At 47.9% G+C, this 124,367-nt stretch overlaps 3 protein-coding genes across 4 annotated transcripts; 2 read left to right on the forward strand and 1 right to left on the reverse strand.

Annotated features, from left to right (window-relative positions):
- Window positions 1-7,363: 7,363 nt before the first annotated feature.
- LOC137425005 (PRA1 family protein 3) lies at window positions 7,364-21,615 on the forward strand. The gene is made up of 3 exons (XM_068112984.2): window positions 7,364-7,790; window positions 14,128-14,345; window positions 18,897-21,615. Exons 1-3 carry the CDS (start codon window positions 7,612-7,614, stop codon window positions 19,034-19,036), a joined length of 537 nt encoding a protein of 178 aa, XP_067969085.2. The 5' UTR covers window positions 7,364-7,611; the 3' UTR covers window positions 19,037-21,615.
- A 24,016-nt stretch (window positions 21,616-45,631) lies between these two features.
- LOC137426216 (uncharacterized) lies at window positions 45,632-88,652 on the reverse strand. The gene is made up of 10 exons (XM_068114896.2): window positions 88,501-88,652; window positions 68,059-68,199; window positions 64,715-64,798; window positions 64,530-64,608; window positions 49,317-49,473; window positions 49,151-49,193; window positions 48,511-48,670; window positions 47,963-48,321; window positions 47,696-47,801; window positions 45,632-45,859 (listed from the first exon to the last, which is right to left on the reverse strand). The coding sequence occupies exons 1-10, from the start codon at window positions 88,600-88,602 to the stop codon at window positions 45,816-45,818; spliced, it is 1,275 nt and encodes a 424-aa protein (XP_067970997.2). The 5' UTR covers window positions 88,603-88,652; the 3' UTR covers window positions 45,632-45,815.
- Window positions 88,653-89,332: 680 nt separating this feature from the next.
- On the forward strand, window positions 89,333-120,563 carry NAA80 (N-alpha-acetyltransferase 80, NatH catalytic subunit). 2 transcript variants are annotated; one of them, XM_068112985.2, is made up of 3 exons: window positions 89,333-89,484; window positions 118,537-118,988; window positions 119,087-120,563. In XM_068112985.2, exons 2-3 carry the CDS (start codon window positions 118,626-118,628, stop codon window positions 119,804-119,806), a joined length of 1,083 nt encoding a protein of 360 aa, XP_067969086.2. In that variant the 5' UTR covers window positions 89,333-89,484; window positions 118,537-118,625; the 3' UTR covers window positions 119,807-120,563. The 2 variants fall into 2 exon arrangements, with proteins under 2 accessions (XP_067969086.2, XP_067969087.2); XM_068112986.2 differs by lacking the exon at window positions 89,333-89,484 and adding an exon at window positions 118,206-118,225.
- The last annotated feature ends 3,804 nt before the right edge of the window (window positions 120,564-124,367 follow it).

The raw sequence follows: 124,367 nt of genomic DNA on the forward strand, positions 1-124,367 counted from the left end.
CACTGGCGGTGGATGGTCCACGTCGAGGTGGGCCGGCTTGAGGCGGTCTACAGAAACGCGTTCAGGAGTACCGCCGATGTCCAGGGTGAAGTGCTTCGCCCCGGTCTCCAGCACGCGGAAAGGCCCGTCGTACGGGGGCCGCAGTGGTGTCCGGTGGGCATCGTGGCGGATGAAGACGTACTCCGCCGTGCGAAGCTCCGGGGCGACGTGCGTCGGTGGGTGCCCGTGGCATGCCGTTGGCACCGGGGCGAACCTCTGGGCGGTCTCTTGCAGAGCGGAGCGCTGCTGTGCCGCGGACCATGGTGCCGTGGAGTCGGGGAGGAACTCGCCCGGCACCCGCAGCGGTTGCCCAAAGACCAACTCCGCCGCGGATGCACGCAGGTCCTCCTTGGGCGCCGTCCGGAGGCCCAGCAGGACCCAGGGGAGCCTGTCGACCCAGCCGCCGTCGCGGAGGGTGGCCCGGAGCGCGGCCTTCAATGAGCGGTGAAATCGCTCACACAGGCCGTTAGCCTGGGGGTGGTAGGCCGTGGTTCGGTGCAGCCGGACCCTGAGCCCCTGCGCTACCGCCCCCCAGAGCTCCGAGGTGAACTGGGGGCCGCGGTCAGACGAGATGTCTGAGGGGGCGCCGAACCGGGCGACCCAGGTGGCGATGAAAGCCTGTGCGACGTCCGCCGCCGTCGTCGATGCCAAGGGCACGGCCTCCGGCCACCGGGTGGTGCGGTCCACCATGGTGAGGACGTGGGTGAAACCCCGCGAGGGGGGCAGAGGTCCCACCAGGTCCACGTGGACGTGGTCAAACCGGCTTTCAGGCACCGTGAACGGGGCCAACGTGGGCCTGGGTGTGCCGGTGCACCTTGGCGCGCTGGCACGCGAGGCACGTCCTGGCCCAGCCGCGGATGGCCTTCCGGAGGCCATGGCAGACGAACTTGTCGGCGATCAACCTTTGGGAGGCCCTCGCGCCCGGGTGGGACAGGCCGTGGATGGCGTCAAACACCTGGTGCTGCCAGCCCACGGGCACGATGGGGCGAGGCCGCCCGAGGGAGACGTCGCACAAGAGGGCCGCGCCCGCGCCGTCGAACGGCACCTCAGTGACGCGGAGGCCCGTGACGGCGGTCCGCAAGGCCTGGACGTCGGGTTCAGCGGCCTGGTCCGCTGCCATCCGGGCATAGTCGATACCGAGGTGGACTGCGTGTGCGACGGCCCGGGAAAGGCAATCCGCCACCGGGTTGTCCTTCCCCGCGACGTGCCGGATGTCCGTCGTGTATTCGGACACGGCCGAGAGGTGACGCTGCTGCCGGGCCAACCACGGCTCGGTGACCTTGCCCATCGCGACGATGAGCGGCTTGTGGTCGACGAAGGCCGTGAACGCACGGCCCTTGAGCAGATGGCGGAAGTGCCTGACCGCCAAGTGAAGCCCGAGCAACTCGCGGTCGAAGGTACTGTAACGGCGTTCGGGCGGGCGAAGCTGCCGGCTAAAGAACGCCAGCGGTTGCCAAGCTCCACGCACCCATTGCTCGTGCACCGCGCCCACCGCGTAGTCAGAGGCGTCGGTGGTGAGGGCGATCGGTGCATCGGGCGCCGGGTGCGCGAGCATGGTGGCGTTAGCCAAGGTGAGCTTCGCGCCCGTGAACGCTGTGTCCATCTGCTCGGTCCAGGTAACGTCGCCTTTGCCCGGCTTACCTCGGAGAGCTTCGTGCAGGGGGCGCAGGAGCTGGGCGATACGGGGCAGGAACCGATGGTAAAAGTTCACCATGCCCAGGAACTCCTGCAGCCCTCTGATCGTGCGGGGGCGCGGAAACCCCTTCACCGCCTCCACCTTGGGCGGCAGGGGGACGGCTCCGTGCCTGGTGACACGGTGCCCCAGAAAATCGATTACGGCGACGCCGAACCGGCACTTTGCGGGGTTCACAATCAGGCCATGCTGGCCCAGGCGTTCGGAGAGCGTGCGGAGGTGGCGTAGGTGCTCTTCGCGGGACGCGCTGGCGACGAGGATATCGTCCAGGTAGACGTAGACAAAATCCAAGTCGCGCAGGACGCTGTCCATCAGTCGCTGGAACGCCTGAGCCGCATTTTTCAGACCGAAGGGCATCCGCAGGAACTCGAAGAGTCCGAATGGCGTGATGACCGCCATCTTCGGGACGTCCTACGGCCTGACGGGGACCTGATGGTAGCCGCATATGAGGTCCACCTTTGAGAAGAAGGACATGCCCGCCAAACGGGTGGAAAAGTCCTGAATGTGGGGGACGGGGTAGCGGTCGGGAGTGGTGGCGTCATTGAGACGGCGATAGTCCCCGCACGGTCGCCATCCCCCGCCGGGCTTCGGCACGATGTGCAGCGGCGACGCCCAAGCACTCTCCGAGCGCCGAACGATGCCGAGTTGCTCCAGGGTAGCGAACGCCGCTTTTGCCACCGCCAGCTTCGTCGGCTCGAGGCGGCGTGCCCGGGCGTAGACCGGTGGCCCGACGGTGGGGATGTGATGGGCCACCCCGTGCTTGACGGCCCCCGCCGAGAAGGTGGGCCGCGTGAGGGCCGGGAAGCCGGTGAGGAGGCGGGTGAATGCGTCCGCTGCCGGAAGCGTACAGATCAACGTGGCCAGAACCGAACCGTTCGGCAAGCCGCTTGGCAAGCCACTCGGCGAGCCGCTCGTTGAGCTGCTCGACGAGCTGGGCAGCGCACAAGCGAGCGAGCTGAACGTCTCGGCCTGGACAAGACGTCTGCGCTTTACGTCTACCAGGAGCCCATTAGCGCACAGGAAGTCCGCGCCAAGCAGTGCCATGGGCACGTCGGCGGTGACGAACGTCCATCGGAAAACCTGCCCTCCGAACCGCAGAGAGAGGCAGCGTTTTCCGTACGTACGGATGGGCGTCCCGTTCGCGGCAAGCAGCGCGGGGCCCCCGCCCACGGCGTGCTTGTCTGACGTACCAGCGGGAACGACACTCACCTGCGCTCCCGTGTCGCACAGGTAACGGCGCCCGGATAAGGTGTCCGTTATGAACAGCAGGCTGCTCGAACGGCCAGCGCTCATCGCCACTATTGAGCGCCGGCCCGGGCGTTTCCCGACCTGTTGAAAGAGCATGGCGGATGACATTGCCGAGCCTCGTGGCCGAACTTGGCGTGGAACCAGCACCAGGTGGTGGAGCTGGAGGAGTGCGGCTGGCTCCGCCAGGCCGGTGGAGTTGGCGGTTTTCCCCGCGGTGGCGGTTTTTGCCGCAGCGGTGGGCGGGGCGTGGCGGCGGTCACGAGGGGCTTATCAGCATGCTGCATATGCTGTGTAAGCTGATGCTGTGGATCAGCATCATCAGCAGCATCAGCCTCGAGGTCCGTGACGGCCGCACCGACTCTCGCCCGCGTGTCCGAAGCCGCGAAGTACCTGTCCGCCTCGGCGGCCAATGCTCGGGGATCCGTTAGCACGGTCCCGGCCAACGCGAGGCGAACCTGCGCTGGAAGTTGGCGACGGAAAAGCGCCCGGAATAGAGAACCCGGGGCTTCGTCACCCAACAGTGACAGCATATGGTCCATTCGGACCGACGGGCGTGTGTCGCGGAGATCGGGGAGATCCAGGAGGCGGTCGGCCCGTGCGTCGTCCGTGAGGCCGAACGTGGCTAGGAGTAGCCGCTTGAGTGCCTTGTACTTGTGGCCGTCCGGTGGGTGGCGAAGGACGGACACAACTCGAGCGGCCGTGCCGGGCCCGAGGGAGGCGACGACGTGGCAGTAGCGCGTGTCGTCGCCGGTGAGGCGCCGAAGCTGAAATTGGGCTTCAGCTTGGACGAACCAGACTTCGGCCTGGGCCTCCCAAAATTCGGGAAGTTTAATCGACATTGCGTTGTCGGCCATGGCAATGGCGTCGTGTGTGGAAGGATCGCTCCGGCAGATCCAACGTCGAGGGTCACCAGTAAAGCGCGGCGTTACGCGCGCTGCTTGCGAGCAAGGAGGAAGCGGACAAGCGGTAACTTATAAGCGTCTTTATTTCAGGAGCTCACTGTAACATTAGCGCGCTCCGGGCTGCGCGCCCCGTGTATATCCTCAGGCCACGCCTACCCCTCGGGCGTGGCCGCCGTCCACTTGGTGCGCGGAATGATGTCACCACGCCAGTGGGCTTTCGTGTCCGCCACAGTACATTAATTTATATGAGGTCACAATGTAGTTGAAATCTCACACGGCCCCATAACAAGGGGACATCGACTGGCAGTGGTTCATTCACAAGTTAGACTATCGGGCAGACAGTCTATCATCCCAGGGGTTCAGAGTGGAGTGAGAATGAACACCCCATTGCTCTCTATGTTGATATATACAGCACAAGCAGAGAACCCACTCTGCGGGCGACGTTGTTCCAAGCACGCAACACGTTCTACTGTCGCATATTTTTTTATTTGGGCGGTGTATAGGCGACTAATGGTTGCCTCAATCGCTCCCGAGAAAACAAAAAATAACCCGGGTTACATGCATGAAGCAACAACATGCCGACTGCTAATAATTCAAAACACCTCTGCCTGGAAAAGGTGGGGACAGGACAGGCGTACTATACGATACTGTAAAGTGTAAAGGGTGATACTTGTAATACTCTCTCCCACCTGGAGGCGGCGCTACAGGATACACATCTACGTAGATAAATTTGCGTCCCTCGCCTTGCACCCGCCCCCAAGACCACCGGCAAAAATTAAAACACTTGTGCACCAATTCGGGTTATGCTGCTCCAATGTAGCAAGTCTGGACGTAATTGGCCCAGAACTGTGGGAGGAGTAGCACGTCAAACACACACCGGTCTATTAATTATAGTAACTATCAGTATCAGAGTACCCGCCCGATGGGCGATGTTGTTCGAAACTCGCAACACCTTCTTCTGACACAGAATTTTATTTGGGCGGTGTATAGGAAACTGACAGCTGTCTCAATCACTCCCGAAAATATTCACTCTTGACTCCAACCCACTGAACTATAACACTACGTGGAACGGACAGTCTGCGAACACACACACAAAAGGCCCATAGGCAGTGAGTTTTACATGAAGCCACGGGATCGCAATGCATTATGGGATTTAGTCACGCAAAAAGCGTATTGCTTTTGTATCGCTGTGATTGAACGACGTACACATCTTGCAAGATTTATATAGAGATTTCTTTCATAATTGCACATTTGTTCTTAGTTGTTTCACTTCGGTGACATGATACTAGAGTAAAACAGAATGCCATCCTGTTCTGCAATCAACTGCACGAATCGAGATGTTCGTGAAAATCGCGAGAAAGGGTTGACATTTCACAGGTAAGGAAACGCCAATTTACAGGCAGTGTAGTCCCAACCATATATTTTGGTGTTTGTTGTGTGGAGAATGGTAATCAAAGAAGGAGAGATGTGACAAGTTTAACATGAAATCACACCATTTTCTGGTGTACAAAACAATATTGATGTCCGTAGTTTTGTCTGAGAAACCTGGCAGTGAACCTGGCAGCACAAATATTCAGTGCCAGTGTTGCTGATGCTCTGCAATATTGCGAAGAAAAACTTCAACTTCCACAATTCCAGGGCTGCAGTGCAACTATAGAGTTTCTTCGGCATGTTGATTCAGCCTTCGATGCTTTAAACAGCAGAAATCCGTTTGGAAGGGGGCTGAAAGCACCATTGAAAGGGGACAACCATGCATCCATTCAACAACGATTGCATGATGCTGAAGTCTTCCTTCTCGGTCTCAAAGATGGATCTGGTAGGAAAATGTGTGAAGGACCAAGAAAGACTGGTTTTGTTGGCTTCGTTGTTAGCATCAGAAGCATTTTAAACATGTATCAAGAACTTGTCGCACCAACCGATGCCCCACTCAAATACCTACTAACGTATAAATTCTCTCAGGATCACATTGAATTGTTCTTTTCCGCCCTCAGAGCACGTGGAGGATTCAACAACAACCCCACTGCAAGACAGTTCAAAGCTGCATACAAACGCCTGTTGATGAGACATCACATAAAAAATGGCACTGGGAACTGTATTCTTCGTGATGACACAGCCATTCTTCACACTGAGAGCGTCAATGATGTCACAACTATGAACATTACTCGAAAGTATGATCTCATTCCCAGACAACCCAGCAAGACAGATCATGACTACAGTGACATGCCAAATATTGAGCCCTTATCAGAATATAAGGATGCGGCTGTCAACTACATCAGTGGATACATTGTGAAATCTCTTAGGCTGCATATGGACTGTATGGAATGTGCCAATGCAATGTCATCTTCTGATGGCAATGCTCATGACTTTGTCACCATGAAAGATCGCGGGAGGCTGCAGAGGCCATCAGCTAGCGTAGTATCTGTATGTAGAGAAACAGAGAAATGTTTCCAGCGACTTCTAAGAATAACTCAAGGAAAGCTTCCTCAAGGCCGTGGAGTGACATCTGCTATCTCTTCCTCAGTTCTGGAGAACACAAGCCACATGAACTTATTTCCTCAGTTGCACCGTCACCAGTTTGATACTACAATTGACAACAACCACATTCACAGCCTGATCAAGAAAATTGCATCACGGTATGGACAGATCAAGCTCTACCACTTAGGAAGGGTAAAAACAGATGCTGCTACCGGGCCCAAAGTAAGGAAGCTCCTAGCCAAAACAATTTTGTTTCGTCATCAGTAGACATGGACTTTATATTATGTAGAAAATGATAATAAATTGGATTTTTTTTTTTATTAGCATACAACATCCAGATATTTCAAAGACATGTATGATCTTAATGATAGTGAAAATTATTGTGTCAGACGCGAATTAAACAGCAGCAATAGATAGATAATTTATCAGCTCCCCAAAACGTACAAAACGGTTATCCCTAAGATGACAAATTTTGAAATAGACATTGTCACAACCGTACATGCCCAAATAGTCCAAGGCATAAATGTTAAATAATAAAAGATAAAACAATAAGGTATCAAATTCCATCTAATAAAATAGAAACATCTGTCAAAGAATTAAAATACTGAACACTATTACATCTGTTGAATGCCCAATAGCACTGAACATGTACTACACAAGAATGAACGCTCGAGACAAGCTGGTAATGGACACGGACTGTCATGAAAATGGTTGTTTTTTTTCTCCAGATGTGCAGGCCAAAATAAAACCAAATTTGTTCTATCTTTAGTCATGTGTGTAACATTGATAATCATGGATTCAATATTTTTAGTACGTTCTTGCGATGAAAATAATGGCAAAATTTATCTTGGAAAACGTACACCTACCCACAAAGGCTATGGGGGCATTCATTTTTCTGGGTGCATACGATAGGGGGCGACATACATGTCGGTGGCTTCAGCGGATCACGGGCACCGTCCGTTCCACGTAGTGTTATAGTTCAGTGCTCCAACCCCGGTGGAGATATACTTCCGGTTGAAGTGAAACAACAAGTACAACGCACGCCATTTTAGGGGAATTATCCGGGCCGTAATTCTGTGGGAATTAACCCTTGCGTTAAGATGGGTTCTTTGCCAGTAATATACAGTAATGAAAAAAAAAATACAGAAAACATTCAAAAGCATAATTTTCACGCCAACACCAACAAAGACGGAAATGAAAAGATCCCATACGTTCTGACAGCGTAGATTACGTACTGACGTCACACGTTTCATCATGGTGGAAATGAGGTTTGCTCCATTGCGTTCTTTGGCTGATTTTGCATTGGGATCGGCGCGTTTCGGGCTTCCTGACTTGAAGGATCCAGCACGATGCAACAACCGTATCGTGAGCAACCTGCTGTACTACCAAAGCAACTACCTACTCGTGGTAGCGGCTATTCTTCTGGTTGTCGGGTAAGAATCTTTTTTTTAATACAAAGTCGAGGCTCGTGGAAGGACGAGAACACTGCACTGATCAGGACGGAACAAAATAAAAATGGGGGAAACACCAACAACAGGGTTGAAGCATAAAATGGAGGGAGACGTGCACAAATAACGGTTGTGGGGATGAAGGAGGGTAGGGGAGGACACTGGGAGTGGGATGGACAAGACGGATACAGAACCAAACTCATGAAGGAGAAACTGAAACTGAGAAACTCATGAAGGGAATTTTGAAGGTGGGCTTGGGGACGGGGGGGGGTTAGAGTCCCTTTATAGAGAGAGTAGCGACAACTAACGATTTGACGCCATTTTGAGTCCATTCAGTGCGGAGCCGCCCTATGGCGCTCGTGTATTCCATTATGTTCTCTATGTATGAGAGATGGGAATGGTCTTTTCCATGTTGATAATGAACAAATTATGTGAAGATGACAAAATAGAAGATTTATGACAACTAAGAGCCATATGATAAAGAAGAAAATCACAGAGCTGGTTGTGATTTAACAGTCACAGACATTTAGAACCATGACAAAGAAGGAATGAACTAGACAGGTACACGTGCTGCTTATTTCAGCCTCATTTTAATTTCAGGGAGGCGAGAGCGAGACTCGAACTCTCACCTCCCTGCTTATACATGTACATGTACAATACAATGTTGAGAGTTGTCTTTGTATTTCTGCAGTTGTTTGACCTTGTTTATCGTGTGTGGGTATATATTTGTGTTTGTTTAATTTTCATATTTAAATTATTAATCTAAACTTTGCTGCATGTTGCCGATCATATATTAATCCCACCAAAAATAGATTAGCCCCCCTACCCCCGGCCCCCTCTTTCCCTCTACCTCTCTCTCCCTCTATCTCACACACACACACACACACACACACACACACACACACACACACACACACACACACACACACACACACACACACACACACACACACACACACACACACACACACACACTCTAATACATATACAAATTACATATTTACTATCACACACACACACATACACGCATGTGCTAATGCACACACATACAAATTATAAATTGAAAGTCACACACACAAACACAAGTTAATGTCCTCACACATTCAAATCAACAGAGACAAATACATACATTCAATGCATGCCCCCCCCCCCCCCCCCAGATTTAAAATCTATTGGTGTGGGTGTAGACTGCCAGATATCAGGATACTAAACAGGTCGACCACCCCATAGAAGCATAGAAGGCAGCCTATCTAAATTCTGACTGTAGAATGGTCGGGACTGGCTTTTACCTTCTGGAGGTGGGGGAAAGGAAAGGAGAGGAGAGGGGAGGGGAGGGGGAAAGGAAAGGAGGGGGGAGGGGAGGGGAGGGGGAAAGGAGAGGAGAGGGGAGGGGAGGGGGAAAGGAGAGGAGAGGGGAGGGGAGGGGGAAAGGAGAGGAGAGGGGAGGGGAGGGGGAAAGGAGAGGAGAGGAGAGGGGGGGAGGAGGAAAGGAAAGGAGGAAAGGAAAGGAGAGGAGAGGGGAGGGGAGGGGGAAAGGAGAGGAGAGGGGAGGGGAGGGGGAAAGGAGAGGAGAGGAGAGGGGAAGGGAGGGGGAAAGGAGAGGAGAGGAGAGGGGAGGGGAGGAGGAGAGGAGAGGGGAGGGGAGGGGGAAAGGAGAGGAGAGGAGAGGAGGAGAGGGGGTAGGGGGATGGGGGGGGGGAGAGGAAATGGGGGGAGAGGGGGAAGGGAGAGGAGGGGGGATGGGGGAGAGGAGGAAAGAGGGGGAAGGAGGGGAAGAGGTAAAAGGGAGGGCAGGGGTTAAAGGGGGGGGGGGGGAAAGGAAGGGGGGGGGGAAGGAAGGGGGGATAGGGGGAGGGGGAAAGGGCGGCAGGGGGAGGGAGAGGAAGAGGAGGAGGGTGGAAGGAGGAGGAGGAGGAGCTCGATGGAGCAGCGAGCGAGGTGTGTGTGTGTGTGTGTGTGTGTGTGTGTGTGTGTGTGTGTGTGTGTGTGTGTGTGTGTGTGTGTGTGTGTGTGTGTGTGTGTGTGTGTGTGTGTGTGTGTGTGTGTGTGTGTGTGTGTGTGTGTGTGTGTGTGTGTGTGTGTGTGTGTGTACGTACACGCACACGCATATGTACACGCATATGGGAACATTACCACCATCACACTGACCTGGCAGAGAACTGACGAAGAAGTTACTTTCCATCCAACACGACTGACTCTGTTCTCCCAGATATTCCGTCTTTTCGCATCTGATGGAAATCTATACATCTTGAATCCCTTCTCCGTTCTATTTGTGCACCCACAGGCGCTACAACCTGTCATTTTGTCGTAAAATCGATGTAAAACACGAATGAGAACGCTGCGTACAGCGGGAACGCTAAAACGCTGACCGATATGCGTCCGATCCTGATCCTGTCCGCGATGGACTCAAAATGGTTCCACGCAATCACGTGACTAGATTTTTCCGGACCCTCTATGTCGCAACTCTGTATATAAAGGGACTCTAGGGTGGGTGGGTAGGTGAAGGTTTAATGGGGTTAGAAAACATGTTTTAAATGGAGATGATACATGATGGTGGTGGTGGTGGTGGTGGTGGTGGTGGTGGTGAACAGCTGTCTTGCAGATGTGGAAGGGACATTGAGATTGAAGATGTGAAATTAGGTTCCACAGGTGGGGAAAAGGGGAACGAATGAGCTGTGCAGAAGCCTGGGGAGGTGGGCAGATAGACAGCTTGGGAACCTGGGGAGGTGGACAGCTAGACAGCTTGGGAACCTGGGGAGGTGGACAGCTAGACGGCTTGGGAACCTGGGGAGGTGGACAGCTAGACGGCTTGGGAACCTGGGGAGGTGGACAGCGAGACAGATTAGGAACCTGGGGAGGTGGACAGCTAGACAGATTGGGATCCTGGGGAGGTGGACAGCTAGACGGCTTGGGAACCAGGGGAGGTGGGCAGCTAGACGGCTTGGGAACCTGGGGAGGTGGGCAGCTAGACGGCTTGGGAACCTGGGGAGGTGGGCAGATAGACAGCTTGGGAACCTGCGGAGGTGGACAGCTAGACAGATTGGGAACCAGGGGAGGTGGGCAGCTAGACGGCTTGGGAACCAGGGGAGGTGGACAGCTAGACAGATTAGGAACCTGGGGAGGTGGACAGCTAGACGGCTTGGGAACCAGGGGAGGTGGACAGCGAGACGGCTTGGGAACCAGGGGAGGTGGGCAGCTCGACGGCTTGGTAACCAGGGGAGGTGGACAGCTCGACAGATTAGGAACCTGGGGAGGTGGACAGCTAGACGGCTTGGGAACCAGGGGAGGTGGGCAGCGAGACGGCTTGGGAACCAGGGGAGGTGGATAGCTAGACGGCTTGAGAACCAGGGGAGGTGGACAGCTAGACGGCTTGGGAACCTGGGGAGGTGGACATCTAGACGGATTGGGAACCTGGGGAGGTGGACAGCAAGACGGCTTGGGAACCTGGGGAGGTGGACAGCTAGACAGATTGGGAACCTGGGGAGGTGGACAGCAAGACGGCTTGGGAACCTGGGGAGGTGGACAGCTAGACAGATTGGGAACCTGGGGAGATGGACAGCTAGACGGCTTTGGAACCTGGGGAGGTGGACAGCTAGACAGATTGGGAACCTGGGGAGGTGGACAGCAAGACGGCTTGGGAACCTGGGGAGGTGGACAGCTAGACAGATTGGTAACCTGGGGAGGTGGACAGCTAGACGGCTTGGGAACCAGGGGAGGTGGGCAGCTAGACGGCTTGGGAACCAGGGGAGGTGGACAGCAAGACGGCTTGGGAACCTGGGGAGGTGGACAGCCAGACAGATTGGGAACCTGGGGAGGAGGACAGAAAGACGGCTTGGGAACCTGGGGAGGTGGACAGCTAGACAGATTGGGAACCTGGGGAGGTGGACAGCTAGACGGCTTGGGAACCTGGGGAGGTGGGCAGCTAGATAGATTGGGAACCTGGGGAGGTGGGCAGCTCGACAGATTGGGAACCTGGGGAGGTGGGCAGCTAGACAGATTGGGAACCTGGGGAGGTGGGCAGCAAGACAGATTGGGAACCTGGGGAGGTGGGCAGCTAGACAGATTGGGAACCTGGGGAGGTGGGCAGCTAGACAGATTGGGAACCTGGGGAGGTGGGCAGCTCGACAGATTGGGAACCTGGGGAGGTGGGCAGCTCGACGGCTTAGGAACCTGGAAGGTGGGCAGCTAGACGGCTTGGGAACCTGGGGAGGTGGACAGCTAGACGGCTTGGGAACCAGGAAGTTGGGCAGCTGGACAGATTGGGAACCTGGGGAGGTGGGCAGCTAGACAGATTGGGAACCTGGGGAGGTGGGCAGCGAGACGGCTTGGGAACCTGGAAGGTGGGCAGCTAGACGGCTTGGGAACCTGGGGAGGTGGACAGCTAAACGGCTTGGGAACCAGGAAGTTGGGCAGCTAGACAGATTGGGAACCTGGGGAGGTGGGCAGCTAGACAGCTTTGGAACCTGGGGAGGTGGGCAGCTCGACGGCTTGGGAACCTGGGGAGGTGGGCAGCTAGACGGCTTGGGAACCTGGGGAGGTGGGCAGCTAGACAGATTGGGAACCTGGGGAAGTGGGCAGGTAGACAGATTGGGATCCTGGGGAGGTGGGCAGCGAGACAGCTTGGGAACCTGGAAGTTGGGCAGCTAGACAGATTGGGAACCTGGGGAGGTGGGCAGCTAGACGGCTTGGGAACCAGGGGAGGTGGGCAGCTAGACAGATTGGGAACCTGGGGAGGTGGGCAGCTGGACAGATCGGGAACCTGGGGAGGTGGGCAGCTGGACAGATTGGGAACCTGGGGAGGTGGGCAGCTAGACAGATTGGGAACCTGGGGAGGTGGGCAGCGAGACGGCTTGGGAACCTGGAAGGTGGGCAGCTAGACGGCTTGGGAACCTGGGGAGGTGGACAGCTAAACGGCTTGGGAACCAGGAAGTTGGGCAGCTAGACAGATTGGGAACCTGGGGAGGTGGGCAGCTAGACAGCTTTGGAACCTGGGGAGGTGGGCAGCTCGACGGCTTGGGAACCTGGGGAGGTGGGCAGCTGGACGGCTTGGGAACCTGGGGAGGTGGGCAGCTAGACAGATTGGGAACCTGGGGAAGTGGGCAGGTAGACAGATTGGGATCCTGGGGAGGTGGGCAGCGAGACAGCTTGGGAACCTGGAAGTTGGGCAGCTAGACAGATTGGGAACCTGGGGAGGTGGGCAGCTAGACGGCTTGGGAACCAGGGGAGGTGGGCAGCTAGACAGATTGGGAAGCTGGGCAGGTGGGCAGCTAGATGGTTTGGGAACCTGGAAGGTGGGCAGCTAGACAGATTGGGAACCTGGGGAGGTGGGCAGCTAGACAGATCGGGAACCTGGGGAGGTGGGCAGCGAGACAGATTGGGAAACTGGGGAGGTGGGCAGCTAGACAGATCGGGAACCTGGGGAGGTGGGCAGCGAGACAGATTGGGAAACTGGGGAGGTGGGCAGCTAGACAGATTGGGATCCTGGGGAGGTGGGCAGCTAGACAGATTGGGAACCTGGGGAGGTGGGCAGCTCGACAGATTGGAAACCTGGGGAGGTGGAGAGCTGGACAGATTGGGAACCTGGGGAGGTGGACAGCTCGACAGATTGGGAACCTGGGGAGGTGGGCAGCTGGACAGATCGGGAACCTGGGGAGGTGGGCAGCGAGACAGATTGGGAACTTGGGGAGGTGGACAGCCAGACAGATTGGGAACCTGGGGAGGTGGGCAGCCAGACAGATTGGGAACCTGGGGAGGTGGACAGCCAGACAGATTGGGAACCTGGGGAGGTGGGCAGCTAGACGATTTGGGAACCTGGGGAGGTGGGCAGCTAGACAGATTGGGAACCTGGGGAGGTGGACAGCTGGACAGATTGGGAACCTGGGGAGGTGGGCAGCTCGACAGATTGGGATCCTGGGGAGGTGGGCAGCTAGACAGCTTGGGAACCTGGAAGTTGGGCAGCTAGACAGATTGGGAACCTGGGGATGTGGGCAGCTAGACGGCTTGGGAACCAGGGGAGGTGGGCAGCTACACAGATTGGGAACCTGGGGAGGTGGGCAGCTAGACAGATTGGGAACCTGGGGAGGTGGGCAGCTAGACAGATTGGGAACCTGGGGAGGTGGGCAGCGAGACAGATTGGGAACCTGGGGAGGTGGGCAGCTCGACAGATTGGGAACCTGGGGAGGTGGGCAGCTAGACAGATTGGGAACCTGGGAAGTGGACAGCTAGACAGCTTGGGATCCTGTGGAGGTGGTCAGTTAGACATGTTGTTGTTGATGATATTGATAAAATTGGAAAGTGTCTCAACAATTTCTTGCTCTTCCAGCTACATGCAGCCATTGCAGATGACTTTGGGTGCCCTGATATTGGGATGCATATTCATGGCATTTCTCTATGCTTCTGAGAACCACCTGGGCTTGCGTCGCTTCCGCCGTAACCATTCCGTTATCTACACAGCTGCACTCCTTGCTGCCACCTTGCTGTTGCTGCAATTCCTCGGCTGTATTCTTGTGTTCCTGTTTGGAATTGCCCTACCGATATTGGGTAAGTGTAAATTTGGGCAATTGGAATGATCCTTTCCTTTTTCATTCTGCAAATTGTACTGTTCTACCTTGCTAGCTAGTCTGGTTGAGGAATATCTGTGCCATCGGAATGGTCTTTCATTTTTGCAGGTGTGTTTGGATGATCATGAAGCATCCACGTGTTGGCATATTCCTTCATTGCTTAATTTTGGTCATAAATGGCTGACGTTGTCAGTGAGCCCAGGAATCACTTCCTCCTACTACTACGACCACCACTATTACTACTACTGCTACCACCACCACCACCACCACTATTACTACTACCACCACTACTACTATAACTACTACCACTACTACTACCACCACCACTACTATTACTACTACTACTACCACTACTACTACCACCACCATTACTATTACCACCACCACTACTATTATTACTACTACCACCACCACTACTATTACTATGACTATTACCACCACTACTACCACTACTACTACCACCACCATTACTATTACCACCACCACTACTATTACTACTACCACCACCATTACTATTACCACCACCACTACTATTACTATGACTATCACCACCACTACTATTACAACTACTACCATCACCACTACTATTACTACTACTACCGCCACCACTACTATTACTACTATTACCACCAGCACTACTATTACTACTACTATTGCTACTACTATTACTCGTACTACTATCACCACCATTACTATTACGACTACTACCACCATTACTACTACCACCACTATTATTACTGCTACTACTGTCTGAATTAATCCATCCACATTGTGGGGTTGGCAAGCATGAGTTTTCCCCTCCATATCCCAAGCATCATCTCACTACCTTCCCACCTCTCATGTGTCCTCTGCCACCTCATTCCACCTTCATTTTGGTCTGCTCTTCTCCCCCTTCCAATTGCATCCATATACAATCAAATTTCCCTCCTCCCTCCTGAGCATATGTCCCAACCAATGCAGATGTCTCCTGTGTCTTTACCTCCGCCACCAAAGGTGGATGGAGGTTATGTCTTTCACCCCTGTCTGTCTGTTTGTTTGTTTGTGAACAAAATATCTCACATTTGTGGATGGATTCAGACGAAATTTGGCAGCGATGTAGCATATGTGACAATGACGAAATGATTCGATTTTGGTGAAGATCCCGATTCAGATTCGGCTAGTATAATTTTTAAAGTGATTCTTCACCATTGGGAGATGGGGCCAAAAACGATACATAGCCGGATATCTCAAAAAGTTGTGGACGGATTTGGACGAAACTTGGTGGCTCGGTTGGGTGTCTGACAAGGATGATTCGATTTTGGTGAAGATCTGAATATGGATTCGGATATGAGAATTATTTAAATTTCTAAGTGATTCTTCACCATTGAGTGATATGGCCAACCAGGCGAGGTATGCTCTCTACTGAGTACCGTTCCAGCTTTAAAATGTTTTTTTTTTAATGGCTCTGTGACTATTTAACCAGAGGCATTATGTTTTTGGGTTGTCCGGCTGTCCATGGTTCCTTGATAGGTTTATTGTTACTGCGATAACTTCAGCTGAAGGAATCTAAATCAAACTTGGTACAAGTATGTATAATGATGTTGTACATATAAACGGATTAGATTATGGGGTCAAAGGTCAGACGTCCCTTTTGGTGAAAATGTTGTTACATTTTGAATCAGTGATCACATTGTGAATCGGTGATCGGATTTTGACAAAACTTGGTGTAAGTATATATTGTGATGCAAAGATGAACCGATTAGATCTTGACATCGAGGTCAAAGGTCATGTCAGGTAAAAATATGATATTTAAGAGCTGAAGGGGTTTTAATCAATCCTGGTTTAAGTATGTATAAACCTCCATCAGTACATCTGTCCATGATAGATTGTTTGTTACTAAATGGGCAAGGGTCAGACGTCACAATAAAACTCCTGTTAATGTGATACCATTGGCTATGGGATTTGAACTAAACCAAGTACATGTAACATGATACATATTGTTGCGGAACCCAACGTCGGCCTATGGTTCCCCTTTGAGGAGGGATTAGTCCCCTCGCTTGTCACTGACCGACGTGGTCCCTGAAGCTGCACCGCGGCCTCCGGAAAGGCCGGTGCACAGCTTCGTTCGCGACCGCGGATAAGATGTTACTGGATTGCCGAGCGGATGGCAGCCGCGGCCCGAACCGTTAACAATGACTAGACCCGATCCTGAAACGTTGGCCAAATCGTGCCACAGATGTTGAATTTGGAAAAGACAAAGACGACGGATGTGAAGAAGAAGAAGAAGAAGAAGACAAAAAAAAGGTTTGAAATACGAATATGATTGATTTGCTATTTCCAATCAAAAGAAACCAAGGAGAAGGAAGGATAATAAAATAAAGCAGAGAGAGGGACGGACCAGAAGGACACAGTGAAAATTCTAGCTTATCTATTACAGTCTTAATTAACCCAGGGACAGAACAAACAAAGACGGACTCACACGAATGGGGAATGAAGGCAGGAACGAATCGCTGGAGGTGGATGGCTTGGCGGGAGAGGAAGGTTCAGCGGGGATCGGTCGGGCTGGAAGCGGACAGCCGCCGTCAAGATTCGAGCTGCTGTGGTTCAAAGCTGCTGTGGTTCAAAGCTCATGGGGCATCCCTCTCTCCTCTCCTGGATCACGCAGCTTGGTGTCTCTCTCTCTGAAGCTCCTTTTGTGTAACTCCTAGAACTCAATGGTTCGCTCTCCGTGCTGCCGTGGGGACGTCGTGTGCTTTCTCAGGACTCCTCCCTTAAACGCAACCACTTTGGACTCCGACTCCTCTCTTTCTTGGAACCTCTTGGAACCTATCTTTCTTGGAACCTCTGGTGGTACTCTCAAAGGCTTCCGCGCGCGCTTATATAAGGCCGCGCGCGATCAAGCCGCCGGCCTCCAGGACACGCCCATCGGTGAGCTCGCCTCGGCCCTGACTGGTCGGCACGGGCTCTCTAGCTCCACCCTTGATGACGATGGGCGGGCACGCCCAGGATTTGGCGGCTCCTCCCCCTTCTTCTCCAAGCCCACCTCGTGGCTAATGGAGTCGCGGTGAAAACCGCCCAGCAGCTGCGGCGAATGCAGTTGGCAATAGAGGCTTTGTGAATGAAAATGCAAGGGGATCTATCTATTTGAATTCGGTGTAATGGAGTATTAATTAATGAAAGACACAGCCTTAACCTACATAGAATAAGGAAATAACTACCAACAAGCAGGGAATCTATGATTGGCTAACGTGATTGTTTATGACCTAATTACGGGACGCCCTTTTGACCTTTATACACAACAACTGGAGGAAGGAGGGTCCACAATAAAACAATTTAAAAAACACAATCCTCATATCCACAACAATATGTACAGATTGTATATCGAGGTCAAATGGTCCTCAGGTTTACACAACTTTTACAGCAACACCACCAGCAAAGACTTTATGTGGGCGGAGGCATATTGGTTGACGCCGCAGTGTTGAATTGTATTTTGTGACCCTGCGCTCGCGAAGCGAAAAGCAGGGTTAGGCATTCGGTTCCGTCCGTACGTGTGGCGTACGTAGGTGTCTGCATTTAAAAAAAATCATTTTGTCAGCAACCGTTGGTCCGATTTACACGACATCACCATGGGAGCACCTCCGCCTGTATAATTTTTTTATTTATTCATAATTATGACGTCGTATGTCACGTGGTAGGGATGCCATCTTGGTAAAACGTTACACCTCCATATCTGCGAAACCGTGCCATGGAAAAAAATGGAAACTTGGCTCGTTGTCAAGCACTCCCGATGGGGAATAAGATATGTTAATGATGACGTCATTAGTGCCTTTGTTATGATATCATAATTCGACAAGTATAGCGCTTGATCTGATCGGTATTATTTTTTTTTCGTGAACTGTTGGGCTGGTGGATACAAATTTTTCACCACAGGAGCGAGTCCTCCTGGAGAATATTTTAATGATAATAATGACGTCATAGGTCACGTGGTACAGGTGCCATTTTGTAACAACCGAAAAACGTACCTCTCTATCTCCGAAACCACTCTATGGAAAAAAATTGAAACGTGGCCCATTGTAAAGAACTCCACATGGGGAATAAGTGTTGTTAATGACTGTCATTGGTGCCTTAATTATGACGTCATAATTCGACAGGGACAACGCTTAGTCTGATCAGTTTGAAATTTGTTGAGCCTGATCTACGCAACAATTATATTAGAGAATATAAATTTATGATGTCATCGCTCGCGTGGTCTGGCAGCCATATTATATTTAAAGAAAAAAAAAAAAACCTTTAAAAAACAGATGAATTGGCTTGCACCAAGTTGAGTGTGCAGGGTAAGTATTCAATGAATAACATCTACTTTGCTCATGTCCTTACTCCTTCCCATCTCTTGCTGTTCTTATTCTTCTTCCTTTCTATCAGAGAAATTATTCTTGGAACTCTTCAGCACTGCACTTCTGAGCAGTAATTTATTAATTAGTAAGAAGACAGTTGAGGTGCTATGTTACCTTTGCAATATACTATTAAAATTGCTTGTTCTACTGTTTTGCAGTCACCCTGGTCCATGCTTCGTTGCGCCTTCGTAATGTCAAGAACAAGATCGGGAGCAAAGTAGAGTTGTTTGGACCGAAGCGAAGCCTCATGGGTTACATCCTTGAAGCTGTGGGGGTGGAACCAGATGGTGCATCGTAATGCTGCGCACGATAATTTGTGATCCAGCTTGCTTTGCTAGGTGTACACTTTGAAGTCTGTGGCATTTTTCTTTGGACATCCCTCACTACTTGCATGTACAGCTTGACCAGGTCAACATAAGATACCTGAGGGTGTTGGTGTATTTCCTGTTGTTGATCTCTTGGATGCAATGTCCTGATTTGTCACTGATCGATTTATGAACCACTTCCTGACTTATTGCGCGTTATGGTCTTCCCTTGAGGTGTTTTGGACATCTGTGTACAAAGGTTGTATTTGAAGCCAAATTAAATGAGTTGAGTGCATGGAATGAGGCAATACATTGCTAGTAAGGGGAGGAGGGAATAGAATATGAATAGGAGCAGTGATGTACAAAATAGGAGGGTCAAGGTTAAAAAATAACTAAATTAATTGATCAATAAAGTTCCCCTCTACGTCATCTGCTTCAAACAATTGGGGATTTGATCCTCTGACCAATTAGTTAAGCAGTGTCTCTGCCATCTTCCCCATCAGTACTCAAATATCTTTTGATGGCTGATTTGTCTTTCCCAGTCTTTTGTACAAATACTTGAGCTGTATCTGGTAAATGGCCTTGTAGGTAAGTGGTTACTAGTTCTTGCTAAGCATGCATTATTTAAATCCTTGCATTACTATCCATTTTACACATTTAACCCAAAAGGAGCATAACCGTATCGATAGCTGAAATGCATTATGAACTTCGTCGTGAAAGGTATAGATCATAGGACTTTTTAAAGCTGATGTCACTTCCTGCATGAGGCACCATGGTTATGGAAAAAATTGTGGCCTACAGTGGGAGTAAAGGCTATCTAGTTATTACATAATGAACAAAAATGGAAGTTTTGGCTCATCTCCATATGTGCTCCTCCTCCCCTCCCTCCCCACCCTGCTTTTTATTTTACCCCTCTACCTCAATTTGTTTAAGCAATTCTTCCCCCCAACCCCAAGTGAGCAAAATAGGTAAAAGCTCGGCATGAACTTACAGTGGGAGTAATGCCTTGAATACCATAGACCAGTGACGTGAACCTAACCCAATGGTCTATGATTTGTTACAATAAAAGGAAATTGCTGTGCCTTTAACATGGAGCATGAGGTGCTACTCTTGATTGTGGTCATCTAATCTATAAAGAAGAACGTTTATTTGTTTATGCATTCAGACCCTGCAGGAACCAGCACAACCAAACATTGCATGGCCTCCTCTATCATCCAGATGAAGATGGAGGGCTATGTTTGGATAGAGGGAAAAAAAATTGAAAAATTAAAATCAGATAATTGGCCTTCAAGCCTCGCCTGAGTCTCATGTCAATACACTGCATATTTTTTCCTGGGAGTGACCAAGTAATATATATTGTGAAGATTGTGTGTTGAGGTTGTAGTGATTTGTTGTCAACAACACACACGTCTAATTATTGTGATTACACGTTTACCTGTATCCTGGTGTTGGCTTAACGGTTAAGGTGCTGGCTTGGGATTCCAGGGTCCCGTAGTTCAAATCCCGGTCGGTCGTTGAATTAACACCAGGTGGGGTTGACTCGGCCTGTCATCCTTCCAAGGTCGGCGAAATCAGTACCAGCTTACTGGGATGAATGAGCCATTGGAGTATCCTGCGTAGGAGTGACGACCCGACCAGGATTGGGCCAGATAGTCGAGAAACTGCTTCGGCAGCCATATGCATCTGATGATGCAGAAGTGGTTATCATTATTACATGTATACCTGTAATCAGCACCTTTGTTGCTGGCAGTTCTGGGCAAAATTATAAGGTTTTTTTTTTCTTCTAAAAGCTAAAATTTTAGCTAAAAAGTCGGCCTCTATCATCAAAAATTCTAATTCAAATCTAATCTAATCTAATCAAATTCTAATTCTAAAAAAGCAAAAAAAATTCTAAAAATATCTAAAAGCACTGATCCTTGGTTAGTGGGATTCTACTCGTAAATCGGAGCATGAACTTTGGATTCTTCTTTTTCAAAAGTTGTAGCACGTCGTGTAATCTTGTTTACTTCTCAGAGCTCAGTTGTACATTGGCACTGTATACGTGTAAATGCAAAGAACCTAAATGTTTGTGTCTACTCCTCGTTGCTTAATATTATGTGCAAACTTGCCCGCCATGTTTTCATTCGACTTTTTGGTGGAGGTGGTTCATATGCAACCTATGGCTGCTTGGTTGCACATTTTCTGGAAGCACAGCTATGCTGCTGATGCAATGCCCTGCACCTCATCATGCTGACGTCGGGGTGACAGACTGAGTCACCCACCTGGAGTTATTTCAACGGGACGACAGGGGCTCAAACTTTGGACCATAAGATATCAAGCCAGCCATTTTAACCCGTTAAGCCAACACCAGGCTTCGATTTTTGGTAACTATAGCTTAGTGTGTTGATTGTGCTAATCTAATGTATAAATATCTAAACTTCTTTATACCTCTTTCCCAGGTGTCCATCTGGCTGTGTGTGTGTGCAGCAGATTTTCGTTACCACAATAACTTGTGAATGAACCCCTGAAGGGATTCCAACCAAACTTGGAAAAAGTATGAACTGTAATAAAGATGAACTCATTAGATGTTAAACGCCATTTTAGGTTCATTGGTTTTGAACTCTTATGCACCTCTATCATGTATCCAATTTTTTTTTTTTTAAATCAAATAAATACAAGCTTTGAAAGTAGATTTCCATCAAACATCTATCTATTTCGTTGCCCAGGAAAAGCTCATCTTTCACGATTAACCTTTGTTGGCTACCCATACCTGTGACATAAAAGGAGTTAGTAATAAATAAATAAGTTGTAGAAAAAAAGAAGGAAAAAAAACGGAGGAGAGGGAGAAAAATCAACTTTTTCCTTACAAACACCCTATACAATGTATAGTTCTTGAAGGATTCGGGGAATGTCATACCCTGTTCTTCTGACTTGCATAGTTTTGTCCTTCCTTACTTACCTGTGACAATAATGACCATATAAAAGTCAAATGAAATGGACTGTTGCATGATGTGGGAGATGGTCGTGTTGGGATATTAAGGCTAAACCTGGGTTGTATTCGAGTTGTAAATTGTAGTTGGTAATGATGGGCCTCTACTGTTTTGTATGCAGCCTGTGATTGCTGGTTGCATCATTTCTTTGGAAGCGCGTTTGCCGCTGACGCAGTGCCCCAATTACCAATGAGCTGGTACTCAATTTGCCGACCTCGGAAGGATGACGGGCTGAGTCGACTCCCTCCCCGAACCCCTCCCACCCCCTACCCTCCCTCCCCTCCCCCCCCACCCTCCCTCCCCTCCCCCCCACCCTCCCTCCCCTTCCCCCCCACCCTCCCTCCCCTCCCCCCACCCTCCCTCCCCTCCCCCCCACCGATAAGATATTTTCTAAAGACTTCACCATTGAGAGATGGGACCAAAGATGACTTCTAGCACGATATCTGTTATGGAGGGGTTATGACCTCACTTGGTGAATTCATTGGTTAGGTGACGAGAACAAGCAGATTCGATTTTGGTGCAGGTTCAGATTGGGCCTATCAGTGGGATAGAAAACGTAAACTGTTAATGCTGCTAGACAGCTAGAGGTATATGTGCTCTGCAGTGCCATTCCAGTTCCTCGTTTTGTTATTTCAAGAAGCAGTCTTGGGTGGAACATCTACCATCTGTAGCTCTAAGCCTAAGATGTCTGAATAATTCAGTAAGAAAACTTCTCCCTCGAGTGATATAAAATATTATCGTGCAGTGGCAATGGCTCTTTGCTGGATCCTTATGGCAGTTCCCTGTTAGTATGAATTGATAAGATGCAGACAAGAAGGAAATGCCCGGGCTGTGCATGGCAGGAGCAGCAGGAACTGATGCAGAGTTGGGCCAACTGATGCATCGGATTCATGTTGCCTTGATAATCTTAGGATGAGCCATTTGATAGTCCTATAATTGAGAAACACCAACTTCCCGAAATTATATTGGGGAAGGTTGCAAATAATTTGTGCCATGTCTGGTAATGTCCCAGGTTTAACAGGCGTCACACCATTTGCACAGGTGAACATCATAAGTCTCAGCCCCCTTCCTCTTGGACAGTTGTCTGTTAATGAAGAGTACAAATAATGAAGCCATGACTTTCCCCACCCTCCCCTCCCCAAACTTCGAGGTTAGTTAGCTCATGTTTACATCTTATTACCCTACTCCATTGTACATCCCAGTCAATCTTGATGCTAGTTGTTTATAACCTGTAACAGTTGGAGCCAGTCTAATGAATTTAAAGGACAATATTTAATATACTATGGATGGATGGAAATAGTCTGTTGAAGGCAAAGCTAATAGGCCATGGGCTACCTAGACCCCTGGTGCACCCCCCCCCCCCCCCCCACCAACCTACCACCCAAGGTTTTTTTTAAACCTTGGGGTGTCCTGAACACGAAATTGAATGTTAACAGTGAATATATAGGGACGAACTTTCCTGCGTCAAACACCATGGTGACTATCCGTTAACACCTGTTAACCTTCACACAACTCCGTGTGCCTTCTCCATGTCGGCTTGCCTCTTCCGCTGTTCATCGTCAGTGCTACGAGCTTGGATCAGCGGATCCAAGCTCGTAGGCATGCTTCACAGCTGTATCCGTGTCGATAGTGGAGCTGTACACTATGAATGATTTGTAGCAGCCCATGTTACAGAATGATAGTTTGTCCTTGTATTGATCATGCGTCTGCAGCTTTATTTTCAGGTTTTCGCTCCTGTATTCTGGATTAGGGTATTGCGAATCCTGCAGGGATGATAATATGTAAATGTTGCGTAAATCCGTTAGTTTCAGAATTTGTTTCTTTTCGAGGACATCTGTGTCCAGTATGCTACAGACAGCCTTGAATGCTTCTCCGTGTGCCTTCTCCATGTCGGCTTGCCTCTTCCGCTGTTCATCGTCAGTGCTTCTCCACTTTTGCGGCTTCTGTACATATTTGGCCCGACAGGACTTGTGATATTTGGCCTCGCATGCGAACAGGTCATGCCCTCTGATCCGACGTAGCAAGCTCTCATCACTTCGCTCCTCAGCTGACGCGACAACATTTTTCCCTCCGTCAAATTCAAACATTGACAAACCTTCTGATGTCCACGATCCACTTGATTTGATCTTCTTCCTCCCTTCAGACTTACAAAATAAACAGTCGGGGTTGAAGAGGACGCGATCACCTTCGGACGACCGACTTGTTCTGGGGGCAGTACCTGTTTCAAGTGGGTCAGATGGTTGCAGGCGATCCAGATTCATAGTGAAGTGTTGGTAACATTGTCGGTGATAACCATGATGGTCTGACAGGGTACTGGGTATTAGATCACATGATCCTTTCATCCTGTGTGTAGAATCCACTGGTTGGGAAAGCCGTCTTTGTCTGATGTCCTGCAACTTCGACAATTTGTTCTCGGCGGTACTGGTGCTCGAAAGAAGCTGAAGTGGTCCATACTTTAATCCTGGAACATGGACAATGCATTCGGGTATATGTTTCTGTGTCTGTGTTTCTTCATTACTTGAAGAACCACTATCGTGTCGTGTTTTTTTCTGGGGAGGTGGACCAGTCTCCATCGGCGTGGAGGGGTCAGTAGGATCAGACATGATCAGGCTGCGTCATTTGGTGCATTCACACTGGACCTGAAAAGACACGTTTAAAGTCATATTTAGAAACAGAAGACAATCAAATATATGTGTAATATTTAGTACTAGCCGAAACCCGTGGAACATCCACGGAAGGGAGGGTGTGGTGTATGGATAGAGTGTACCAATATGGATGGCATAGGGGATTCGCTTGTCCGAGTAAGAGTTAGGAAGAAAGATGAGAATGAAGAGTGCGTATATGAACAACGTATTTATTGCAATCTACTTAAATGACAACGCTACGATATACTTTTGAAAAATGAATGGATTCGTAATAGGAATCGGCATAGCACCACTCTGGCCATTTTTTATGAGACTATATGGTGTGGGTTGGATTTGTGTGAACAAAATCAAGAAAAAGGCGACACTTTGTAGAATCCCACTTACACTGTGTATAAAGTGTCACCTCCTGACTTTGTATTTTATATTGTTAGAGACAAAACAAACACTAAATAACATAGCCACATACCAAAAACGTGTATTTTCAATTTTCACTTGTGCAAAAATGCTACTCACAATTACATCGCCTGTGCGTCGGCCTGTGATTGAGCCAGAGAGTTGGCCTGTGAGTCAACTTCCTTTGCAATGTCTGCAAGAGTTGAAATACTGATTGTGCATGTGTAAAATTATATGAAAGAAGAACATGCATATCAATAGACGATGCCATTGAAAAGGAACGCAGCTGTCAATAGAAAAGGATGTCTGACTTATCAATTTGACATTATTGCACAGGAAATGACAAACAAAGAAACTTCATTGCCATCGGGTAATATTACGATGAGAGATCAGCCTATACCATTATTATGTCCATCAGCATCCATGGCACTTAGGAAAAAAAAAAACGTGGCATCAGCCAGCCGCAGCCAACTATCACGTACCGTCTCGAAGTCAATGCCATCCTTTTATCTCTTCGTATACACCTCACTGATTTCTACCTTATCGTGAACAGGGTAAAGCCTACTTTGATAATCATGAACGGTGGCAGATGCAGGAGCGAAACGTAAGCGTAGGCCTCGGCCCTACCTATCCAGTTGTTGTTTCCGTTGTGTAAGGGGGGGAAAAAAACAACATTTTGGCCTCAGACCTTTGAGAGTACGTCGTTCCGTGAACTTTTTGAACGGGCCTCGTATGCCATGCTTCGTCAACGTTGGGTTGTTTTTAAATGATTTGAAGGATTAACTTAAGCACAGTGAATAGAGCAGATACTGATGGGCTGCTGATCGGTTTCACTTCGTTGTTATCACAGTATATGGAAGAAATTATGGTAAACCCACCTGAGGTTAGCGTACACCGCCATCGATGACACCGGCACAAATGGCGGAACAGATGGATTCTTCTTCATCGCATTGCATCGTATTCTCTTCCTGTGAAACTGTTTCATAGAACTGTGTCGTTTATGTACATTTTTAGCCGCGTCGCAGACGCTGCTCATAGAGTGCACTCTGCTGTTGTTGTTGTTACCACGTCTTCTTCGTCTTCCTCTTGTTGTTGTTCTTGCAGAGAAGACAAAACCTCAAAGCTCCACCCATTCTGGGAACCATAGCTCCACCCATTGTGGGAGAGGCTTCATATAAACAAATATCCACCATTTTATTAACTCGCATAGCTTTGAGGCCTGTTTTGTAGGCCCGTGGTGTCTTCCTCTCACACAGTTTTCTTTCAAATCAAATTCGATATATCATTTCATTTTTCACAGTCGCCAACATAGTTTTAGACTCGGTTGAAAAAAAACCGGAAGAAAATGCGATGAAAGTTGCCCTTTATAGAACGAAATGAATTCTCAAAGGCCTGTAACTTCAAGTCCATTGACATATATTTTTTTTAAATCGCGGCATGGTCAGTCATACACCGCCCGAAATAACAGACGGGAAAATGCCGAGATATATTAAAAATTCGTCCATTTGATGACAATCGTCACGATGAAATATTTAATTTATAGGTCGTCACAATAATGTGGAGAGAGGAGCATAGCTTCGTTCACGTGTCGCCACACACGGGAAATTGCCGAGATATATTTTTTTTACATCGCGGCATGGTCAGTCATACACCGCCCGAAATAATAGACGGGAAAATGCCGAGATATATTAAAAATTCGTCCATTTGATGACAATCGTCACGATGAAATATTTAATTTATACGTCGTCACAATAATGTGGAGAGAGGAGCAGAGCTTCGTTCACGTGTCGCCACACACGGGAAATTGCCGAGATATATTTTTTTTACATCGCGGCATGGTCAGTCATACACCGCCCGAAATAACAGACGGGAAAATGCCGAGATATATTAAAAATTCGTCCATTTGATGACAATCGTCACGATGAAATATTTAATTTATAGGTCGTCACAATAATGTGGAGAGAGGAGCATAGCTTCGTTCACGTGTCGCCACATACGGGAAATTGCCGAGATATATTTTTTTTACATCGCGGCATGCTCAGTCATACACCGCCTGAAATAACAGACGGGAAAATGCCGAGATATCTATCTATAATTCCAGTAATCTCTGTCTGTCTGTACGTTTGTCTGTGACCGCTGTTTCTCGACAACCACGGGTCCGATATACTTTTAACTTGCCAGGTATATTGCTGGGGACCCGAGGATGTGCCTTTTCAAGGTTTCATATTAATCGGACAATTACTTACCGAGCTATGTCCAAAAAACGATTCAACCAATCAGAGAGCAGCGAACGATCGCGTGTGCCGAACGTGGCGGACACACTCTGCCTCGGATGGCACATTTGAGAGCGTATTCATTTATTTCACGTTTGCAAACTATGTTGGCGTTAAACTATGTTTTACAACTAATAAAAACGAATTTGCGATTCATTCGCTTTCCTGCGCGTTTGTGCACGCGATGGCGATTTCTTTACCAAACTCCGGAAGCCGTTCGCTTTGGACCAAACCATTGCATGTAAATAGAGGGGGGGGATTGTCACCACTCGCAAGCCGTTCGCTTTGGACCAAACCATTTCATGTAAATAGAGGGGGGGGATATAATTTTAGATATAGATATAGTACGGGCATGCCCTAGTCTATCTATAATTCCAGTAATCTCTGTCTGTACGTTTGTTTGTCTGTGACCGCTGTTTCTCGACAACCACGGGTCCGATATACTTTTAACTTGCCAGGTATATTGCTGGGGACCCGAGGATGTGCCTTTTCAAGGTTTCATATTAATCGGACAATTACTTACCGAGCTATGTCCAAAAAACGATTCAACCAATCAGAGAGCAGCGAACGATCGCGTGTGCCGAACGTGGCGGGCACACTCTGCCTCGGATGGCACATTTGAGAGCGTATTCATTTATTTCACGTTTGCAAACTATGTTGGCGTTAAACTATGTTTTACAACTAATAAAAACGAATTTGCGATTCATTCGCTTTCCTGCGCGTTTGTGCACGCGATGGCGATTTCTTTACCAAACTCCGGAAGCCGTTCGCTTTGGACCAAACCATTGCATGTAAATAGAGGGGGGGGGGATTGTCACCACTCGCAAGCCGTTCGCTTTGGACCAAACCATTTCATGTAAATAGAGGGGGGGGGGATATAATTTTAGATATAGATATAGTACGGGCATGCCCTAGTCTATCTATAATTCCAGTAATCTCTGTACGTTTGTTTGTCTGTGACCGCTGTTTCTCGACAACCACGGGTCCGATATACTTTTAACTTGCCAGGTATATTGCTGGGGACCCGAGGATGTGCCTTTTCAAGGTTTCATATTAATCGGACAATTACTTACCGAGCTATGTCCAAAAAACGATTCAACCAATCAGAGAGCAGCGAACGATCGCGTGTGCCGAACGTGGCGGACACACTCTGCCTCGGATGGCACATTTGAGAGCGTATTCATTTATTTCACGTTTGCAAACTATGTTGGCGTTAAACTATGTTTTACAACTAATAAAAACGAATTTGCGATTCATTCGCTTTCCTGCGCGTTTGTGCACGCGATGGCGATTTCTTTACCAAACTCCGGAAGCCGTTCGCTTTGGACCAAACCATTGCATGTAAATAGAGGGGGGGGATTGTCACCACTCGCAAGCCGTTCGCTTTGGACCAAACCATTTCATGTAAATAGAGGGGGGGGATATAATTTTAGATATAGATATAGTATGGGCATGCCCTAGTAGATATAGTACGGGCAATGCCCTAGTATTAAAAATTCGTCCATTTGATGACAATCGTCACGATGAAATATTTAATTTATACGTCGTTACAATAATGTGGAGAGAGGAGCATAGCTTCGTTCACGTGTCGCCACACACGGGAAATTGCCGAGATATATTTTCACTTTGCACAAAAATAACATCAAGTAATCGAATCAATAGGAATGTCCTGTGCTTATAACATCGACGTTATAGGCACAGCTGCATCTAGGCATTGTGTAACATCGACGCGGCTTTTGTTTTAATTAAAACTTTTTGTACTTGTTATTTTATTACATTCACGTAGTTTCACATTCTGGACTTCGTGGAGCTTCAATCTTTTGTGGTTCAAAAAAATAAAATAAAGATGGATTCTTCTTCATCGCATCGCATTTTCTTCCTGTGAAACTGTTTCTCCATTTAACGTTTCCAAAATCAAAACTTCAAAAACTTCTTCACTTCGATTCGAAAAAACTTCAAACTTCAAAAAACGTTTCCAAAACGTCACTCCATTTAACTTTATTAAAATGACGATAAAGACCATTTGACCATCGCCTTCGCCCAGCAGACGCCAATACGATGGTGTCGTAAGATGGCGTCGTATCGGCCGATAATCGGATGCTTTTGGGTCCCAAAGTCGGCGAATTCAGATTTTTCGAGTATGGCTGTACGTGATAAACAAAGAGCGCGGTTCGTAGATGGAAAATGCATTAGTGCCGTGGGCATGGGGTCACTGGGTGTGGCGTAAAAGGGATAACAAAGTCGAGTCTTTACGGTATTATTATATAGATTTATGTGTAAAACCAAGGTAAGAGAATCAGGAGACGTATATATTCACTTGGTTGAATGGTACACTGGAAATTGAAACTTAACTACAATTGTTGTGAATTTTCATAGCCATATCACACGACATGTATTAGTAAAAACTTAGCTAACCTGTGACGAAGTCCTTTCAGAATTGTCTGGGTAGAACTTAACTATATTTTCACATGTACAACAGGAGATATAACTGAAAACAAAAACTGTATGGCGAATAATCGTAAAGAGTGTTGGAGAAAACATTAATTCCATGAATCGCGTTGGCGGCCTTAAATTCCATGTTGTATTGGGGGCTCGGCTTTGCTGATTAAATTCCATAAATCTTGTACTGTGGATTAAATTCCCTAAATTTCGTCCGGTAAAGAATTCCCTAACATTCCCAGAATTCCCAAATTTGGAAATTTTTCCAACATTACCAAATTTTTCAAAAATTGGAAAAATTTTGTGTGAAGTTTAACAGGTGTTAACGGATAGTCACCATGGTGTTTGACGCAGGAAAGTTCGTCCCTATATTTTCACTGTTAACATTCAATTTCGTGTTCAGGACACCCCAAGGCTTAAAAAAAACCTTGGGTGGTAGGTTGGTGGGGGGGGGGGGGGGGGGGTGCACCAGGGGTCTAGGTAGCCCATGGCTTATAATATAAGCAGAATCGTACTACATTGTCTATGGGTGCATGTCTGAAAATCATATAAAACATGGCTGGGCGAATCTCCAGTTATGCATACAGGGCCAGGTGATGGGCACAAATCCCCACTAACCTCCCAACCGCCCCCCCCCCCCTTCAAGGATGGGGGTGAGACTTGTGACTTTCACCTGTACATGTGGCAGTGCAAATGGTTTGATGCTTTCTGTAAACGGGGGATTACCAGCAACACATTTGCCACCTTCCCCAATATAATCCAACATTTGGAACAATGTACAATGTACAATTCAATGTACATTCAATGTACAATGTGTGCTGAGTGGGTTCATCAAAAATGTAGTGGTCTGAGAGGGTCATTAACCAGTGTGGCAGCTACATTCAAATGTAAGGTGTGCACAGAGGGAGCTGCAGATGGAGGAAATGTTGAGTTGGATCTTGGAGACGGCGTGAAGCTGGAAGGTGTGAAAACATTTTGCTACCTCGGAGATATGCTGAATGGAGAAGGTGGATCAGACTCGGCAACGGTTGCTCGAGTGAGATGTGCATGGAAGAAGTTTCGGGAACTGAGTGGTGTGCTGATGAGGAGGAGAGTGTCGCTGAAGCTGAAGGGAAAGGTGTATGCTGCATGTGTGAGAAGTGTTATGATTTATGGGAGCGAGACATGGGTAATGAACGTAGAGCAGCAACGAAGGCTGGAAAGGGTGGAAATGCGAATGGTTCGATGGATGTGCGGAGTATCGTTGAGAGAGAGGAAGACAAATGATGAATTGCGAAAGATGATGGGAATATTGCCTGTGATTGATGCTGTGAAGAGGAACAGGTTGAGATGGTTTGGTCATGTATTGAGGAAGGATGAAAGTGACTGGTTGAGAAGAGTGATGGAAGTTAATGTAGAAGGAAGTAGAGGACGGGGAAGACCGAGAAAGACTTGGCTAAAGATGGTGGAAGAAGAAATGCGGGCAAGGGGGTTAACAAGGAGAGATGCAGAAAATAGGGCAAAATGGAGAAGATTGTCATGGGGACCGCAAGGCTAACCCCCGCTCGAGCAGGGAACATGGCCTTAAAATGCATGTTGTGTTGTTGTTGTATTTGGAACCCCCATAAAGTTGGTGTTTCTCATATATATTAAAATTATAAGACTAGAAAATGGTTAATTTTAGGATTAAAGGCAACATGAATCCTATGTATCAGTTCCTGCTGTCCCCTGCCATGCACAGCCAGGGTATTTGTCTTGTCTGTGTCTTATCTGTTGTCTCTCTCGCAGAAAGAATGATTAAGGCCTGAAGGAAACTCAATTGTGCATTGGTTTTGTGGGGGTATATGTTCCGGAGTGGGTTCAGGGGTTTTATTGTTGCAATGCTTTGTGTGTTCTTTCCCCGTGCCATCATTATTAAATACAAGCAGAAGTACCCGGCGTTGCCGGGCGGGGGAAGAGGGGGGGAGGGTAAGAGGGGGGTGGGGGAGGAAAGGGGAGGTGGGGAGAGAAAGGGGGTAAGGTATGGGGGGGAAAGGTGGAGGTGGGAGGGAGGATATGGGGAGGGGGGGATGAAGGGAGGAAGGGGAGGTGAGGCGGGAGGGGGGAGGCAGGAGGAAGGGGGTTCTTATATATGCTGGTAGGTGAATGTGGCATTCATCACGTTTGAGGTAAGTGTGATGCTGATCAGGAAGAAGAAGAAGCCATACCACCAACTTTGTACACTTCCAGAATTGTTCGATTTATTTGTATTCAAATGTCTGGTGATTGTTTTTTTTTGTTTTTTTACGTTTAGCTTATTTACGTTTTCACTTTTACGTTTACACGTGGTAACCCAACTCGCTCGCTCGCCAGATGACAGACCTGAACGACTCCAATCAAATAAACGACGTCTTGCTAATGCCACGTGGGCGTGGCCAACGTGGCCTCATGCGCCCAGGTGATTGGCTAACTCGCTCGCGAGCCTGACGAAGATCCTGAGCGAGCCATAAAAGGTAACCGATAACATGCAAATTAATGGCGCAGGTAGTGATGTATAAATGGGGCTGGGGTCTAGTGCCTTCTTCCTTGAAAACTTGAAAATTGTCACGTGATCGCTCTGAGCTGTGGCAGAGGCAGAGGCTGTAATGTTCAGAACCCAATCGGAAATGCGCTGATATGGCTAACAATATGGATCTAAAGATGAAAAACGAAAACGAAACGAAAAGAATAAAGAAAAAAAAAAACGACCTCGGAGAAACCTTGGAGCGAGCGGTAAGGCGGCTGCGGCTGGCAGAGGCGCTTTGGGGAAATTGAAAAGGGGGCCTATCTTATTTGTTTGATGCAACGCAGATTCAACTACGGGCAACATAGCCTTACCTGAAAAACAGAATAATGAAATAACTACGAAAGGGCCTATGATTTGCTACGTGTTGCAATGTGGACTAACTAAGGTGCACTTATTTCAATTAACAGCCAATTAAGGGGAAATGTACACAGGGGTTATTTATAAGGAAATTTAATACCAAATTTCATGTGAAGGTTCTAAAAACCATAACAGCACGTCTCAGGCCGAATTTTTTTTACTTAATGTGACACGCAGGTGTAATTTCCCTCTACAATTAATCTGACCCTGAGTGCGACAGTTTTAAAACACAATTAAATATGTCCCGCTACTACGTTAAAATCGTTGCATCCTACCGAAGATTCACTCCCACAATTAACCGAATTGCGGAATGGTTTTCAAACTACACATAAAGCCAGTGGGGAGCATTATTTACAGGTGACATTATTTTGACTATTTACAAAACTGCAACCCAGGACTTGTCATTTTTCTTTGGGAAACAAAAAGAGAATCCTGTGGGAGGGAGGAGACAGCATGCACTGCATCGATACACCACCTCACATGCCCGAAGGAAGCAGAATTGACTTTCTGTCAAACATCCCCGAGCATGCAAACACCAAAGCACCAATCAAGAGCACCAATCGGTGCTACATTGCCCAACACATTAAAAAAACAACTGGTGGTCGTGTCCTTGCTCTGCCGCTCCCTCTGCTGGCCGTTGTCTCTTCCAGATGTTGTCGTTCTTGTGGCTTGCTACCTATTTGCAATAATAAATAAAAAAGCACAAACGTGTCCATTTTATTTATGGCCCACAGGGGCCAGCTATGGGTGGTCCACCTGTGGGGCAAAAGGGGGCCACCTCTCCATGGTCCGCAAGCAACTTTCTTGGGCCATCGTGGCCGGTCCCAGCAGAGGGGCCAGGCCCCAAAACGTGGGGTTCATAAGTGGTGCTCGGCCACAGTACCGTGGTCCATAAGGTGGTGCATGGCCGCAAGATGTGCGGTCCATAAAGTGGTGCATCGATTCAGGCAGCTGGTTGCGGGGATTCAGGCACACAATTGCGGCTCCCGCCCGCTCTCCCTCAGAGCCCAGAGAGCACGGTCCATGGGTGGGGAAGGAAGCCAAAGCAGCAGCGTTAGCGAGGGGTAAGGTCACAAGGGTACACATCAATCAAGGTAATGCAGAGTGAGGTGCGCACGAAGAGAGCTCGTTCCTAACGTACGCCACCCCTCCCCCCGTCACCTACTCTACCCTTGCCCTTACCCCGTATTTACACAACAATTTACATTTACAAATTCGTCACTACGTCCCGTCTTCCCATATCTCCCCTAATCCAAATTCATTCACAATCCCTTTAACCAACCAAATTTGCCATCATCCAATTCATCATCAATCCTCATAGGGAGGGAGAGATGGAACGTTAAGCACAATGTCACACCCACGTCATGATGCATCTCACATTCCCAAAAACATTTGCACAAAAATAAAAAAAAACAACCATGGCATGGTGGGGAGTTCTGTCACCTCTGGTGAGTGGGTGTAGATGGTGCGAGGAGATTCTTAATCCTAACTACTTCCTAAATGACATTAACACACTTTACACTACCCGGGGTCTCTCCCTGCCAAACCATTGGCCGTCTTACTCTAGGCGGTTCTAAAAACCAAACTCCCATTGACCATCTGTGGCGCTCACCAATTTGGGGTCTCACTCCCCCGATTCAACTCCCTGTGCCTTCGCACAATTTCTGGGCTGAGTCGTGTGGCTCCCCTAACAGGTCTACCTACCTGTGCGCCTCCGCCACTGAAGTTGCCACCCGAGCTTACCTGCTCCTCACTAACCTATCTAACTGGGGAAGGCCCTCCCTGGCACTTACCCCCTCGGTGCCCTCTCTGGCACTGGGCTACCCGGGTCCGTCCTCCGGATCCTCGGGCCCCATCTACAACAACTCTGGCTCCCAGAGCCTACCTGCGGCCTCACCTGGCCGACGGACTAACAGTGGCGGAGCGACCAACCAACCATACATCTAACAGGCCACACGCCCAGCAATTTCCACGTCACTAATGCACCCATCCGAACACCATTCTACCACATGCACCACAGATGCCAATATCCACCACAATTTACCTATACCCTCTACCTAACTCTTAAACTACCCTCCCCGGGTATTCGTGATGGGGGTCCATCTTCCCCATCCACTCCCCTCCACACCAACCACTCCACTCCACGTTTTCCACCATACTCAATCCACACCATCCATTCCATACTCCATTTACTCCAGACCATTTATTCCAAAAACCATTCTCACCTGTATCTGCACACCTGTGCCCACACTCCTGGTGCCACCGGCACCCTCCTTCCTCCGAGGCTTCTTCATTCAATACAATGCACAATCATCATTATTCACTCATACACTGCTCCATACACTTTCACGCTCAATACAACTCACAATCGCACTTTTCACCATACACTGCTCCATACACTTCCAATTCTCCAAACCATTGCCTCAGGCACCCAAATTCTCCCACGCTCATACACACATCTTTCCCGAGCATTGCCGCTCAATTCCTCATTTGCTCAACATGCTCACCCGCAAAAACTTCCATACCAATTCCTCATTCAATAAACCACAAACACACTGCATCATCTGATCTACCTGGTGCCCTTCTAAAACTCGCGCTTCCTCGTCATTATAATCCACTAATCTACCTACGTCCCCTACTGCAGGTATCCTGTCGCTACTTAACCCTACAGTTACCTATGGTCATTTCTCTAGATCCCTATACAATTATCCAAACCCTCCCTCGGCGAGCTTGCACTGCCAAACCCCATAAGTCTATAGCTCATGTGCCCGGGGGATGTGAGGGATGGCAGAGTTGCCATTCCTCTACATCACCAATCAAATTTTTCCCATCACGCCAATCAAATTTGCCAATCATGCCAATCAAATTTGCCAATCATCAATTTCCTATTTCCAATTTTGAATAAAAAACACTATTACCATCACAGTCCATTAACTTGAGCCTCTCGGTACGTCGTTACATTTTCAAAGCGCGGCTTCGCAAAGCCGCGCAATGCATTCGGGTGGTTTGGTCTACTGTAGGTTGAGTCCGTCCGGCATTCGGTTCAGGGGAGGAGGTTTGGTTGGGCCGAGGTTCAAAGCACCAGCCCGGCGCAGGGCCTCTCGCTCCCAAGCGCGATGGGCCAACCTTGCCCGGGTGGAACGCCACCACCACAAGGGGGCCCCATTTCGTTCCCTCCGACCTGCCCTTGAACCGAGCCGGTCGCCTTGCCCGGCAAGGCCCGGACCCGACCGTGCGGGGCGGGCCCCGGCTCGGATCGTGCACGACGCTCCGAAGAGGAGCGACGCAGCACCGATCCCCGCCGGCTCCCGCAACAAACAAAGCGCACCGCGCACCGAGTGCTCGCGTCGGCTATCCGTCGCCCTAAACGCTGCCCCGGTCCACGTCGATGCCTTACTCGCATGCTCACACGCATACGTGACCCCTTTCACACTCACCAAGTCCGGCGTCTCAGCGCCTCTCATGCATTCCACACTCAGTCCATTCCACCACCGCACTCCCTGTTACACACCACACCTCTCGCGCACCTTCTTGCGCACACTCTCCTGTTACATCCTCTAACACTCACCAACACGCGCTCCGATGTGCCCTCCCGCACCCGCGCCACCACCAACTCAGGTGTGCCTCCTCGCGCCCGCTCCACCACCAACTCACTCTCCGGGTCACACTCTGTACACTTACGCTCCGACGTGCATTCTCGCTCGCACTCGGTATCACTCCCACACTTTGTAACACATTCACTCTCCGATGCACACTTTTTTTCACAAGCGCGCCATTTCCACTCACACAGCGCCCAACAGACCTCCCACAAACGCCCGCGGTATGCTGGGACCCCAAGCGCGCGAAAATTGTTTTCGTGCCAAAGATCCTTCTGCAAAATCTCCCCGCACAATATACAGCATGACTCACATGGGTGCTTCTTCTCCTTCGCTCCAACACCACCTGCAAACTTTCATTGGTGTTATTAAGCACAGCATCGTGATGTGAGCAGGGACTTTGCACATTATCCATCTCTCCCTGCCGCGAGTGCTTTTCTAAGTCCCCGGTCTCTCCAATTCCAATTTCCACTACTACTTCGAATGATTCGGACTTTTCGATTCCAATTTATTTTCCTTTAATTTCTTTGTCTTTTCCCTCGACGGCCACTGGCTCTAATAAAATTTTCTCTACCTCAGCGGTCGCCGGCTTTTCCATACCCTGGGTCGCGATCTCTACCCCGGTCCAGTTACCTGTGCCTTGCTCCGACTCACTCAACCTGCGCTCCTCGAGTCGCGTTACCTCGTCATGCACCCTTGGGATCCCCTCGCCCAACATGCGATCCATGGTCTCCCCACATTTTTGTGCGCTCTCCCCACATTTTCGTATGCTCTCCCCACATTTTTGTATGCCCTCCCCACATTTTTGTATGCGGTCACCCATTCTGTCTCCAACTTTACTTATCCGCTCCAATTTGCTTCCTAGCCCCCCGATTTTGGCTTCTAGCCCCGATTTGATTTCCCAATCGCTCCCCCATTCTGTTTTCCAATCCTATATTCCCCATTAGTATGGCCGCATGAATCTGCGCCATGAGGTCCTGCACATCTATTCCCCCGATTTGTGCAGCGGGCGCGGCCACGTGCGAGCCGCCACCATTTTGTGCGCCTCTAACCTCGTGCGCGAGGCCGCCATCTTGTGCGCCTGAAATCTCCGCTACCCAATGCGTATTGCCCTCCTCCTCCAATTCCTCCCTGAGGTCCTGGGTTACTTCCAAACCCTCTTCTAGCTCCCCTACCGGCATCCGGTCGCCTTGATTATCCATGGCACGATTTTAATTTGGATTTTATAACAAAATTTTGGCCGCTCGTAATTTTGACCAAATTTTTCAAGATGATTCAAATTTGGTTTGGGTCCAAATCCCACTCCCAGACACCAATTGTTACGGAATCCGACGACGGCGCTCCCCTTACCAAGGGGGGGGAGGGGGTTATCCCCTTGTCCTGTATACTGGCCGTTGCCGATCCTGGTACTTGTAATGCTCCTTTGCGGGGGGGGGGGGGGGGGGGGGGGATTGATCAGGGTTATTGGTCCAGGTATCAGCCGAATACCTTTATAAATCCCTCCGCAAAACAGGGAGACAAGTACCGCTCAAATCCCAGACAAGATGGTATTTTGCCGAGCGGTTTAGCAGTCCGGAATCCGAGCCGTTAGCAAAGACTAACCCGATTGCGAAGCGGTTCAGCCAAAAATCGTGCCACAGGTGCTCAATCGAAAGAAGGGACGAAAGCGATCGGATGAGGAAGAAGAAACCAAAGGTAAGAAGGAACAGATATTTATTATTAATTATGTACAAAACCCAAAGGAAGAGAAGGAATCAAAGTAATATACAGGAAAAGAACAGAAGACAGTGCAATTCTTTAACTTATACAGCTTAACTTATCCCCAGGACAAGACGAACAGAACAAACTCACGTACACAAAAGGGGGATTCTCAGGCAGGAACGAATGGCTGGAAGGAGAAGATTCAGGTGGGACACAGGGCATGGAAGGTCCGGGCAAAATGCGCAGCAAATAGGTCCGCTCCAGGTTCGCAGTTCGGAAGCGAACAGCCGGCGGCTCCACACGGCAGGGCTTTCTGCAGCAGCAGGTCTCTCCTTACTCGCCACACCTCCTTGATGGTTACGGAATCGGAAAATGCCACAAAATGCCACAAATGAAAATGCGCCTCCCTCCACAGAACTGAACTCGTGCTCCCTCACTCATCTGCGGTGGGGGCTTTGTGCAACGGGTTTTATAACCCCGCCCTTGGAACCCTCGCGAACCTGCCAGATGTTTCGCTCCACGCCCTCTCAAGCCATTCCCCCCGATACCTGGTTGGTCGTAAGGACTTTCTGGCTCCACCTTTTGATGACGATGAGGTGCCACGCCCCCCCTTCTTCTCCGAAATGAGCACATGGGCAATGGAGGTTTGGGGCGAGCGGTAAGGCGGCTGCGGCTGGCAGAGGCGCTTTGGGGAAATTGAAAAGGGGGCCTATCTTATTTGTTTGATGCAACGCAGATTCAACTATGGGCAACATAGCCTTACCTGAAACACAGAATAATGAAATAACTACGAAAGGGCCTATGATTTGCTACGTGTTGCAATGTGGACTCACTAAGGTGCACTTATTTCAATTAACAGCCAATTAAGGGGAATGTACACAGGGGTTATTTATAAGGAAATTTAATACTAAATTTCATGTGAAGGCTCTAAAAACCATAATATTTTAGCAATGTGCTCAAGGCACTATTAAAGATGGTCTGCAGACTGACACCAACAATACTGTCGTGCGTAGCCTCCGGTTAATACCAGAGGCTAGCGGATGGACCGAAAACGGCTTTAATTGAGGCGACGGCCAAACACTGACAACTATGGACGCAGGAGGAAGAAAGAAAGTGGGAGCTGCGGTAAAAGCTTATCTGGAGTGCGCCGACGGCAGCTTCGATCCTGCAAGGAAATTAACTCGACACGGACACTAGCTTTTGAATGGAAGGTGAAAATAATAATAATAATAATAATTAATAATAATAATAATTCATTTATTTTGTATAGCGCTTTTCCAGAAGCCCAAAGGCGCTTTGACAGAGTGGAAAACATAATGCATAACAATACATGAAAACAACAATTGCAAAAAGACAAGAATCAAGAAAACAAACAGCAGCGATATACGGCATATATATAAGACAAGAATCAAAAAGACAAGACAAGAATCAATAGGGAAATATTTAAAGCAAAAGGAGGGAGAAGGAGAAGAGATAGTCAGGGGTTAAATGCTGTGGGTTGAATGTTGAATGCAGCGTTGAACAGGTGGGTCTTTAGTGATGTTTTGAATGTGGTGAGTGAGGAGGAGTCTCTGATGGTGTGAGGTAGTGAGTTCCAGAGGGTGGGAGCAGCGATGGAGAAGGCCCTGTCCCCCCAGGATCTGAATTTGGTCCGGATGGAGGGGGTCAGGAGGTTGGTACCAGCAGAGCGAGGTTGCGGGTGGGAGTGTGTCTGGAGAGGAGGTCAGCCAGGTAGGATGGGGCCAGGTTATGGAGGGCTTTGTATGTCAAGAGGAGGATTTTGTACTGGATTCTCTGGGGGATGGGGAGCCAGTGAAGCTTGTAAAGGACGGGGGTGATGTGGTCACGGGTCCGGGAATGAGTGAGTAGACGGGCAGCGGAGTTCTGAATGTATTGGAGTTTATTGGTGATTTTTGAGGGTGAACCATAGAGGAGGCTATTGCAGTAGTCCAGACGGGAGGTGATGAAGGCGTGGATGAGGGTTTCTGCAGCCGTGGAGGAGAGGGATGAGCGGAGACGGGCAATGTTTTTCAGGTGAAAGAAGGCTGACTTTGTGATCTGTTTAGTGTATTTGTCGAAGGAAAGGGTTTGGTCAAAGATGACGCCAAGATTCCGGATGTGAGGGGAGGTGGATACTGGGATACCGTCGATGTTGAGGGCAAAGTTATGGGTGGATTTTGTGAGCGTTTTTGGGCCAATGATGATTATTTCAGATTTATCACAGTTAAGCTTGAGGAAGTTGATTTGAAGCCAGGATTTTATTTCAGTGATGCAGTTTGTCAGGATAGAGTGGGTGTCGGTGGAGACGGACTTGGTGGAGATGAAAAGCTGGATGTCATCGGCGAAGCAGTGGAATTGGAGACCATGACGGCGGATTAAGTGACCGAGCGGGGACAGGTAAAGGATGAAGAGGAGGGGGCCAAGAACTGAACCTTGGGGGACACCTTGGGGGAGGGGAGCAGTGGGGGATTTGCAGTTATTGATAGAGATGAACTGGCATCTGTCAGAGAGGTATGATTTAATCCAAGAGAGGGCAGTGCCGGTGACGTTAAAGGTGGATTCAAGTCGGGTGAGGAGGATAGTGTGATCGATGGTGTCAAAGGCAGCGCTGAGGTCGAGGAGGACGAGAATGTTGAGGTTGCCAGCGTCAGAGGAGAGGAGAAGGTCGTTGGTGATTTTGAGGAGAGCAGTTTCAGTACTGTGGTTGGAGCGGAATCCGGATTGGAATGTTTCATACAAGTTATTGGCAGAGAGATGATGTTTGAGTTGAGTGGCTACAGCGCGTTCCAAAACTTTTGACAGAAAGGGTAGGTTGGAGATGGGTCTGAAGTTGTTTAGGGTGTCAGGGTTTAGACCAGGTTTTTTTAGAATGGGGGTAACAGCAGCAATTTTGAGGGAAGGTGGGACGATGCCTGTAGACAGGGAGGAGTTTATTGTTGCAATGATAAGTGGAGAGAGAGCAGGGAGGGAGGCTTTGACAAAGCTGGAGGGGATGGGGTCAAGAGTGCAGGTGCAGTTTTCATTCCTATGAGGAGTTCAGAGAGGTCAGTAGGAGAGATTGGGGAGAACCGAGACAGGGGATGGCAGGACAAGGGGGGGCAGGTGGTTGGAGGGGGAGCGGGTGCGGCGGTGGTCAAACTGTTGTAGATGTTGTCAATTTTGCGTTGGAAGAAAGAGAGGAAGGAGATGCAGTTGTCTACTGTGAATGACTGGGTGGTGGTGTTCAGGGGGCGGAGGAGTTTGTTTATTGTCGAGAAGAGTGCTTTTTTTGGGTTTCCGGAGCCAGAGTGGATAATTTGAGAGTAGTAGGCAGAGCGGGCGCGGGAGAGGGCATCTTTGTAGTGTTGTATGTGGTCCTTGTAGGCTTGGGAGTGAACTGTGAGACCCGTTTTATTGCGGAGTCTTTCAAGTTGGCGAGCACGAGTTTTCATCAGGTGGAGTTCAGGGGTAAACCAGGGAGCAGAATGGGTGAAAGAAACTGTTTTGGTTTTTACAGGCGCAAGCTGGTCAAGGCAGGAGGAGAGAGTGTGGTTGTAGTAGTCAGTGAGGTCGGAAGGGGTGTGGAGGTCAATGAAGGGAGAAGTGGACATTTTTTCAGAGAGGGTGGATGAGAATGAGGTAGGTGAAAGAGCGTTTAGCTTACGGAAGTTGATTGTGCGATAATGCCTTGGTGTTGGGGCGGGGATGTTGATGGTCAGAGTGATGGCTAAGTGGTCAGAGAGGGTGAGGTCGGAGCCATAGAGATGGTGCAAATTTAATCCAGTGGAGCAGACAAGGTCCAAAATGTGACCACGGATATGGGTAGGAAAGTCGACATGTTGAGTGAGGTTAAAGCAGGTGAGTAAATCAGTGAAGTCAGTGGTTATTGTGGAGTCAGTGGAGTCCATGTGGATATTGAAATCACCAAGGAGGAGGATTGAGGGGGAGAGGGAACATAGCTGGGTCAGAAAGTAGGAGAAGTCAGACAGGAATGATGGGTGTGGTTTGGGAGGGCGGTAGACGACAGCCATGACTGACTGCGTGTGACCAGAGAGTTTTAAAGCCAGGTGTTCAAATGATGGAGCAGATGAGATGGAGATGAGGTTGGTCTTGATGTCTTGACGGTGGATAACGGCAATTCCACCACCTCGGCCCTCCGAGCGTGGTTTATTGACGTAGGAATATCCATTGGGTGTGGTGAGGTTGAGTGTGTAGTAGTCCAGAGGTTGTTGCCAGGTTTCGGTGAGACAGAGAAAGTCCAGTTTGTTATCCAGGATGTATTCGTTCAGGATGAGGCATTTATTGTTGAGGGACCGGGTGTTGAACAGGGTGAGCTTGATGTTGTTTTGAACAGCAGGGATGAATTCAGGTGATTTAGCCAGGGTTCGTAGGCAAGAGGTGCAATCGTGTGGGTTGCTGTGACCAGGTGCGCTGGGACGAAGAGTGAGAGTGCGCTGAGCCGACCAGAGGACGGGGATGGAGTGACCTGATTGCAAATAAACAAACTTGCGACCGGAGCCACGGTGAATGTACCTGGGTCGTCGGAGGAGTCCATTTGATTTGATGGCAGAGATGCATGATGGGGTGGAGCGGGTATTGAGCAGAAGAAGCCTTGCGGCGGAGTACTTCAGAGCCATGCCAGGCAGGAGCGAAGGGACGAGTACGAGGCCAAGGTCGAGGAGGCAAAGCGGCAAACGCAGCGGCAAACGCAGCGGCAAACGACTGCAGCCGCTAATCAAGACCACAGCGGCAAACAAGGCCACAACCCACAAGGCCACCGGCAAACAAGGCCACGGCCACAATCAACGGGAGCGGGCCTTTCGAATTCCGTATTCCGTACCATCAAAAGCAGATTCCGTTATCCAGCCGGAGAACACGCGGCACGTGCGGGTGTGAAAAGGCAGGACAGGTGTGAGATGTCAGGTCAGAAAGGTAGAAGCAGACCCTGTACATCCATCCAGAAAAATAATACAAGGGTTTATTAAATAAAGGGACGGGACAGGGAAACGCGATATCAACTAAAACTCCTAAATTGGGATCCCACACACCAGACCTCAAACACAAACAGGGGACTGAATCACGAAAATAACACGTTCGTTATGTAGTGTACGTGGCGTGCGGTCTTATCTGGTCTCGTCGTCTTGGTGTAACACGGCCCCCCTCGGCGCCACTCGCGCGCCACCAGGCCCCGCTCCAAGCCTCTCGCCGCTCACGACGAGGTCCCTCGCTCCAGCGCCCCAGCACCGCGAAGGCCCGGGCCAGCGCCCACTCCAGGCACCTCGTTGACCCCCATGAGGTCCGTGCACCGAAGGTCCAACGTGGGGCTGCACGAAGCAAGCGAACTCCACTCGGGCTCCGACTCACAAGCCAACTCTCAAGCCAACTCAACCAGGGCCAAGACTGCGAGCCAACTCAACCAGGGACAGGACTCTACTCAACTCGGGATCACACCGGGACTGCCAAGGCCAGGAATCTGCACGCAGAGTTCGGCGCGCTCTTTTTATAACCTCTGGCGGTGACGTCAGCCTCGGCGCAGCACCCAACCAGAGCCTCGCAGCTTCCCGCCGTTTGCCGACCCTCCTCGCGCCTTCCGCACCAACCAATCACAGTCCTGCGCATGGTTATAGCACGTAGCGTGTAGCATGGTCATAACTCGTGCATATCGCGTGTTACGCAGGGCCCAGTGGAGATGAAGCTGGCCGCGGTGCACGCGGCGGCACCCTGAGCCGGCCCACCTTGCCTGTTCGTCTTCCAAAGTCATGTCAAGGAAGGGAGTTATTTAGTGTTGCAATAAAGGGCCTAACTAAGTGTCTAAATGGGTGCATTGCCAAAATGAACAAAGGTTTGGCTACCAGGTGTGACATACAGGGGCTTTATCTTTTAATCCCTATACTACTTAACACCCGAACATCCTGGTATGTTCACAGGTATACTCTTACCGGACAAAACGCCTACACATGAAAATTACAGGGCAGATTCCTTACCACGACAGACGAAGCACGTTACCTATTCAGATCTAGCTGGCTCTACATATCACTACCCCACCTGGCATAACAATACCTTCTGGCCCTTCAGGAATGAGTGAGGCTAACTAAACAGGCCTGTGTAACATGTACAAAGATGCAGGCTTAGACACCAATTGCTATAGCACCTGAGACTACAAAATTAAAAATAGGGGCAACACCCCTCAGCGATCACCTGGTAGAATAAAGCAGGTTACTACGAACACCGACTAAAAGGTATTGTCGTGTGACTGTTCTCGGTTAATACCGGGAATGTCACGGAAGGCAATCGAGCGTTACTTTGAGGTGTTCAGTTCAATTGCGGACTTCCCTACATATGTGCCGGAGAAAGAAAGGGGGGGGGGGGGGAGGGGAAGATGAAGCTTACCTTCATGATCGCCGGCAGTTCCAAAGCCTGCAAAGAAAATAACTCGCACAAACACGGATTTAGAAATGTAGAGAAGACAATGAAAGGTTTTTATAAACACGGATGCCGGGACAAGAAAAACGCAACGATAAAATAAATGTCCTAAATGGAGCACTCCCAGAACAGACTTGAAACAGACGAAGGGATAAAAAACTGGAATATAAAATGTGTAATTATTGCACTTCGCTCAATCAGCTTGTGGGATCTCGTCAGGGTCGCCAAAGGTCGTCCGGGGCTTTGGCGGGAACCTCCGGTCGTTGGCGCGAAACAGGCCTCGAGCGTGCAGGCCCGAGCGTTCGTCCACGCGTCGTTTCTGCCTGGTAAACTGCAGCTCTCCGTCTGCGGCTTTCTCCTTGCGGCAGTCGAACGAGGAGGCAGTGCTGGTGTCAGCAAGGGTGTCGAGGACCAGGGGTGAGCAAGAGGAAAGGAAGGGCAAGAGGTCATCAAGGGCAAGAAGGAAAGTCCAGGGCAAGAGAAAATGTCGGCCAGAGGGTTCTTTTATCGTCGGGGTCGTGACGTCATCAGTGCTATTCACCAACCCCTGCAGGCCACTGCTACATTGGCCAGCTCTCCACCAATCAGTGGCCCGTCGGCCTCTGCCGTCCTATCTGGTACCTGGCCAACCAGCATGCTGCTTCCTCTTCAGCCTTCCTTCACCAATCAGCGGGTCGCTTCTTGCTCCTGCCTTCCGGTTGGTCAACGCCAGCCCAATGGGGTCCTTCTGGGCGTGACTCTCGGCCTGCCTCTGCTTTGTGTGTTCAACCAGTCGGTGTCATAAGTGGTGGTTTTTCATCTGGGTTTCGGGTTAGTTTTATTATTTATTTGGTTTATTTAATGGGCATTTAAATGTGGGATTTTAACTCGTGTCTAAATGTGGTGCCATGAAGGATAATGGGATAAATCACTGAGGTTTTACGAACATGGGAACATAATCCCTACCTAGTTAACACAAGGGCCATCCTCGTATGACCACGGAGATACACTTACCTGACATTCAGCTAAACATGTCCCTTACTTATGTACATCAAAGTGGTTATTTCTACCCACCATCATTGGAGCAGATGCAGATCTACCTGAATCTATATGTCACTACCCCAAAATTCATAATAGTATTTTAAACCAATTTCAATGGTTGTTAGAAGACAGAGCAGCATGTAGAATCATACCAACGTAATCACAAGACTTTAAACAAAGAAAACAAAACTATTTTGGGGGGCAACCAATCCTCATGTGTAGCTGGCAATATTGTAAATACCCCATTGAAAACGAGTATATGAATAAGGAACAGTTTTACAAGCTTTAATTGAAAATTTGCTTCCAAAAATGACAGACAATCCAATAATTTAAATGCATGTGACAATACAATAAAAACACTGCTACAATCATTATATACAGTTCGTACATGAGCAGTCTTCCACCAAAACCGTGTTGGACTACTCCGTTATACATGAAGTTCCATGTCCAAAGTCAGTCCCATTCATCATCCTCACCACATTCTTCATCTGAACTATCTGCAAATGACAAATTATTTTTGACAGATAGTAAACTCATCCCATCATAAAGTTGATTTTAAATATTTTGTTTGACTAGCCCAACTGTTCTGTGACAGACAGTCTGTGCATGGCAAACTAGCCATAACGAGATATTTTAGTGCATCAGTGAAAATGTAATCCAATGTAGGGACATCGATTTCCCGTTTAAGAAAAATGCCAAATTGTTTCAGGCAATGAATTAACCATTTGAGGTCATGAAATGTATTTTGTGGTATTTACTATTAATATATGAGAAGTTAAATCTAATGAAATGGAAAAACCAAATACTGCACTGGAGTAATCAGAAGGAACCAGAAGTAGTAAAGAGGAAAATAGAGTCATCAGGAGGAACATGGATATAATTTGGGTTTCAGCTGCCACTCTCTACCCTAAAAATCATAGGAAAAAAAAAATTATATTTCTTTGCCTCCGGCCCAGATGGCTTCAGCGAGGCTTAATCAACTGTTTTAAAGACCGGGGATTTAAATGGTGGGTTCAAGCCCATGCACACACGGTGCTTAATAAATGTCCTACCTAGTTAAATGTGATAGGGAGGGGGGGAAGGGGAGGGAGGGAGGGAGGGGGGGGGGGAAGGGGAGGGAGGGAGGGGGGGAAGGGGAGGGAGGGAAGGGGAGGGGACAAGGGAAGGGGAGGCAGGAGAGGCAGGGGAGTGGCTCACATTTGAGTGAATGTGGCTCACGTTTGAGTCAAGTGTGATGCCGATCAGGAAGCAGAAGAAGACAACAACAACAACAAGCATTTTAAAGGCCATTTTCCCTACTAGGGCGGGGGTTAGCCTTGCGGTCCCCATGCATGGGGACCAAGAAGAAGAAGACGTACTACCAAATTCGTACACTTCCGGAATTGTTTGATTTATTTGTCTTCAAATGTCTAATTGTTTTGTATTTATTTATGCGAATGTGTACTTGTATATAACTGTCATTAATTTAAAAAGGCTTCGGCACTGTCGAGGGATTTTTAAAATTTTTTATTTTTGCCTCAAACACTCCCAGGCACACTGATGAACCTCTGAAAGTTTGATGAAGTTCTGTTCAGTCATCTCTGAATAAAACGCGGACACACAAAAACTGGACACAGACAACTCACGTTTATATATATATATAGATTGATTCGTCCTTGTATAGACTGCTGCTCTCACATCTGGGGAGGTTCTAGCTCCACATATTTACTGGACAGAATTGAATCCAAAGTAATCCGACTTGTCAACTCTCCCAATCTGACCTCAAAACTCCACCCGCTCAAATTGCACCGCAAAGTTGTAAGTTGGCTCTTTTCTCCAGACATCACTTTGGTTTCTGCTCCCAATAACTTGTGTATCTCCGCCATTAGCGAGATCACGGAATACTTCATAAGCCACTACATCGCATTATTATTGCGTGGCGATCGACAACTCAACATTGGGCCGTTATGTTTGTTTCTTCCCCTCCACTGCCAAACTTTGGAACTCTTCACCTTCCCATGCATTTCCAAACACTTATGACCTTAACATTTTAAAATAGCAGATTTTTAAAAACTTCCTCAAAAACTTAGACTATTCTCTTTCTACACTTTTCTATCAACGCAGCTATTTTATTTAAAGCCTGGCCTCGATGAAGAATACATAGTCCATGACTGGAGCCTTCAACATTGAAAAAAAAGAATAAATAAAAAGACAGGTCTATATAAAAGATGAAATTTTAACCTGGGCTCTGAGCATCATGACCTCAATGTGCAAATGGGAATGCCAGACAAGCAAAAATTGGGGTCAAGATGTTAAAAGCAATAGTACTTCAAGGAAAAGTAAGGTTTCTGTACCAGAGTGTTGGAAAACTCTTTTTCTTCTGTTCATAGCTTCAAGACAAAGTCCAATAATCCCATCCTTTAAGCTTGGAGTCACAGCTTGCCGTTCTTCAACCTGAGGCTAAGGGATAATATAACATTGCAAAATAGCAAGCCACCATTCCAATTGTTACGATTTCAATGTCAAGGGATGCAAATATCTTTTCATGAACGAATCTACCTTAAACCACACCAAGTACCATATCAAAAAACAATGCGTCGTCAGCGGAGGCATAAAAATACCTTATTTGGTTGCAATTTTAGGTTGGTAGTTTCCTTCAAGACGTCATGGTGTTGTGTGTTGGAGGCTGATAGAGATGCAGTTTCAAAGTAATCAACAGCTTCAACACAAGGCCAGCCAGGTTTGTGCATCACATCTTCATTAGTATTGTCTTCTACAAGAGCGTGGTTCACAACATCCTTTTCAGAATGACTGTCCACTTCCGGAACTGGATCCAGGCGAAGGCGTAGGACAGGGGTCGAATCAACTGGCGTGGTCCAAGTAGAGAACCCCAGACTTGGGTCTGTCCATTTGAGTGTATCAGCCTCGGACTGTGAAGGGTTATAATTTTCCAGGCCACTTTGAAGAACTCTTGGAAAATCTACCAAAGAGGTTAGAAGGTTAATGCCGGTCAATACGCAATAATTTCAAGAGTGCAAACATATAGCCCAGCTATTATGATTGCTATTTAGGTAAACACGATGTCCATCCAAGCAAAGTACTAGAGAGACCTGAAAAGTTAAATTTATAGGACCGCATGTATGTGCATATACAAACACTCCAAAGAGACCTGCTTCATCACTTGGCCTCAACAGCTCCTCCTGGTGGCTGCAAGAATTGCTCGCATGCTGTTGTACCGAACGCAGAGAGAAGCGATCACAACTGAGCCTTTGCTTTAGTTCCAAGTTAAGGTCATCACATAGAGTCCAAGGACTCAGAAACACACCAAGCTGGAAGGAAATAGGACACTGTAGGTTATCACTTGTGTGCAAGAGGACAACTTGAGAAAAGTTGTCAAAATGAAAGTGGGGAGTCTATTGCAGTAAAGGGAAAACAAAACAGTCGGGGTTCAGCATTAGTCTGGATGGATTTGGTGAAAATAAAATTTGGTGCAACTAGATTTGGTGACAACAGCTATATGTCAGATGCATTTGCTGTTACACGACAGCAATTTTTTGAAAGAAAAAGAAAAAAGAAAAAAAAAAGGCAACCGTCAAGGCTTCCATTCTTAGGGTTAGGGTTAGGGTTGTTAGGGTTAGGGTTGTTAGGGTTAACTTGCAACACAACTGATAAACTTCATTATGCAGATCATATTACAGAAAAATAGCAATTAAATCATGACGAGAGGAGAAAAAAAGAAAAAGAAAAAAAGTGTGTGTGTGTGTGTGTGTATATATATATATAATAGTAGTTGACAAATATAAACTTACAGCAGCATAAGCCCTCGACTCCGGACCAACATGTTCAACATGCCTGGAGGCAAACAAACTTGGTGATGCAAGGATATTTCACAGGAATGGGATGCAATCATTTTAAAATTGGTCCAATATTTTTTTGTTGTCGTTTTTAAACACAAAAAAAAAATTGAAAACCTACTGGAAATTGCTGGGAAGTCCAATGTCAACTTTATTCACTTTCTTGCCTTTTCTCCTCTTCCCACTCTTTAGCACCTTTGACATCGGTGACCTCCAGAATTTAAAGTTTGGTGAAAGGAAGGAAATTACTTCATTCCATGGTGCAGAAGATTTTGGATCTGAAACGAGGTATCGTATTAATCAGCTACTAGTACTAATGACTGCCCCAATTATGGCCACCTTATTGGTTTGTCGGTAAATATTTAGCCAAAACGTTATACTGGCTGGCCAGGCCGTGATGTTCAACTGAACACGACTTGTTCAGCTGGCAGATGGGACACACAAGTCAACGGCCATCCGAGGGACGGTGCACTTTGTGATGCAAGGCCCTGCTTGCGAAGCTCCAACCCAACAGTTTATAGACAGTTCATAAATCATACCCAGGCACGAGTACCACCCTGTAAAAATAAAAACCACCTTTAGAGGCCATTTTTCCCCGCAAAGCGGGGGTTGGCCTTTTTCGGGAACCGTGGTTGTTGTTGTTTTTTGGTCCCCTTTTTGAAGCGATGTTTTACGGCCGGATGCCCTTCCTACCACCCTGTAAGAATTATTTAAAATATATATATATATATATATATATATTCGTAATGCATCAGGACCAAAATTTAAATGAGGCAAGGAAACCTTTTGAGTCGTGTATTTATTACTTCGCAAAATATGTTTTTTGACAAGTATGTTGATCACTCTGGTTTTTGTGTGTGTGTGTGTGTGTGTGTGTGTCCGCTCACTTATACTTGCCTACAGGTCACAATTTCAAACTGATCTTCACGAAACTTCACCAAATAGTAGATTTGGTGGTCCGAGAGAATCCTGTTTGAGGTCAAAAGGTCAACCACTATTACCACTAAATACTCAATTTTCATCCGATTGACTGAATTTGAATGGGATTTACACATCAGTTAACTGAATTCAACCACCACCTATTTTTTTTAGATCAGCATAGGCCAAAGGTCAACCACTTTCAAATTTCTGAAATCCTCAATTTTCATCAGAGACTTGAAATTTGAATAGGATTTACATGTCAGGTACCTGAATTCAACCACAAATTATATTTGAGGTCAAAAGGATGCTCTACCAAGTGCCGTTCTCCTTTTTTCTCTTTTGCCAAGTGTCACTATGCGTGATTTTTAAAATGTATTTATACTGTGCATTGTTAAAATGTACAAGGAGAAGTACACAAAGAACAATCGTAACAGCACATCATTATACACAGAGGCATGAAAGCACAAAATCACTGCAGGGAACAGCAGCTTGTTTAACAGTGTGGATTCAATATCAACACGAATTACAAAATTATTCTCATGCATGCATTCTATGTGCATGAGCAGTGTCCAAAGAGGCTTTTTTGGTTTGTTTACATTCTGTGTGAAAGGTTTCCCCCGTTTACATCATTTATATTACTAGTGGGCACCCATGCCCTCTGGACAGGAGTACCGGTCTCGGCCCACCAAACAGATGGCTGCTTTGTGTCCCGGGAGTCAAGGAAACGTAAAATTGTCAAGAATAGCACTGCGATCAATCACCAGCATGTCATGAGGAGAGGAAAGCATGCAATATTCCACACCACCGAGAATGTCCTTGATGGACGGTTGCTGACGTGGATAGACAACCAAAATAGACAAAACGCTGGGAAAAACGGTCACACCCAATTGGTCAGTGCCATGGCCAATCGGCGAGTGAATATTGCTGACAGTTACAGCCACACAACCTCGATTATAGTCGATAGATTCCTATTCCATCCCACCTCTAACTTAACATTAATGGCTGCTGTATAACTTTTACAACATGCTGTTGAATGATCTATGTAATGGCAAATCAGCTATCATTGCAATAAAAAGTATACTGAACACTCTTCACTGTTTCTCACAAACCTATGGTACGTAAGTGATGCCCATTTCAATGTTGGATGAAACCACAATTTCTTCTTTGTAATATATAGCCATACACCAGAGCAAGCACAATCGTCTTTGAAGTTGATATGGGTGAAAATATGAAATTAAATGAAGCAAATAAATAGAATAGAAGAAGTAACTTTGACCTCCGCTTCCGGTCCGGTCTGGAGAGGACGCTGGCGTTACATGTTCGCCGCTTCTCTGACTGGGCCATTGTGCAGTTTGCTTTTCTGGTGGTCGTGGCGGATTTTTGACCGTTGGGTCTGCCCTCTGCTCGGTCCCGGCTCTGCTCCTGGCTTCGCCTGCCCGGCTCCTCCACTGTTTCCTCAGGCCCGCTCCTGGTTTGTGGCCGTTGTTTGCGGTGGTGGCTGTTTGCCGCTGTGGTCTTGATTAGCGGCTGCGGTCGTTTGCCGCTTTGCCTCCTCGACTTTGGCCTCGTACTCGTCCCTTCGCTCCTGCCTGGCATGGCTCTGAGGTACTCCGCCGCAAGGCTTCTTCTGCTCAATACTCACTCCACCCCATCATGCATCTCTGCAATCAAGTACCACGGACTCCTGCGACGACCCAGATACATTCATAGAGGCTCCGGTCATAAGTTTGTTCACTTACAAACAGGTCACTCCATTCCCGTACTCTGGTCGGCTCAGCACACTCCAACTCATCGTCCCAGCGCACCTGGTCACAGCAACGCACACGATCGCACCTCCTGTCTGCAAACCCTGGCTAAATCACCTGAGTTCATCCCCACCGTACAAAACAACATCAAGCTCATCCTGTTCAATACCCGGTCCCTCAACAACAAAAGCCTCATCCTGAACGACTACATTCTGGATAATAAACTGGATTTTCTCTGTCTCACTGAAACCTGGCAACAACCTCTGGACTACTTCTCACTCAACCTCACTACACCCAATGGATATTCTCACATCAATAAACCACGCTCGGAGGGCCGAGGTGGTGGAATTGCCGCAATTCACCGCCAAGACATCAAGACCAGCCTCATCTCCATCTCATCTGCTCCATCATTTGAATACCTGGCTTTTAAACTCTCTGGTCACACACATTCAGTCATGGCTGTCGTCTACCGCCCTCCCAAACCACACCCATCATTCCTGTCTGACTTCTCCTACTTTCTGACCCAACTCTGTTCCCTCTCCCCCTCAATCCTCCTCCTCGGTGATTTCAATATCCACATGGACTCCACCGACTCCACAATAACCACTGACTTCACCGATTTACTCACCTGCTTTAACCTCACTCAACATGTCAACTTTCCTACCCATAACCGTGGTCACATTCTGGACCTTGTCTGCTCTACTGGATTAATTTTGCACCATCTCTCTGGCTCCGACCTCACCCTCTCTGACCACTTAGCCATCACTATGACCATCAACATCCCCACCCCAGCACCAAGGCATTATCGCACTATCAACTTCCGTAAGCTAAACGCTCTTTCACCTACCTCATTCTCATCCACCCTCTGAAAAAATGTCCACTTCTCCCTTCGTTGACCTCCACACCCCTTCTGACCTCACTGACTACTACAACCACACTCTCTCCTCCTGCCTTGACCAGCTTGCGCCTATAAAAACCAAAACAGTTTTTCACCCATTCTGCTCCCTGGTTTACCCCTGAACTCTGCCTGATGAAAACTCGTGCTCGCCAACATGAAAGACCCCGCAATAAAACATGTCTCACAATTCACTCCCAAGCCTACAAGGACCACCTACAACACTACAAAGATGCCCTCTCCCGCGTCCGCTCTGCCTACTACTCTCAAATTATCCACTCTGGCTCCGGACACCCAAAAGCACTCTTCTCTACAATAAACAAACTCCTCAGCCCCCTGAACACCACCACCCAGTCATTCACAGTGGACAACTGCATCTCCTTCCTTTCATTCTTCCAATGCAAAATTGACAACATCTACAACAGCTTAACCACCACCGCACCCGCTCCCCCTCCCCCTCAAACCACCTGCCCCCCCTTATCCTGCCAACCCCTGTCTCAATTCTCCCCAGTCTCCCCTACTGACCTCTCTGAACTCCTCATAGGAATGAAAACTGCCACCTGCACTCTTGACCCCATCTCCTCCAGCTTTGTCAAGGCCTCCCTTCCTGCTCTCTCTCCACTTATCACTGCAACAATAAACTCCTCCCTGTCTACAGGCATCATCCCACCATCCCTCAAAATTGCTGCTGTTACCCCCATTCTGAAAAAACCTGGACTCAACCCTGACACCCTAAACAACTTCAGACCCATCTCCAACCTACCCTTTCTGTCAAAAGTTTTGGAATGCGCTGTAGCCACTCAACTCAAACATCACCTCTCTGCCAATAACCTGTATGAAACATTCCAATCCGGATCCCGCTTCAACCACAGTACTGAAACTGCTCTCCTCAAAATCACCAACGACCTTCTCCTCTACTCTGACGCTGGCAACCTCAACATTCTCATCCTCCTCGACCTCAGCGCCACCTTTTACACCATCGATCACACCATCCTCCTCACCCGACTTGAAACCACCTTTAACATTACCGGCACTGCCCTCTCTTGGATCAAATCATACCTCTCTGACAGACGCCAGTTCATCTCCATCAATAACTGCAAATCCCCCACTGCTCCCCTCCCCCAAGATGTCCCCCAAGGTTCAGTTCTTGGCCCCCTCCTCTTCATCCTGTACCTGTCCCCCCTTGGTCAATTAATCTGCCGTCATGGTCTCCAATTCCACTGCTCGCCGATGACATCCAGCTTTTCATCTCCACCAAGTCCATCTCCACCGCCACCCACTCTATCCTGACAAACTGCATCACTGAAATAAAATCCTGGCTTCAAATCAACTTCCTCAAACTTAACCATGATAAATCTGAAATAATCATCATTGGCCCAAAAACGCTCACCAAATCCACCCATAACTTTGCCCTCAACATCGACGGTTTCCCAGTATCCACCTACCCTCACATCCGGAATCTTGGCATCATCTTTGACCAAACCCTCTCCTTCGACAAATACACGAAACACATCACAGACAGCCCTCTTTCACCTGAAAAACATCGCCCGTCTCCGTCCATCCCTCTTCTCCACGGCTGCAGAAACCCTCATCCACGCCTTCATCACCTCCCGTCTGGACTACTGCAACAGCCTCCTCTATGGTTCACCCTCAATAATCACCAATAAACTCCAATACATTCAGAACTCCGCTGCCCGTCTACTCACCCATTCCCGGACCCGTGACCACATCACCCCCGTCCTTTACAAGCTTCACTGGCTCCCCATCCCCCAGAGAATCCAGTACAAAATCCTCCTCTTGACCTACAAAGCCCTCCATAACCTGGCCCCATCCTACCTGGCTGACCTCTCCAAACACACTCCCACCCACAACCTCCGCTCTGCTGGTACCAACCTCCTGACCCCCCCCCCCCCCCCCATCCGGACCAAATTCAGATCCTGGGGGGACAGGGCCTTCTCCATCGCCGCTCCCACCCTCTGGAACTCACTACCTCACACTATCAGAGACTCCTCCTCACTCACCACATTCAAAACATCACTCAAGACCCACCTGTTCAACACTGCATTCAACATTTAACCCACAGCATTTAACCCCTGACTATCTCTTCTCCTTCTCCTTCCTTTTGCTTTGATTATTTACCTATTGATTTTTGTCTTTTTGCACTTGTTTTTTGTACTCTGTCAAAGCGTCTTTGGGCTTCTTGAAAAGCGCTATATAAAATAAATGTACTATTATTATTATTATTAAGAAACAAGCATTTGTCTTCAACACATGAAAGCCCACAGAATCTTGTTTCTCACAGTCTGAGGGTCCTTTAGGTGCTTTTTTGCAAACTCCAAACGGGCTTTCATGTGTCTCACTGAGGAGAGGCTTCCATCTGGCCACTCTGCCATAAAGCCCAGATCGGTGGAGTGTTGCAGTGATGGTTGTCCTTCTGGAAGTTTCTCCCATCTCCACACAGGATCTCTGGAGCTCAGCCAGAGTGACCATCAGGTTCTTGGTCACCTCTCTTACCAAGGCCCTTCTCCCCCGATTGCTCAGTTTGGCCGGACGGCCAGCTCTAGGAAGAGTCCTGGTTGTTCCAAACTTCTTCCATTTAAGAGTTATGGAGGCCACTGTGCTCTTTGGAACCTTCAATGCAGCAGAGATTTTTTTTGTAGGCTTCCCCAGATCGGTGCCTCGACACAATCCCGTATCTGAGCTCTGCAGGCAGTTCCTTAGACCTCATGGCTTGGTTTTTGCTCTGATATGCATTGTCAGCTGTGAGACCTTGTATAGACGGGTGTGTGCCTTTCCAAATCATGTCCAATCAATTGAATTTACCACAGGTGGACCCCAATCAAGGTGTAGAAACATGTCAAAGATGATCACGAGAAATGGGAGGCACCTGAGCTAAATTTCAAGTGTCATAGCAAAGGGTCTGAATACTTATGTAAATGTGATATTTCAGTTTGTCCTTTTAAATAAATTTGCAAAACTTTCTAAAAGCCTGTTTTGTCTTTGTCATTATGAGGTATTGAGTGTAGATTGATGAGGGAAAAAATGAATTTAATCGATTTCAGCATAAGGCTGCAACATAACAAAATGTGAAAAAAGTGAAGGGGTCTGAATACTTTCTGAATGCACTGTATGACCTTTAAAATGTACACGCTGCATATGTATGGGTAGGGGATCACGTTTGTGAAGTTTTGTGTTCATCGGATAAGGTTTGTTTTTCTATCAAAGATGGCTGCCAAACCACATGACCAACAATGTCATCATTCTCAAACTATATGCAACAATGGTGTTGGAAGTTTGTAAAATTTCACATGGATAGGGTAAGTGGGTTCAGAGATATTATTTAATATTTTCCTTCAATCCAATATTGCTGCCGCACCGTGTGACCAATGATGTTTTCGTGATCAACTTTTAAATTGCCATGCCTAGACGCACAAAGTTGAGTCGATCGATTTGGTCGTTTGAGAGAATAAGTTTTTTTACCTTCGCAAAAGCGGAAGGTTATGTTTTGATCGCTGTGTATTTATTTGTATGTCTGTGTGTGTGTGTGTGTATGTTATTCGCATAACTCAAAAAGTATTCAACCGAATTGCATGAAATTTGGTGGGATGATTGGTTATTATACGGGACACATTTGATTAGATTTTGGGAGCAATCGGGTCAAAGGTCAAGGTCAAGGTCACGAAAAGGTCAAAATCGTATTTTTACCATAGCGCGGTCAATTTTTATCCAATTGGCATGCAACTAATGCCAAAATGTTCAGAATTCAATGCCCGATCTTGTGATATACGACATGACCCAGTGAAGACATTACCCTTGTTAGCGGTTGGGGTCAAAGGTCAGGGGGGTCACGACCTTGTTTTAAATGTTTTAGATTAAATCCAATATGGCTGCTGTAGAAGAATTCTACTCCAATCAAGGTTCAATAGCACAATTTTATTAATCTATAGAATAAGCTTCATAAAAAATATAGAATACGTGATCACGGAGAAACAGTCATTTCTTAACATTATGAACTGTCCTAAAAACTGAAGTCGCAGAGACGAGCTTTATATTCGCTAAATGTCTCTACCACTACCAAAGAGGTGGTAGGGACATTTAGCATACTTATAACTCACACTTTGACCAATGCTTCGTCCGAGCATGCAGGATACCACCTACCGAGTCAATAAACCTTGTCGGACCTTGAATACTTTGCCTGAGCAAGATGGGTGAACAATGGAAAACAGTCTGTGCGCGAGAGCCGAGTCGAGTCGACGTTGAAAGGTCTCAATACAGATTGTGGTCAGCGATGACAATGGAAATGCAAACAGAGATCGAGTTCTAACTAATTCATTTTCTCGATGCTGGACAATTTAGCGCCAAAGAATTATAAGCTTTCAACGTCTTAAAAAACTTAACATTTGTACTCAAAGTAAACATTTATTTGATCTACAGTCGTGGCTAAAAATATTGGCACCCTTGCAAGTTTTTCAAATAACTCATAATTTTCTCGAAAAATAAGTTGAAATTCACAAAAGTATTTGGTGTCCACGATTCTTTATTTCACTGTCAATATAAATGCAAATGGCATTGCCAAAATTATTGACACCCCGGACTTAATATTTGGTAGCACATGTGGCCTTTGGACAAAATAACTGCAGTCAAGCGCTTCTTATAGCAATGAATGAGCTTCCTACACCTCTACTGGCTACAACCAAGCACGGTTTGGCCCACTGCTCCAGTTCCCAGATTTGAAGGGTGCCTTCTCCCAACTGCTGTTTTCAGATCTTCCCACAGGTGTTCAATGGGATTTAGATATGGAATAATTGCTGGCCACTTCAGAACAGTCCAGCGTTTTGTCTTCAACCGTTCCTGGGTGCTTTTGGGGTCATTCTCCTGTTGCAAGACCCATGACCTTTAACGTATACCCAGATTTCTGACACTGGGTTCAACATTGTGCTCCAAAATGCCTTGGTAATCTCCTGATTTCATGCAAACATTCAAGGCACCCAGTGCCAGAGGCAGCACAACCCTAAAACATCACTGAACCTGCTCCATCGTTGACTGTAGGGAAGGTGTTCATTTCTTTGAAGGCTTCATTTTGTTTTTTGTAAACAGAGATGATGTGCTTCACCAAAAAGCTCTAATTTGGTGTCATCTGTCCACAGGACATTCTCCCAGAAGGATTTTGGCTTGTTCAGGTGTGTTTTGGCAAACTCCAGTTGGGCTTTCTTGTCTCTTTTCATTGAGGTGGTGACGGATGGTGCGAGTTGAAACTGTCGTACCTCGTGTCTGAAGGTCAGCTTGAATCTGTTTGGCAGTTCATCGAGGTGCTTTCTCCACCATTCAAACAATCCTTCACTGCAATCTATGATCAAGTTCTCTTGCGGCCACGTCCAGGGAGGTTGGCTCCAATGCCATGGGCCTTAAACTTCCTGATAACATTGTGTACTGTGGACCCAGGAATATCAAGGTCTCTGGAGATGAACCTGTAGTCTTGAGATTGTCCATGCTTGGCTACAATCTTGTCTGACCTCCTCAGGCAATTCTCTGGTTTTCTTTCTTTTCTCCATGCTCATTGCAGTACACACTGACACAAAACAGCAGAATGACTCCTTTTCTCTATTAAAACTGGTTGAATGAGCAATTTTTATATTGCAGGCACCTGCAACTCACCACAGGTGAGTTTAAGCCCAAATTAAAGGGGAAATCGCATGCTTGAAATCCAATTATTTCTCACAACTTCTAAAAGATACCAATAATAGTTACATTTGTGATGGGTAGGAAATGAAATACCTTAGTCCAGATAGAATTGTATATACTAGGGCATGCCCGTACTATATATATATCTAAAATTATATCCCCCCCCCTATTTACATGAAATGGTTTGGTCCAAAGCGAACGGCTTGCGAGTGGTGACAATCCCCCCCCTCTATTTACATGCAATGGTTCGGTCCAAAGCGAACGGCTTCCGGAGTTTGGTAAAGAAATCGCCATCGCGTACACAAACGCGCAGGAAAGCGAATGAATCGCAAATTCGTTTTTATTAGTTGTAAAACATAATGCCCAATTATTCAATTAGCGCCAACGTATTTTGGCTGTTTGCAATTTAATCGCAAGGCAAAGTAGAAAGAGAAGAGGGAAAAAAAGAAAAGCCTTGCCTTGCTGCAAACAGCTGCTGCAAACAACAACAACAGGGAAGGCTGCACTGTCCGGAAGTTGGCATATCGCAGTTACGATTATTTTAGTGTTAATGGCCAATTATTCAATTAGCGCCAACGTATTTTGGCTGTTTGCAATTTAATCGCAAGGAAAAGTAGAAAGAGAAGAGGGAAAAAAAGAAAAGCCTTGCATTAACGCATTAACGCTTGCATTGCATTAACGGTTCGGCACACGTGATAGCTCGCTGCTCTCTGATTGGTTGAAGCGTTTTTTGGACATAGCTCGGTAGGTACTTGTCCGATTAATTTCAAACCTTGAAAAGGCACATCCTCGGGTCCCCAGCAATATACCTGGCAAGTTTCAAGTATATCGGACCCGTGGTTGTCGAGAAACAGCGGTCACAGACAAACACACAGACACACAGACACACAGACACACAGACACACAGACAGACACACAGAGATTGCTGGAATTATAGATAGATTAGCATGCCCTGAATGTTGTGAAGAAGAACCTTCTGGTAAATAAGTAGAGGAATCCGTTAGGCCGCATGTCCGGCAAGATCGTATATGTCTCCATGCGAGGGGTGGAGCTATGCTAATTAGGTAGGGCTTAAGAATAATCCCCAGTGTGTAATTGCCCTTGTGACGTTTCCCTTCATTTTTATAAAGCACATTTGGCCAGCCTTGACCTCGGCACATTACCACACTGACAAGCCCGGCAAACCCATCACATTTGCCAATCAGTAAGGGAACCCTGCCCCCGAATGTTCTCGATGGGCGTAAAGGCCGTGAGGCCCTGCCTCAAAAGGAACGATTGGTCATGGTCATGGACTGAAGTGGTGGGGTGCGGGGATTGGTTAGAGGGTGACGTCAGCGAAAAGAAGGGAAGGTGCGTTCCCCCCTCTCTCTTGGTCCTGGCTTTGGTCATGGGTGGTCACGCTTGGGCTCTGGTGCGCTCATGAGGCAAACTTGTAGAGCTCGGTAAACCTTTGCAATGTCGGAAGAGGGGGTGTGGGTTGCCGGTGGTGCTCTTCAGAGACGGAAGAGATAGTGAGCAAACAAAAGGAGGCTATCCTGTCTGCTTGCCTCACGCCGGTGGCTGGCTATGGGCATGAATCCGCACCACCTTGTGCGCTTCCCGCGTGGGGTGGCTATACCACGGATACGACCATCAAACTCTTAAAAGCCTCGTGGACCAGAGCTGAGTGCCGGCCGTTTACAAATACAAAGAACATTTTATTTCTTTATCATTCCCTTGTCTGCAATTATATATGAGTGGAGGATCCTCATTTAGGAATTTTACTTTTACCTCACCTTTCATAGACTTACAATTATTTTGATTAAATCCTTTATTTTTGCATTTCATTCTTGTATTGTGAATTTTTGTTGTCCTGCACGTTTATTTGTTTGTGGTCTCGGAAAACCCCCATTGCCTCTGCCCGTTCAGGTAAGCTCATCACCCTCCACTACCCCCCACGCGTCACTACCACCATAGTTGGGTAAACGCCTCGGAGTTAAAGCTCGGTCGGCCATCCGCAGTGTCCACTACAGGGTACACACGACAATTAATCAGGGCCCTTAGGGATATTTTGGGGCCGTTTCGTTCAAATTCTTCCAAAAGCACCAAATTTGGCCCAGATGTTGCCCATGCCATACTCTTTCGATTTTTGACGGGCGCCAAGACGGGCGCCCCCCCCCCCGGGGGCCCCATATTGGCGAAATACTAAATGGCCGCCACCCGGATTAGAGGAAAATCAGTTAAATAACCAAAACGGTTGGAATCATGTATGATACCACTTTTCAGGGGTTTTCGAGGTCGAGGAATCCAATTATGATGTTATTTTGATGATTCGAGGTCAAGGTCAACCCTCAAGGTCATCTTAAAGGTCATTTTTGAGTCAAACATGTCGGTTTTTGAGTTTTTTGTCAAGATTTACGCGAGGTTCACCATTTTATGTTTCTGGGTTGGGTAATCGAACTCTGACCTTATTTTTGACAATTAGAGGAAATATTTACATGTCTATTTCCTAATTTTCAGGCATATGCAGTTCATCAGTCTAATTACAAAGGTACGGATTTTGATGTTTTATGAACTGTATGCCATATCCTTGTGTTTAATTTTTGTGCGATCATGATCCGGGTTCATGTATACATGATTGTATACATGTCATAAATATGACGTCATAGGTCATGTGACCTGGTGGCCATATTGGATTTTATGAAAACCTTAAAAATGGATCCCTGCCTTCATTTTTCGATCGATTCATTTTGAAATTTGACCACTTATAGTACGCCATGTGATTGGATGCATATCCTAATTATGACGTCATAGGTCAGGTGACATGGCGGGATGGACCGGTATGGTCCCCGGATCATACCGCCCTTGGCGCCCGTCAAAAATCGAAAGAGTATGGCATGGGCAACATCTGCGCCAAATTTGATGCTTTTGGAAGAATTTGAACCAAAATATCCCTAAGGGCCCTGACTAAATATTGTCTGGGCCATTTTAGGATTTCTGTGTGGAATAAGCTAAGATTTAGTAATTTTTTCAGCTTTTTTTGTTTTGCTCCACTGCAAATAAATACATATGTGCATACCAAAATATTTTTTAATTTCAACAATTTTCTGGAAGAAATGGTGAATTATTTGAAAAAAATGCAAGGGTGCCAATATTTTCAGCCACAACTGTATGTTTGTTTAAAATGTAACAAATGAATACTTAGTCTTTAACAAGATTCTTCTTACCATAGTCCACTACAGATTCACGTAAAGCTCATTCCTATTTATTCTGAGGTATTCACGATTATTACAAAGTATACAAAGTATTCATTGTGAATTACTCCATTTACAAAGGAACAATATTACCATAGTTGTATGCAAAATTACACAACTAATTCAGTGGAGAATGAATTTAGTACGGATGCTGGCGATACTCGCCTACTCTTCAAGAAAGACATCTCAAGAAGAGCTGGGAGTCTTCCTCTTCGGAGACTTCCACACTGCCAAACTGTGACCTATGAAGTCATAAATTTAATATTTCAATACAAATGTGTCAGATCATGTGCATGCAATTTGATTTTTAGGATAAGGAATTCGATTAAAACATTTTTGTCTGGTATACCACTTCACCTATGATGTCATCATTATCAGGATTTTGTTCTCCATTGGGAGTTCTCCATTGCCAATGTGCCAAGTTTCAAATTTTTCCATTCAGTGGGCTCAGAAATAATTTTTCATTTGCGTTTACTCCAAGATGGCTGCCATATCACGTGACCTATGACGTCATTATTATGATTAAAACATTCTGAATGGTTGTCACTCCTACACTGAAAGTTTCGTCTCAATCGGACATTTGGTTGCTGAGGAAAAAACGAGGTTTAGCCCGTATGGACAGATGGACAACCCAAAAACAATGCCTCCGGCCACCTTCGGGGCGTACGCATAATAACGATCTTAATCCGTGCTTGGGTCAATCGGATGAAAATCGATTTTTCAGATGAAAAGAGTTGACCTTTGACCTCAAAAATAGTTGCTTTCCCAATTCAGTGAGGAACTATGCAATTGCCATTTAATCGGATGAAAAATGACGATTGTAAAAATTTGACCTCGACATGACCTACTGAATCCTCAATCAATAGGCTTTTCAGTTGTGACTACCTCTACAACTTTGTAAAGTTTCATGACGATTGGTTTTATAATTGTGACCTGTAGGCAATTATTGACAAATACAAACAGAGAATAACACACAAGACCAACCAAAATACCTGAAAGTGGTAGCAGGGTAGCTGTTTTTCAGCTACCTCGGAGTGACATCCCTGCCCTATGCGAGTCCCGGGCTCAGCTGGCTGACAGGACCTGATATGGGCCCCTTGTCTTGGGAAACGGCTCCCCACTGCATTTTGGGGGAAGCCTCTTTAGGCAAAAGGTTGAGATGGACACTCATATCAAACCGCACCTGTAGGTCAGCCTGGGCAGCGCTACATCGTGGATAAATGTGCTCATGAAAGTCGGTGGTAGCACCAATTTAGGCATCACTGCGTAGCATCTGCAAACAGCTGTGTCGACTTTGGACATCAAGGGCAGCAGTCATCATACCGACGGTCTGGCCAGTCTGCTGCAGCTATATGCATCACACTTCAGGTTGCAGTTACTGCACCTGCAGCCAACGATGCTCATATCAATAGAGTGGAAGAGGGATAGCACACACCTTTATCACTTCTCTGTGGCTGTTTTTCCCCTTCATTGGTACCTGCTCACCACTCATTTTTACCCATACAGCAATCGCGCAACGCACAGTGCTTAGTGAGCATGTAAAAAGGAGGGAAGAGATTCAGCAAAAACGACAAACACAATCATACTTGAAAAATATTTGATTTCGCAAGTAGCAAACAAAATGAAAACCGAGCACTCCCTTTTGGCGCTCGTCATCGCTGGGCCCCATTCTGTGCCCGGCGATGACGTCATGCAGCGCCTGGAGATGGAATAGGAAAGGAGCGGTGTACAAAAACAAACCTAGAACGACACTTCGACATCACGACGTCGACCGATATGCCTCCGCCCACATAATACTTGTACCAAGTTCGATTTAAATCCCTTCAGCTGTTCACAAGTTATCACATTTTTACATGACATGACCTCTGGCTTTGACCTTGCGACCCCAAAATTTAATCAGTTAATCTTTACATTATACATACCTGTACCAAGTTTGAATTAGATCACTTCAGCTTTTCTCAAATTATAGACATGTAGGCAATTATTGACAAATACAAACAGAGAATAACACACAAGACCAACCAAAATACCTGAAAGTGGTAACTTTGACCTCTTGACCCCAAAATCTAATCAGTTAATCATTGCATCATTCTACATTACTGAACCATATTTGGTTAGAATCCCATCACGATAACAGGACTTTTACCTAACATGACCTCTGACCCCAAAATCTAATCAGTTCATCTTTACCCAATTATACATACCTGCACAAAGTTTGACTAAGATCCTTTCAGCCATTCTCAAGTTATCGCGGTAACGAAAACCTATCATGGATGGACGGACGTACAACCTGAAAACATAATGCCTCCGGCGACTTTGTCAATGGAGGCATTTTAAAAAACAACAACAACAACAACAACAAAAAAAAAAACACGAGCTCAGTAGGCGAGCTATTTAATCTTGCAATTGTGACCTTGAAACTAACGAATGTAACCATAGCCAATGAAACTGCCTGAACAGCCCTATGGGCAAGAAAGGTCATCCCATCCTCCTCCATTGGGAAACTCATTCTGGGAGGGATGTATGGGGGTGGCGGAGGATAGGAGGGAAAGGTTGCAATGGGTGGCATCTACAAGTAAAAGACCAATATCCATCAAGTTTCACTGCCTGTAGGCTAATGCATTCCATCAATGTTGGGAGTGGCCTTTAAGACCCCTTCATAAAATTGTTCATGAGGCGCCATTACGATCCATTTTTACCCCTCAAATTATACTGTCAACTAGACAATGTCCTTCAAGTCAGTGCAGATGTAATACATGAAGGTTTAAAAGTTGATATACATTGCAAATAGCATAGGAACAACATAATCGTGAATGGTAGAGATTCAAGCATGGTTGTTTGCGAATGATCAGAGGTACCTTTCATGGAGTGCTTCCACACAGCTTCAAAGGTCTTTGCTTCATCTTCACAAGCAAAATTTAATCCCATGTGCAAGCCCTGCACATACGTACATACATATTATTTATTACTCGATATAGTCACATTCAAATCTAGAAGACCATGCTCATGCGGACAAAATTATCCACAACCCAGCGATACGAACCTCAACTTGAAAGGCAAGGAAGTATGGACGCAACATGCTGTAGTTGATGCTGCTCAGATCATTAACAATTATCTTCTCGTCTTCCTGTTAAATGAACAGTAAGAAATGGCAGTTATGTCTAATACGCATTTCAGTCCACAGATATTTGCACAAATGTTTATGGAAATACTTTACAAATAAACTTGTAGGACATCATTCCTCAAGCCAAGGCCACATCACAGCACTCAAATAAAGCAGGTTCAAAATAAATAAATAAAATATACCATTATAATAAATAAATAAAAATTCTATTTTGTTTAAATTTTATTGAAATACAGACTTGGCATTTAATATGGATTATTTTTTTTGTGGGGATGAACTTACTTTTCAAGATGTCTTAGAACCAAAAGTTCATTGTAATTATGTAGAAATTATTCTAGATTTTGTTAATGTGACCTTTAAAAGATACAAAAACCACATTTGACATTTCGAAACAAATAAATTGATCCTTGAAAGTGATGTAAACTGATATCGAACTCAATTTATGGACAGTATTGTGTTAAACTTCTGTACGTTTTCCAGAAGTATCTCTTTATTTTGCACATTAGCCAAAATTTTTTTAAACAAAAACAAAAGTTAAATTACGACTGGGATTACGGACAGTAAAATTACAGTTCAGTACTTCGTGTAACCCCCACGAGCATTCAGGAGAGCACGTACACGTTGAGGCATGCTCTTCACGAGATTTGCCAAGGTTTGGACAGGAATCGCATGCCATGCAGTGACAATAGCCTGCTGCAATTCACGCACAGAGGTCGGCTGCTGGTCCAAGTGGTCGATTTGACACGTTAATTCTGCCCACAAGTTCTCCATCGGATTCATATCCGGGGACATGGCAGGCCACTCCATATGCTCTACACCACGGTCAGCACGAAAGTGTTGGATCATGCGAGCATGATGAGGCCGTGCATTGTCATCTTGGAAGACAAAGTTTCCTCGAAAGGCTGCACGAGCAAATAGAAGCAATGTTTCTTCCAGAATGGCCCTGTACTTGAACTGGTTCAGGTTTCCATTCAGAACAACCAGGTCAGTTTTGCCCCCTGCATGAAAAGCAGCCCAAACGGTCACCCCACCACCTCCAGCTTGGACTCTTGGCACTATACAATCTTTGTTGTAGGCTTCATGCACTTGTCTGCGCACTCGGACGTGGCCATCTTGACGATAGACCAGAAATCTAGACTCGTCACTGAAGATCACGTGATTCCAGTGTCCTGGCTGCCATTGACGGTGCTCTCTGGCCCACTGCAATCGGCGCTGGCAGTGTTGTCTCGTCAGGCGTGGCTTTCTCAGGGGACGCCTGGCACGATAGCCTGCTTGAACCAGTCGTTGGTTGACTAGCCTTCTGGATACAGGCACATTTGGTTGCTGCCACTCAGCCCTAAGCCGATTAGCTGACTTGGTATGGCCATTGCGGACTAACCGGTGCAGCTGGCGATCATCCCTCCTTGTGGTTCTACGGGGACGTCCTGGCCTCGGTATTGGAGTAGGGACACCCCTCTGAGCATTTCGTTTCAGGATCTTTGACACCTGACCTTGAGTGATGCCATACTGCCGAGCAATAGCACGCTTTTTCATGCCGTAATTTCGTAAAGCCACCACTCCATGACAAACAGCATTGTCGAGTTGACGGACCATCTCCAGAGGAAGCGGCAATAACTTTTGGAGACGTGCAGCAGTTGTTTTCCACTAATACAGAACGCAACAACCCTTGTATACCTGAATGTGAAGCCAATCGTCAAATGCACCTGTCCGTACATTTTGCCACGCCACCTGTGATATAATCCTGTTGTTGACTTCTTGCTGCGACAGACAATCAGTGACATGGTTCTTTTAACAAATAAATCACCAAAGTGTAAAAGAAGCTCACCAGATTGATATACTGAGTTAAGGAAGTACACCCAAGTCAAGAAAAAAAAAATATTCCATATTAAATACCAAGTCTGTAAATAAATATATATATATTCATTGCGAGCCTTAAATGATTTTTTTTTTTTTTGAATAAAGGGACCTCCAGGCACACTTCTAAACCCGCATCTACATCTATCTATAATTCCAGTAATCTCTGTACGTTTGTTTGTCTGTGACCGCTGTTTCTCGACAACTACCGGTCCGATATACTTGAAACTTGCCAGGTATATTGCTGGGGACCCGAGGATGTGCCTTTTCAAGGTTTTAAATTAATCGGAGAAGTACTTACCGAGCTATGTCCAAAAAACGCTTCAACCAATCAGAGAGCAGCGAGCTATCACGTGTGCCGAACGTGGCGATCAGACTCTGCCTCGGACGGCACATTTGACAGCGTATTCATTTATTTCACGTTGGAAAACTATGTTGCCGTTAAACTATGTTTTAAAACGAATTCAAACTGCGATTAAATTAAAACGATTCATCGTAACTGCGATTTGCGAACTTCCGGACAGTCAAGACTTCACTTCCGGCAGCCAATCACAGAACGCTTTGTTGCGTAGGCGTGGCCGATGTGAGACGAGCGGAGCTGAGCGCGTTACGAGCTGACCGCCATTACGGTACGTAATTCGATTTCTTATGCGCATTATTTCTCCCAATTCAGTCAGAGCGAAGGGCGGAAGCGAAGAGCGTTGTTTTTTTTGTTTACGGGCGTACGGGCGGGGTAGAGCGTACGGGTAGCGTTTTTGTTTTTTTTTGGCAAGGAACGGGCACCCACGTACGGGCAATGCCCTAGTTATATCAAAGCTGCGAATCCAATGAAAAGTGTCATCTAATAATTGTCCACATTATTCTGATCGTTCACTTTTTTTTGTATACAAGATCGAGGCTTGTGCAAGAGCTAAAACTTGAGATCCCTCTCAATCAAACCAAGATCCTGTGGCTCTGAAAGAGCCAGCTATTACTTAATCATACTCGTATCGCTTGATAAACGTGAACCTGAATCCGACTCAAGCATGAAAAGGGTGGTTTTGTTTCCAATGGACAAACAGCGAAATGGAATGTGACAATATGGGAAGCTTTGTGTTTGTATCAGCTTTCCTGATGCGAGACGGGTTAGAAAACGCGCTGCAGGTGGACCAACACATCGGGGATTCAAAGCCCTAAATATTTTAAACTTAAAACGCAACCCAAACGGAAATCGAGAGCAATTTTGTACTTCTTAGGAGGTAGAGTGCAGTTTTCATTTACACAAGAAAAATAAATAAATGATGGCAGATAACAGTAAGAAGTGAAAATAAGGAAAGGGATTTTGTGAGAATGTGGTGGGAAGGAAAAAAATGCTGGGGTGTATTGGGCAGGGGAATTTTTTTTTTTTTAAACCACACAATTATCTGCACCTGCACATCGAACACCCAGAGAAAGTAACTTTGAATCTGAGCATCCCACACGAGGCAAGCTACACCACAGCTTCGTTTTATCCATGCAGGCAGGCCGGCGGGAGATGCTTCGAGAAGTTGCACTACAGCAGAAGCGAGAGCCTAAGAAGGATTACAATGAAACCATGTTTAAGCACAAGAGGTTTCTATGGGAGGGGAAGGGTGAGATCTCGGAACAAAACGATCAATCAAAACTGAAAAGGAATGTGTGGTGCAAGAATATGAGACGTTTGAAATGCGCTCGGCATGCATTTTCAGTGATTTATTTCTGCTAGCAAGGACACTTTACCCTTCTGCCACTAGGGAGGAATACACAAGTCAGTGTGTTAAACAATTTTCACCATTTTAAACAAACGAGTGGCAATTAAAAAATGGTTAAAACCAAATTTCGCATTCCTGGATGCAAAAATATCCATGGATGAGACCGAGGATTTGAGTTCTCACAATTTCTTGTTAATACAAGCGAGCAGCCACAGTGGGCACAAAATTATATATATGTATATATATATATATATGTATATATATATATATATATATATATATATATATATATATATATATATATATATATATATATATATAGTTAGTTTTCGCATGACCCTCCTGCCCTTACCAAGGGGAGATTAAGCCCCTTGTTCTTCTTGAGCCGTCGCAACCGCGAGATTTGAATCGCCACTCCCAGGCAGACGCAAGGTAGGGTTTTGGGACAATTCTCGCACGTGCCTAAATACCTATGCCACCGCGGAAGCGGGGATCAAGCCTCGCACGAACCACGCGTAATTTGGGTACGTCCGAGCGGATGCCGTACCACGTGGTCCGTGCAGATCTCTGTATTGGAACCCGATTCGAGCAGTTTTATTCGTACCACGCTTAGTCAATGATGGAAGGGACGAGACGGTCGAATAAAAGGAAGAACACAGGTCTTCTCATAACTTGGTTCAGCTCACCTCTCCGCAGAACTGCCGGGGGGCTTCACGCAACGGGTTATATTGCCAAACCCCTTAGCTCGCTCGAATGTTCTAACCACGCCTCTTGATGCAGGGACGCAGCCACTCCCTTCGAGCCCTGATTGGCAGCTCGCTCTTACCGTCGGCTTCTCCTCCGCCTTCCTTCGGTCTTGCCTCGACTTGCCAGGCCTGCCTCGTGTTAATTTGCGCCAAAAGCCAAAGGCGGCATAAGGCAGCATAAGGCAATGAAAGGACCTAACTCATTATTCTACTCAACACAAGACTAGCACAGGAAAAGGACTATGCTTACAGATACTAAGAAATAACAACTATCGCGAGTCTACGTGTTGTAGTGTGACTAACTACGAGGAGGGAAATTAACCTTTATTTGTACAAACTCAAAACCGCAACAATATATATATATATATATATATATATATATATATATATATATATATATATATATATATATATATATATATAGTTACGGTTTCGCACGACCCCGTTCCCTTACCAAGGAGAGATTAAACCCCTTTTTCTCCTTGGGTCGTCGCAACTGCGAGACTTGTCGCCACTTCTGGTCAGACGCGAGACAGGGTTTCGGGACAATCTTCGCACGTACCTAAGTACCCACGCTGCCGCGCAAGCGGGGATCAAGTCTCGCATGAACCACGCGTAATTTTGAGTGCACCCGAGCGGATGGCGCACCACGTGGGCCGTGCAGTTACCTTGGTATTGGAACCAGATTAGAGCGATATACTTCATACCATGCTAAGTCAGAGGGAAAACACGAGATGGTCGAATCAAAGGAATAACACGATTTATTTACACTAGTATGTACAATGGTTCGGTAGAAAAGAGACAGGGCAGAGCTTAGTCAGTCTTAACTTATCCCTCCAGACAATGGGCCCATTCATACTCACGGGGGGATAAAGGAAGGAAATGTTCATGCGCTGGAAGCGCCGGCTTGGTCGTTCAGGAACAGCTCACCCGGCGTGGCCCTCTTGCGGTCACAGCACATCCCCCCGACGAAGGCAGGCAGGCGGCAGGAGAGATACTCGCAGCGTGTATCTCAAAAAAAGGCAGGCAGGAAAATATGCGCGTCTCTCGCCCGGCACGGCGGTCCTTCACAGCGCGATTAATACAACTGCGCGTTCACTCTCGTAACTCAACGGAGGATCTGACAAGCTCAACCGAGAACTCAACTTGTAACTCGTCTGCCTCCCTTCTCGTAACTTGGTGCTCCGAACTGACAGATGGGCTTGCCTCATAACTTGGTTCAACACCGCGCACTCTCAGAACTACTTGGTTCAACACCGCGCACTCTCAGAACTTGGTTCAACACCACGCACTCTCAGAACTGAGGTGGGGGCTTTGGGCACAGGGTTATATTGTCACGCCCTGGCCCGTATCGAATGTTCCAAACCACGCCTTTTGCCGCAGTGCTAAGCCACTCCCCTCGAGCCCTGATTGGTGGCTCGTGCTTACCGGTCACTCCCACTTCTGCCCCGCCTTCCTTCGGCCTGGATAGACTTGTCAGGCCGGCCTCGTGGTGATTTGCGCCAAAACTCAAAGTATCGAGGCAGCATAAGCATTGGAAGGAGACCTAACCCTCATTATTCTACTCAACGCAAAACAGGAAAAGGACTACGCTTACATTTACTATGAAATAACTGAACTATCGCGAGGCTACATGTTGTAGTGTGACTAACTATGAGGGGAAATTAACCTTTATTTGTAAAACACAAATCCACAACACTACCCCCCTCCATCGTCAGACTTGTCCGAGTCGAACCCAACAACTGAAACGACCGGTTAGAGAATGACATGCAAAATTAACTTTACTTTTACATGTGACATAGATGTGGTTCCCCCTAACATTTACTCTGACCCATGTATGCGACAATTTAACACTAGATATGTCCCTCCTATTGTGTTGAGTAGCTACCTATCAGATTCACACCCACAATTAACCGAATTCCAGAATTTGTCAAACTAAACACATAGCCGGTGGGCAGCATTTCTATATTTACAAGCACAAAAACTTAACCTTATTTACAATTGAAGACCATACAATTATAACAGGCTAAGTCACATTTTAGTCATTTCGAGAAAAACGTGAAAAATATTTTGAAAAACGTGAAAAACGTGGAAAAATAAAATAAAATGTGACTTAGCCTGTTTATAATTCTATGGTCTTCAATTATATGACCCAGGACCTGTCCTTTTTGGAAGAGAAGATTGGAGGGGAGAGAAAGCACAGCAAAAACACAACACACTCAAAATCATAACACTTGCTGCTTGCATCTTGCTTGTTGCATCTTCTGTGTGCATATATCAAAACGGCTAGCCCCCAGACCGGCATACAGGCCATTTTTAATCTTCAGGGCTACCTAAACTTACACATCTCCTCATCTCTAGCACACCATAGTAAAAATGCACAAAAAATGCTTTTATTTAATTTCATTTCTTTTTCTTTGCCAGGCAGGGCCACTCATGTGGTCCGACTGCTTGGCATTAATGCCACTCAACAAATGGTCCGAAGATGCAAGATGATTTTGCAGCAAGGTGCTGCACAGCAGAGGTGTAAGGCCACAAAGCTTGTGGTCCATAAGTGTAACAAGGTGCAGCAAAGTTTTTGTGGCAGCAAAGTGCTGCACAGATGTAACAAAGGTGCAGCAAAATTACAGCAAAAGGATATGGCAGCAAAGTGCTGCGCAGTTCGGCTGCACATATGTAGCAAGGTGCAGAAGGAATGCTGCACAGGTCGATGGTGCTGCACAGTTCCACCTCCAAAATGGTCCTGGGGTGGGGGGAGAGACGAGGCACAACAAGCAAAGCGGAAAAGACGCAATGGCACACAGAAAACAAGGTAATGCGATTCGAGGGGGGCAGAAGAGCGAGCAGAGCAGGCTCGTCCCTAGCCATCCGTACCCCCCACCGTCGGCTTACACTACCCTAGCCCCCCTTGTATTTACAATCCGTCTCTACGTCTCGTCTCCCATATCCCCCTCTAATCCAAATTCGTCTCCCAATCCCTCCCAGGAAGGAAGGGATGGAACAACCACAATGTCACTCTACGTCGTGATGCGTCTTACAACTCAAACAGCCTACAAAGCCTTGGTGTGGAGCTTCGTCCTCCCTGGTGATTGGATGTGGATGGTGCGAAGGGATTTCTCATCCTACCTAACTACACTACTGACATTTACTTTTAAACTGCCCGGGGTCGTACCCTGCCAATCGGCCTCTTTAAACGATGTGGTTCTAAGAACCCGAATTCCCATTGCCCACTCTGTGGTGTCCTCCGAATTTGGGTCTCTCCCACAAATGTTCACGCGTGCCCTCGCACAATTTTGGGGCTAGGTCGTGTGGCTCCACTAGCAGGTCTACCTACCTGCGCACCTCCGCCACTGAAGTTGCCACCCGAGCTTACCTGCTCCTGCGACTACCTAACTGGGGAAGGCCCTTCCTGGCGCTTACCCCCTCCGTGCCCACCCTGGCATCGGGCAACCCGGGTCCTCTCCCGGGATCCTCAGGCCCCACTCACAACTACCCTAACCGGCTCCCAGAGTCTACCTGCGGCCTCACCTGGCCGACAAACTACCAGTGGCGGAGTGCCCCAATAACCACACACCAATTAAGCCACATGCCCAGCCATTCCACATACTCATGCACCCAACAAAACACTTCATTTCCACTACCTGCACCACAGGTGTCAATATCCATACAAATTTTGCCTATGCCCTCTACCTGGCTTTACACTAAGCAACCTGGGCTTCCGCGAATGGGTTCCACTCTTCCCCCATTCAATCCTTCGCACCATGCATTTCCACACCTTTTATTCCCACACCAAGCATTCCACACCAAATATTCTCACCATTTATTTCGCACACCTTTTTCCTCGCACACCTCAAACACATTTCCATTTGTCTCAACAACATAATTCCTCACATACAGCATCGAGCTGACTACTTCCCCTAATACTCGTGCTTCCCCGTCATTCCTTTAAACTAAGCACTCCCTCTCATCATCCACCTAATCTCTCTACGTCCCCACTATAGGTACAGTGTCACTACTTAAATCTTGTTCATAAGGTCTTCTACAGTCTGCAAATTCCCTAACAATTATCCTAGCCCTCCCTCGGCTAGCTTCGGTGCCCCATGGAGGTAACCATTGCTGGCACCCCCATGTGCCTGTCACTACCATCCCCCTAAACTAATGCTCATGGGCCCTGGCCGTGTGAGGAATGGTCAGACTACCATTCCTCCATGCAGGGTACACTACTCTCATCCGTCCGCTACACTTGAGCCTCTCCATGTGGATGTACTTTGTCATGGCTCGGCCTCGTAGGGCCGAGCGATCCATGCGGGTGGTTTGTCTCCTGTATGTTGGGTCCGTCCGGCATTCTCGATCCAAGGGAGGAGGTATGGATCGGCCGAGGTGCAGGTCCCCATCCCTGCGCGGGGCCTTGCGGTCCCACACACGGTGACCCAACCGCCCACAGTCGGAGCACCGCACCCGCCAGGGTGCGCGGCTCCGAAATCTCCGACCTCCCCTTGAACCTCGCCGATTGCATTTGCCGCCATGGCACCAACCATACAGTGTGGGGGCCGGCACAAATCGTGCACGCCAGTCCTTGTGAAACCGCCGCGGACCCGAACCCCGCCGGCCACTGCTGCACACCACTCACCGGGGGCTCGCGTCTGCTATCCATCCCGCTAAACGCTACCTCGGTTGGTGTCGATGCTTGAGACGCGTCCTCACTACTCGCGACCCACTCAGCACTCGCACACCCAGGCATCCCCACGCCTCCCATACACTCCGTTACTGCACACTCTCCTTCCACATCCTCTGGTGTGCATTCTCCCTCACACTCCAACATGCTCAGGTGTGCACTCTATTACACACCCAATCATTGCACACTTTCCTCACTCACACTTCGGCGCACACTCTCTCATACCGCGCACCAGTCGCCCTCGTACACCGCACAATGGACCTTCCGCGACTGCCCGGGTCTCGTCTGTCCCAAGCGCGCCAAAAACCCGTTCGCGCCAAACACATTCGCGCCATATTTTCCACTCACCTCGGGGTCCTCCTTCCCCGGCTTTTTCGCCAGCACCTGTAAACCTTTATTGGGGTTAGCAAGCACGGCATCACCGTGTGAATACGAACTTTGTGCGCATTCCATCTTTTTCTCCCGCGACTTATTCTCTGGTTCTTCTGTCTCTTCAATTTCAATCATTTCTTTTTCCTCGACGACCGCCGGTGCCCATAAAATTTTTGTCCAATTCGGCAACCCTCGGCTCTTCTACACCCCTTGTCGCGACTCTCATAGCCCCAGTCAACTTAGCCGTCCCTCGCCCAAGCTCGCTCCCCACTCGTTCCTCACACCACGTCACCTCGTCGCATTCCATTGCGACCTCCCCGCTCAACATGCGCCCAATGTCCTCCCCCGTTTTTTCCATGTCCCTTTTTGTCTTTCCTTCATTGACTAAGCATGGTACGAACTATATCGCTCTGTTCGGGTTCCAATAACAAGGTAACTGCACGGACCACGTGGTGCGCCATCCGCTCGGGTGCACTCAAATTACGCGTGGTTCGTGCGAGACTTGATCCCCGCTTCCACGACGGTGTGGGTACTTAGGTACGTGCGAAGATTGTCCCAAAACCCTGTCCCGCGTCTGACCGGAAGTGGCGACTCAAGTCTCGCGGTTGCGACGACCCAAGGAGAACAAGGGGTTTAATTTCCCCTTGGTAAGGGAACGGGGGGGGTCGCGCGAAACCATAACACACACACACACACACACACACACACACACACACACACACACACACACACACACGTCTTGGGAAGGACAGAGCACATAGGCTTGGAACTAGTTATATCTTAGTATTCTGTTCAGTGATTAAGAATATATCATTTTCATGCAGATTGGTATGCATTGTGAATGCAAGTTCGATCAAGTTTTAAAAAGCCCTCCATGCCCCCCCCCCCCCCCCCACAGTGATCACTCAAACTCCTGCAAGGGCCCTCGCCGGCCAAGTTGCCCTCCGCAAAACCGGACCATGCGCAGTGTTAGTTCCTGACTCTTAAGGGAGTCTCTTTGCTGCTTCCTCTTTACATTCCCTTTCAGAGGCCTCACAATGCTCTTGCCTATGACATTAGTTAGGGGCCTTGAAGGAGGGAAAAGGGCGATAAACGTCTTTTAAACAGAATTAAAAGAAAATTGCAAGAAAGTAAATAAAAGGAACTATTGTGGTGCCACAGCCAACCTGGCATTTCACACAAGGTACACTTTAACGGTCACAAATTCTCATCGTTCGCAAACAACCACAATGAGTGGCGTGTTGACGAGGAGGGGTGTCGTTGAAGCTGATGGGAAAGGTGTATGCTGCATGTGTGAGAAGTGTTACGATTTATGGGAGCGAGACATGGGTAATGAACGTAGAGCAGCAACGAAGGCTGGAAAGGGTGGAAATGCGAATGGTTCGGTGGATGTGTAGAGTATCGTTGAAAGAGAGGAAGACAAATGATGAATTGCGAAAGATGATGGGAATAGAGCCTGTGATTGATGCTGTGAAGAGAAACAGGTTGAGCTGGTTTGGTCATGTGTTGAGGGAGGATGAAAGTGACTGGTTGAGAAGAGTGATGGAAATGAATGTAGAAGGAAGTAGAGGACGGGGAAGACCGAGAAAGACTTGGCTAAAGATGGTGGAAGAAGAAATGCGGGCAAGGGGGTTAACAAGGAGAGATGCAGAAAATAGGGCAAAATGGAGAAGATTGTCATGGGGACCGCAAGGCTAGCCCCCGCTCTTGCAGGGAAAATGGCCTTAAAATGCATGTTGTTGTTATTGTTTCTCCCTGGACAAAGTGTCCAATGTAAAGACATACCCAAGGTTCGGGACAAGGGAGGGGCGGGGGGAGGGGCGAGGGGGAGGGTGAGGGATGGGAGGGGAGGGGGTGGGAGGGATGGGAGGAATGGGGGAGGGGGGAGGGTGAGGGATGGGAGGGTGAGGGATGGGAGGGTGAGGGATGGGAGGGTGAGGGATGGGAGGGTGAGGGATGGGAGGGTGAGGGATGGGAGGGTGAGGGATGGGAGGGTGAGGGATGGGAGGGTGAGGGATGGGAGGGTGAGGGATGGGAGGGTGAGGGGGTGGGAGGAGGGGGAGGGTGAGGGATGGGAGGGTGAGGGGTGGGAGGAGGGTGAGGGGTGGGAGGAGGGTGAGGGGTGGGAGGAGGGGGATGGTGAGGGATGGGAGGGTGAGGGGTGGGAGGGGGGAGGGGGAGAGGGGAGGGGGATGGGGAGAGGTGAGGGGGAAGGGGGAGGGGAGGGTGAGGGATGGGAGGGGGAGGGTGAGGGATGGGAGGGGGGAGGGGTGAGGGATGGGAGGGGGGAGGGGTGAGGGATGGGAGGGGGGAGGGGTGAGGGATGGGAGGGGGTGGGAGGGATGGGAGGGGGGAGGGTGAGGGATGGGAGGGTGAGGGATGGGAGGGTGAGGGATGGGAGGGTGAGGGATGGGAGGGTGAGGGATGGGAGGGTGAGGGATGGGATGGGATGGGAGGGGTGAGGGGGGAGGGGGGAGGGGGAGGGATGGGATGGGAGGGTGAGGGATGTGAGGGTGAGGGATGTGAGGGTGAGGGATGTGAGGGTGAGGGATGTGAGGGTGAGGGATGTGAGGGTGAGGGATGTGAGGGTGAGGGATGGAAGGGTGAGGGGGGAGGGTGAGGGGTGAGGGGGGAGGGGGAGGGAGGAGGGTGAGGGGTGAGGGGGAGGGGGAGGGAGGAGGGTGAGGGAGGAGGGTGAGGGGTGGGAGGGTGGAGGGTGAGGGGGTGGAGGATGTGGAGGGGGAGGGGGGTGGAGGGTGGGTGGAGGGGGAGGGGGGTGGGAGGGTGGAGGGTGGAGGGTGGAGGGTGGAGGGTGGAGGGGGAGGGGCAGGGGGAGGGCGAGGATGGAGGGGGGAGGGGCGAGGGGGGAGGGGGGGTGAGGGATGCGAGGGTGAGGGGGGGGGGGAGGGTTTATATTAAAAAATGTAACTCAATTTGCTCAATTAGGTCAGGTTTTTATGCTATCTCAATTAAAAAAAAAAAAAAAAAAAAAAAAAAATTTCGAAAATAATCCTTATGAAATTTGCAAGTTCTTTTTTATTAAACACTTGCATTTTAGCCAAGTGTTAGCCAAGCTTTATATAATAAAGACTACGTATTTCTAATTACGATTGTCATTACTGTTTTTCAGCATGCATAGAATGTGCAAGAATGACCCAAACAGGTTCTGCTATATCTGTGGTAAAGTCACTATTTCAGACTGGCAGTCAAACATCACACATTTTGAGGAAAAGCTATCACGCCTACTTTGGACTTGAACTTGGTGACCAGGACAAAGCCTTTGCCCCTCACATATGCTGAAAAACATGCGTTGAAAGTCTGCGGCGCCGGAGCAACAAGAAGCTGGAGTGTCTACCTTTTGGTGTCCCAATGCAATGGTGTGGAGGGAAGGAAGAGATCATACTACTGACTGTCTGACAAACCTACAAGGCAAGTTAGTATGAATTTAGTATAGTTTTCATTTTATACTTACAAAAATATGCCTGACAATATATGAGATATGTCTTTAACTTATCTTTGTCTGTTTCCTTTTAGGCATAAATCGAAAAAAATAAGCAACACGTAAAGTATCCAGATGCCATCTGCCATAAAGCCAGTGCCTAATGGACCAGAAATTCCAATTCCAACACCGCCCGACAACTTTGATTCGTCGTCCGACTCAGATTAAGAAATTGATGACGGCGACATATCTGATACATAAACAACCTACTGTGGAGCTATGCTCTCATGATAAAGCCGGACAAAATGGGCGACACCAGGAACGAAGTTTCATTGAGCTATTTATTTCTAGCTCAACTCAAAAGCACTGAATCAGCCGATCGGACGGGCGGCAATTTATAAGTCAAGTTCAACACACAAAAGCTACGCCTCAGGTGGGGCGTAGTATGCAAATAGGTAAGCCACGCCTCTCAACGGGGCGTGGTATGCAAGTCAAGTGTTCGCCCGGGAAAGGCAAGTCTGGACATGTCCGGGCGAGTCCGGACAAGTAACCGCTCGCCGGTTGCGCCATCGGCCGGTGCAAGGTGATTGTGTATGCTTCCGGTAACCGCTACATGCACCCCCCCCAGAATTAACTTGCACCGCGAGAGTCAGTTTGAGGGGGGTCTTGATGACCCGGCCGAAACGACCCCTGGTGATTCGTGTGGGGGTGGTAGGTGGCGTGGCAGCGGATGGTCGGGCGGGGGGCTTGGTTGATGGGGGACAGCCCCGCCGTGGAAGAAGGGCCAACCGTGGAGGTTGGTCGAGGTGCAAATGGGCCGGTTTGAGGCGGTCCACGGAGATGTGGTCTGGTTTGCCGCCGATGTCCACGATGAACGACTTGTCGTCCGTCCCTCTTCAGGACCCGGAAAGGTCCATCGTACGGCGGCCGGAGTGGTCCCCAGTGTGCGTCGTTGGATAAAAACGTACTCCGCAGTGCGAAGTGCTGGGGGGACGTTGGGTGGGGGCAGCCGTGATGGGACGTGGGCACGGGGGCGAATCTCCTGGTGGCCTCTTGGAGGACCGAGCATTGGCGAGCCATGGACCAGGGGCCGGTGGCGTCAGGGATGAACTCGCCCGGCACGCGCAGTGGCTGGCCATAGACCAGCTTGGCGGTGGAAGCCTGGAGGTCCTCTTTAGGGGCCGTTCGGAGGCCCAATAGGACCCACGGGAGCCTGTCGGCCCAACCGTCGTCCTGGAGGTTGGCCCTGAGCGGCCTTCGAGCGGTGGAACCGCTCGCACAAGCCGTTGGCTTGGGGGTGGTAGGCCGTGGTGCGGTGAAGCCTGACCCCTAAGGCCTGGGCGACCGCGCCCCAAAGCTCGGAGGTGAATTGCGGGCCTCTGTCGGAGATGTCTGAGGGGGCGCCGAAACGGGCAATCCAGGTGCCAATGAAGGCCTGCACCACGTCGGCGGATGTTGTTGATGCCAGCGGGACGGCCTCCGGCCACCTGGTGGTCCTGTCCACCATCGTGAGGAGGTGGGTGAAGCCCCACGAGGGGGAAGGGGTCCCACCAGGTCCACATTGCCATGGTCGAAGCGCCGCGCGGGCACGTCGAATGGTGCCAACGGGGCCTGGGTGTGCCGGTGGACCTTCACGCGCTGGCAGGCGACACAGGCATTGGCCCAGTCGTGGACGTCTTTACGGAGCCCGTGCCAGACGAATTTCGCTGCCACGAGCTTCTGCGATGCTTTCCGGCCCGGGTGGGAAAGGCCGTGGATGGCGTCAAAAAGGTGCCGCTGCCATCCGGTGGGCACGATGGGGCGAGGTTGGCCCAGGGAAATGTCGCACAGGAGAACTGTGCCTGTGTCCTCGAAGGGGACGTCGGCCAACCGCAGGCCTGGCACCGTGGGGTCGGCGGTCTGGTCGGCCGCCATGCGGGCGAAGTCCACAAGCAGGTGGACGGCGTTCGTGCTGGACCGGGAGAGGCAATCGGCCACAGCGTTGTCCTTGCCCGCGACATGCCGGATGTCCGTCGTAAATTCGGACACGGCGGAGAGGTGGCGCTGCTGGCGGGCCGACCACGGCTCCGTAACGTTGGCCATGGTGAAGACCAGGCGTTTGTGGTCCACAAACGCCGTGAACGGGCGGCCCGCCAAAAGATGGCGGCAGTGGCGAACGGCCAGGTAAAGGCCGAGGAGCTCACGGTCGAAAGCACTATACTTGCGCTCGTTAGGGCGAAGCTGTCGGCTGAAGAAGGCCAGCGGTTGCCAAGCCCCGTTCACCCACTGTTCATGCACGGCGCCCACCGCGTAGTCGGAAGCGTCCGTGGTGAGGGCGATGGGTGCGTCGAGTGCCGGGTGCGCCAGCATGGTCGCGTTGGCGAGGGCCAGCTTAGCGCCCATGAACGCGTCGTCCATCTCTTTGGTCCAGGCGACGTCGTGCTTGGCCGGCTTGCCCCGGAGGGCTTCGTACAGGGGGCGCATGAGGTGAGCGGCGCAAGGCACGAACCGGTGGTAGAAATTTACCATTCTCAAAAATTCCTGTAGGGCCTTGATGGAGTGGGGGCGCGGGAAACTTGTGACTGCCTCCACCTTGGTCGGCAGCCGAATGGCCCCGCGCTTCGTGATGCGGTGCCCCAGGAAGTCGACGGCCGTTACGCCAAACTGGCATTTCGCCGAGTTGATGAGGCCGTGCTGGCCAAGGCGCTCAAAAAGTGTGCGCAGGTGGATGAGGTGCTCCGCCCGGGAAGTGCTGGCGACGAGAATGTCGTCCAAGTAGGCGAAAAGGAAGGTGAGGTTGCGCAGCACGCTGTGCATCAGCCGTTGGAAGGCCTGGGCCGCGTTCTTAAGGCCGAACGGCATGCGAAGGAACTCGAAGAAGCCAAAAGGTGTAATTACCGACGTCCGGCACGTCGGCCGGCCGGACGGGTACCTGGTGGTAGCCCCGAATGAGGTCGACCTTGGAAAAGATCACCCACCCTGCCAAACGGGCGGAAAAGTCCTGTATATATGGTATCGAGTACCGGTCGGGGGTGGTGGCGTCGTTGAGGCGGCAGTAATTGCCACATGGTCGCCATCCGCCACCCGGTTTGGGCACGATGTGCAGGGGCGAGGCCCATGCGCTATTCGAGCGCCGCACAATGCCCAATTGCTCCAGCGCGTCGAATTCCGCCTTCGCCACGGCGAGTTTGGCCGGGTCGAGGCGACGAGCCCTGGCGTAGACCGGTGGACCTGTGGTCGGGATGTGGTGTTCGACGCCATGTTTGATGGCGACGGCCGAAAACTTCGGCTGCATGAGGGCGGGAAACTCGGCGAGTAGGCAGGTGAAATCGTCCGCGGCCGGGAGAGCACAGGCTAGCTTGGTTGGTGCGGAGCCGCTCAATGAGCAAGCGAGCGAGCTGAAGGGCTCCGCGTTGATGAGCGAATGCCATTTGACGTCAACCAAAAGCCCATGCGTGCAAAGAAAATCTGCACCCAGCAAGGCCATGGGTACGTTCGCCGTGATGAAGCCCCACCTGAAGCGCTGGCTCCCAAAGCAGAATGCGACGCTGCGCGAACCGAAGGTGCGGATGGAGGAGCCGTTTGCGGCGACCAAGGCGGGGCTGCAAAGCGCGGCCTGTTTGTCCTGCACCGAGGCGGGTATCACGCTCAGCTGAGCGCCGGTGTCGCACAAAAAACACCGCCCGGACGCTGTGTCCGTAATAAACAGAAGGCTGCCTGAATGGCCGATGCTCATGGCAGGCAGCGAGCGCCGGCCTGGTCTTTTCCCGACCTGCCGAAAGTGCACGGTGGGCGGCACGTTCTGGCCTTCTGCCCGAACCTGGCGTGGTAGTAGCACATGGTCTGCTCTGGTGGAGGCTCCGGCGGTCGCGTCCGGCGGTCACCAGTGGCGCTAACTCGGCCGGTGGTGGCGCCGGTCGTGGCGCAGGCGTTGCCTCGGTCGGCCCAGGGTTCCAGGCGGCCGCTCCGCCGTGTCGCCTGGCCGAGAAAAATTTATCAGCCTCCTTGGCCAGGGCGCGAGGGTCCGTGATGGGCGAATTAGCCAAAGCTAATCATACCTGCCTGGGTAGCTGCCAGAGGAACAGCTCGCGGAAGAGAAAATCTGGGCTGTGGTCGCCGAGTAGAGCAAGCATGCGGTCCATGTGTTCGGATGGACGGGCCTCACCCAGCTCCGGGAGGTCGAGCAGTTGTTGCGCGCGTTCGGTCTCCGTGAGTCCAAACGCACCGAGGAGTAGGCCTTTGAGTGCGCCGTATTTGTCGGCGTTCGGCGGGTTCTGTAGGAAGCTCAGGACCCGGGCGGCAGTGGAGGCGTTGAGCGCGGAGACCACATGGTGGTAGCGCGTCGTGTCCTCTGTAATGTTCCGCAGGGCGAATTGAGAATCCGCTTGGGCGAACCAGACGGCTGCGTGCGATTCCAAAAAGCCAGTGAGCTTCAAAGCTACAGATGACTCCATCGCCGTGTTCTTGAAAAGGCGTCACCAATTGTGGAGCTATGCTCTCACGATAAAGCCGGACAAAATGGACGACACCAGGAACGAAGTTTCACCGAGCTATTTATTTCTAGCTCAACTCAAAAGCACTGAATCAGCCGATCGGACGGGCGGCAAATTACAAGTCAAGTTCAACACACAAAAGCTGCGCCTCTTACGCGGGGCGTGGTATGCAAATAGGTAAGCCACGCCTCTCAACGGGGCGTGGTATGCAAGTCAAGTGTTCGCCCGGGAAAGGCAAGTCTGGACACGTCCGGGCGAGTCCGGACAAGTAACCGCTCGCCGGTTGCATCATCGGCCGGTGCAAGGTAATCGTGTATGCTTCCGGTAACCTCTACACTACTGCCGAGACAAGTCAACCCAAACTCTTGAGCCAAGCTGAGTTGAACTCTGACAGATTTGTGCTTGGCCAAAGAAGCTGCTCAGTTGCTGGGGTCACGTCTTCGCGAAAATCGTTTGTCAACTCCAGAAACATTCTTCTGGTATTGCAGCCGCGAAGAAGAGTTTCGAGAATATTTTACATTGGACGAAGATTCTTCGCTGGTTTACTGCAACAACGTCAACGGCCTCATTGCAGCTATGGGTTTAGCGTATGACCCTACACAGGGCCGGCGCCAGACTATTTTGCGCCCTAAGCAAGGCCAGCTACTTGCGTCCCCTCCCCAACCCCCCCCCCCCATTTTGTTTTGCCAACTTCGATTATTAAAAAAATAAAAAGCAGAAAACTTGAAACTGCTGAATTTATTTTAAATTGCAAGAATAAGTACCGTAAGATGCCAACAGCACCAATATTAAAGGCGCAATATCCATGAATATGGCAGTGGCCATTTTAGTGGCAGTGGCCAAGTTGATCCGTTCGAATCTCACATCAGCAAACAATTAAATCTCCCGCTTTCCTGACGATGATCAATCCATGTGCCCAACGACGAAGTGGTGGCAGCGTTTTGAAGATGCCGGATGTGACGTATGGGAGAAGGTGCATGGGAGCAGGCTACATCAGTTTCAAACAGGATGTGATGTATGCCACGAAGCGTACATGCTCAAAATTAATCACTTACACTATTATGAACAATGAACTATTATATTTTCCTTTTATGATGTTTTTTCTTAAAACAATAATTTGTATAAAACTGACCTTCAGGTTCAGTAATGCACCCCTCTGATGTCTGCACCCGAGGCGGCAGCCTAGTTGACCTAATGGTAGCACTGGCCCTGACCCTACAGAATGGCGGCTCTTCGTAGACTCGAGCCGAAGGTTGAAAGTAGTACTCTACAATGGTAACAAGGTCACGTCTGTTCCAGTGGGTCACTCGGTGCAGATGACTAAAAGTTATAATAACATGGAGCTTTTGCTTACTGCTTTTAAGTACAAAACATCACAATTGGATGATATGCGGACACCTAAAGGTATGTTGGTGTCAACCTAGGTACTTTTTAAAAGTAAAATCTAAGAAAAAGTGAAATATTTTATACAGTATTTTAAACAATTTTAAATATTTGTATTTCTGGTAGTGATGTGATACCATACTCAGTATTGACACCAGTCGTATTTAATAAACTTTTTTATAGGTTATAGCCATAGTGCTGGGTCTACAAGGTGGCTACACCAAATACCCCTGTTTTCTCTATCTGTGGGACAGCCGAGCAGACGAGCAACACTACGTACAACGCGACTGGCCAACAAGACCTGGCCTGGAATGAGGTTCGCACAACGTTCTGTCACACCCTCTCGTGAATCCGCAGAAGATTCTACTTCCGCTGTGCACATCAAGCTCGGAATAATGAAGAATTTTTTCAGAGCACTCAACAAAGGCTGATCTTTCGCTTTCCTGAATCAGACATTTCCACGCATCAGTGAGGGCAAACAAAGCAGGTATTTTTGACGGCCCCCAGATCAGGGAGCTAATGAAAGATGCGCAATTCGACGAAAGTCTGGAGGACAATGACATCAATGTCTGCCTCGCATTCAAGTCCATTTTCTGGGCAACTACCGAGGTCCAGAGTACGAACGTGTTGTCGAGGCGCTCCTGCAGAGTTTCCAGGCTCTTGCCAAGAGTCTTGGTGCACGCATGTCCATAAAGAAGCATTTTCTCAGCTCGCATTTAGACTGCTTTCCAGACAACCGCAGTGATGTCAGCGAGGAGCAAGGAGAGCGCTTCCACCAGGATATTCGAGTGATGGAAGAGAGGTACCAGGGCCTCTGGGATGTGAACATGCTCGCGGACTAATGCTGGAGCCTCGAGACGTTCCAGCTGTAGAACACAAACAGTCTGAGAAAGCCCTTTCTTCCACATTAACTGTACTCGTGTACCATAAAATAAAATAAAATACTTTGAACATTGTAAATTTGTCTATTTAAAAAAAATAAACTTGCGCAGTGCGGCGCTATGCGCACGACTTGTCTTGCCAATAAAGGAAGCAACAACGTATGAATTCAAAAGCGTCTTTATTCCAAGGATCAAACTATAGCACTGCCGTGCTCGGGGCTGTGAGCCCCGTGTATATCCCGAAGCCACGCCTACCCCTCGGGCATGGCCGACACCCTCCTGGTGCGCGGAATGATGTCATCGCGCCAGCGAGCCATCGTGTCCACCACACGCGCCCCTCCAGAATTCCCGCGCACCTGAAGGGTCAGTTTGCGGGGCAAACGGATGACCCGGCCGAAGCGCCCTCTGGCGGCTGGCGGTGTCTGGGATGCCGGGATGCCACCGGCTGCCCCTAGGATGGGTGCGGGACCAGGGGGCGGCGTGCCGGCGGGGTTGGGCGGTGCCGGGGGTCCGCCCGCCGGGGGGCTGAGCCACTGGCGGGTGGTGGTCCATGTCGAGGTGGGCCGGTTTGAGGCGGTCCACGGACACGCGGTCAGGAGTACCGCTGATGTTCAGGGTGAAGTGCTTCGCCCCGGTCTCCAGCCACCGGGTGGTGCGGTCCACCATGGTGAGGACGTGGGTGAAACCCCGCGAGGGTGGCAGAGGTCCCACCAAGTCCACGTGAACGTGGTCGAACCGACGTTCGGGCACCGTCAACGGGGCCAACGGGGCCTGGGTGTGGCGGTGCACCTTCGCGCGCTGGCACGCGAGGCATGTCCTGGTCCAATCGCGGACGACCTTCCAGAGGCCATGCCAGACGAACTTGTCGGCGACCAGCCTCTGGGAGGCCTTCGTGCCCGGGTGGGACAGGCCGTGGATGGCGTCAAAAACCCAGCGCTGCCAGCCCGCGGGCACGATGGGGCGAGGCCGCCCGAGGGAGACGTCGCACAAGAGGGCCGTGCCCACACTGTCGAACGGCATCTTGGTGATGTGGAGGCCCGTGACGGCGGTCCGCAAGGCCTGGACGTCGGGGTCGGTGGTCTGATCCGCTGCCATCCGGGCATAGTCGATGCCGAGGTGGACCGCGTGGGTGACGGACCGGGAAAGGCAATCTGCCACCGGGTTGTCCTTCCCCGCGACGTGCCGGATGTCCGTCGTGTACTCTGACACGGCCGAGAGGCGACGCTGCTGCCGGGCCGACCACAGCTCGGCGACCTTGGCCATCGCGAAGACCAGGGGCTTGTGGTCGACGAAGGCCGTGAACGAACGGCCCTCGTGCAGATGGCGAAAGTGCCTGACCGCCAGGTGAAGCCCAAGCAACTCGCGGTCAAAGGTACTGTACCGGCGTTCGTGCGGGCGAAGCTGCCGGCTGAAAAACGCCAGCGGCTGCCAAGCTCCACGCACCCATTGCTCGTGCACCGCGCCCACTGCGTAGTCTGACGCATCGGTGGTGAGGGCGATCGGTGCATCGGGCGCGCGAGCATGGTGGCGTTAACCAGGGCGAGCTTCGTGCCCATCTGCTCGGTCCAAACGACGTCACCTTTGCCCGGCTTCCCCCGGAGGGCCTCGTGCAGGGGGCGCAGGAGCTGGGCGATGCGGGGCAGGAAACGGTGGTAACAGTTCACCATGCCCAGGAACTCCTGGAGCCCCCTGATTGTGCAGGGGCGCGGAAACCCCTTGACCACCTCCACCTTTGCTCACAAGGGGATGGCCCCGTGCCTGGTGACACGGTGCCCCAAAAAGTCGATCTCGGCGACGCCGAACCGGCACTTGGCGGGGTTCACGATGAGGCCATGCTGGCCCAGGCGTTCGAAGAGCGTGCGGAGATGGCGGAGGTGCTCTTCACGGGACGCGCTTGCGACGAGGATGTTGTCCAGGTAGACATAGACGAAATCCAGGTCGCGCAAGACACTGTCCATCAGACGTTGGAACGCCTGAGCCGCATTCTTCAAACCGAAGGGCATCCGAAGGAACTCAAAGAGGCCGAATGGCGTAATGACGGCCGTCTTCGGGATGTCCTCCGGCCTGACGGGGACCTGGTGGTAGCCGCGTATGAGGTCCACCCAAGAGAAGCAGGACATGTTCGCCAACCGGGTGGAAAAGTCTTGTATGTGGGGGACCGGGTAACGGTCGGGGGTGGTGGCATCGTTGAGGCGGCGGTAGTCCACGCACGGCCGCCATCCCCCGCCAGGCTTCGGCACGATGTGTAGCGGCAACGCCCAAGCACTCTTGGAGCTCCGCACGATGCCCAGCCGCTCCAGCGTAGCGAACTCCGCTCTCGCCACCGCGAGCTTCGTCGGTTCAAGGCGGCGGGCTTGTGCATAGACCGGTGACCCGACGATGGGTATGCGATGTTCCACACCATGCTTTACGGCCACCGCCGAGAAGGTGGGCCACGTGAGGGCCGGGAAACTGGCGAGGAGGCGGGTGAACTCGTCCGCTGTCGGAAGCGTACAAACCAACCTCGCCGGGACCGAACCGCTCAGCAAGCCGCTCGGTGAGCCGCTCAACGAGCCGCTCAGCGCGCAAGCAAGCGAGCTGAACGTTTCGGTCTGGATGAGGCGTCTGTTCTTCACGTCTACCAACAACCCGTTTGCACAGAGGAAGTCCGCACCGTGCAATGCCATGGGCACTCCGGCGGTTACGAACGACCACTTGAAGCATTGCCCTCCGAACCACAGGGAGGCAGCGCTTCCCGAGCGTGCGTATGGGTGTTCCGTTGTTGGCTGCAAGCAACGTGGGGCCCCGGCCCGCGGTTCGCTTGTCGGACGTAGAGGCAGGGATAACGCTCACCTGTGCACCTGTGTCGCATAGGAAGCAGCGCCCGGACAAGGTGTCCGTTATAAAAAGAAGGCTGCCGGAATGGCCGACGCTCAGGGCCGCTACCGAGCGCCGGCTTGGCAGTTTCCCGACTTGCCGAACGAGCACGGCGGGCGACAACTCCTCGCCTTGTGGCCAAACCTGGCGTGGAAATGGCACCAGGTTTGCGGCGAAGGCAGAGGCCGCGGTTTTCGCGGTGGTGGTGGGCGGGGCGTGGCGGCGGCCACGTGGTGTGCATCAGCCTCGGGAACCCCGAGGAGTGGTGCATCAGCATCAGCGTCAGCCCCGGGATCCACGACGGCCGCACCGAAGCTCGCCCGCGTGTCACACGCCGCGAAAAATTGTCGGCCTCGACGGCCACCGCGCGGGTTTCCTTTGTCTTGGAACCGGCCAACGCGAGGCGTACCTGGGCCGGTAGCTGGCGTAAAAAGCGCCCGGAATAAAAAATCCAGTGCTTTGTCCCCCAGTAGCGACAGCATGTGGTCCATTCGGACCGATGGTCGCGTGTCGCCGAGGTCGGGAAGGTCCAGGAGACGGTCGGCCCGTTCGTCCTCTGTGAGGCCGAACGTGGCGATGAGGCGACGCTCGAGTGCCTCGTACCTGTGGTCGGCCGGTGGGTTCCGCAGGATGGACATGACTCGGGCGGCTGTGCCGGGCCCGAGGGCGGTGATGACGTGGAAATAGCGTGTCTCGTCCACCGTTATGCCACGAAGCTGAAACTGGGCTTCGGCCTGCATGAACCATATCTCCGCCTGAGCTTCCCAAAACTCAGGGAGTTTCACCGCTACCGCGTTGCTACTCGTCATGGCGCGTTCTGTAGGTTCAGCGTAGGCTGAACTAGTCGGAGGTCACCAATGTAGTGCGGTGCTATGCGCACGACTTGTCTTGCCAATAAAGGAAGCAACAACGTATGTAATCAAAAGCATCTTTATTCCAAGGATCAAACTATGGCACTGCCGTGCTCGAGCCCCGTGTATATCCCGAGGCCACGCCTACCCCTCGGGCATGGCCGACACCCTCCTGGTGCGCGGAATGATGTCATCGCGCCAGCGAGCCATCGTGTCCGCCACACTTGCTAATTTCATAACGATTTTTGAATTATCTATTTTTTATTTGTTTTTTTTATTTTTACAATTGAGATAGCACAAAAACCTGACCTGATTGAGCAAAATGAGTTACATTTTTGAATTCAGCATGCAAAACTTATAAAAGAACTAAAAAGACCTTGACCTCAGGAATTTATTTCTTTTCAAACCTGTGTAATTTTCAAATACCTGTGTAATTAATCACAAACAACGTTAACAAAGATACTCACCAGTGACCCCTCGTTGAAGAAGTAAAACAAATAATCATTTTCCACGTCACTCAGAAGAGCAGACCCAACGTGCTGGTGGGATACCCGGTCAACAGTACCCATTCTGGATAATTCTAAATGCTGCTTCAACTTATTGCACCACGCCTATTGCTAACATCTATGCACAGGTGAAGCCTTTTTATGTTCACATGGAGTTGTTGTTGTTTGTTGTTGTTTGTTGTTGTTGTCACCGCTGCCGTCCTTATTTTTACTCAAAAGTCGACTTGTGTCACTTGATTGAAAATATTAAAATAAAAACAGGAGCAACAGAATGAGAAATAAAAGTTAATCCGACAGGAACGTTTTGCAATACGCAGGCAATATTTGATTTGTTCAAGTCCATAAGAATCCATATACTTATTACGTACGCAGATAAGGCAGAGGTTTTGACGACCTTCTGTAAGAATGGTGTCAACAATTTAATACCACAAATAAAAAAGCAACCTTTTAAATTTACAACTGAGGCCAAGAGATATTCGCTAAAAAAAAAAACTGGTTGTAGTTGAGATTGAGAAAATCCATATTCAATATGAAGGCACCACCAATATTTGTGCAGCAAGCTGATGCACCCTCAGCCAATGATGGAACCCTTGTGTTGCAAACGAACGAATAATTTAAATTGAAGGAAGTTGTTGGAATTACATTTTGTGGATAAATTAGTAAATTAAACGTTACTATTGTATAACTCTGGATTCCTTTACTTGATTATTGCAAACCCATTCCTCCATCCTATTTCTCAGCCCGTACCGGGCGGTGTAACTTGGTGGATTTATTTGCGGAGCTGGTCTCCCTCATACGTTTACTGTGTTAAATACTCTACAAAAGAGCATTTTTGATGCTCAGAGCTCGGTCTAACGTATATTTCTGGAAGATCGAGCTGAATAAAATTAATCCACACCTTGACCTGCCGAGTGTTTCCTGGATGATACGTCATATCCTGCCGTGGTAAGCACTAAGGACATGTGAAAGAAACAGGCACTATGCTTTAAAAAAAAAAATTAACTTTTTTTGTGATTTCCGAAACCGAGTTCACAAGATTTACGCGAAATAATTCGGTATAAGGTTTTGAAGTTTTAATCGACGCCGAGAACGTAGGAAGTCATTTTGTGTTCGAGTGGACATGAGGTTGACAGTGACACTGACCGAGTCTGACAGGCCTCGCCGTTTTAATTAATATTTCACACTATCCTTATGAGTTTGACTCTTACTAGATAGATTTATAGACATGATTCGGAATATGGGACCCGAGAATGGAATGCATGACTTTTTCAGGTTGTATGACGTTTGATAGATGTCCAACTATCTACTGTATGTACAGTACTCGCACTATATATTTTTGTTTGGTGGTATCCAGAAAAAAAAAATGAGTTGGTGATCGTCCCCGCCCGACCCTACGAAACACACCCGACCCGAAACTTTTTTTATTTTTTATTTTGAAAAAAATCATTCAAAAACGATCTTTTCACAGTCAAATTTGGCGCCGTTCTGCACCGCATGCGCAGTGCGTGCTGCGCAGAGCGTCGCAAGTGCCTCGGGCAACTACACCCATTTTATGTTAGCCATTCATGGCGGCTATTGTGTGAGATTTTTCCCGCTGAAATCTATCGATTCGTGCTGCTATGGACACCATTCTCTACAGCTGTGGAAGTGTGTTCACGGAGATGAACAACAATGGTGATGACGATCCTGAACAGGATACCAGACTCGCTGATCTTTATGTTCGTGCCAATCTGAACTGTGCTTCCCCTATGGCTATAGAACTAGCATACGACTCTGCTGGCTATGAAATGCTCTGCATCCACTGTGGTACTGAGGAGAATTTGGTTGAAAAGGCAGGGCAATACCCTCAATGTAACATTTGTACTGCAAAGCCAGTACCAAAGCGTGGCAGAAATCTTGTTCAACATGCTCAATAGTTTCAAGGTGCCAAGGGCATGGTGTTTATCTGTTTTTCCGATGTCATGGTGTATATACATGAACAGGTGTCTTGCCCTTTCACTACCAAGCTCAGCTAGGACATTCAACATCATCCAAAATCACACAAACACTGTGTTTCATAGAGATTTGGGCAATGTCTGTAAATCTGTGAGATGAATGAAGAAATTAAATCATTTTGAGGAGAAAGGAGTCTTTATTTCATATTTTTCCATGTCAACAAAACTCAATGGAAAGTAGGAAAAAAAAATAAAAAATAAAAATAAAAACCTCCCTCCCTACCCAAACTTTTGAGAAAAAAGGACGATCACCAACTCATTTTTTTTATCTGGCCTAATGGAGGGATGGGGGCGTTGTCTTTTACCCCATTGTGATCCTCCCCCCACCCCCCACCCCCCACCCATCCCCCTGCACCCCTGGGAGCCTCAATGATCCGAAATCGAAGACTCCAAGACCAAACGATCCTGCGGACAATAGAGGACTACATCAGGTTTCAGAGAAATCGGTTGGTAAATAAGGGACTGGTAGAGGGAAACTGTCCTGTAACGATGTGTCAAGTTTCAGAGCAATATATCGTTTGATAAGAGAGGAGTAGCACAAATAGCAAAAGGTTAATGGACGGACGGACATCCGATCCATTTTATAATGTAATCTCTTCGAGAATCTAAATTGAGATGACCTAAAAATTACAAAATATATAGACAAATTATTGTAAAATATAAAACTAAAGCGCGGTGCTACGCGCGCTTACTTGCTACCAAGGAGGAAGCGGACAGCGCGGTTAAACAAAAGAGTCTTTATTCACAAGAGGTCACTGTAGCACTGGCGCGCTCCGGGCTGCGCGCCCGGTGTATATCCTGAGGCCACGCCTACCCCTCGGGCGTGGCCGCCGCCCACTTGGTGCCAGTGGGCTTTCGTGTCCGCCACACGCGCCCCCCCAGAATTCCCGCGCACCTGGAGGGCTAGTTTGCGGGGCAAATGGATGACCCGGGCCGAAGCGCCCTCTGGCGACCGGCGGCGTCCGGGGTGCAGGGATGCCAGCTGGGATTCCCCCGGCTGTACCCGGGATGGGTGCAGGACCGGGGGGTGGCGTGCCGGCGGTGCAGGGCGGTGCCGGGGGTCCGCCCGCCGGGGGGCGGCCCCGACGCGGGGGCCGAGCCACCGGCGGTGGGTGGTCCACGTCGAGGTGCGCCGGCTTGAGTCGATCCACCGAGACGCGGTCGGGAGTACCGCCGATGTCCAAGGTGAAGTATTTCACCCCGGTCTCCAGCACGCGGAAAGGCCCGTCGTACGGGGGCCGCAGTGGTGTCCGGTGGGCGTCGTGCCAGACGAAGACATACTCCACGGTGCGAAGCTCCGGGGCGACGTGCGTGGGTGGGTGCCCGTGGTGCGCCGTCGGCACCGGGGCGAACCTCCGGGCGGTCTCCTGCAGCGCGGAGCGCTCCTGCGCCGCGGACCAAGGTGCCGTGGGGTCGCGGAGGAACTCGCCCGGCACCCGCAGCGGTTGTCCAAAGACCAACTCCGCCGTGGATGCGCGCAGGTCCTCCTTGGGCGCCGTCCGGAGGCCCATCAGGACCCAGGGGAGCCTGTCGACCCAGCCGCCATCGCGGAGGGTGGCCCGGAGCACGCCCTTCAACGAGCGGTGGAACCGCTCGCACAGGCCGTTGGCCTGGGGGTGGTAGGCCGTGGTTCGGTGCAGCTGGACCCCGAGCCCCCGCACGACCGTGGCCCAGAGCTCCGAGGTGAACTGGGGGCCGCGGTCGGACGAGATGTCCGAGGGGGCGCCGAACCGGGCGACCCAGGTGGCGATGAACGCCTGCGCGACGTCTGCCGCCGTCGTCGCCGCCAAAGGCACGGCCTCCGGCCACCGGGTGGTGCGGTCCACCATGGTAAGGACATGGGTGAAACCCCGCGAGGGGGGCAGAGGTCCCACCAGGTCCACGTGAACGTGGTCAAACCGACGTTTGGGCACAGTAAACGGGGCCAATGGGGCCTAGGTGTGCCGGTGCACCTTCGCGTGCTGGCACGCGAGGCACGTCCTGGTCCAGCCGCGGACGGCCTTCCGGAGGCCATGCCAGACAAACTTGTCGGCGAGCAACCTCTGGGAGGCCTTCGTGCCCGGGTGGGACAGGCCGTGGATGGCGTCAAAAACCTGGCGCTGCCAGCCTGCGGGCACGATGGGGCGAGGCCGCCCGAGGGAGACGTCGCAAACGAGGGCCGTGCCCGCGCCGTCGAAGGGCACCTCGGTGACGCGGAGGCCCGTGACTGCAGTCCGCAGGGCCTGGACCCCGGGGTCGGCGGCCTGGTCCGCCGCCATCCGGGCATAGTCGACGCCAAGGTGGACTGCGTGGGCGACGGCCCGGAAAGGCAATCGGCCACCGGGTTGTCCTTTCCCGCGACGTGCCGGATGTCCGTCGTGTACTCGGACACGGCCGTGGGGTGACGCTGTTGCCGGGCCGACCACGGCTCGGCGACCTTGCCCATCGCGAAAACCAGCGGCTTGTGGTCGACGAAGGCCGTGAACGCACAGCCCTCGAGCAGATGGCAGAAGTGCCTGACCGCTAGGTGAAGCCCAAGCAACTCGCGGTCGAAGGTACTATAGCGGCGTTCGGGCGGGCGAAGCTGCCGGCTGAAGAACGCCAGCGGTTGCCAGGCACCACGCACCCATTGCTCGTACACCGCGCCCACCGCGTAGTCCGAGGCATCGGAGGTGAGGGCGATCGGTGCATCGGGCGCCGGGTGCGCGAGCATGGTGGCGTTGGCCAAGGCGAGCTTCGCGCCCGAGAACGCCGCGTCCATCTGCTCGGTCCAGGTAACGTCACCTTTGCCCGGCTTCCCTCGAAGGGCCTCGTGTAAGGGGCGCAGGAGCTGGGCGATGCGGGGCAGGAACCGATGGTAAAAGTTTACCATGCCCAGGAACTCCTGGAGCCCCTTGATCGTGCGGGGGCGCGGAAACCCCTTCACCGCCTCCACCTTGGCCAGTAGGGGGACGGCCCCGTGCCTGGTGACGCGGTGCCCCAAAAAGTCGATTTCGGCGACGCCGAACCGGCACTTGGCGGGGTTCATGATGAGGCCATGCTGGCCCAGACGTTCGAAGAGCGTGCGGAGGTGATGAAGGTGCTCTTCGCGGGACGCGCTGGCGACGAGGATGTCGTCCAGGTAGACGTACAAAAAATCCAAGCTGCGCAAGACGCTGTCCATTAGGCGCTGGAACGCCTGAGCCCTATTCTTCAAACCGAAGGGAATCCGAAGAAATTCGAAAAGCCCGAATGGCGTGATGACAGCCGTCTTCGGGATGTCCTCCGGCCTGACAGGGACCTGATGGTAGCTGCGTACGAGGTCCACCTTTGAAAAGAAGGACATCCCCGCTGTGGAAGAATTTTGTGTATGACTCACAGGACTCCAATGACCGGACACAGGTTTACAAAAGGTCTGGTTTATTATTCACTTCATTCCATTTACCAAATAATACCGCATTATTCAATGGCTGAGATTAACTCTTTTCCATGGTCCTTTTCGTTCGGCTGATGTTCTTCCGCAGCGCCGTACTCGTTCATTCCATCGTTCCGTCGGGCAGGGCTTCTGAGGACAAGTCTACTTTACTCAACGTTTGCTCTCGTTTATATCGCCAAACTGGACTTAATCTCCTCTCCGCTAATGCCCCGAGGTCATGCCTGTACCAAGTCCTGGTATCAGCTCGCTCCCCTCCTGCTGTGATTTCCATTTACACAGCAGGGGGGGGTGCTCTAGCCTGGGGCCTTGACCAGGTGTTTCAAGAGATTACCATGTTCATACACATTCTGACACTCATTTACAAACTCGTCTTTAACAGAGTTTGCATGTAAAATGTATCTGCTTTGTTACCAGGTTAATTAATAAGTTACCAGTGCCAATTAATAAGTTACACTGAGTTACATTTCCACAATTCCCTCATTTTTTTGTTTTTGTTTATATTAACCATTAATCTAAACATCAATATAAGTAAACAGTCAATCACTACAAGTAAACATCATTACAAGTATAAGTAAATAATCATAACTTTGGTAATCAAATTCCCTTAGGCATACACCGTCATCCTGCAAGAATCACAAAACATTTCGTTGGTCATTGACTCCTTCCATATTGTTCAATCTATTGCATTTGCATCACAAATATATTTTCAAAACAACACTTCACCATCACCAAGATACAACAATTTCACTTCATTTTCAAGTTTTGTAAAGCATCTGCACCATCTGGCAAAAAACGTTTGCCTCCACACAAATGTTGACTTTGTTTGAAAGGAAGGGCTGATCACTTGTGTTTGAATCCAGGTATGAAACATTTTCTCCTAATGTCTTCATAGCTCCTGCACTACTTCATGTAGGATTTCGCTGTTGTGGTAACACTGCGGAGTCATAGACTGACCCTTCTCTCCATGTAGCATTCTTGCCACTTTTTTGCTGTGAACCATAATGATTCCTTGAACAAGGCCTTCACCCAGTTGTAGTCGACTTGCCTCCTCCCTCATTGTGAGTGGGCAGCAAGTATTGGTGTGACGTTGATTGGCCAGCAAGATGTGGAACAGGGATGCCGGATGCATCCACACTGATGTTGGGACCATGGTGTTCAGGTCATTCATGGTCCTTACCAGGAGCAACCAGCAGAATCGTGCACAGCTGTTGTGACAAGGGCACAGCCGTTTTTGCAGCTCCATGCTGGTTCCCCGGACGTTGGTGAAGTAATAACATATGTCCCCGCATTTCACAGAGGTTGCAGGTAAAATGTCGTTGTCCTGCAACTTCTGATGTGGTGAATGTTCGAAGTCTTCAAACAAGAGTAAGTGATCGCCTTTCTTTCATATGTTGCAGTGTGATCCAGGCAAATGGTCACATAAATTTCCTTGGTGAAGGTAAGCATTCATCTCCAAGTTACACGGGAGAATGTCTTCATCATTCTTTGAGAAAGAGGGTGTATGCCACGATTAACTTCATTTTTTAGCCACAAATTTTCTTTCTCGAACTTCTTCCCAATTCCGTTAGCAATCCCTCCAAAATGTGATCTCGTCTTATCTTTATGCTCAGTCACATCTGAATCTGCTTTCCGCACACACTGGATCAGATAGGGTGCATCTTACCATGAAATCAGCATAATCATGTATATCTTCCGACAGTTTCACATTCAACAATTTGTTGTTTTTCCTTAACACAAAAAGTTATATTCATTTATATGCGTCACACAAATAATATTCAATCAGGTATGTATTTTATTACTAAACTAAGAATAGCATCCACAATTGCTTTCAGGTTAATATAGTTCAAAAATTAACTCATGCAGGTATTTTAGCACTACTCTAAGAAAATTAATTGTATATGATTACAATCACAAACGGGAATACCTAATTCCCAACAACAATTTTCCCAAACCAACAAATTAAACATAATGTATTATTACCATAATTCCTCTCCACTTTTTCTTTTCCCTCTTTTTCCCTTAACAGTGTGGCACTCGTGGTGATATGAGTTCACTGATATTGTAATTGACACAACTCATAACATTGTCGTTATGCCATTATCTTAATTCTACTGTATTCATTTGCAACATCACTTGATTTAATCTTTTAATCTCAGTATTTATGTCGCCATAAAAGTCTTCCTTTTCTGGTTCCACATTTCTTTCCTCATTTGTCACTTCATGCGTTATCATCGTGTTGTTGGTTACCTTATTCAAACACACCGTCACTAAGGCTTTCAAGCAAGCCACCACTAAAACAATTGCCAATATAACTACTAAACCAACAAACAAGTCTGCTACTCCTTGTATATATTCATATCTATGACATAGTTATATGTCGATGACATTTAACATTATATACCAAACTAACAAGCTTCCTAAAAGGTAAATAAAGAAAATCCCTTAATATGTAACATAATCAGATTATTTGTCTTACCCTGATCCCCCTATCTCCCGGGGTTGAACTCAATCCCCTGATCATGAGTGTAGTTGTGATACATTTTTTTCACTCATGCTGTATTAATATCAGCAGGTAATTGTATGTCATGTAGGCAAATAAATGTCACTATTCCAAGTAGGAATATCACATGTTGAAAATGTAATGTTTATCAATGCAAGGGGTGTTAAAATGTAATTCAAATGACTGTAAATCACGACTATCATTTATCTACCACTGAATGTTCTGCTGGGCTGCTAGGTGCAGCCTCATTTTCTGTGGGATCGTCCACCTTAGCCCCATGTGCTTGTTTGCAATGAGGGGCATGAATCCAACTTTCTATTTTGGGTCCATCTTTTTTTTCTATTCTTATCAATCTCCTATGGTTTATCATTTCGTTCCAAGATACCGCAACCAAAGGTTTTAACCAAAGCTCTACCAAACTATTTCCAATTTGAACAAAAATGCCAGTGAAACAATGATTCGAAGAATTAACTTCAAGGGGTCAATAAATTTATTCTATAGCCAGATCTAATTTTCCCATCCAATAGTTTGCCTTGCCACATGTCATATTATAACACCTTAATAAACCTTCGAAAAAATGTTTCCCATCTCAACAAATTTCCTTTTTTACAAATAGCCATGTGTAACTTACGTATTTAACTACAATTTCCTCTCAATTTGTTTGGCCTAACTGGCCGCAAAAGTGGCTGCCAGCATGCAGTACCGTTTTTTATCTACCAAGGAAGTGTTCCACACAAGACCTCTACCAAAATTTTGTTTGTAAAAAACACATCTGGGATTTCTGATTACATGGATGCACACTCTCAGGACATTTTCAGGCTGCTGTTAACAATCCACTACGATGACCTAATTCCTTTACCCACAATCAAATAATTAGTACAAATTGAGGATATTATCCCTATCACATTCTTTTATAGATTCATTATGTTGGATCTAATTTTTCCCAATAATTTTCCACTGCTGTAAGGCGGAACAATAGCTCTCATAAGTCTTAGTAATATCGTACTTAATTTGCCCAGCAGAGAATAATTTATTTACTATCCTTTCTCATCTGTTAACCAGTGACTTTGTTTAAACTCCAGAACTGAAAACCCACAATAGTTCAAACCAGCAAAATTTTCTTTACTATTTTCCCATATCATCTATGCCTAAAACACATCCATACATACAGCACAATTTATATGCTGATAAAATTCAAGTTTATATATATAAAATCCATGAGCAGAGTATTCTGGGAAGTCAGTGTAAGACCTCTCCCAAATTTGGATGATTTTGTACTTCCTCATTTCCTTTTATGAAGCTCATATCCATAAATAGATGTTATTCTCATATACATTCTATCAAAAAATGGAATCCCAAAATTACTCACAATTTTACTATTAATTAATGGCTGCTCATAACCCAGCACATCAAATTTTTTATATTCCATTTCCCTTGACAAAAGAGATAATGTTCATAATCAAATTATATTTCTATTTTATTTTACGGATTCTCTGGATATTCAATCCCATCCACATATCCCAATCCCATCCACATATAACTATCCATTTCCAGACAGGCACACTGTCGGTGTCAACAATCTTGTAAGATTGATACACAAAAACACACACACACATGCATTATGCATATTTGTTTGCGTTGGAACCATTATTTACAGATCAAGATGGGTGTCAATTTTATTTTAATTTCATAAAATTTGTCCTTCAATTTTATAAATGCTAATACACAAATAGACCAAAAAGTTTATTCTTAGAAAAACCCCTATAATGTCACATTGAAATTACCCTTTCAGTTCCCACCATAATTTATCCTAATTTGACTACACATCCATTTGCATGTCAGTCGACCACTGACCTATCAATCATGCGGAACACTAGTCCGAAATTCCCACCTGATCATCATGTGACTCTTGTCACTTAGTTTCAAAAATTTGCAAAGCAATTGTTCCAACTTTGTAAATTTAAAATTGTGTGCCCAACATAAAAGATCCAATTTCGGCATTTGGTCAATTATTACTAATTTGTTTATAAGCAAAAGAAAGAATGAATAATTCTTGCTCCGAAAACTTTTCAGACCCAAGAATCATCGACAGTTATTCATGTTTGTCCAGTAATCGAATCTGTTGAGGCCAATCATCATTTGGGATTTGCAGCAATGAAGGCCTAATCATTGTCTGAGGTATCGGTCAGCACTGGTACCCTTGATCTTGGTTTACCCTATTAACTTGTCTTCCTTTTGGTATACGGACATCCTCTTTTCCAATGTCCCATCCGTCCACACTTGAAACACCGGTTTCTGTCGTCTGATCTGTGCACCTGTGCATTTGTATTGCTGGGCTGCATCTCTACATCCCTGAGTTGCCACTGCAATCTCTCGTTGTCTCCTGAAACACGAAAAAATTCTCTGTACCGTCCTTTTTGGGGAGACAACTGGAAATCAGATGGGACAACTGTGACTTTCATTCCTAATTTCGAGGGCAGTTGTGCATTTGTCTCCTCCACTGTATCCTGTATCCTTTTTATTTTAAGTTCTAGTTCCGTTATCCGTTCTTGCTGTTCCCGTTGTCTGGATTCACCATCCCAAAGATGGAATGCAAGCCAGTCTACCGTTAGATTCTGTCTCTTCCTGGCTTTCAATCTTTGTTCCAATCTTTCCAATCGACTTCGCTCAAATGTACCATCTCTTGGAAACTCCTCATCATGTCCCTTTGTCCACAAATACCAATTCTCGACCTGCCTTATAGCTTCTGCACCATAACGGTCGTACATATGATGTGTACAAGTACCTTTTTGTGGAATCTCTGGTTGTCCTTGTGTATTCTTGCAGGCTCCATTTCCCATTCTGCCTTTTATCAAAGTAGCGTTGGATGTGTTGTAGTTTGTTCCTCTAAAGCTTCACTCGTACCTCCAGGAAGGGTCTCTCCACCTGTTCGCACGGTGATTTCCAGAGAATCTCCCTCAGCCGTGGCTTTTGCACAATCCAATCTCACAGATCAGTATTTGCAGATGAGCCGGAGGGTCAGTATGAAATGGGTGAATCCTCAGGTGTCCGCTCTGTTGACGGGGAAATCACACAATGGTAACCGCACATATATATCTGTATATAAACTCACCACCTTGCTCAATATTCCCAGGTTGTCTCCACATTGTTAATATCACGCAAAGATATCAAAGCTTCTTTCTTGAGACCGCATTTTCATCAATCAAACAATCAATATATTCAATTCAATTTATTCAGTTAAATTTATTCTATTAAATTCAATCAATTAGATTCAATCTCAATTAATTCATCAATATTCATCAATAAATTAAATTAATCATTCTGGATGACTCCTTGCATAAGCCCTTTCCCCAATGATGTCAGGACAGGTCCATCCATTGACCGTCACCTCTGGTTCGTACCTCATGTTAATTGATGAATCACCGTCCTGTCCTAGGGTCATATCTGACATATTTCCCCATTTTGCCTGGTCTCCACAAATTTTCTTTGCAACCACTAAAGGCAACTCATCCTTCATTCGTGAGACAGCCAAAATGGATGGCAGATATTAAAGTTCATTGGGAAAAATATCTCATCATTTTTCTTTTAATAGTATCCAAAATCTCTTGGCAATATAAATTTCGTAAAACTCCTGAAATAAGACTGTAAAATTTCTTCAATCATGCTAAATTTTGAAACTCCATCGCTTGTAATACCCAATTTATCCCATAGGGCTTGAAAGTTCTTTCCCAAGTTCATGCAGCATTCTGCATTTGAACCCTATGATATCATTCATAATAATCATCATGATTTTATAGTCATGGTCCTATCATAATCATCTATTTAAAACGAACATTTCCTTTATCACCACAGCTATGTGGTATAATCAACAATAGAATAAAACTGTACATAGCAACAGGCTACCTCATGGCCACTTAGTATACCTATTGACAATAAGTCATAACAATATCGAATAATCATTGAACAATTCAAAAATCGCTTCCACTGCTCCAGCCGCAGCATTCGTCATTTTGTCTGCTCGTCCGCATGACCAAAACGAAATAAAGGGAGCTCAACCATTACACAGCGCTTTTAATGGCGCATGCCATAGAAACTCAACGCAATTTCGACTCGGCCAGAAAACGAGCAAATTTTGCAGGATGTTAACTGGAATTAGTCGTGAAAATATATCCAAAATACTCAAAAATAGACACCCACAAAAATAAACAACAAACCCAAACAAACCCAAGGTCGACCATATTACACAATAAATTACATCATTTCAGCATCGTATTGATTGCTGAAATATTCCAGGGTTTATACACACCTCAAAAGAGGTATGCGTGGTGTTGCCCCCTCCCACGTTTATTCCAGGGTTTATACACACCTTAAAAGAGGTATGCGTGGTGTTGCCCCCTCCCACTTTTAATTCCTCATTAAATTCCTCATTAAATTACTTATTAAATTACTCATTAAATTACTCATTAAATTACTCATTAAATTACTCATTAAATTACTCATTAAATTACTCATTAAATTACTCATTAAATTACTCATTAAATTACTTATTAAATTACTCATTAAATTACTCATTAAATTACTTACATAGTTTCAGCATTGTATTGATTGCTGAAATATTCCAGGGTTTATACACACCTTAAAAGAGGTATGCGTGGTGTTGCCCCCTCCCACGTTTATTCCAGGGTTTATACACACCTTAAAAGAGGTATGCGTGGTGTTGCCCCCTCCCACTTTTAATTCCTCATTAAATCGTTTCCATTTAAAAAACATCGCTTTTACTGCTCCAGTCGCAGCATTTGTCACTTTGTTTGCTCATCCGCATGACCAAAACGAAATAAAGGGAGCTCAACCATTACACAGCGCTTTTAATGGCGCATGCCATAGAAACTCAACGCAATTTCGACTCGGCCAGCAAACGAGCAAATTGTGCAGGATGTTAACTGGAATTAGTCGTGAAAAATATATCCAAAATACACAAAAATACACAAAAATACACTCCCACACAAATAAACAACATTTATTCCGTTCAACAGAACAAACATTTCCTCTATCATGACACGCATGTCTTCAAAATTATATGACCAAGAGAAAAAGTAAAATTAATTAAAACTGCGGGCAGTGATGATCCGGGGACCATACCGCTCCATCCTGATTGGACGAGTGCGTGCTAGAGTCGTTAACAACGACAGTCCAGATCCGATTGTTCAAAATTTCAACTCAATCGATCGAAAAATGAACGCAGGGATGCATTTTAAAGGTGCAGTGGCACTAACTGAGTTGCCACGAATATGGCCATGAAATTGCCAATATGGCCATCACAAAATATTTTCCTTAATCAATTGGCTCATAGCATAACCAATCTGCAAGTATTTCATCCGAAGATGTGTCTCTGAGGACTTTTAATTAAATAAGTCATTTATAAATCAACGAGTTAATTTATTAAATGATTAATCAATAAATCAAAATTTTCCTTGACAGCCATATCACTCGGTCAGTGTCATGTCCAAATATCAGCTTCCTTACTCAAAAGGTGCCTGAGTTAATGTAATGTAATTACTGTAATAAGATTACTGCAATTACTGTAATGATTACTGTAATTACTGTAATTACCGGAACTGTAATTACTGTAATTACCTCAGGTAATTACTGTAATGTAATTACTGTAATTTAATAAGCAATGTAATTAATTAAATAAGTACTTCATTAATCGCTAATAATGAAATAATTCCTGAATTCTTATCCGATTCACTTAACATTTTGAGTGTCCCCAAAACGTTGGAGCAAAACGTTGCAACAACGAAAGTAAAACGTTGTAGCGACGTTGTGGAAACGTCAGCAAAACCCAACATTTAAATGTTCACAAAACGTTGGAGCAAAACGTTGCAACAACGAAAGTGAAACGTTGTGGCGACGTTGTGGAAACGTCAGCAAAACCCAACATTTAAATGTTCACAAAACGTTGGAGCAAAACGTTGCAACAACGAAAGTGAAACGTTGTGGCGACGTTGTGGAAACGTCAGCAAAACCCAACATTTAAATGTTCACAAAACGTTGGAGCAAAACGTTGCAACAACGAAAGTGAAACGTTGTGGCGACGTTGTGAAAACGTTAGCAAAACCCAACATTTAAATGTTCACAAAACGTTGGAGCAAAACGTTGCAACAACGAAAGTGAAACGTTGTGGCGACGTTGTGGAAACGTTAGCAAAACCCAACATTTAAATGTTCACAAAACGTTGGAGCAAAACGTTGCAACAACGAAAGTGAAACGTTGTGGCGACGTTGTGGAAACGTCAGCAAAACCCAACATTTAAATGTTCACAAAACGTTGGAGCAAAACGTTGCAACAACGAAAGTGAAACGTTGTGGCGACGTTGTGGAAACGTTAGCAAAACCCAACATTTAAATGTTCACAAAACGTTGGAGCAAAACGTTGCAACAACGAAAGTGAAACGTTGTGGCGACGTTGTGGAAACGTCAGCAAAACCCAACATTTAAATGTTCACAAAACGTTGGAGCAAAACGTTGCAACAACGAAAGTGAAACGTTGTGGCGACGTTGTGGAAACGTTAGCAAAACCCAACATTTAAATGTTCACAAAACGTTGGAGCAAAACGTTGCAACAACGAAAGTGAAACGTTGTGGCGACGTTGTGGAAACGTCAGCAAAACCCAACATTTAAATGTTCACAAAACGTTGGAGCAAAACGTTGCAACAACGAAAGTGAAACGTTGTGGCGACGTTGTGGAAACGTCAGCAAAACCCAACATTTAAATGTTCACAAAACGTTGGAGCAAAACGTTGCAACAACGAAAGTGAAACGTTGTGGCGACGTTGTGGAAACGTTAGCAAAACCCAACATTTAAATGTTCACAAAACGTTGGAGCAAAACGTTGCAACAACGAAAGTGAAACGTTGTGGCGACGTTGTGGAAACGTTAGCAAAACCCAACATTTAAATGTTCACAAAACGTTGGAGCAAAACGTTGCAACAACGAAAGTGAAACGTTGTGGCGACGTTGTGGAAACGTCAGCAAAACCCAACATTTAAATGTTCACAAAACGTTGGAGCAAAACGTTGCAACAACGAAAGTGAAACGTTGTGGCGACGTTGTGGAAACGTCAGCAAAACCCAACATTTAAATGTTCACAAAACGTTGGAGCAAAACGTTGCAACAACGAAAGTGAAACGTTGTGGCGACGTTGTGGAAACGTTAGCAAAACCCAACATTTAAATGTTCACAAAACGTTGGAGCAAAACGTTGCAACAACGAAAGTGAAACGTTGTGGCGACGTTGTGGAAACGTTAGCAAAACCCAACATTTAAATGTTCCCAATTTATCCCATTAAAATCCCATTAAATCCTATTAAAATTCTCATTTAATAGCAATCCCAATAATTCCGACCATAATTGAAATAAACAACGTCAGAACTTCAACAAAGATATGCAACATCTTGGTTGGTCAACGTCTTTATACTCATTTTGCTTGTCTGTCTACTTTTATTTCCTGGTAACACCTGAATACTTTCGTTTCCTAGTAACACCTAGTTTCCTTGTTACCTCTACCTATGATTTAATAACACTTTCCACAGTTAGACCCATCAAAATTTTTTTTTTTTTTTTTAATCCTAAATTATTCACCTTCATCCGTTTTTCCACAAAACTACATGTGAAAAATGGAGATTTCATCAGTACTTGAAGGTGTAAAAATTTGACTTTGAAATTTTAAATCAACAAGCATTCTGATATGTGCCTAAACTATCAACAACTATTCTGCCATATTTTATTTGGAAGTCTTTTGCTGTCAGAACACAATTTGTCTGCTGTCAAAGGTTAAAGTTTGGCCTCTGTGACTCCTCAGCTAATGGTTACTTTTTTTTTTTTTTTTTTTTTTTTTTTTTTGGCAAAAACAAATATCTTTTATATTTATCCCATTAAATCTCATATCTTGTCACCCTTTGCATTGTTGAAAGTAATTAATTCCGTAACTCAATATTACCTCTATTTATATATACTAGGGCGTGCCCGCACGTACGTGCTTGCCCGTACGTGCTTGCAAAAAAAACATGCATGCAAGCAACAACAAAAACTTTGAAACCACGTGGCAGTAACGACCACAGAACCCCCCTCCTATTTACATGCAATGGTTTGGTCCATTCGCAAAGCCAAAACGAACGACCACCGAACCCCCCTCCTATTTACATGGAATGGTTTGGTCCATTCGCAAAGCCAAAACGAACGACCACAGAACCCTCGCCATTAATATCTATTGTAAGCGTGCCAAATCAATAAGTATCAATTTTTTCTATGAGCCTCGACCAGAGAGTGGTTGCTACTCACAAAACACTCGTCGCTAGCTGTTCCATTGTCTGCCGATTCCCACTCTGCTGTTTTTGTCTTATAATCTCCAAACAAGAACAGTACACATTTCCTGTAATTATCTCTCATAATCAGGATAAATTTGGAACAGCCCTTAAACTAACATCAAGCAGATCAATTTTTATATTTAGGTTGAGGTTTCACACAAACTGGTTAACTAAATAATACAGAATTATTATTATTATTATATCTCCGCCTTGGTGACCAGTTTATGTTTTGTATCCCACTGATAGGCCGGATCTGGATTCGGACCTGAACCAAAATCCAATCATTTCGTCGTGTAGTGATGGACCTGGACAAAATTTGATGCAATTTTTTTTCCCATCGCCATCTTTCTTCATAATTCTGGACCGGCATGAGGGGGGGTTGTCTGTCATGAATTTATTTGTTGATCGAACGAGGTTTAATTTGTCTAAATCCGACCAGTCGTTTCCAAAGATATAAGCCTTTTTGTCGCAATACCATTAATTGGAATGAGGTAAAATATATATATATAAATATAATTCCCTTTCCCGGTTCCCTGTCGCTCGCCGAGTGCTTTGAACAAGTGCAAAAAAGAAGTACTTTATACGTGTCGTGTGCGGGTGGGTAAACGAGTGTACCGGCCTTACACGTCCTGGAAGCAAGTGGTCGCAAGGTGCACACTTGCTCCGTTTGCTTCCAGGTCACAGTAAGGCCCTTTAATAACCAGCGCAAAAATACGTATTTACAGAAATCATTTAGAAAAAAAAACGAATAAATTGCTACAGTCGTTTATCGAAATCCCATTCGTGATGGCTCACGCCACCTATATCGCGGCATCGGTGCGCAAAGACGCCCCAGACCACCTGCTCCCCCATGTATGTACACATAACTTCCAAGTTCGTAAATCATATTGGACAAAACAAGACACACTCACCTTTTACTTGCTTGTACAATTGATCTCAGCGGTGCCTCCAGATTGTGGAAGAATTTTGTGTATGACTCACAGGACTCCAATGACCGGACACAGGTTTACAAAAGGTCTGGTTTATTATTCACTTCATTCCATTTACCAAATAATACCGCATTATTCAATGGCTGAGATTAACTCTTTTCCATGGTCCTTTTCGTTCGGCTGATGTTCTTCCGCAGCGCCGTACTCGTTCATTCCATCGTTCCGTCGGGCAGGGCTTCTGAGGACAAGTCTACTTTACTCAACGTTTGCTCTCGTTTATATCGCCAAACTGGACTTAATCTCCTCTCCGCTAATGCCCCGAGGTCATGCCTGTACCAAGTCCTGGTATCAGCTCGCTCCCCTCCTGCTGTGATTTCCATTTACACAGCAGGGGGGGGGGGGGTGCTCTAGCCTGGGGCCTTGACCAGGTGTTTCAAGAGATTACCATGTTCATACACATTCTGACACTCATTTACAAACTCGTCTTTAACAGAGTTTGCATGTAAAATGTATCTGCTTTGTTACCAGGTTAATTAATAAGTTACCAGTGCCAATTAATAAGTTACACTGAGTTACATTTCCACACCGCCAACCGGGCGGAGAAGTAGTGGGGGACGGGGTAGCGGTCGGGGGTGGTGGCGTCGTTGAGGCGCCGGTAGTCCCCGCACGGTCGCCATCCCCCGCCGGGCTTGGGCACGATGTGGAGCGGGGACGCCCACGCGCTCTCGGAGCGCCGCACGATGCCGAGCCGCTCCAGCGTAGCGAACTCCGCTTTAGCTACAGCGAGCTTCGTCGGCTCGAGGCGGCGTGCCCGGGCATAGACCGGTGGCCCGGCGGTGGGGATGTGGTGTTCCACCCCGTGCTTGACGGCCCCCGCCGAGAAGGTGGGCCTCGTGAGGGCCGGGAAATCGGCGAAACCGAAGGAGGCGGGCGAATTCGTCCGCTGCCGGAAGCGTGCAGATGAACCTGGCCGGAACGGAACCGCTCAGCAAGCCGTTCGGCGAGCCGCTCAATGAGCCGCTCTGTGAGCTGCTCAACGAGGCGGGCAGCACGCACGCGAGCGAGCTGAACGTCTCAGCCTGGACAAGCCTTCTGCGCTTTACATCCACCAGTAATCCATTAGCACATAAGAAGTCCGCGCCGAGCAGTGCCATAGGCACGTCGGCCGTAACGAACGACCAACGGAAAACCTGCCCTCCGAACCGCAGAGAGAGACAGCGTTTTCCGTACGTGCGTATAGACGTACCATTGGCCGCAATCAGCGCGGGACCTCGGCCCGCGATTTGCTTGTCGGACGTACCGGCAGGAACGACACTCACCTGCGCTCCCGTGTCGCACAGGTAACGGCGCCCGGACAAGGTGTCCGTTATGTACAGGAGGCTGTTTGATCGGCCGGCGCTCAGTTCCACTACCGAGGGCCGGCCCGGGCGTTTCCCGACCTGCCGAATGAGCACGGCGGGCGACATTGCCGAGCCTCGTGGCCGAACCTAGCGTGGAAAAAACACCAGGTTTGCGGCGAAGCCGGAGGCCGCGGTTTCCGCGGTGGTGGGGGGCGGGGCGTGGCGGCCACCACGAGGCGCCCCTCGGAGCAGGGGTGGGCACCCGCAGGAGGTTCGGGCTCGGGAGCCACTACGGCCGCACCGAAACTCTCCCGCGCGTCCAAAGCCGCGTAGAATTTGTCGGCCGCGAACGCACGGGGTTCCATCGTCGCGGAACCGGCCAACGCGAGGCGGACTCGTGCCGGCAGCTGGCGTCGAAATAACGCTCGGAATAGAGCGTTCGGGGTTTCGTCGCCCATGAGCGACAGCATATTATTATTATTATTATTATTTTTTGTATACAAGATCGAGGCTCGTGAAAGAGCGAACATTAATCACACAGAAAGACAAACCGACACATAAAACATATAACATCGGGAGCGGTAGACAAGATGGGGAGAGAGGGGGAAGGACACAAACACAACATTTGAGAGCAGAGACCGAGAGACATGGAGACATCGAGAGATCTGAGAGAGGGCGAGGGCTTTGGGGGGGGGGGGGGGGCATGGGAAGGGGGCGGTGGGAGAGGTATAAAACATATGGACACTGCCAGGACTTCCAGGAAAGAAGTTGGAATTTCAAACAAGGTGGATCTGGGGTGAATTAGCGGGGGTAGAAAAGATCAAGGTTTTGGATGGGGGAAGATAAGAGATGGTGGTGAACAGCTGTTTTAAAGACCTGGAGGGAGGAGTGGGATTGAAGGGAGTGAGGGAGTTTGTTCCAGAGGCGGGAGAAAAGAGGAATGAAAGAGTGAAGGTGAGCAGAGAGCCGAGATTTCGGCAGTTTAACCATCAGAGGGTTGCTGGCAGATCTTGTGCGACCTGTAGGAATATTTGGGGGACAGAGCACAGAGAGAGCTGGGGGTGCAAGGCCGGAGAGGAGTCGGTAGAAGACAGAAAGACCACCTACCTGCCTGCGGTGAGTGAGTGAAAGGCCCTCAGAGATAGCTTCATCGCGGGAGATTCCAATAATTCTGAAAGCTTTGGTTTCAACAGCGTGAAGCCGAGCTAGGTGTGAGGCAGGAGCACCGGCCCATAGGGGAGAACAGTATTCCATTGAGCTGCGGATGAAAGCCTTGTATGTGGTGAGGAGCTCAGGTGTGCCGAGGAAGGACTTCGCACGACGGAGGATGCCCAGTCGGCGACTGGCTTTGGAGGCCAGCTTGGAAATGTGGTTTTCCCAAGAAAGATCATGGCAGATAGTGAGACCCAAAATCTTGAGCGACAGAACTTCTTGGAGAGGATTGTTGAGAAAGTAGATGGGAGGGTTGTCCAGTCGATCTTTTCGGAGAGACATAGTAAGAGTTTGAGATTTGTCAGGATTGAAAGACATGTTCCACTTGTTTGACCAGTCTGTGATTTTGTCCAGGTCTTCAGAGAGTGAGGAGGCAGCAGACTGCCGATCTGAGGGAAGAGGAATGGAGCGGCAGAGAGTGGAGTCATCAGCAAAGAGATAGAGAGGATTTTCGAGAGAGTCAGAGAGATCATTGATGAAGACCAGAAAAAGCACGGGGCCCAGAACACTGCCTTGGGGAACTCCAGCCTGAACAGGAAGAGGAGATGAGAGAAACCCATTCAGGGCCACACGTTGACGACGACTAGAGAGGAAGTCCGCCAGCCATGCGTGGAGATTTCCATGGATACCAAAGGAGGAGAGTTTGGTGAGCAGAGCGGGGTGCCAGACCGTGTCGAAGGCACGTGATATGTCGAGGGAGACAGCTCTAATTTCCTGTTTGGCATTGAGGACCTCCATCCATTGTTGAGACAGCAGAAGCAGCATGTCCAGAGTAGAGTGACCTGGTCTGAAACCAAATTGATGATCAGAGATCAAGCCATTGGAGAAGAGGAAAGATTTCATATCCGAAGCAATGATGGATTCCATGACTTTGCTGATAATTGGGAGAAGGCTGATTGGTCTGTAGTTGCTAGGATCTGTTTTTGCACCTTTTTTGTGCAAAGCGGTGATGTTGGCTGATTTCCAAGCAGATGGCAGTTGACCTTGAGCAAAAGAGAGGGTGAAGAGAACAGAGAGAGGGTGAGATAGAGCAGCAGAGCAGGATTTTAGGACCCGTGGGCTGATGCCGTCGGGTCCAGTTGCAGAATCAGAGTCGAGGGTTGACAGAAACTTTTCCACCTTGTCAGGAGGAAAGGACACGGAGTCCAGGAGCAGCAGGGTACGAATGGGTATGGTGGGTACAGAGAGGGATGGGTTTGGGACACAAGATTTAGAGGCAAACACAGAGTTGAGGCATTCAGCTTTTTCACGTGCGGAGTCAGCTGTGTAGCCGTTTGAGGTAAGGGAGGGGATGGAGCGGGAACAAACACCAGAAACGGATTTGACCAGACGCCACCAGGATTTGGAAGAGGGAGACAGATAAGAGAGTTCGGTCTTGAGAACGGAGAGATATTGTTTCCTGGCTCTCCTGAGGGTGGACACACACTTGTTTCGGGCTTTGTGAAAGGAAATGAGATTTCCTTCCGTTGGATTTGCTTTCCAGGAGACGAAGGCAAGTTGTTTCTGGGCAACAGCCTCACCACAAGATTCCGTGTACCATGGACGGGAGGAAGGGTATGACAACTGAAGACGAGATGGGATAAATCTGTGCATGAGAGAGAGCAATTTACTTTGGAAGAATTCCCAGGATGAGTTGATGTCAGAGGTGGTAGAGATGGGAGACCAGTCCAGATGATTGATGGCTGCTTGAAGACCGTGCCAGTTGGCCTGAGTGAAATGCCAGACTCGTCGATGCTGAGCAGGCTCCCTGAGGATGGTCAGAGAGATGTCCACTTTAACAAGGACATGATCAGATGATCCGATCGGAGCAGAAGAAGAGCAGCAGACATTTTCAGGGAAGTTGGTCCATTCGGACCGACGGTCACGTGTCACCGAACTCGGGGAGGTCCAAGAGGCGATCAGCCCGTGCGTCCACTGTGAGGCCGAACCTGGCGAGGAGGAGGCGCTTGATCGCCTCGTACTTGTCGTGGGCCGGTGGGGTCCTCAGGACCGACACGACGCGGGCGGCCGCGCCGGCCCCGAGGGAGGCGACTACGTGGCAGTAGCGTGTCTCGTCCGTCGTGATGCGTCGAAGCCTGAACTGGGCTTCGGCCTGCCTGAACCAGATCTCCGCCTGAGCTTCCCAGAACTCGGGGAGCTTCATTGCTACCGCGTTGGTTGCCATGTCGGGTGGTCAGCGACGGCTGACCAGAACGTCGGAGGTCACCAATTAAAGCGTGGTGCTACGCGCGCTTACTTGCTACCAAGGAGGAAGCGGACAACGCGGTTAAACAAAAGAGTCTTTATTCACAAGAGGTCACTGTAGCACTGGCGCGCTCTGGGCTGCGCGCCCGGTGTATATCCTGAGGCCACGCCTACCCCTCGGGCGTGGCCGCCGCCCACTTGGTGCGCGGAATGATGTCACCACGCCAGTGGGCTTTCGTGTCCGCCACAATACAACATTTACCAAACATTGTAAACATGTATCATTGGAGAGACTTCTGGTCCCTCGGGCGACGAGGCTTGCTTCGAGCTCTCCACGGCATCGAAGTTTGAGTGTTTTCCCATTCGTGTCTTTGTCGGGTTTCCGCTGGTTGTTTTGTTGTGTGTGTGTTGCTGTGTGTTTCTGTTTAGTTTTGGTTTTGTGGTTGTTGCGGATTTGTGTGTGATTGGTCGTTTTTTATTCGTGCGTCGCGCGTCGTGCGCGGCCTGGTCTTTCCGGGCTCCCTTCCCCCTGTCGGTGTTTTGTGAGTGTAAGTTCTTTCCTTCATAGTATTTGCTTGTTTCCTTGATTTTCTTTTCTCCCCCCTGCCTCTCGCATGCATCTTACCCTTTGTCCGGCGTTTTTAAAAACAGGACAAACGGATAGACAAATAATTCTATATTGATTCTTTCTCTCCTCCCGGACACGTGCTAGTTCGCTCTCCTCCTCGTCTCGGCTTGTGCCCCGCCCCCTGTATCTCGTTTTTCTTCCGCCTCTGCTGCTTCTTTCTCAAATCCACGTTCTCGCTTGGAGACTTTTCCCAGATTGTTTTTCATGGTTTTCATGGTTCTGTTTGGATACTGTTGGAATATGTTTAAACCGCAGCCGTGATGCTGACGCCGCCCTCCCCCCCCAGAATTTCCATGTTTTAAACGTTTCCCAGTGTGTACCCTGGATTAGAATAGGTACACCGTATCCCTGCGTGTCGTAAGAGGCGACTAAGAGGGTTGGCGTCAGGAAGGGCATCCGGCCATAAAAACATTGCCTCAAAAAGAGAACCATGACAATTACAACTACATATGGGCAGGCTGCAGCCCGAAGTGGAGATCTGTTTCTGAGGTTTGGGACATGGAATGTAGGGACAATGACAGGGAGATCAGGAGAAGTGGTGGAAGTATTGGTCAGAAGAAGAGTGGACATATGTTGTGTGCAAGAGACGAGATGGAAGGGAAGTGGTGTGAGAATGGTGAAGGGTAGGCAGGGACAGAAATACAAGTTTGTGTGGCAAGGGTGCCCGGAGGGCGTGAATGGTGTTGGTGTCCTGTTTTCTGAGGAGTTTGTAGACAGTGGTGAGTGTGACTAGAGTGAGTGATAGGTTGATGATGGTGAAAATGATGATTGGAAAGCTCTTGGTGAACGTCATCTTGGGATATGCTCCGCAGGTTGGTCGAAGCGATGAAGAGAAGGACAAGTTCTGGTGTACGATAGAGAAGCTGATGGAAAACGTGAAAGATGAGGAAGTTGTGGTGGGAGGAGACCTGAATGGACATGTGGGAAGGAGTATGGATGGTTTTGAGGGAGTTCATGGGGGTTACGGATATGGTGTGAGAAATGGAGAAGGTGAAAGGATTTTGGAGTTTGCTGATGGAGCTGATTTGTTGATTTGTAATACTCAGTTCCAGAAAGAGGATAATAAGCTTGTTACATACACGTCAGGTGGGTCGACGACAACCGTTGACTACCTGATGGTGCGTAGGCGAGATAGGGGGCACCTCCGGGACACAAAGGTGATCCCGGGGGAGGAGGCTGTTTCACAGCACCACTTGGTTGTCTGCGACATAAGGGTGAAAGGTGCGAGGAGAGCTTGGCGGGTGAAGTACCAACCAAGAATGAAGGTGTGGAGGTTGAAAGAGGTGACAGTAAGGGAGGCATTAAAAGAGAGGCTGAGTAGGGTAGAGGATGATGTGGTTGAGCTTGAAAGTGGTTGGATGTCAATGAAAGCTAGTCTGTTGGGAGCCGTTGGTGAGGTATGTGGAATGTGGATGGACAAAAGGACCACCGAGGCACTCGGAAACATGGTGGTGGGATGATGAAGTTGGAAAGAGGATTGACGAGAAGAGGAAGAAGTTCAAGGAGTGGCAGAAGGCGAAGGGTATGGGAGCAGAAACAGCAGGGTATGAAAGTTATAAGGCAGCCAGGAAGGCTGCAAAGAAAGAGGTAGCAAAGGCGCAGGAGGCATGCAGGAAAATGTTCGGAGAACGCTTGGATTCGGAAGAGGGTCAGAAAGCAGTATTCAGGATTGCAAAGCACATAGCGAAAGAGGTGTGATGTGATGGGGGTGAGTTGCTTGAAGGATGAAGTGGGACAAATCGTTGTCGACCCAGATGGAATTAAAGGAAGATGGAAAAGATATATGGAAATGCTGTTGAATGCAGAGAATGAATGGGATGGCAACATAGAGAGTAACCCAGTTTTAGGACCGGCAGAGAAGATAACTGAGAAGGAAGTTGAGGAAGCGATAAAAGCAATGAAGAGTGGAAAAGCGGGAGGGCCGACGGGAGTTGTGGGAGATATGTTGAAGGCAGCAGGAAGTTGGGGTGTGAAGAGAATGACAGAGATCTGTAATCTGGTGGTGAAAGAAGGCCGCATTCCAGTGGATTGGGAACTGAGTACCCTCGTTCCTCTATACAAGGGGAAAGGTGACCCTCTGGAGTGTGGCTCGTACCGAGCGATAAAGTTATTGGAGCATGGAATGAAGGTATTGGAAAGGGTGTTAGAGAGGAGGATAAGGAAGAAAGTGAAGATCGACGAAATGCAGTTTGGATTTATGCCAGGAAGAGGAACGACAGACGCGCTTTTCATTGTGAGGCAGTTGCAGGAGAAGTACATGGAGAAGAGGAAGAAGTTGTTTTTTGGGTTTGTTGATCTGGAGAAAGCATTCGATAGGGTTCCACGCAAAGTATTGACATGGGCATTGAGGAAGTTAGGAGTGGAGGAATGGTTGATCAGAGTAGTGATGGCAATGTACAAAAGAGCGCACACAGCTGTAAGGATGAAGGACGGGAACAGTGGTGAGTTTGAGGTGAAGGTGGGAGTGCATCAGGGGTCGGTACTAAGTCCACTACTATTTGTAGCTGTGATGGAGGTGCTGGCTCAGAACGTAAAGGAGGGTTTACCGTGGGAGTTGTTGTATGCAGATGATCTGGTGTTGATTGCGGAAAGTATGGATGGACTGAAGGAAAAGATGAACAAGTGGAAGGAATGTATGGAGACAAAAGGTCTGAAGGTGAATATCGGAAAGACGAAGGTGATGGCAAGTGGTAAAGCATGTGGTGAGGTGGAAAGAACTGGGAAGTGGCCGTGTGCTGTGTGCAGGAAGGGTGTCGGAGTGAACTCCATTCAATGTACAATGTGCGCTGAGTGGGTTCATCAAAAATGTAGTGGTCTGAGAGGGTCATTTACCAGTGTGGCAGCTACATTCAAATGTAAGGTGTGCACAGAGGGAGCTGCAGATGGAGGAAATGTTGAGTTGGATCTTGGAGACGGCGTGAAGCTGGAAGGTGTGAAAACATTTTGCTACCTCGGAGACATGCTGAATGGAGAAGGTGGATCAGACTCGGCAACGGTTGCTCGAGTGAGATGTGCATGGAAGAAGTTTCGGGAACTGAGTGGCGTGCTGATGAGGAGGAGAGTGTCGCTGAAGCTGAAGGGAAAGGTGTATGCTGCATGTGTGAGAAGTGTTATGATTTATGGGAGCGAGACATGGGTAATGAACGTAGAGCAGCAACGAAGGCTGGAAAGGGTGGAAATGCGAATGGTTCGATGGATGTGCGGAGTATCGTTGAGAGAGAGGAAGACAAATGATGAATTGCGAAAGATGATGGGAATATTGCCTGTGATTGATGCTGTGAAGAGGAACAGGTTGAGATGGTTTGGTCATGTGTTGAGGAAGGATGAAAGTGACTGGTTGAGAAGAGTGATGGAAATTAATGTAGAAGGAAGTAGAGGACGGGGAAGACCGAGAAAGTCTTGGCTAAAAATGGTGGAAGAAGAAATGCGGGCAAGGGGGTTAACAAGGAGAGATGCAGAAAATAGGGCAAAATGGAGAAGATTGTCATGGGGACCGCAAGGCTAACCCCCGCTCTAGCAGGGAAAATGGCCTTAAAATGCATGTTGTTGTTGTTGTTGTTGTTGTTGTTGTTGTTGTAAACATGTTTCATTGCATCTGCCACAGATTATGTTTTCACCCATGTCTGTGAGCAGGATATCTCAAAAAGTAATGAACGGATTCAGACGAAACTTGGTGGACAGTTTGGGAGTGTATCAACTAACAAGGATGAATTGATTCGATTTTGGAGAAGGTCCAAATCTGGATATGAGAATTTTAAAAGTGATTGTTCACCATTGAGACTACTACTAAGTTATACGATGTTAACATGCCCAACTAAGGGGCCCAGCGACCCCCATAACTGTCGGTGTTCCACCTTCTGCCAACATTCATGTGGGCTAAGGCCAATCAAGAGAGTCTTGGGAACCAAGAGAGCTTTTGCGTAACAAAGAGAGTCTTGGGGGGTCCTCGAGAATGGTGCCAACCTTGATCAGGTCGGTGACCATGGTAAGGATTTGTGGCAAATTCCAGGATTTGGGCCGGTGCATGTTCACTTAAGCAGCGGACATGATGTCCAAACAGGGAATACCGTCTCCTTGCAATATCAATTGTAATCAGGCCAGGTCTAGTGATCTTGCAATTGGTCCTGTTTAAGACTCGGTCATACCATCAAACCCCAAAGATGTGGCGCTAACATCGCATATGGAAAGCATGTCGGGTATCTTGGTGTATTTTCAAAAGTGTCCAGGTCATTGAGAAATGTGGCCAAAAACAATATATAGCACGATATTTTGAAAGCTTGTGGATGAGTTATGACAAAACTAGGTGGGTGATGTGGTGACAAGAACAAGTGATTCGATTTTGGTTCAAGTCCGGTCCAGGTTTGGCCTATCAGTGGGATACAAAATGTGAACTGTTCAGCCTGGCGGAGATACGCGCTCTACTGAGTGGAGGGCCTTCCGAGCAGTGGCACACACATTTATGATCGCCCTGCACTCGCAACACCAGGATGACAGTTTATACCCCGGTCGAGATTCACACCTGAGCGAGACATGTCAAAGGCGAGTGTGCATAGGTCTCAGTCATCCTACCAGCCCCCAACAGGGAAATGTCTGCAAATTATTTACTGGGCAGTAATCGTGGGGTAAGCAAGTCTAATTGATGTAAAAGTACAATGTTGTCTGCTAACCTTTCTCTAATGTGTGTACAACCTCCTTAATGAACCCTAGACAGTAAACAAATCCGATAGCACTGCTTTTGTTAAGTGTAAAAGTCAAATTATTACCCTCGCCTGAGGAGAGGGTATTGCATTTGAGTCCAATTGTTTGTTTGTCTGTGTGTTTGTTTGTCCGCACAGAATAAATACGATTTTCTCTGCAACCGTTGGCCCGATTGACAGGAAATTTTCGCCATAGGTGCTACCCAACCTGTATGAATTTTTAATGATAATTATGACGTCATAGGTCACGTGGTTCGGCCGCCATCTTGGAAAAACCGAAAACATTTGCACCTCGATATCTCCGAAAGCGCTGCATCAAAAAAATTGAGACATGGCTCATTGTAAATAACTCTCCATGTGGAATAACATCTGTTAATGATGATGTCATAGGTGCCTCCATTATGACGTCATAATTCGACAAGTACAAAACTTCATCCGATCAAGATGAAATTTCTTGCGCATAATCTAGGGATAAATTGGTGGATTAAAGAATAATGATGACATCATCGGTCACGTGGTTCGGCCGCCATATTTGTTTTAACACAAAAGCCTTAAAAAACACTGAAAACACATCCTGGCGGGGGTCTGCAATCTCTGATTGCTCTTTCTTGTTTTTACTGTATTCAATCTGTTTTCTCACTTCATATCACTGTATGAATAGAGCACTCCATTAAGCAGAGAACGTACATTTTAGAATGTTCCTCTTCGTTTTTTAACCCAAAGTCACATGCACCTTCTTGGAGAAATCAGGCAGGTTTAGAAAAACAAATTATCCGACCGTGAAAAATATATTGTAACAGTTGGATGTCTTCAAGTCGTGCGTCTTCATGTGTGTAAGGAACGAGAGATCTCCATGTCTACCCGGATAACTTGGGTGCAAATCGGCGTTTCAGACACACGACCGTGGCAAAGCCGACAGCAATAGCTGAGCGCAGCTTTTTCAGAAATTCACGTGTGGATGCGTTTTAATGTGCGGATGCAAAACTGCCCGACTTAATGATATATCTGCCAATTTTCAATTCACTATGGAGCCCGTTCCCTTTGATGACCACACACAGGTTCTAATTAGCAAACGGTTTATTTAAAATAAAACGAGGAAGGGAGGAAGAAGAAGACGCAGACACTCATGCGGAAGACACGACATTCTGATTTGGATGTACCATACTCTGTTACAGAGTGTCCGTGCTGCTCAAGCAGTTTCTTGGCAAGAATTATACTGAGTGGTTTGCCATTGCTTTCCAGGTAGTTGTTTTAAGGTAGGAATTTGGAATTTGCCCATGATGCCGTGATATCTCGCCAACTCTTCGTGAAGGGCACCATGGGATCTTTAACGTCCACTAACTAATGCTGGCAGACGGGATTACCAGTTCAACGTCCATCTGAGGGACGGCACACATTGATGGATGTATGATGCCCCTTACGGAGCGTTGGTACGACTGGAGCAGTTTCTTAGCAAGGGTAACTATCAAATAAATGCTAAAATATATACCCAATGGCACGTGGAACCACTCCAAAACCTAATGAATGAATCCCTTAACTGATTGATGGGCTGGCAAGATGACCTTGAGGTACGCACACTCAGCTCTAACCCGTGTAGGCTGGGTTTGAATCCGTACCCATCTATAAACTATCATCTCAGTGTTTCACAGGTAGCGTAATTCATGAATGTGTGTGCCGTCCCTCAGGTGTATGTTAAATGGGATTCCCATCTGCCTACATTAGTTGGTGGATGTTAAATACGGGGGAACACAGAACTCAGCAGGAGATAGAAAAGACAGAGATAAGAGAATGGAACCTATCTCGTGTGCCAATGATCACCATGCAGTGGCAGGTTAGGGTTAGGGATTGTCCTTGCCCACATCCACACGTTCTGCTCACTTGACCAGAGAGAGAGAACCACCAGAGCGCTGTGTGGGTACACTTAGCTGTGTGGGAGGACGCCACATTATGAGAGTTAGAATAAACTGGAACCAGAACACCCAAAGCCAAAGTGTAGGAACACCACAGAAAGGCCAGAACAAGAATGAACCAACCTCACGCTGCGTTGCTCCTTTTATAGTGGCGCAGGTTGAGCACACTCGTGTGATGCGCTGATTGGATGGCGTACCAGACGTGCCATCATCGTGCACCCCACGGCATGTTTGCTAGCCTTCAGGTCACCCCCAGTCACCATGCCGGCAGACTATGCCGATTGGCTGCTTACTGAGAGGAAAACACCATACATGGACAGAAACGTCATGGAAAGTTCAAGAATGTGGGGAGGGGATAAATGCTGGGGTGGCAAAGACGAGAGCTTTCTTCACACTTTGCTCGACACTTCTCTTTAATTGTAAAGATTACACACGCTTGTGCTGACATGCACTATGAAATAACCCTATCGCCTATCCGTAACAATACCCCCCCAAGACAAAATCCGTAACAATACGTTTTACTATTCAGACTGGTGTGTACTGTGTACTGCAACCTTTCTAAAGCTCCGATTGGTGTTTACAAGAGGTTATAAACTTATTTCAGGCTCAAAACTTGATAAAAACGAAGTGTTGTATACTTCTGGAAACACATCAGACAAACTTGTCAGCTCCAGGGCAATATGTATTTTGGAACATTTGCTGAACCTGCTTACGTGGAAAACCTGAAACCTGAAAAGTGGGAAAAAAATTCATCATCGACGATCACGTTCCACTTTAAAGTTGTGAATTTATACTCTGAGCGATACTGTGTTGAAGATTGTTTTTTTCACGTGTTGATGTGCAGACCCTTTGGAAGAAAGGCGATGGAACAAACAAATGGCTTACCAATACAAGAAGAATACAGAGAGAGAGCGATAACATTTTAGGAGGACGATGCACAGAAAAGGTGAAGTTTGTTTTCAACGTTTTCATGATATGTCTATATTGATGGATATCGGTAAGCGTCCCCATGAGATCGCCGTACCAACGGAGCGAGAGAGTGGGCTTGAGGCAGGTGCGTGTGAAGATGTGGCCGAAACAGGAACGGTGATTGAGAAGGAGGCGAAAGGAAAAGCAGAGTTAATTGTGCCGCTGCACGAGTTTCCCGAGTTGATGGAAGAGTGTGCCGAGTTGCTGAGCCGTGAGTGGAGGCTCAGTCCGACCGCTCGCCTCGTCTCCCTGAGCCGCTCTTGTCACGATTTCCCCCTCTCGCTCGTCCTCGTTCGCCCCACCACAGGGCAGCGCAAAAATCTCACCGTACGTAGACTTTTATGACTCTACCATTTCTAACCTTTGTCCTTATGGATGAAATATGCATCGCCTAATTGATCGAGTGCTAACCAATGTACTTTCAGGTGATTGGCCATTCCAAGCTGTCTCGAGTGCTGAGTTTTCCCAATGGCCTTTTTGTGGAGTCTGTCATCGTGCCGTCATGTGTGAGAGGTCGTGGATACGGCCGGCGGCTCATGGAGGCAACGGAGAAATATGCACGTACCCGAGGGTTTGAGACACTGCATCTCAGCACGCACGACAAACAGCACTTCTATGCTCACATTGGCTACAGTTTCTGCGCACCTGTGGATGGGGAAAGACCCGTCGGGAAGCTCGTTAGCTCGTCGTTTCTGCAAAGGTTGTCTGGCGCATCAGAAAGAGCTTTGCATGACGTTCCCTCATCACCAATTTACTCTGAAAGATATAAGTGCAATTTGATGTCCCACAATTCTCAAGGAGATTTATGTACTGAACGCTCCGATTCTCAGAAGACGACGAAGCAGGCAGGATCATCAAGTTTTCAGCCCTTAATCTGTGACACTGAATCCGAAGTTGTAGATAAAACTTGCCCTGAGCAGTTGGTGCCACCACCACCACCCATGCTGACATCAAAGTTGATGCCTTTACATTCCAGACGTACTTTGGTCTACTCACCTCCACCCCCACCTGACTACGTTCCACTATCCCCGGCTGAAAGAGTTGGTTCGTTTGTGTACGACTCCCGCTTGCCTCAGACACTGGACTCCACACCCTATCGAGATGCAAAAGGAAGGCCCATCTTCTGGATGTTCAAACGGATCTAACTGTTATAACGATCGCAGTGCATCATAATATGTGGTAGTTCAGTGCCTCCTGTGATCTGCGCTTTGGTCACCATCTCTGATGTTTAACAATGGTGGAATCTAATGCTGGCTGTTTCAGGAACCAACCACATGGTTCATTTCTATGAGTAATGAATGATAAGGCCCAGTGAGTTTTAACCAGATATTTCGTCACTCCTTGTGCTGCAATAATAAGTTACAGTAGACATTACAACAAAGAAGCCTGTTGTTAGCTTCACGGTTAAGGTGGCTGGATTAAGATCTTAGGGTCCTGAGTTGGAACCCTTGTTGTGCTGTTAAAATAATACCAGGTGGGTTGGCTCAGTCTGTCATCCTTCTGAGGTCGGCAAAATGAGTACCAGCTTACTGGGGTAATAAGCCATTCGACTATACTGCACCAGAGTAACGAACCATCCACGATTGTCCCCAGCCAAGAAAAAAATGGAATTGGCAGCCCATGTGTGTCTGAAGAAGTAAAAGGAGTGCTTTTTCTTCTTCTTCTGCTTCTGCTTCTTCTGCTGCTACTTCTTCTTCTTCTTCTTCTTCTTCCAAACCAAAAAGTTTTATTTAACCAAAAAGATGCCTTTCTGACATGGTTTGATTTAGTGCAGGTTAGTGCAATATTAAAGTGTATAAGCATGTGGACATCGCTCATGGGTTTGTATGCATGTAATCGTGTTCTTTAAGGGAAAAGTGGAATAATGTCTTTAAAAAATAAATAAAGATTATTGATGCAAAAGGAGATTCTTTCTTTAGATGTGCTAAATTATTCATGGAAAAATATAGGTTTAAACAAATGATTTTTTTCATTCATTGGCAATTTTGGGAGCACTTTAGAAATTAACCTTTTATCCAATCTTTGACTTTCAGATGATATCAATGAGAAACCATTTTGTAATTGTTCTGTTGGTCAATGAAATGCCTCAGACATAGGATCTTTAATGTCCACTCACTAATGCCGGCAGTTTAACGTCCATCCCAGGGACGGACAGCAAACACATTGAGGAATCACCCTGCATGTGAAACACCAGGATGACAGTTTGTAGCTGTGTCGGGATTCGAACCCAGGCTAGACAGCTTGGAAAGTGAGTGTGAGTACACCTAAGTAGACTATCCTGCTGGACCATGTGTATATTACATTGTGGAAGTTACAAAATCTTGCACCTGGGATAAATTAATGAGCCACCTCTGTGAACTTGCTTCGAACATTGGTGACCTCTTCCTGGTATTTAAAGACAAACCACGTTGATTATTTTCACCATAGTCTGTTATAATGCAGTACTTACAATTAGAACAAACCTTTTTAAAATTAGAAACTCCCAAAATCCAGAATCATTGCTCACCTCCACTCATTTGCTCCTATTTTTTTCTGCCTGTGGAATCAACTTCCACATTCTCATCAATCTCATTCTTCCCTCCAGGTCTTCAAGCCAGCTGTTCAACACCACCTCGTATCATCCCCATCCAAAACCATGATCTTCTATACCCCCTTAATCCTTCATCATCCCCCCAAGCTCATCTTTTCCAGTCTTTCCTTCCTGAGAGTTTGTTTCTGCATCCATCTTGTCCACCACATGCATCCGCCCCTACCCCTAATTCTTTCCCACATCCCTTATTTCTCCAAGTCTCCCTCTATTTTGTCCCTCAATCCTGCTGTTGGTGTTTCCCCACTCTGTTTTACTGTTCCTTTTGCCCTGTTATGTCCTGATCCATTCTATGTGCTAGCTCCATGAGTAGCAACCATACAGCAAATAATTCTGGGATGATGTGATCATCAGCATGGAAGTTTTGGTCTTTGGGCAATAAGAAACATTGGTGTGTCTTCGTTTTTCTTTCTTAGCTGCAAATTTGGCATATGGGTTCATAATATGCATCACAGTAAACAGTACACGCGTCAATTGGTCATTTATCGAGAATAGTATAAATTCATCATAAATCTATGGTCTTGGAAGAACAAAGTGTTGGAAGAAAGAAGGGGTGGGAAACAGCTTCTACAGTATTCATGATTACATACTTTGGCAATTTTATATACCCCCAGTAATACAGTACCTGCATTACCCAGGTAACAAGTGTTGTAAAATAATCAGATCTACAACAGGTCTCAGAAGGTGAGTTTAATCTGAATCGAACACCAGCAATATCTGAAAGAGAATTAGCAATCATAGGATCAATATATGTCAAGCATATAGGCAATAAGAGTATCATAGTCAAGCACGCAAGCAAGCGACATGAAAAGTGGTTCCCTTACCATTCTAAGCATGCACGTGGATAAAGCATGATAAATGTCTCAGGACTGCGCTTCGTGACTCGGGGCTAAGTTATTATAATAGCCATGTAGTGGAAAGAAGCGGTAATGGCGCCTGGGTCGCAACTTGGATACATTTTCATCACAACAAGTAGGTAAGTTATCTCCAGCAGCATGGCCAAATTATTGTCCAAAACACCTCCAGTCGAACATCAGGTCTGGGCTGCTGGCATGTGCAAGATTTGGGCTAAACTTCCCTCTCCAGTCTTTGCAGGTGGGATTTCAAGAAGTCGGGATGAATTACCCCGTCGGAAACCCTCTCTGTGAGTATATGATGAATATGTGGCTTCTGCATTTTGTTGTTCACCTCTTAGTCTAGTCATTGTATGGTTGAACTTCAAAAAAATTGCAATATAATTCATTTTGATATATATTTTTTATTATCTAGGGGCATAATAGTTCCACCAGAAAAAGACTACTGATATATATTTGGTGGAACATGTTTTTTTTGTAGTACTTGTATCAATCTGTGATAAAGAACTGCTGTGGTGCATCACACTCAACATATGTGTATATCAACAGTTTGATGGATACCTCTAGAACTATCACTTTGATTCAAATAAAATTTGATGGAAAAATTGAATATACTAGTAAGTTGCCCGCACGGGATTCTAAACTGTGTGGGGATGAAAGAGGCAAAAATGCAAATGGCGTCTTCTGTCATCGAGCCGGCAAGCTGGGAGCAACAATTCACATTTAATGCCACATCTGATGCAATTTAAATGCTCTAATGGTGGCAAGGTGCTCCATTTGAAACTGTTTGTACAATAAATGTAATTTTTTTTCATGCCTATAGGGTTCATCATAAACATTTGTATTGGTGTCAAAGCCAGTGATCAATTGCAAAATAAGAGGATTTAACAGATTAATTGGAAAAGTCTGCTGAGGATAGGTTAATGATCACGGTCACAACATAAATTTTACTAATATGGTGCTGCTGTTTTGCTCAGTCCAAAGGCCGATTTCACCAATGATATCTGAAATACATGATGTGATATTCAAGCATTTGGTATCAAGAAGCAAGGAAGAAGCCATATAAAGCCACGTAAATGATCTCAAAGGGAATCCTTGACGGTTGCATCATCATCATCTCATTGTTTACTGCCATCAGCACCATCATTGAACGTCGCATGTGGCAAATTGACGTAGTGGTTTCTTCTACATTCACCACATACTGATGTGCAATCCAACCAGGGATGGGTTAAGGGTGCTTTGGGCCTTGGCTGGTTACCATGGGCCATCCTAGAGTCCCTGTATATAGAGAGTTGTGTCAACTCAAATTTGGACGCCATTTTGTGTCTAAGTGTGTCGGATTAGATATACATGTACATTCGCGATATGGGGTGATATATTCTAAACCTGCTAAAAAAAAATTTACTACACATATTTAGTCTTATTATTACATACAGGTGATATTTGTTTTGTCAAAAACTCAGCTATTGCCGTGAAAAAGAGCTGTGTGGTGATATTAAAAGTGGTATGGCAATGCATATTACAAGCCAACACTGCATATAAGAGCTAACATTATAAGTAAGACAAACCAATGCTGTCGTTCTCTGAATTTTAATAACTTTTAGAAAGGAGTGTGGGCATATCCAATATTTTTTAAAGGGTGCCGAGAGCAATTCCGGTGTAGGACTTCCAGCCGACATATAGTCTAACACACTTAAAACAAATTCTGTACGTGGTATTGCCATATTTCTATAGTGTACAACTTTAGTTTTATCGACATTTATATTCAATTTCCATTGTAATGATTTAACAAGCTGCAAGTCAGCTTCTGTCTCTGACATTAGGAAAACGTCATCGGCATCTAGTAAGATTGAAACGTTCATTTATTACTACACCCTTGCCCAGAACTCTGATGGATATTGCCTGATCGATTAATGTTTCATAGCTGGCGACTTAATTAACACTTAATTTTCGACTGCGCCAAGCCGTAATTAAACAGAGAAAAAACTTTTAAAAATACCTGCAGTGTGCACGGTTCGTCTAGTCGAACAGATATGGAAAAGCACAGATAAGACGTCGTATTCACCATAACTTGTTTAATTTCACCAGGAACACGATGAGGCCAACACAGTAAACATTCAGTACAAAACTTGGTTCATACATTCAGTACAGAACATGATTCATACATTCAGACCGTAAGAAAACTCTGCCCGTAATAGAACACTCTGACCAGACCAACACTTCATCCCACTACGTTCACTCCTCACAAGTGAAACTCATCACTAC

This window comes from Myxine glutinosa, chromosome 4 (genome assembly GCF_964187855.1).
Source record: "Myxine glutinosa chromosome 4, kmMyxGlut1.1, whole genome shotgun sequence".
In the NCBI taxonomy this organism is placed as follows: Eukaryota; Metazoa; Chordata; class Myxini; order Myxiniformes; family Myxinidae; genus Myxine; species Myxine glutinosa.

Coding starts and splice junctions, on each gene's coding strand:
- LOC137425005 (XM_068112984.2), top strand. CDS start 7,612: ATGGTGGAAATGAGGTTTGCTCCATTGCGTTCTTTGGCTGATTTTGCA. Junction 7,791..14,127: donor GCTATTCTTCTGGTTGTCGG/GTAAGAATCTTT, acceptor TTGCTCTTCCAG/CTACATGCAGCCATTGCAGA. Junction 14,346..18,896: donor AATTGCCCTACCGATATTGG/GTAAGTGTAAAT, acceptor ACTGTTTTGCAG/TCACCCTGGTCCATGCTTCG.
- LOC137426216 (XM_068114896.2), bottom strand. CDS start 88,602: ATGGGTACTGTTGACCGGGTATCCCACCAGCACGTTGGGTCTGCTCTT. Junction 64,609..64,714: donor TCCTTGCCTTTCAAGTTGAG/GTTCGTATCGCT, acceptor ACGTATGTGCAG/GGCTTGCACATGGGATTAAA. Junction 48,322..48,510: donor GAGGCCAAGTGATGAAGCAG/GTCTCTTTGGAG, acceptor CCTCTTTGGTAG/ATTTTCCAAGAGTTCTTCAA.
- NAA80 (XM_068112985.2), top strand. CDS start 118,626: ATGCACAGAAAAGGTGAAGTTTGTTTTCAACGTTTTCATGATATGTCT. Junction 118,989..119,086: donor GGCAGCGCAAAAATCTCACC/GTACGTAGACTT, acceptor ATGTACTTTCAG/GTGATTGGCCATTCCAAGCT.